General features: G+C 54.0%; 1 protein-coding gene across 4 annotated transcripts; it reads right to left on the bottom strand.

Moving 5' to 3' along the window:
- Window positions 1-12,422: 12,422 nt before the first annotated feature.
- ddr2l (discoidin domain receptor family, member 2, like) lies at window positions 12,423-90,334 on the bottom strand. 4 transcript variants are annotated; one of them, XM_070862907.1, is made up of 18 exons: window positions 90,232-90,334; window positions 62,721-62,979; window positions 60,331-60,468; window positions 50,825-50,927; window positions 43,736-43,964; window positions 42,302-42,449; window positions 37,774-37,879; window positions 35,910-36,096; window positions 33,571-33,826; window positions 30,865-31,080; window positions 29,759-29,916; window positions 25,647-25,845; window positions 19,509-19,753; window positions 17,877-18,001; window positions 17,270-17,467; window positions 14,979-15,213; window positions 14,122-14,271; window positions 12,423-13,539 (listed from the first exon to the last, which is right to left on the bottom strand). In XM_070862907.1, exons 3-18 carry the CDS (start codon window positions 60,392-60,394, stop codon window positions 13,399-13,401), a joined length of 2,760 nt encoding a protein of 919 aa, XP_070719008.1. In that variant the 5' UTR covers window positions 60,395-60,468; window positions 62,721-62,979; window positions 90,232-90,334; the 3' UTR covers window positions 12,423-13,398. The 4 variants fall into 4 exon arrangements, with proteins under 4 accessions (XP_070719008.1, XP_070719007.1, XP_070719009.1 ...); XM_070862906.1 differs by lacking the exon at window positions 62,721-62,979; XM_070862908.1 differs by lacking the exons at window positions 62,721-62,979; window positions 90,232-90,334 and adding an exon at window positions 61,981-62,022.
- Between the last annotated feature and the right edge of the window lie 53,845 nt (window positions 90,335-144,179).

Here is a 144,179-nt window from a genome sequence, read left to right on the forward strand (position 1 = left end):
CGTTACCAAGTTGCTGTCCACCTCATCCTCAGTGGGTCGGAGACCATTTGGAAGCGATCTGCTACATGCGGCACCTCCTACAATGCCCTTCACACCCTTTCCTTCACCTGCAAATGTTCCTTATGCACAGCTGAGTGCTTAAGGAAGTAATGGAAGAGTCACATGACATTATGGAAATGAGGCTGGGCTGGGCCTGGGGAGAGGAGGAGGAGCTGCTCTGGGCCTACAGTTTCCCTCTGCCTCTCTTTGTATCCTACGATGGGCCCATCGAGGCACTCATCGCTGCCTGCTTATGAGCAGCAACCCCAACTGTTCCATCCTACTCTCTCGCCGACCTTCCCACCCAACACGCCCACTGGAGGCTAATCTTGCCAATCTCCTCCCCATCCAACTCACCGCCACCGCTCTCCCCCACCCGCCCCCCCCCCCACCCCCGCCCACAGCGCTGACCCTGTGGACATAGGCAGTGCGGCAGCCTTCACCGACCCTCTCCACATCTCCCTTCCGAATGTCCGTTTGCTTGTGAACAAGACCCTTCCCATCCATGAACTTATCATGGATGATGGCATCAACATCATGGCCCTGTCGGAAACCTGGTTGAAATGTGCTGACACCTTACCCTTAAATGAAGTCTCCCCACCTGGCTATACCTTTCACCACTTGCCCTGCTCAGACCACTGTGGTGGTGGTGTGGCTCTCATCAGCAAATCACAGCTTGGTCTGTCCCTCTGCGCCTCCAGCACTTTCTCCTCCTTTGAGCATCTCGCCCTATTCCACCCCTCTCGCCTCTCATTTAAACTTCTCATTCTCTAACGCCCACCCAAGTACCATAAACATTTTATTACCGATATTTCTTCACTACTTTCCTCGCTCTGCCTCTGCACTGAACGACTTCTCAACCTCAGTGATTTCAACTTCCATCTCAATTCATCATGCTCGCTCTCCTCTGAGTTCATTAGCCTTCGATCCTCTCTTAACTCCCCAACCCATATTCACGGCCACCCCTTTGACCTTGCCATCTCTCGTGGCCTCGCTACTCCCATTGTGTCAATCGCAGATAAGGCCATCTCTGACCACTTCCTCGTATTGCTCTCCACCCACATCCCCCTTCCACCCACAACCCCTTCTGTGTCTGCCCCTGGAAAAAACTCTCTCCCGACTCTCTTACAACTGCACTTATAAACTCCCAACTGTCCAGCCTTTGGCCCTCCATTCACTGTGATATTTCTGCAGCTACTGATCTGCTCAACACACCCTCACCACCACCTTTGATGCCCTTGTCCTTATTAAAACAATTACTCTCTCTCACCCTGGCTGTTCCCCCTGGTACAGACCTGATCTTCACTCCTTTAAGTCCAAGGAACGCAGACTTGAATGGATGTGGCAGACAACTGGTTTAGCCATTCACTGCCAGATATGGGCTAGACCACATAAAGCACTATCGGGTCCTGCTCTCATCTGCCAAAGTCGCTCACTATTCCAGAATCATTCTGGAATGTAAAGATAAACCCCGGGTTCTATTCTTCACTGCAATCCGCCTTTTTAAACCTCTCTCCCCAGTCTCCACCCTCACCTCCGATAATAAGTGTGAGGAGCTCATGGACTTCTTTGTCTCGAAGATTGAGACCATCCGTTCGGCCGCCTCTGCCTCTTCCCTTCCTTCCCCTAGCCTACCGGGTCAAACTTCCTTTAAGGTTCCCCCCTGCCATAGCCCTGAACTCTCATCTCTCTCCAGTTTCTCACCGATCTCCCCTCATGATCTTTCTGAGCTCATGCTGTCCATGAGACCCACTTCCCACTCCCTTGAGCCAATTCCCACCAAACTGCTGACCACCCATAAGAACATAAGAAATAGGAGCAGGAGTAGGCCATACGGCCCCTCGAGCCTGCTCCGCCATTTAATACGATCATGGCTGATCTGATCATGGACTCAGGTCCACCGCCCCGCCCACTCTCCATAACCCCTTATTCCCTTATCGTTTAAGAAACTGTCTGTTTCAGTCTTAAATTTATTCAATATCCCAGCTTCCACAGCTCTCTGAGGCAGCAAATTCCACAGATCCACAAACCTCTGAGAGAAGAAATTTCTCCTCATCTCAGTTTTAAATGGGTGGCCCCTTATTCTAAGATTATGCCCTCTAGTTCTCCCCTATCAGTGGAAACATCCTCTCTGCATCCACCTTGTCAAGCCCCCTCATAATCTTATATGTTTCGATAAGATCACCTCTCATTCTTCTGAATTCCAATGAGTAGAGACCCAACCTACTCAACCTTTCCTCATAAGTCACCCCCTCATCTCTGGAATCAACCTTGTGAACCTTCTCTGAACTGCCTCCAAAGCAAGTATATCCTTTCATAAATATGGAAACCAAAATTGCACGCAGTATTCCAGGTGTGGCCTCACCAATACCCTGTACAACTGTAGCAAGACTTCCCTGCTTTTATACTCCATCCCCTTTACAATAAAAGCCAAGATTCCATTGGCCTTTCTGATCACTTGCTGTACATGCTTAAAACCTTTTGTGTTTCATGCACAAGTACTCCCAGGTCCCGCTGTACTGCAGCACTTTGCAATCTTTCTCCATTTAAATAATAACTTGTTCTTTGATTTTTTTCTACCAAAATGCATGACCTCACACTTTCCAACATTATACAGGCAATTCGCGATTATCCGGGTCCCTCGGGGATCAGGTTATTCCAGGTAAACAATTTTGCTGCTAGGGCAAGTGCCCGTCTCAGAGCTGAAATTTGAAGATGATAGAACCAACCACGAAGACTTAGTTCGTGTTATCATAGCCTGTAGGTAATAAAATAAATGACAATGGATTCATATTGTCTGTGTTAGTTATGTTTTATTTTTAAATGCCCCTGTAATTTGACTGTTCAGTACTTGGCGAGAATGTTTGGGTCCCAAATTTGATCCGCGGTCTTTCACGTGGCGAGAAAGGTAAAACCGCAGGCAAGGACACGGTGAACCCTATTGTGTTGGAAGCGGAAACTCTCTGGAGTGAGAACATTCAATAAATAATTAATTGCACCCAGGGCTGCAGTTACTCACTGATGTTAGCACTTTCGTGCAAACAGCGGACGGTGCAGAAAGTGCTCAGTGCAGGACTATGTATGGGGTGGATTTAAAGGTTGTGTATAAGAGCGCGTTAAAGACCAAAAATGAGTAGTTTGGACAGGAGCTTTGCGTTGCTTTCTGTTGCAGTTGGGATCAGCTTGTTATTTGGTGCTGAGATTAGAAAAACAGCAAAATGTCCATCTCGGTGCAGCTGTACACGTATACTATGTGTATCGGAACTTCATCTATCCCAAGGATCCCCCCCAACGATTTAACCTCCCTGTAAGAAACCAGAACCGACTGCAGTATATGTTTTGTTTTTCATCTGTTCCTGACTGGGGACGAAGTGACAACCCTCATTACGCAGCTGGTATTCACGTGTGCAAGTTTTTAAAAGTGCCGTTGCAGTGGGTTCTCTGTTAGATCCGTGTTCGGATAATCGAGTGTTGCCTGTACGCCATCTGCCAAATTTTTGCCCACTCACTTAGCCTATGTCCTTTTGCAGATTTTGTGTGTCCTCCTTACACATTGTTTTTCCTCCCATCTTTGTATTGTCGGCAAACTTGGCTACGTTACACTCAGCCCCTTCCTCCAAGTCGTTAATATATTACAAATAGTTGGGGTCCCAGCACTGATCCCTGCAGCACCCCACTGGTTACTGATTGCCAATCCGAGAATGAATCCCTACTCTCAGGGCTGGGGGTAATATATTAGCATGGATAGAGGATTGGCTAACGAACAGAAAAAAGTGAACTTTTATCTTGTGCAGTAACCTTTTGTGTGGCACCTTGTCAAATGCCTTCTGGAAGTCCAAATACACCACATCCACTGGTTCCCCTTTATCCACCCTGTTCGTTACATCCTCAAAGAATTCCCGCAAATTTGTCAAACATGACTTCCCCTTCATAAATCCATGCTGACTCTGCCTGACCGAATTTTGGTTTTCCAAATGTCCTGCTACTGCTTCTTTAATAATGGACTCCAACATTTTCCCAACCACAGATGTTAGGCTAACTGGTCTATAGTTTCCTGCTTTTTGTCTGCCTCCTTTTTTAAATAGGGGCGTCACATTTGCAGTTTTCCAATCTGCTGGGACCTCCCCAGATTCCAGGGAATTTTGGTAAATTACAATCAATGCATCCACTATCCCTGCCGCTACTTCTCTTAAGCCCCGAGGATGCAAGCCATCAGGTCCAGGGGATTTATCCGCGTTTAGTCCCATTATCTTACTGAGTACCATCTCCTTAGTGATTGTGATTGTGTTAAGTTGCTCCCCCCCTATAGCCCCTTGACTATCCACCATTGGAATATTTTTAGTGTCCTTTACCATAAAGACTGATACAAAATATTTGTTCAGAGTTTCTGCCATCTCCATGTTCCCCATTACTAATTCCCCGGTCTCGTCCTCTAAGGGACCAACATTTACTCTAGCCACTCTTTTCTTTTTTATATACCCATAGAAACTCTTGCTATCTGTTTGTATATTTTGTGCTAGTTTACTTTCATAGTCTATCTTCCCTTTCTTAATCATTTTTTTAAAGTCATTCTCTGTTGGCTTTTAAGCACTTCCCAATCTTTTGTCCTCCCACTAGTTTTGGCCACATTGTACGTCCTTATTTTTAATTGGATACCATCCTTTATTTCCTTTAGTTAGCCACGGATGGCTATCTTTTCTCTTATGCTCTTGCCTCCTCGCTGGAATATATTTTTCTTGAGAGTTGTGAAATATATCCTTAAATGTACACCACTGTTTATCAACTATCCTACACTTTAATCTATTTTCCTAGTCCACTTAAGCCAACTCAGCCCTTATATCTTCATAGTCTCCTTTATTTAAGCTTAGTACGCTGGTTAGAGATCCAACTTTCTCACCCTCCATCTGAATTTGAAATTTGATCATGCTATGATCACTCATTCCAAGGGGATCCTTTACTAGGAGATTGTTTATTAATCCTGTCTCATTACACAGGACCAGATCTAAGATAACCTGCCCTCTGGTTGGTTCCGTAACTTCCTTTTCTGGCTCCCATGGTAGCTGACATTGGTAACAGTTCTCTCCGATCAGGTACTACCCCCTCTCCCTCAGATCTGCTGTCATCACCTCTCTCCTCAGAAAACCAACCCACGACCCTTCTGTCCTTGCAAACTACCGCCCTATCTCCAACCTCCCTTTCCTCTCCAAAGTCGTTGAACGTGTTGTCGTCTCCCAAATCCGTGCCAAAACAGCTTTCATCAAAGTCACAAATGACATCCTTTTTTGACTGACGAAGGCAAACTGTCCCACCTCGTCCTTCTTTACTTATCTGCAGCCTTTGACACGGTTGACCACTCTATCTTTCTCCAATGCCTCTCCAACGTCGTCCAGCTGGGTGGGACTGCACTTGCCTGGTTCCATTCTCACCGATCTAACCGTAGCCAGAGAATCACCTGCAATGACTTCTCTTCCCACCCCCACATCGTTACCTCTGGTGTCTCCCAAGGATCTATCCTTGGTCCCCTCCTATTTCTCATCTACATGTTGCCCCTTCGCGACATTATCCAAAAACACAGCATCAGTTTCCACATGTATGCTGATGACGCCCGACTCTACCTCAAAAATTGAATGTTGGGAGTATGATTAAGAAGTTTGCAGATGACACTAAAATAGGCTGTGTGGTTGATACTGAAGAAGAAAGCTGTAAACTGCAGGAAGATATCAATGAACTGGTCAGGTGGGCAGAACGGTGGCAAATGGAATTAAATCCAGATATGTGTGAGGTAATGCATTTTGGGAGGTCTAACAAGGCAAGGGAATACACATTCAATGGTACAACACTGAAAAGTGTACAGGAACAAAGGGAGCTTGGATTGCAGGTGCACAGATCCCTGAAGGTAGCAGGCCAGGTTGATAAGGTGGTTAAGAAGGCATATGGAATACTTGTCTTTATTAGTCGAGGCATGGAATACAAGAGCAAGGACGTTATGCTTGAACTGTATAAAACACTGGTTAGGCCGCAGTTGGAGTACTGGGTGCAGTTCTGGTCACCACATTACAGGAAAGATGTGATTGCACTGGAAAGGGTGCAGAGGAGATTTACAAGAATGTTACCTGGACTGGAGAATTTTAGCTATGAGGAAAGATTGGAGATGCTGGGTCTGTTTTCTTTGGAACAGAGGAGGCTGAGGGGAGGCCTGATTGAGGTGTATAAAATTATGAGGGGCCTGGATAGAGTGGATAGGAAGGACCTGTTTCCCTTGGCAGAGGGGTCAACAACCAGGGCACATAGATATAAAGTAATTGGGGGGAGGTATTTGAGGAGATATTTCTTTACCCAGAGGGTGGTGGGGGCCTGGAACTCACTGCCTGAAAGGGTGGCAGAGACAGAAAGCCTCACGTTTAAAAAATACCTGGATGTGCAGTGCCGTAACCTACAGGGCTGTGGACCAAGAGCTGGAAAGTGGAATTAGGCCGGATAGCTCTTGGTTGGTCTGCGCAGGCACAATGGGCCGAAATGGCCTCCTTCCGTGCTGTAAATTTCTATGATTCTATGAATACCACTTCTCTCGACCCCTCCAGTCTCTAAATTGTCAGACTGCTTGTCCAACATCCAGTTCTGGATGAGCAGAAATTTTCTCCAATTGAATATTGGAGAACCCTCTCTAAGGCCTTCACATTCTTCCTAAAGTGTAGTGCCCAGGATTGGACAGAATACTCCAATTGAGGCCTAACCAGTGTTCTATAAAAGGTTCATCCTAACTCCTTTGTTTTTGTCTCTATGCTTATATTTTTAAAGCCCAGAGTCCCGTATGTTTTTTTAACCGCTTTCGCAACCTGCCAACTTCAACGATTTGTGCACATATACCCCCTCAAGTCTCTCTGTTCCTGCATCCCTTTTAGAATTGTACCTGTTAGTTTATATTGCCTCTCCTCGTTCTTCCTACTAAAATGTATCACTTTGTACTTTTCTGCGTTAAATTTCATCTGCCACGTGTCTGCCCATTCCATAACATAGAAACATAGAAAATAGGTGCAGGAGTAGGCCATTCGGCCCTTCGAGCCTGCACCACCATTCAATAAGATCATGGCTGATCATGCAACTTCAGTACCCCATTCCTGCTTTCTCTCCATACCCCTTGATCCCTTTAGCCATAAGGGTCACAACTAATTCCCTTTTGAATATATCTAACGAACTGGCCTCAACAACTTTCTGTGGTAGAGAATTCCACAGGTTCACAATTCTCTGAGTGGAGAAGTTTCTCCTCATCTCGGTCGTAAATGGTTTACCCCTTATCCTTAGACTGTGACCCCTGGTTCTGGACTTACCCAACATTGGGAACATTCTTCCTGCTGTCCCGTCCCATCAGAATTTTATTTGTTTCTATGAGATCCCCTCTCAGTCTTTTAAATTCCAGTGAATATAAGCCTAGTCGATCCAGTCTTTCTTCATGTCAGTCCTGCCATCCCGGGAATCAGTCTGGTGAACCTTTGCTGCACTCCCTCAATAGCAAGAAAGTCCTTTCTCAGATTTAGGAGACCAAAACTGTACAAAATATTCAAGGTATGGCCTCACCAAGGCCCTGTACAACTGCAGTAAGACCTCCCTGCCCCTGTACTCAAATCCTCTCGCTATGAAGGCCAACATGCCATTTGCCTTCTTCACCGCCTGCTGTACCTGTATGCCAACTTTCAATAACTGATGTACCATGACACCCAGGTCTCGTTGCATCTCCCCTTTTCCTAATCTGTCACCATTCAGATAATATTCTGCCTTCCTACTCACATTTATCTATATTATACTGCATCTGCCATGCATTTACCCACTCACCTAACCTGTCCAAGTCACCCTGCAGCGTCTGAGCATCCTCCTCACAGCTCACACTGCCACCCAGCTTAGTGTCATCTGCAAACTTGGAGATAGTACGTTCAGTTCCTTCATCTAAATCATTAATGTATATTGTAAATAGGTGGGGTCCCAGCACTGAACCTTGTGGTACCCCACTAGTCACTATCTGAAAACGACCCATTCATTCCTACTCTTTGCTTCCTGTCTGCCAACCGGTTCTCTATCTACGTCAATACATTACCCCCAATACCATGTGCTTTAATTTTGCACACTAATCTCTTGTGTGGGACCTTGTCAAAAGCCTTTTGAAAGTCCAAATACACCACATCCACTGGTTCCCCCTTGTCCACTCTACTAGTTACATCCTCAAAGAATTCTAGAAGATTTGTCAATCATGATTTCCCTTTCATAAATCCATGCTGACTTGGACCGATCCTGCCATTGCTTTCCAAATGTGCTGCTATTACATCTTTAATAATTGATTCCAACATTTTCCCCACCACAGATGTCAGGCTAACTGGTCTATAATTCCGAGTTTTCTCTCTCCCTCCTTTTTTAAAAAGTGGGATTACATTAGCTATCCTCCAATCTATAGGAACTGATCTGCAGTCTATAGAATGTTGGAAAATGACCACCAATGCATCCACTATTTCTAGGGCCATTTCCTTAAGTATTCTGGGATGCAGACTATCAGGCCCTGGAGATTTATCGGCCTTCAATCCCATCAATTTCCCTAACACAAATTCCTGACTAATAAGGATTCCCTTCAGTTCCTCCTTCTCGCTAGACCCTCGGTCCCCTAGTATTTTCGGGAGGTTATTCGTGTCTTCCTTAATGAAGACAGAACCAAAGTATTTGTTCAGTTGGTCTGCCATTTCCTTGTTCCCCATTATGAATTCACCTGATTCTGACTGCAAGGGACCTACATTAGTCTTCACTAATGTTTTTCTCTTCACATATCTATGGAAGCTTTTGCAATCAGTTTTTATGTTCACTGCAAGCTTACTCTCGTACTCTATTTTCCCCCTCCTAATTAAACCCTTAGTCCACCTCTGCTGGATTTTAAATTTCTCCTAGTCTTCAGGTTTGTTGCTTTTTCTGGCCAATTTATATGCCTCTTCCTTAGATTTAACATTCTCTCTAATTTCCCTTGTTATCCACGGTTGAGCCACCTTCCCCTTTTTATTTTTACGCCAGACAGGGATGTACAATTGTTGTAGTTTATCCATGTGATCTTTAAATGTCTGCCATTGCCTATCCACTTTCAACCCTTTAAGTATCATTCACCAGTCTATCCTAGCCAATTCACGTCTCATACCATCGAAGTTACCTTTCTTGAAGTTCAGGACCCTAGTCTCTGAATTAACTGTGTCACTCTCCATCTTAATGAAGAATTCGATCATATTATGGTCACTCTTCCCCAAGGGGCCTTGCATGACCAGATTGCTCATTAATCATCTCTCATTACACAAGCCTGTCTATGTCCTCTTGAAGTCTATCCCTATCCTCCTCACTGTTAACTATACTTCCAATTGAATATGATTTGAAAAAGAAAAACTTGCAGATCTATTGGGAAAGAGCACGGGTGTAGGACTAATTGGATAGCTTTTTCAAAGAGCCAGCACAGGCACAATGGGCCAAATGGCCACCTTCTGAGCTGCAAGGGTCCTCGAGTCTATGCCCATTTTCCCCAACGGGTGCCTGTACCACACCACAGACCTGGTCCTGTGCTTCGTGTGCTCAGTATTACAGGCAGTCTGGGCCGCAGTAGTTGGCAATTTTGGTTGGACATATTCCTGGAGGTGTCGTCACCTGACCTCCCGCCCACTCCACCCACACACTCCTACTATTGGGCGTCCAACATGCCCCTCCTCACGGTGCTCCACCTTCACACAGCCAATAGACTCTTCATTACCCGATTAGATGATTCTTGACCATCGGTCAAACATTGTCCCCATATTCAATATTTTTATCATCATCCTCATAGGCAGTCCCTCAAAACGAGGATGACTTGCTTCCACGCCAAAAAAGGATGCGTTCACAGGTGTTTCAATGAAGGACCTAATATTCCAGGTCATGTACTACATCCTGAAGGGTGGAAGATGCCTTTGCGTGGATTTTTTTAACGTGTGGTGGCCGTTGCACAACAGGCACCACGAGCAAACTTTAAAATGTTTAAAGAACGTATTTATTTATTTATTTTTAAACACAATTTTTTTATTTCCCCTATGATTTTTCTCTTGGGTTACTTGCAGCAATATCCTGGAGATTACTCTTTGCTGTCTGGAGTCTCCAGGGAAATCTTGGAGTGTTGGCAACCTCAGATGTCCTCTTCGTGTATTCCTGAACGGGGAACAAAGCCACTGCCCTCACGCGTTTGAGAAAAACTAATTTTTATTTGATTCGCTTAAGAGATCAGAGGCAGTGAGTGTTCTGAAGGAATAGTCCCCACCAATGCCGATATATTACTGCACAAGTCTGCAATCCACAGTTCAAACTGAACGAGCTGGACCCACACTCACCGGCTCCTTCAGACACTCGACGGGCCTGTGTTCACGTGTCGTTTCACCCAGACTTGGGAGGGTCAAAACCCCACACCAGTCCAAGAGAGGAGAATTAAAAAAGGCCCATTACTGAGAGAAATTCAGAGACGATTAAAATCCAGAAAGCATTCAAATTCATTTCAATGAAAAAGTGAGCTTATTTCTCACAGGCAATAATGATAAACGCTCCTTTCATTCCGGTCCTTTCTCCAGAGCTCATGCTCGCCCAGCATCACGTTACTCCTCCCCAGTACCTCACCTCAACCCAACCAACAAAACCACAACCCGGGCTACAATCTCGGCCCACCCAGCCCCGCAAAACCCCAACACCCCCCCCAGATTGAGCCGATACTCTCTGGAGTTCAGTGCGGAGGGAGGGGTTGGGGTTAGAACATAAGAATGAGAGGTGATCTCATTGAAAGATACAAGATTCTGAGAGGGATTTACAGGGTAGATGCTGAGAGGTTGTTTCCTCTGGATGGAGAGTCTAGAATTAGGGGGTATCATCTCAGGATAAGGGGCAGGCTATTTAAGACTTGAGATGAGAAGGAATTAATCACTCAGAAGGTTGTGAATCTGTGGAATTCTCTGCCCCAGAGGCTGTGCATGCTCAGTCGTTCAAGGCTGAGATCGATAGATTTTTGGTCTCTAGGGGAATCAAGGAATTATGGAGATATGGCAGGAAAGTGGCGTTGAGGTCGAAGACCAGCCATGATCTTATTGAATGGTGGAGCAGGCTCAAGTGGCCATAGGGCCTACTCCTGCTCCTATCCCTTATGTTCCGATGTTCTAACCCCAACCCCTCCCCCCATGCTGAACCCCAACCTCTCCCCCCACGCTGAAACCCAACTCCACCCTCCACGCTGAAACCCAACCCCTCTTCCCCACTGTTCCCCAACCCCTCCCCCACACTGAACCCCAACCCCTCCCCCATGTTGAACCCCAACCCCACCCCCCCCACATGCTGAACCCCGACCCCTCCCCCCACACTGAACCCCGACCCATCCCCCCGCACTGAACCCCGACCCCTCCCCCCGCACTGAACCCCGACCCCTCCCCCCGCACTGAACCCCAACCCCTCCCCCCGCACTGAACCCCAACCCCTCCCCCCACACTAAAACCCAACCCCTCCCCCCACACTAAAACCCAACCCCTCCCCCCACACTAAAACCCAACCCCTCTCCCCACACTGACCCCAACCCCCCAAACCCCTCCCCCACACTGAACCCCACCCCCCCACCACACTGAACCACAACCCCACCCCCCCACCACACAACCACAACCCCAACCCCCACATGAACTTCAACCCCTCCCCCACACTGAACCCCAACCCCTCCCCCCACACTGAACCCCAACCCCTCCGCCCACACTGAACCCCAACCCCTCCCCCCACACTAAAACCCAACCCCTCTCCCCACACTGACCCCAACCCCCCAAACCCCTCCCCCACACTGAACCCCACCCCCCCACCACACTGAACCACAACCCCACCCCCCCACCACACAACCACAACCCCAACCCCCACATGAACTTCAACCCCTCCCCCACACTGAACCCCAACCCCTCCCCCCACACTGAACCCCAACCCCTCCCCCTACACTGAACATCGAGCCCTCAACCTAACTCCCGGTAATGAACCCTGAGCCCCCTTCCCACTCCTAAACACCGAGCCTTACTCCCCACCCCCGGTAATGAACACCGAGCCCCCTCCCCCACCCCTGGTAATGAACACCAAGCCCCCTCCCCACTCCCAAACACTTAGCCCTCTCCCCACCCCCGGTAACGAACACCGAGCCCCCTCCCCCACCCCCGGTAATGAACACCGAGCCCCCTCCCCACTCCCAAACACAGAGCCCCTCCCCACCCCGATAACGAATGCTTCCACCAGGCCCACACTCGGAGTATTTGCTCCCACCCATGTATGAGGCTTTTTGATGCTCTTTGGAGAACAGGACTCAATGAAATGGAGAGCTCCCCACCCCCCACCCCGATAATAAAAATCTATCTGTGCTGCTCCCTCATGAGCTTCCACACACCAGAGTATTCCTGGTGTGCGCAGGGGCCCTGTGATAGCCCCTCACCGTAAACCACCGGCGCTGAAAGAATGTGACATCAGTGCAGATGCAATGTGCATCAAATGTTTGGGCAAAGCTTGAGTCAGTCGGGAAGATAGTCCAGCACCAGGCAGCAGACATCGCCCAGCTCCTGGAGGACTGGGCTCGCTATTCATTGCACAGCAGTCCATCGCATTTAACATACAAACCGTTCGTAGAAGACAGTGACCACAGCACAGTAACACTCTCCTTTAGGCTGATGGAGATCTCCTCGAGAGTTACCAGGGTCTTGTCTACCTTCCTAGGTATAGGACACCGGCCACAGCCAAGCCACCCCCACGGGCGTCTCTGCCCAGCTGTTAACGTTCAGCTCAGTTCCTGTAACTCCAGTGTGAGGAAGCAATGTCAAAACTAAGGAAGCAGTGCTTGTAGTCGCCACAGGGAATGATAGAGAAAAGTAGTCTTGTGTATTCAAGCTTTGGCCTTGTGCACGTCTCTGGGAATTCAAGTCTCGGCCTACTTCAGGCTCTCCCAGCCTCAGCCTCTCCTGCGTTCTCAAAACATTGGAAGCCGCCTCACTGTGCAGGTGCTTGCCAACAGGCTCCAACGGCGACCCCTCCCTGACACCTGGCCCCTTGGGGTGTCCCCACAGAGAGGACCTATCACGGGCCAGTGGACAACCTGATCGCCAGGGAGTGATGTCATCAGATCGGGAGTGATGTCACCAGAGAGGCATGAGATGGAAGTGTGCTGAAGAATGAGCTCATCGCACAAGCAGCCACCACAGGCCATTCCTGCACCAGAGACGGCGGTAAGGCGAAGAGGCTGTCGTTCATTGGCGTACAGAAGCATGGCACGACGGCAGCAACCATCACATCAGCAAGAAGACGAAGGTCCATCCCACCGTGCCAACGCTAGGCCGCATTGACCAACCGCTGCTGGAGGAAGTGGTGGATCTGCTCAAAGCCAGGCCGGTCCTTGATGTCCCTGCTCCAGCAGCTGAGCATTAAATCAAAGATCTGTTTCGGACACACAGCTGGCTGCGACAGATAGATCTGTAGAGAGAGGAATACACAACAGAATCGTAAGAAATACATAGTCGCCCAAGAATCCCTGGCTTCCGTCTCACAGTACGTGACACAGAGAGCATCCGCTCTGGACTAGTACCAGCCCTGGTTACAACTGCAAGGGGTGGGGGGAAGGTGAATGTCGAGCATCCAGTGCAGTACTGAGGGAGTGCTTCACTGTTGGAGGTGCTGTCTTTCGGCTGAGTCGTTAAACTAAACCGAGGCCCCGTCTGCCTCTCAGGTGGATGTAAACGATCTTATGGCACTATTTGAAGAGGAGCAGGGGAATTCTCCTGGCCAATATTTATCCCTCAGCTAACATGACTAAAACAAATTATCTGGTCATGATCACATTGCTGTTTGTGGGAGCTTGCTGTGCACAAATTGTCTGCCGCGTTTCCTTCATTACAACAATGACCACATTTCAAAAGTACTTCATTGGCTGTAAAGTGCTTTGGGAGGCCCTGAGGTGATGAAAGACATGAAAAAATTGCAAGTTGGTTCGTTTTCCAGATACAGACAAGCGCAAAGTGGGGCCAGAACCTGGGGCCGCTTCTCAGTTTTCCTTACTTGTCGCCCCTGATTCCGGAAGAATTCTCCCGTGTTCTCGATGACCTGCTCGTCAGACTGCTGAGAGTATGGCTGCTCCTTGCAGAAGGTGAACATCTCCCACAGTGTTACTCCAAAGGCCCACACGTCGCTGGCTGTAGTGAACTTTCCCTGCAACAACACAGTGGGCTCAGTATCAGTCCCACCTGTGTGAGAGCGCACCACCGCCTCCCCCCCCTCCTCTCCATCCACCCCCCCACCTCCCGACGCACGTACACACATACACGCTGCTGAAACCCTCATTCATGTTTTTGATACCTCCAGCTCTCCTGGCCGGCCTCCCATCTTCCACCCTCTGTAAACATCAGCTCATCCATAACTCTGCTACCCGTATCCTAACTCGCACCAAGTTCCATTCACCAATTACCCTTCGCTGACCTACACTGGCTCCCGGTCCAGCAACGCCTCAAACTTAAGATTCTCATCCTAGTTTTCACAACCCTCCGTGGCCTGTCCTGGCCCCTCCCTATTTCTGTAAACTTCTCCAGCCCTACAACCCTCTAAAATCTCTGCCCCTCCAATTCTGGCCTGTTGTTCATCCCCCTCTTCCCTTCGCCCCACCATTGGCGGCCTTGCCTTCAGCTGCCTCGGCCCTAAGCTCTGGAATTCCCTCCCTAAACCTCTCTACCCTCCTTAAATCTACCTCTTTGACCAAGCTTTTGGTCACCTGTCCAAACATCTCCGGCTTTGGCTAGCTGTTTAACTACACTCCTGTGAAGGGACATTTTCCTACGGGAAAGGCACGGTATAAAGGCACGTCGTGGTTGTGAATCCAGGACAGTAAGTGGGTTGCGGCCGATCACCGAGCCAGCACTCACCAGCAGGATGCTCTCCCAGGCCATCCAGCGGATGGGCAGCACGGCACGGCCCTGGATCCGGTAGTAGTCACCACTGTACAGGTTGCGGCTCATGCCGAAGTCAGCGATTTTGATGGTGGAGCGGTTCCCCACCAGGCAGTTGCGCGTTGCCAGGTCCCGGTGCACAAAGTTGAGCGAGGAGAGGTACTTCATGCCCAAGGCGACCTGTGTCATCATGTGCAGGAGGCACCGGTAGCTGAGGGAGGGAAGAGTAGGCCGTGAACGGACTGAGACACCGACAGGGCATGGAGCCAGCCGAGAACCACAGAACTGCCAGGGGATGGTAGACCCTCACTGTTGGTTTTATGTAGGATATCGTCATATACTCCTAGTGCCCTTATGTGGCGTATTATAGAACATCTTCATATACCCCCAGTGCCCTTATGAGGTGTATTATAGGTTATTGTCATATACTCCTAGTGCCCGTATGTAGAGGTATTATAGGTTATTGTCATATACACCTGGTGTCCTTATGTGCGTATTATAGGATATCGTCATATACCCCTAGTGCCCTTATGTGGCATATTATGCGGGGAGTCTCAACCGGAGGTCCACAGCCCCCCAGGAGTCAGCGACAAGGTTTCAAGGGGTCTGCCAAAATCAATAAGGAATTGAGCATCCAGCCAGTACGTGGCAGGAACTGGCAGTGACAAACTTCCTGACTCCGTCTGTGGAGCCAATAAATGACCATCCAGTGACTGACATGCAGTGAGCAACCCCTGGCAGAAGGGAGGCTGGAAATGGGAACTCGGGGCCAGTGGCTCCCTGTCTCCGCCACGCAGACAATTTAATGTTGATTTCCCAAAGTTACCATATCCAGGGCACAGAGTTTTACGTTCCACCCCCGAGTCACTGATCGACATCAGCCTAGTATTACTGAACCCCCGGCCTTGCACAGGGCACGAGGAACTGAAAACCGGCGCTAACCTCAGACACCCATGGTCATTGATCCGCCATGTTGTCAAGGAGACAGCGTCCGGCCTCAGCTGGCGCGCTCTGCTCGGCTCGGCTCGTTAGCAACGGTCAAGAGAATCAAGAGCTGGTACGGTCCCCAACACTGTCAGCTCCAGTGACACCATCAACCCCTGCCAACTGCCCCCAGCCAACCCCACCGTCCCAACCTCTGAGACCCTCCCCAACCCCCGCCAACCCCACCGTCCCAACCTCTGAGACCCTCCCCAACCCCTGCCAACCCCTCCCCCAACCTGGCTGACCCCCTCCCTTCCCCAACCTTGCCGACCGCCCCCCCAACCCTCTCCCAACCTCCGAGACCTTCCCCCGACCCCCACCGTCTTTCTCCCGCCCTTGCTGACTCCCCCCGCCCCCAACCCCACCGACCTTCCCCAACCTCGCTGACCCCCACCGACCTTCCCCAACCTCACCGAACCCCCCCCTCCCCAAACTCGCTGAGCCCCCTCCCCCAAACCCACCAACCCTCCCCAAACTCGCTGAGCCCCCTCCCCCAAACCCACCGACCCTCCCCAAACTCGCTGAGCCCCCTCCCCCAAAACCACCGACCCTCCCCAACCTCGCTGAACCCCCTCCTCCAAACCCACCGACCCCCCCAAACCTCGCCGACCCTCCCCCTTCCCCACCCTCGCTGACCCTTCCCTTTCCCCCAACCCCGCCGACCCTCCCCAACCTCGCTGACCCCCCACCCACCCTTTCCCAACCTCGGCCACCCTCTCCCACTCTCGCCGACCCCCCCGCACCCTCTGGATACGTGCCTTTCCATGCACTCCCTGCAGCATCACAACTCAGTGCAAGGGGGCCAGAGGCAGGCTTTCTGGTCTTAGCTCATCAGCGCAGTGGGTAGCACTCTCGCCTCCGAGTCAGAAGGTGGTGGGTTCCAGTCCCACTCCAGATTTTTAAGCACATCATTTAGGCTGTCTTTCAGATGAGACATTAATCCGAGACCCCAACTGCCCCCTCGGGTGGACATAAACGATCCCACTGCACTATTTCGAAGAGGAGCCTGGACAATATTTAACCCTCAACTAACATCACTATAAAACACAGATTAATTGGTCATCACTGTTGTGGGAGCTTGCTGTGCGCAAAATGGTTGTCACAGTCACTGTTGTAATGTAGGGAACAAGTGCTTCTTCGGCTGTGAAGTGCTTTGGGACGTCCCGAGGATGTGAAAGGCACTATATAAAATGCATGTTTTTTCTCTGGATCTCTCCAGGGCCGTGCCTTCGCCCACCCCACGTTACCTGCAGCAGTGTCCTGCCCCGGGTGCTGACTCTCACCTGACGCTGGGGATGTTGTTTGCGAGGGTGAAGTGGTTCTCCAGCTCCCGCTGGGACAGGAACTGGTTGAGGTCCCCGTTCTCCATGTACTCGGTGACCATGCAGAGCGGGTCGTCGCGGATACAGACACCGAGAAGCCGGATAATGTTCGGGTGTTTCAGCCGCGACATGATCTTCACCTCTTTGAGGAAGTTGTTCCTGGAAGGGACGTACAGGGGGGGGGTTAACTGGGAGCGGTTCAGGGCCGCACCTCCGATACGGCAGGGGCCCCCCCCCCCCCCATCCAGTGCACTGCCCCCCGCCAGCGCCCCCCTCCCCTACCCTGGGCATTCTGGGCACAGGCGATGCAGGGGTGGCAGCTCGTGCCAACCTTGCTGGGCGCATGGCAGCACAGTCAGGCATTCGCACCACATCTGGAGTCACGGGGAACTCCCAGAACATGAGCTTCTCCACCTGCGACCATTCCACAGGCTCGCAGACCGGGGCTTTCCATCCGTACCTCAGCCCCAGTCAGCGATCGGCTGGTGATACAGGGCCCCCGTCGTGTCCCGTCCCACCCCCACACGTTACAGGTCATGGGGAGGGGGCAATGCTCTGGAGCAAGTACCTGGCGTTTGTCGTGGCATCCGACCTCAGCATCTTCACAGCCACCAGGACCGACTTGTGCCCGGTGTTGAAGTGGAACTCGGGCCGCAGAAACTCATGCAGACTCACCGCCTCGCACAGGTGGACCTGGAGAGAGAGCACAGGCTTCGTCACTCAGTGTCACTCCCAGCCGCTCGCACCCTCACTCCCTCCCCACACCGAAAAACACCCTCACCCCAACCTCCAAACACCCTCAAACACCCTCAAACACCCTCACCCCAACCCCCAAACACCCTCACCCCAACCCCCAAACACCCTCACCCCAACCCCCAAACACCCTCACCCCAACCCCCAAACACCCTCACCCCAACCCCCAAACACCCTCAAACACCCTCACCCCAACCCTCAAACACCCTCACCCCAACCCCCAAACACCCTCACCCCAACCCCCAAACACCCTCAAACACCCTCAAACACCCTCAAACACCCTCAAACACCCTCAAACACCCTCAAACACCCTCACCCCAACCCCCAAACACCCTCACTCCCTCCCCACACCGAAAAACACCCTCACCCCAACCCCCAAACACCCTCACTCCCTCCCCACACCGAAAAACACCCTCACCCCAACCACCCTCACCCTAACCCCCAAACACCCTCACTCCCTCCCCACACCGAAAAACACCCTCACCCCAACCCCCAAACACCCTCACTCCCTCCCCACACCGAAAAACACCCTCACCCCAACCCCCAAACACCCTCACCACAACCCCCAAACACCCTCACTCCCTCCCCACACCGAAAAACACCCTCACCCCAACCCCCAAACACCCTCGAACACCCTCACCCCAACCCCCCTCAAACACCCTCACCCCAACCACCCTCAAACACCCTCACCCCAACCCCCAAACACCCTCACCCCAACCCCCAAACACCCTCACTCCCTCCCCACACTGAAAAACACCCTCACCCGCCCCCCCCACACCCCGAACACCCTCACCCCCCGAACACCCTCACCCCTCCCACACCCCAAACACCCTCACCCCCCCCAACCCCCCAAACAAATCACCCCCCCCACCAACCCTCACACCATCACTTCCCCCACGCCTTCACTAACTCCCTCACACCCCTCTCCCCACTCCCTCAATCCCCCTGCCCTCCCCTACACCCTCACTCCCCCCCCACCCATACAGCACCTCCTCTCCCCCACACCCACCGACACCCTCACTAACCGCCCCCACCCCTCCACATCCTCACTCCCACCATACCCCCCCACACCAACCCTCTCCCCCCCCCCAACACCCTCCCCCCCAACACCCTCTCCCCCCCCCCCAACACCCTCTCTCCCCCCCCCCAACCCAACACCATCCCCCCCCCCCCCCAACACCCTCTCCCCCTCCCCCCAACACCCTCTCACTCCCCCACCCTTACTCCCCCCCACACCTTCACTAACTCCCCCCCCCCCCCCCCCCACACACCTTCGCTAACTCCCCCACCACATCCTCACCCCCCCCACTCCCAGTGACTCACTCGCTTGCCTCTGCCCTTAAACTGCTGGTTCAGACCAGGAGTTGGCCCTGGGCACGTGCCGGCCCTGGGCACGTGCCACGGTTACACTGTGGGTCCTTGGTCACCAGGTCTTTGGGCAACTCACCTCTCCGAACTGCCCCTCCCCCAGCTTCTCCTTGAAGTGCAGCTGATGTCGGGAGATCTCCCCCACGGCCAGCTCCATCTTGATGAGGGAGTCCACAGTCAGCGCAGGGACTGCGTATGTGTTGTTCCCAGTCACGCCCTGCAGGCTGACGATATCCGCCTCTGCATAGTGCGGAACCTTGCTCTGGAAACCTTGGTGCGGAGTGGCCTTCGTTAGATCTGGCTCTGCGTAGTCCCCGCTGCATGCTGGGAAAAGGACACATGGGCGAGTTAGTGTACCAGAGGGATGGGCTTTGATGAAACATGCCAAGTTACAAGTTCACCACCTCCCTCCTCCATCATTCTTGGCTCGCTTATACTTCCCCAGCCCAGTTAACCATAGCCAAGCCTCTCCTCATCCAAGTCATTCTTGGGCCTCAATGTGAGTTAGGGTACCAGAGGGATGGGTTATAATGGGAGAGTTCAGGTACCAGAGGGATGGATTATAATGGGAGAGTTCAGGTACCAGAGGGATGGATTATAATGGGAGAGTTCAGGTACCAGAGGGATAGGTTATAATGGGAGAGTTAGGGTACCAGAGGGATGGGTTATAATGGGAGAGTTAGGATACCAGAGGGATGGGTTATAATGGGAGAGTTCAGGTACCAGAGGGATGGATTATAATGGGAGAGTTCAGGTACCAGAGGGATAGGTTATAATGGGAGAGTTCGGGTACCAGAGGGATAGGTTATAATGGGAGAGTTCAGGTACCAGAGGGATGGGTTGTGATGGGAGAGTTCAGGTACCAGAGGGATGGGTTGTGATGGGAGAGTTAGGATATCAGAGGGATGGGTTATAATGGGAGAGTTAGGGTACCAGAGAGATGGGTTATAATGGGAGAGTTCGGGTACCAGAGGGATGGGTTGTGATGGGAGAGTTAGGGTATCAGAGGGATGGGTTATAATGGGAGAGTTAAGGTACCAGAGAGATGGGTTATAATGGGAGAGTTCGGGTACCAGAGGGATGGGTTGTGATGGGAGAGTTAGGGTATCAGAGGGATGGGTTATAATGGGAGAGTTAGGGTACCAGAGAGATGGGTTATAATGGGAGAGTTCGGGTACCAGAGGGATGGGTTGTGATGGGAGAGTTAGGGTATCAGAGGGATGGATTATAATGGGAGAGTTAGGGTACCAGAGGGATGGGTTGTGATGGGAGAGTTAGGGTATCAGAGGGATGGGTTATAATGGGAGAGTTAGGGTATCAGAGGATGGGTTGTGATGGGAGAGCTAGGGTACCAGAGAGATGGGTTATAATGGGAGAGTTCGGGTACCAGAGGGATGGGTTGTGATGGGAGAGTTAGGGTATCAGAGGGATGGGTTATAATGGGAGAGTTAGGGTATCAGAGGGATTGGTTGTGATGGGAGAGTTAGGGTACCAGAGGGATGGGTTATAATGGGAGAGTTAGGATACCAGAGGGATGGGATGTGATGGGAGAGTTAGGGTACCAGAGGGATGGGTTATAATGGGAGAGTTAGGATACCAGAGGGATGGGTTATGATGTGTTGAATGGCCTTTTCTAATCTCTGATCTTGGGCAAAACATATTGGGCACTCAGGAGTCTAACCCATTCCAGCAATCCTGCATCAACAAATGATAACCAACTTTGCAGCTGACTTGCTGTATACAAGGGTCACTGTTACAGTTAATGGCACTATCTTCCTAGGAAGATGCAGTTTTTCACTCACAAGCCCAACCATCAACTACCATAGAATCGTTACAGCACAGGAGGCCGCCATTCGGCCCAACAAGCACATGCCGGCTCTCTGCAAGAGCATTTCAGTTAGTCCCACTCCCCTTCTCTTTTCCCATAGCTCTGCAAATATTTTTCCTTCAGGTACTTATCCAATTCCCTTTTGAAAGCCACGATTGAATCTGCTTCCACCACCCTTTCAGGCAGTGAATTCTAGATCCTAACCACATGCTGCGTTAAAAGGTTTTTCCTCCTGTCACCTTTGGTTCTTCTGCCAATCATCTTAAATCTGTGTCCTCAGGTTCTCAACCCTTCTGCCAAAGGGTCTCTCTATCTACTCTGTCCAGACCCCTCATGATTTTGAACACCTCTATTAAATCTCCTCTCGACCTTCTCTGCTCCAAGGAGAACAACCCCAGCTTCTCCAGTCTATCCATGTAACTGAAGTCCCTCATTCCTGGAACCATTCTTGTAAATCTTTTCTGCACCCTCTCTAAGGCCTTCACATCCTTCCCAAAGTGCAGTGCCCAGAATTGGACACAATACTCCAGTTGAGGCCGAACCAGTGCTTTATAAAGGCTCATCATAACTTCCTTGCTTTTGTACTCTTATGTCTCTATTTATTAAGCCCAGGATTTTGTATGGTTTTTTTTTAAATGCTTTCTCAACCTGCCCTGCCACCTTCAATACATTTGTGCATATATACCCCTAGGTCCCTCTGTCTGTGCAACCCCTTTAGAATTGAACCCTTTAGTTTATATTACCTCTTCTCGTTCTTCCTGCAAAATTGTATCACTTAGCACTTCTCTGAGTTAAATTTCATCTGCCACATGTCTGCCCATTCCACCAGTCTGTCTATGTTTTCTTGAAGTCTATCACTCCTCCTCACTGTTTACTATATTTCCAAGTTTTGTGTCATCTGCAAATTTTGAAATTGTGCCCTGTACACCCAAGTCTATGACATTAATATAGATCAAGAAAAGCAGTGATCCTAGTACCGATCCCTGGGGAACACCACTGTATACTTTCCTCCTGTCCGAAAACAACTGTTCACCACTACTCTCTGTTTCCTGTCACTGAGCCAATTTCATATCCACGCTGTTGTCTCTTTTATTCCATGGGCTTCAACTTTGCTGGCAGTCCTATTACGTGACACTTAATCGTGTGCCTTTTGGAAGTCCATGTATATCACATCAACCGCATTGCGCTCATCAACCCTCTCTGTTACCTCATCGAAAAACTTAATCAATTTAGTTAAACACGATTTGCCTTTAACAAATCCGTGCTGGCTTTCCTTAATTAATTCACAATTGTCCAAGCCACTGTTAATTTTGTCCCCGATTATCATTTCTAAAAGCTCCCCCACTACCAAGGTTAAACTGACTGGCCTGTAGTTTGCTGGGTTTATCCTCCCTTTGACAATGTTACATTGTAGGTCTTTTTATTCCAGATATTTTTGGCTTCTGAATCTCGTGATGGATGAGTAACTCACTCACCATGAAGAATGTTTACACTTCCCCTGATCTCTGGGTGATTCTGACGGTGTGCCCTGGATAATGAACAGGAAACCTTCTCTAAATAACTGGTACTCTCAGAGCCTCTGCAGAGAATTCCTTGTCCTCGAGATGTGGCAGAGTGACAGACGCTAGACCTTGGGGGTTAACTTCCTCGGGAATTCTCCCACTTTTCCCATTATGTGAGTAAACGGGGTTTCTACCAGGCCTTAGCCGACGTTCTGCTATAGTCAGTGTCCTCTGAACCTTTCTCTCTTGTTCCTGCCAAGCTCCAACAAAGTCTATCTCTCGCTGCTTTCTCACCATGTTGAAATCAGAATTCACTGCACTGTCTCCTACTCTTTCCCAGGATCCATGGAGCATCTCTACTCCCTTATTCTTCTACAGTCTACAGCAGAAAGAGAGAGAAAAAGAGAGAGGGGGAGAAAGAGAGAAATTGCACTTATATAGCACCTTTCACAACCTCAGGATGTCACCAAAGTGCTTTACAGCCAATGAAGTACTTTTGAAGTGTAGTCGCTGTTGTAATGTAGGAAATGTGGCAGCTAATATGCGCACAGCAAGGTCCCACAAACAGCAGTGAGATAATGACTGGAGATTAGAAGAATGAGAAAGAAAGACTTGCATTTATATAGCGCCTTTCAGGACCACCAGACATCTCAAAGTGCTTTACAGCCAATGGAGTACTTTTGGAGTGCAGCCACTGTTGTAATGTGGGAAACAGGTGATTATATTAAACCATATAAAATTAGAGGGCTTGACAGGGCAGTTGCTGAGGAGCTGTTTCCCTGGCTGGAGAGTCTAGAAGAAGGGTGCATAGTCTCAGGATAAGGGGTTGGTTATTTAGGACTGAGATGGAGGAGAAATTTCTTCTCTCAGAGGGTTGTGAATCTTTGGAATTCTCTACCCCAGAAGGCTGTGGATGCTCAGTTGATGAGTATATTCAAGAGAGAGATTGATGGATATTTGGACGCATCAAGGGATATGGAGATGATATGGAAAGGTGGAGTTGTGGAGATCATCAGCCAGGATCTTGTTGAATAGCGGATCAGGCTCGAGGGGCCGAATGGCCTACCCTTGCTCCTATTATGTTCTTATGACCAGATAATCTGTTTTTAGTGATGTTGGTTGAAGGATAAATATTGGCCAGGCCATTGGGGAGAACTGCAAATTTGGTTTGCCCAATCTATATGTAGATTAAAGTCCCCCATGATTGCTGTATTACCCCTGTTGCATGCACCTTTAATTCCCTGATTTATACTCTGCCCTACATTACAACTAGTTTGGGGGCCTATAAACAATTCCCACCAATGTTTTCTGCCCCTTGCTATTTCTTAGCTCCACCCAAACTGATTCTAGTTCTTGATTTTTAGAGCTAAGATCATTTCTCTCAACTGTCTTTATCCCAAACTTTATTATCAGGGCTACCCATTGTCCTTTTCCATTTTACCTCTCTCTTCCAAAAGTTAAGTATCTTGGAATATTTAGCTCCCAACCTTGGTTACTCTGCAAACTCGCCTTCTGTAATAGCTATTAGATCAACATAAGAAATAGGAGCAGGAGTAGGCCATTCAGCCCCTCGAACCTGCTCCGCCATTCAATAAGATCATGGCTGATCTGATCCTGGCCTCAACTCCACTTCCCTGCCCACTCCCCATAACCCTTGACTCCATTCAAAAATCTGTCTATCTCCACCTTAAATATATTCAATGACCCAGCCTCCACAGTTCTCTGGGGTAGAGAATTTCAAACATTCACGACCCTCAGAGAAGAAATTCCTCCTTATTTCCGTTTTCTGAAACTATGACCCCTAGTTCTAGATTCCGCCACGAGGGGAAACATCCTCTCTGCATCTACCCTGTTCAAGCCACCTCAGAATCTTATATCTTTCGATAAGATCACCTGTCAGTCTTCTAAACTCCAATGAGTATAGGCCCAACCTGCTCAACCTTTCTTCATGTGACAACCCCTCCATCAAAACCTATTAATTTCTATCTGCGCTATTAATTCATCTATTTTGTTGCGAAAGGAGACAAATTCCACAGGACTTATACACTATGCCAAATGGTCAAAAACTGCTGAGTCAGTTGGAAAGGACAAGGCACATCGGAGACACCCAAGGCCTTGAGAGGGTCTGCACCCAGATGAGGGGGGCTTACACATTCCAATTGCCCAGAAAACTAAGCGAGATAATTGTATCTGGTTTTATCATCACGGAGACGCATCGCAACATTTTACTGCGCTGAAGGTGTTATATAAATGCAAGTTGTTGTTGCCGTGACTGCAGTAAGGTATCCCACCAATGATACACATCCTCCACATATTCCATGAGTGGACATTAACAGGGCAGGTTTCTAGGTAGAGCTTCGGATTATGCGATTAACGAGGGAGATTAAGGACCATATTAAAGGGGAACACTGAAGGTCTAACTGGGAATAGTGTCAAAAAATCAAACTATATAAATCCGCTGGTTTAGCCCACAGGGTTGCTGCAAATTCTCGGGATGTGGGCATCACTAGCAAGGCCAGCATTTATTGCCCATCCCTGATTGACCTTGAGAAGGTGGTGGTGAGCCACCTTCTTGAACCGCTGCAGTCCGTGTGCTGAAGGTGCTCCCAGAGTGCTGTTAGGCAGGGAGTTGCAGGATTTTGAGCCAGTGACGATGAAATATCTGAAGCTAAGCCCTTCCCTGGGATGGGAGATGATGTGCAGCCATCCTCATTCCAGACTAAACTCTAAACACATTCCTAGGACACGAAGGACACAGCTCAACAGGTTCTGCTGCCCTGCTGGTGACCTGCTGATTCCTGTCGCAAGGACTTGGGCCGTCGCTGCGTGATTTACACTCACCCCGGCAGGCCCACCTCAAACAGCCCGGGACAGCTACGGTACCAACCTGAGTCCTCCGCACTCTGAGAAAGTTCTGGAAGCTTGCGCAGCAGCCTGGCGGGTTCCTGGTATTCCAGGTCCAATGGAAAGACGCGCTCATACGTGGGATTGGTCTGGAATATCTGCTTCTGGTTGTTAATGACGATGGTGTCATCGCACAGGGACAGGCGCACAGTGACATCCTCCTCCAGGATTCTCCGCGGAGCCTTGGAAAACAAGCCGAGAAATTAGAGCACAATGAATCATTTTCTAAAAATTAGTTCTGGGATGTGGGCATTTATTGCCCATCCCTCGTTGCCCTTGAGAAGGTGGTGATGATCTGCCTTCTTGAACCACTGCAGTCCTTGTGGTGCAGGTACTCCCACAGTGCTGCGAGGGAGGAAGTTCCAGGATTTTGACCCAGCGATGACGAAGGAACGGTGATATATTTAAAATTCAGGAGTGTGTGTAATTTGGAGGGGAACATGCAGGTGATGGCGCTCCCATGTGCCTGCTGCCCTTGTCCTTCTCGGAGGTAGAGATTGTGGGTTTGCAGGTGGTGCCGAAGAAGCCTTGGCGCGTTGCCGCTGTGCATCTTGTAAATGGTGCACACTGCAGCCACGATGCGCCGGTGGTGGAGGGAGTGAATGTTGAAGGTGGTGGATGGGGTGCTGATCAAGCGGGCTGCTTTGTCCTGGATGGTGTCGAGTTTCTTGAGTGTTGTTGGAGCTGCACTCATCCAGGCAAGTGGAGAGTATTCTATCAAACTACTGGCTTGTGCCTGGTAGATGGTGGAAAGGCTTTGGGGATTCAGGAGGCGAGACACTCGCCACAGAATACCCAGCCTCTGACCTGCTCTTGTTGCCACAGTGTTTATGTGGCTGGTCAAGTTCAGTTTCTGGTCAACGGTGACCCCCCCCAGTGAACCCCCAGGATGTTAACGGTCGGGGATTCGGCGATGGTAATGTCGTTAAATATCAAGGGGCAGTGGTTAGACTCTCGCTTGTTGGAGATGGTCATTGCCTGGCACTTAAGTGGCAAGTAACATTCGCGCCACACATCAGCTCAAGCCTGAATGTTGTCCAGGTCTTGCTGCATGCGGGCATGGACTGCTCCATTATCTGAGGAGTTGCGAATGGAACTGAACACTGTGTAATCAGAGAACTTCCCCACTTCTGACCTTATGATGGAGGGAAGGTCATTGATGAAGCAGCTGAAGATGGTTGGGCCTAGGACACTGCCCTGAGGAACGCCAGCAGCGATGTCCTGTGGTTGTGATGACTGACCTCCAACACCCACAACCATCTTCGCTTGTGTTACGTATGACTCCAGCCAGTGGAAAGTTTTCCCTGATTCCCATTGACCATGTTTACTAGGGTTTCTTGATGCCACACTTGGTCAAATGCTGCCTTGATGTCAAGGGCAGTCACTCTCACCTCACCTCTGGAATTCAGCTCTTTTATCCATGTTTGGACCAAGGCTGTAATGAGGTCTGGAGCCGAGTGGTTCTGACGGAACCTAAACTGGGCAGCAGTGAGCAGGTTATTGGTGAGTAAGTGCCACTTGATAGCACTGTTGATGACACCTTCCATCACTTTGCTGATGATTGAGAGTAGACTGATGGGGCGGTAATTGGCCGGATTTGATTTGTCCTACTTTTTGTGGACAGGACATACCTGGGCAGTTTTCCACATTGTCGGGTAGATGCCAGTGTTTTAGCTGTACTGGAACAGCTTGGCTAGGGACGTGGCTAGTTCTGGAGCACAAGTCTTCAGTACGACAGACAGGATGTTGTTGGGGCCCAGAGCCTTTGCTGTATCCAGTGCGTCAACCGTTTTTTGATATCACGTGGAGTGAATTAAATTGGCTGAAGACTGGTTTCTATGATGGTGGGGACCTCAGGAGGAGGCCGATATGGTTCATCCACTCAGCACTTCTGGCTGAAGATGGTTGCAAACGCATCAGCCTTGCCTTTTGCACTCACGTGCTGGGCTCTGCCATCATTGAGGATGGAGATATTCATAGAGTCTCCTCCTCCCGTTAGTTATTTAATGGTCCACCACCATTCACAACTCTATGTGGCAGGACTGCAGAGCTTTGATCTGAGCCACTGATTATGGGATCACTTAGCTCTGTCTAGAGCAGGCTGCTTACGCTGTTTAGCAAGCATGTAGTCTTGTATTGCAGCTTCCCCAGGTTGGCCCCTCATTTTTAGGTACGCCTGGTGCTGCTCCTGCCATACTCTTCTGCCAGCTCTGTTGGGCGGGCCACATCGTCCGCATGTCCGACACAAGACTCGCAAAGCAAACGCTCTACTCGAAACTCCTACACGGACGGCAATCGAGCCCCATGTGGGCAGAGGAAATGTTTCAAGGACACCCTCAAAGCCTCCTTGATAAAGTGCAACATCCCCACCGGCACCTGGGAGTCCCTGGCCCAAGACCGCCCTAAGTGGAGGAAGAGCATCCGGAAGGGCGCTGAGCAACTTGGGTCTCGTCATCGAGAGCGTGCAGAAACCAAGTGCAGGCAGCGGAAGGAGCGTGTGGCAAACCAGGCTTCCCGCCCACCCTTTCCTCCAACCACTGTCTGTCCTACCTGCGACAGAGACTGTCATTCCCGCATTGGACTGTACAGCCACCTGAGAACCCAAGTGCAGGCAAGTCTTCTTTGATTCTGTGGGACTGTCTATGATGATGATGATGACTCTTCTGCACTCCTCCTTGAACCAGGGTTCGTCCCCTGGCTTGATGGTAATGGTAGAGTGAGAGATGTGCCGGGCCAGGAGGTTACAGATTGTGGTGGAATACAATTCTTCGGCTGCTGCGGATTGCCCACAGCGCCTCATGGATGCCCAGTTGTGAGCTGCTAGATCTGTTCCAAATCTATCCCATTTAGCACTGTGGTAGTGCCACACAACACGATGGAGGGTGTCTTTGGTGTGAAGACGGGACTTTGTCTGCACAAGGACTGTGCGGTGGCCATTGCTACCAATGCTGTCATGGACAGATGCATCTGCCACAGGTTGATTGGTGAGGACATGGTCCAGTGGGCAATAAATGCTGGCCTTGCCAGCGATGCCCACGTCCCAGGAATGAATAAATAAAATCATCATCATAGGCAGTCCCTCGAAGCGAGGATGACTTGCTTCCATGCCAAAAAGGGATGAGTTCATAGGTGTTTCAATGAAGGACCTAATATTCCAGGTCCTGAACTACATCTTGAAGGGTGGAAGATGCCTGTGCGTGGATTTTTTTAAGGTGTGGCGGCCGTTGCACACCAGCCACCACATGGGCTTGACAGAGCTAGGTCTTGGTTCAGTGGCAAGGATTAATCAAGACGACTGGAGACCAGCTCTGCTGTACGGACCTAGTGCACGCACACATATCGCAGTGTGGGCTGGCCCCTGCTGCCCCTGGGCCCTCGCCTCTTCTGGGCCCCAAACTCACGCCTCTCCTGGGCCCCGGTCACTTCCCTCTACAAACTCTTGTCACTCCTTCGCCCCTCCTGCTGTGCCTGCCCGCACTGCAATCAGCGACCTGGCTTCGCAGCCATTGCCCTCCTGCAGCAGCACGCGCTGCTCCCTGCAGTGGCATACCGCCGCATGCTGCTCCCTCCAATGGCCCCGGCCTGCTGACCATACTAACCACACACTCAAGAGATTACAGAACACAGACCATAACAAGCCCCAGCCTCAAAAGATTGCAGAGATGGAGGGCAGGAACCTCTGTACTGATGCCAGCTGTACCTCCTGACATGCTGCTCCGCTGATGGGCACAGAGCAGGGATGGGAGCTGGTAGCACGTAGCTCCATTGAACAGCAGGCACTATGGGGGGGTGGGGGGTGGAAGAGAGAAGGGCAGCAGGAAGTATTGCAGTGTGGGGGGGTACAGGCGGAGGAGGTTGCAGGCACAGGATAGGTTTGAGTGGCAGATAAAGGAGGGCACATGTGAAAAGGGAAATAAGAGACAGCAGAGGCGGAGGCAAGGGAGGTACAGGGCGGGGTACAAACTGTGCCAGCTGGCTGGGGTAATGAGGGCACAATGGATAGGCATTGCCAGGTGGGACAGACATCACAGGATGGGATGGGGCTGTTAAAGGGACACAGCGCGGTGGCGCAGGTGTTGTTAAAGGGACACACACCTTCTCCAGGATCCTCTTCCAGTGTTGCCTCCACAGGATGATGATGATAATGATAAGGAGGAGGAGGATGATGGTCACCAAACAGCCAATCAGAATGGAGGTGTTGCTGTCCTCGGCCTCGACCGTGGGTCTGTCGATAGTGGGAGAAAGGGAGCTGTCTGCAGAGAGAGACAGACAGATACAAGACTGAGCAGAATATGAGTAATCCAGCGAAATACCCTCCCCTCCAGCACTGTCTACAGAGAGACGCAGCCAGACAGAGTCAGAGAGACACTCTCACACACACACACTCAAGTACAGACAGTGAGCAGGGTGAGGGGGTGTGGAGAGCAGACAGTGAGCGAAGCGAGAGAGAACAGACCGACAGCAGACGGAGAGCAGACACCAGACATCATCAGAGGCAGTCCCTCGAATCGAGGATGACTTGCTGAAACGTCAAAAAGTTCACAGAAGTTTCAATGATAGACCTAAAATTCCAGGTTCCGAACTACATCGTGAAGGGTGGAAGATGCCTGTGCGTGGATTTTTTTAACGTGGGGTGGCCGTTGCACACCAGCCACCACACGGGCTTGACAGAGCCAGGTCTTGGTCCAGTGGCAAGGATTAACCAAGACAACTGGAGACTAGCGCTGCTGCACGGACCTAGTGCGCACACATATCACAGTGTGGGCTGGTCCGTGCTGCCCCTGGGCCCTCGCCTCTTCTGGGCCCCGAACTGACGCCTCTCCTGGGCCCCGATCACGTCCCTCTACAGTCTCTCGCCGCTCCTTCGCCCCGACCTCGCCGCTCCTGCTGTACCTGCCCACGCTCCAATCACTGACCTGGATCTTGATGACATCACTCTTCACTGCCATTGCTCTTCTGCTCCCTGGAGTGGTACGCCTCCATGCAGCTCCTTCCGCTCCCCGGCCTGCTCCGGTGGTGCTCGCAGGCCGGGGGCCGCTCAGGCGGAGAGGAGAGACCAGACAGAGCGCAGACGGGCAGGCAGCAGACGCAGCAGAGAGATCAGGCAGACAACGAGCAGGCAGACAGCGAGCACGCAAAGAGCAGACAGACAGCAGACAGGCAGCAATGAGAGAGTGCTGCGAACGTCAGAAGCTCTTTACCGAGGGTCGGAGTGTTGAGGCCGGTGGAGGTGTTGTTCAGAGCGGGCCGCGGAGTGCCTGTCAGGGTCACTGTTGGTGCAGAACTGGCTCCCAGGCCCAGACCCAGGCCTTGGTCCACATCCAGCCTGGGACTACTGGGAGCTACTGGAATTTGGGAGCTGTCCTCTCTCCAGGAAGGCTGAGGGTTTTCCACCAAAGGATTCGTTCCCCCAAAGTCTGTAAAACAAAGAAAGATCAACTTAAAAACTCCATCACCGCACAAAATAATCCTGAGGTAAGGGCAGGGGGAGGCCCAACCTCACCCGCGGCCCATCGTGTGGAAACGGGGTCCGGGAAACGGGAATAAACACTGTGTGAGGGGTCTGGGGAACGGGAATAAACACTGTGTGAGGGGTCCGGAGAACGGGAATAAACATCGTGTGAGGGGTCCGGGGAACAGGAATAAACATCGTGTGAGGGTTCTGGGGAACGGGAATAAACACCGTGTGAGGGGTCCGGAGAACGGGAATAAACATCGTGTGAGGGGTCCGGGAAACAGGAATAAACACCGTGTGAGGGGTCCGGGGAACGGGAATAAACAGCGTGTGAGGGGTCCGGGAAACGGGAATAAACAGCGTGTGAGGGGTCCGGGAAACGGGAATAAACACCGTGTGAGGGGTCCGGAGAACGGGAATAAACATCGTGTGAGGGGTCCGGGAAACAGGAATAAACACCGTGTGAGGGGTCCGGGAAACAGGAATAAACACCGTGTGAGGGGTCCGGGAAACAGGAATAAACACCGTGTGAGGGGTCCGGGAAACAGGAATAAACACCGTGTGAGGGGTCCGGGAAACAGGAATAAACACCGTGTGAGGGGTCCGGGAAACAGGAATAAACACAGTGTGAGGGGCCCGGGAAACAGGAATAAACACCGTGTGAGGGGTCCGGGAAACAGGAATAAACACCGTGTGAGGGGTCCGGGAAACAGGAATAAACACCGTGTGAGGGGTCCGGGAAACAGGAATAAACACCGTGTGAGGGGTCCGGGGAACGGGAATAAACAGCGTGTGAGGGTTCCGGGAAACGGGAATAAACACCGTGTGAGGGGTCCGGAGAACGGGAATAAACATCGTGTGAGGGGTCCGGGAAACAGGAATAAACACCGTGTGAGGGGTCCGGGAAACAGGAATAAACACCGTGTGAGGGGTCCGGGAAACAGGAATAAACACCGTGTGAGGGGTCCGGGAAACAGGAATAAACACCGTGTGAGGGGTCCGGGAAACGGGAATAAACATCGTGTGAGGGGTCCGGGAAACAGGAATAAACACCGTGTGAGGGGTCCGGGAAACAGGAATAAACACCGTGTGAGGGGTCCGGGAAACAGGAATAAACACCGTGTGAGGGGCCCGGGAAACAGGAATAAACACCGTGTGAGGGGTCCGGGAAACAGGAATAAACACCGTGTGAGGGGTCCGGGAAACAGGAATAAACACCGTGTGAGGGGTCCGGGAAACAGGAATAAACACCGTGTGAGGGGTCCGGGAAACAGGAATAAACATCGTGTGAGGGGTCCGGGAAACAGGAATAAACATCGTGTGAGGGGTCCGGGAAACAGGAATAAACATCGTGTGAGGGGTCCGGGAAACAGGAATAAACACCGTGTGAGGTGTCCGGGAAACAGGAATAAACACCGTGTGAGGGGTCCGGGAAACAGGAATAAACACTGTGTGAGGGGTCCGGGAAACAGGAACAAACACCGTGTGAGGGGTCCGGGAAACAGGAATAAACATCGTGTGAGGGGTCCGGGAAACAGGAATAAACACCGTGTGAGAGGTGCGGAAAACGGGAATAAACAGAGTTAGGGAGCGAGATTGAGAGCCCCGGGTGGGATACAGAATGCGGGTCTCGGATGTTAATCGGGGTGCGGGTACATTGGACGTGATTGGGTGAAAACTACCTGCCTGGGCCTCCCCTCCCCCGCTCACCCCTCCTCTCTACCCCACCCCTCCTCTCCCCCGCTCACCCCTCCTCTCCCCCTGCCCCTCCCCTCTCACCCCTCCTCTCCCCCTGCCCCTCCCCTCTCACCCCTCCTCTCTACCCCACCCCTCCTCTCCCCCGCTCACCCCTCCTCTCCACCGCTCACCCCTCCTCTCCCCCTGCCCCTCCCCTCTCCCGCTCACCCCTTCTCTCCTCCCCCCCCGCTCACCCCTCCTCTCCTCCCACGCTCATCCCTCCTCTCCCACGTTCCCCCGCCCCCCGCTCACCCCTCCTGTCCTCTCCCACGTTCCCCCCTCCTCTCCTCCCCCCCACCGGCTCACCCCTCCTCTTCTCTCCTCCCCCGCTCACCCCACCTCTCCTCCCCCGCCGCTCACCCCTTCTCTCCTCCCCTCCCCTCCTCCCACACTCATCCCTCCTCTCCTCTCCTCCCCCCCACCCCGCTCACCCCTCCTCTCCTCTCCCACGTTCCCCCCTCCTCTCCGCCCCTCCCCCGCTCATCCCTCCTCTCCTCTCTCACCCTGCCCCTGCCCTGCTCTAACTAAAATTGCAGTTTGGACCCAATGACATAATCGGATCCTAATCTGCATATTTAAAGGGACCCCGCTGCGCTCCTGTAGAGGTGACCGGGGGGGGGGGGCAGGATTAGAGAGACCTGACTGACATCATGTTGACGGCCCCCTAACACGAGTGACAATCAGGGCTCTGCAATGGGTAGTGCCAGGTCCTCACCTGCAATTGTGGATCGGAAGGAGATCTCACTGAACAACATCCAGCGATCGGCAAAGTAGAAGCGGCAGCGGATGGCCTTGCCCACGCGTAGCCCCAAGGGCACGATGACAAACCGAGCACTCGGGTTCTTGTCGTCCATCACAGTCGTCACACCCACCAACTCACGCTCCCAGTTCGCCACCAGCTGCTGCTTGAAGGAGCACTCGACCCGGTGGAAAATCTTCACTGACTTAGTGTACAGGTTGTTGCAGTGTACCTGTGGGGGAGACAGTCAGTCAGTGACAGGGAGAGAGAGAGACAGAGAGAGGGGGGGAGGGAGAGAGAGAGAGGGGTGGGAGGGAGAGAGAGAGAGAGAGAGAGGGGGAGAGAGAGGGGGGGGGAAGGAAGGAGAGGGTGGGGGAGAGGGGGGGGAGGGAGGGGGAGAGAGAGAGAGAGAGAGAGAGAGGGGGGGGGAGGGAGGGAGAGAGAGGGGGGGAAGGAAGGAGAGGGTGGGGGAGAGGGGGGGGAGGGAGGGGGAGAGAGAGAGAGAGAGAGAGAGGGGGGGGGAGGGAGGGAGAGAGAGAGAGAGAGAGAAGGGGGGGAGGGAGGGAGAGAGAGAGAGAGAGAGAGAGGGGGGAGGGAGAGAGAGAGAGAGAGGGAAGGAGGGAGAGAGAGAGAGAGATAGAGGGGGGGAGAGAGAGAGAGAGGGGGGGAAGGAAGGAGAGAGAGAGAGAGAGAGGGTGGGGGAGAGGGGGGGAGGGGGAGAGGGGGGGAGGAGGAGAGGGGGAGGGGGGGAGAGAGAGAGAGAGGGGGGGGGAGGGGGGGAGAGAGAGAGAGGGGGAGGGAGGGGGAGTGAGAGAGGGGAGGAGGGGGAGAGAGAGAGGGGGAGGGAGAGGGAAAGAGAAAGGGGGAGGGAGAGGGAAAGAGAAAGGGGGAGGGAGGTGGAGAGAGAGAGGGAGGGAGGGAAAGGGAGAGGGAGGGAGAGAGGGGGGGAGGGAAGGGGGGAGAGAGAGGGGGAGGGAAGGGGGAGAGAGGGGGGGAGGGAAGGGGGGAGAGAGGGGGGAGGGAAGGGGGGAGAGAGGGGGGAGGGAGGGGGGGAAAGAGAAAGGGGGAGGGAGGTGGAGAGAGAGAGGGAGGGAGGAAAAGGGAGAGGGAGGGAGGGGGAGAGAGAGAGAGAGAGGGGGAGGGAAGGGGGGAGAGAGAGGGGGGAAGAGAGAGGGGGAGGGGGAGAGAGGGAGAGACGGGGAACGAGAGGAGCGCAAGAGGGGGGAGGGAGGGCGAGAGAGGCGGGGGTGGGGGGGGGCAAGAGGGGTGGGGGCGGGGAAGGAGGGAGCGGTGAGATAGACAGAGATGGAGTCGAGAGAGAGAAAGAGAGTAAGCAAGAGACAGGCATAGAGAGAGAGAGAGGAAGGAGAAAGAGCGGGAGAAGGGAGAGCCCAATGTGGTTTAAAGGGAGAGGGGCCGAAATTGCCCTGCAACCCAAACGGGGCGCACAATTCGAATTAAATGATATTCTCCACCCCAGGGATTTTACACTCTTCCGCTGTGATTCTGTCGGGGCGGTGTTTGGGGATATACCCCACACCTGGGCAGACCCTGACACTCGAGTGCAAAAGAAAAGGCAAGATTTGCTTTTATATAGCGTCTTTCATGACCTCAGGACGTCCTAAAGCGATTTACAGCCAAAGAAGTTCTTTTTGAGTGGTCACTGTTGTAATGTGGGAAACGTGGCAGCCAATTTGTGCACAGCAAGCTCCCACAAATAGCAATCTGATAATGTCCAAGAAATCTGTTTTAGTGATTGGCCAGGACATCGGAGATAACTCCCCTGCCCTTTTTCAAAATAGTGCTATGGGATCTTTTATGTCCACCTGAGAGAAGCAAATGGGAGCTCGGTTTAACATCTCATTTGAAAGACGGCACCTCTGACAGTGCAGCGCTCCCTCAGCACTGCACTGGAGTGTCTGCCTTGATTATGGGCTCAAGTCTCTGGAGTGGGACTGGAATCCACATCCAACTGACTCAGAGGCGAGTGTGCTACCCACTGAGACACAGCTGACACCTGATGGACAGGGATAGGAGTTTAGAGATGTTGTGGCAATTGAAGTTCATGGGAGGGTTCATGGGAGGGTTCAGCGGTGGTTTCCTTTTGGGGGAGGGGGGGGCAGTGGTTCTGACGCAGGAAGGGAGGGAGGGAGGGAGGCAGTGGTTCTGAGGGAACAAAGGAGGGAGGCAGTGGTTTGGAGGGAGGGAGGGGGAGGGAGGGAAGAGGACGGTGGGAGGGAGGAGGGGGGTGGGAGGGAGGGAGTGGTTGGGAGGGGATGAACGGAGAGTTAACCCGCCAGTGTGGGCGCTCTGACCTTCATGGCAGAGAAGTTCCTGCGGTGGTCAAACTCGAACTCCAGCTCCACATATCGGCCGTTGAAGGTGTCGTTGTTCCAGCCCACGTAGTCATAGCCCGGCCACACCCTGTACTCATGGCTCTGAGCGAAGTCGTCCAGCCCCAGCACACCGTCCGTCAGCTGACCCAGACCCCCGTGACTGCGCCTGGGCAAAGGACCGAGAGTGAGGCACGGGTCACAGAACCCTCCACCCTCCCTGGTATAGCCGCACCTCTGACCCACCGCCCCTTCACCAGCCCCCAGCACAGCCCACCGTCTCGCCCCCACAGCACAGCCCACCGTCTCACCGCCCCCTCCCCCACAGCCTCATCCATCCCCCCCACCATCTCACCCCCCCACCCTGCTGCCCCCTCCCCATCTCTCCCCCCGCTTGCCTCCCAAAGCAATGGGCAGATAGACTGAAGAATTTGGGCAGATCCCTGCCTGCTTTCCGAGCGGTAAACGGGTGCAGGCTGGCAGGGGGGGGGGGGGGGGGGGGGTGTTTGGATCATGTGTGTCACACGGCACCAATATCGGGGGCAGAGTATTCAGAGCCAATCTTTTCAGCCCGTCTGATTGTCTTGGTTCCAATAGTCTGGCTCTTGTTTAGAAATCTCCCACCAGTCGCACTGCTCCATCAGTGGCTCCCCGGTGACTGACCTCCGTTTCTGCTGTAGGACACAGCAGGGGGGGGTACCAACCCGGGCAGGCTGGGCCGGGGCTGCTCCGTGCCCACTGCCCACTCCTCACTCCACCCGCCTGCTCATAGCTGTATTCACAGGAGCGCGTACCGCATTTTGCAGCTGATGAGTGCTTATGATGGCAGATATCTGGCCGCATGGATTGTACAGTGTCGAGAAGAAACAAACGGCCATCCAGCCAGTTACCCTACAGAGGGACACCCTCACTCTGCAGGTATCAGCACACTCAAAGCCCTGGGGCTGGATTTTCGGTTGTGTAACGCCTCCTTTAGTGCCCAGACAGGGCGGTAATGGGGGTGCTGGGAGCTTCGCGACTGGGCGGGCAGCTGTTAGCGGCCCGACAGAAAATTCGGTCGAGGTTTACCGAGGACGCAAACGTGTAGCGCCTGGCCGCTGGCGATCGCTCCGATCCTGACGTCAGTCCTGGTGCAACGCCCACGCTTGCGCCCCGGTCGGTAAATTCGGTGCGTGCGTCTCATTGAGCGCCCGCCAAGAACAACGTCTGGAAAAACAGTGGGTCCAGGCTTGCAGAGTCGCTAACTGGTGGCTACTGAAAGGGATGAGGAAACACTTCCCTCGGAGGTCAGTCAGTGCAACGTTTACACACAGCACGGAAGACCGACATAACAGTACAGCTTGGAATAAAGTGATTTTGAAAACTTTAATGGGTGCATTACTATGCCGCATTTTTAAGGCTCGGCTTTTCCCGGGATCTGTTTCGGAGTTCCGCGCGTGCGCAATGGGCCCACAAAATGTACCGACCAAACCTTCGTCTTCGCCCACAGCCCCAGCTCTGGTGTGCAACGGCTGATTTATTGCCCGTCAGCTCTTCGACCCATTCTGACGAATTTCTGGGCGGGAGACGCAAACGTTTTCAAGGCGCTAAAAGTACCGCTCCGCCTGGATTAACGCTGCAACAGAGGCGTGAGCAAATTTCTCCCCCGTGCGTTTGACAGGATCAAAGAACAAGTGCATTCTCTCCCTGGGGCGTAACAGGCATAATCTCTGCGGGTTGCAGAAACTGCCGATGACACAGTAACTGACTCTAAACCTGGGTGCAGAATGATTAGCAAGAAATAATTCAATAATTAATAGTTAAAAATGCTCTTCAATATCCTAACCTGCCCGACCAGCAGTCTCACCTGGAGTCCTGGAACCCATCATAGGTGGAGTCATTGAGATGGACAACTGCTGCCCCGGGGTTTGCGATGGTCTGTCCCACAGGCCCACTGTACGAGTACAGGCCATCTAGACACAGATATCAATCAGCTCATTAGGTCCACACACAAGGCTTAAGTCAGTATCTCCCGCACATCACACTGTAAGACTGTACAAACAGGTAATGTTGAAACCATAGAAACATAGAAAATTGGTGCAGGAGTAGGCCATTCGGCCCTTCGAGCCTGCACCACCATTCAATATGATCATGGCTGACACTTCACCTCAGTACCCCTTTCTTGCTTTCTCTCCATACCCCTTGATCCCTTTAGCCATAAGCAACTCCCTCTTGAATATATCCAATGAACTGGCATCAACAACTCTCTGCAGTAGAGAATTCCACAGGTTAACAACTCTCTGAGTGAAGAAGTTTCTCCTCATCGCAGTACTAAATGGCTTACCCCTTATCCTTAGACTGTGTCCCCTGGTTCTGGACTTCCCCAACATCGGGAACATTCTTCCTGCATCTAACCTGTCCAGTCCTGTCAGAGTTTTATATGTTTCTATGAAATCCCCTCTCATTCTTCTAAACTCCAGTGAATACAGGCCAAGTCGATCCAGTCTCTCCTCATATGTCAGTCCTGCCATCCCGGGAATCAGTCTGGTGAACCTTCGCTGCACTCCCTCAATAGCAAGAATGTCCTTCCTCAGATTAGACGACCAAAACTGAACACAATATTCAAGGTGAGGCCTCACCAAGGCCCTGTTCAACTGCAGTAAGACCTCCCTGCTCCTATACGCAAATCCCCTAGCTATGAAGGCCAACATACCATTTGCCGTCATCACCGCCTGCTGTACCTGCATGCCAACTTTCAATGACTGATGTACCATGACACCCAGGTCTCGTTGCACCTCCCCTTTTCCTAATCTGCGGCTATTCAGATAATATTCTGCCTTCCTGTTTTTACCACCAAAGTGGATAACCTCACATTTATCCACATTATACTGCATCTGCCATGCATTTGCACACTCACCTAACCTGTCCAAGTCACCCTGCAGCCTCTTAGCATCCTCCTCACATGTCACACCCAGCTTAGTGTCATCTGCAATCTTGGAGATATTACACTCAATTCCTTCGTCTAAATCATTAATGTATATTGTAAATAGCTGGGGGCCCAGCACTGAACCCTGCGGCACCCCACTAGTCACCGCCTGCCATTCTGAAAAGGACCCGTTTATCCCGACTCTTTGCTTCCTGTCTGCCAACCAGTTCTCTATCCACATCAATACATTACCCCCAATACCATGTGCTTTAATTTTGCACACCAATCTCACGTGTGGGACCTTATCAAAAGCCTTTTGAAAGTCCAAATACACCACATCCACTGGTTCTCCCTTGTCCACTCGACCGCTCTGTTGTGTAGCTCCCAGTGTGGGCAATGCTTGGGGGGGGGAGGGGGGTGTGGGGAGGGAGGGCGCGGGTGCAGGGAGGGAGGGCGCGGGGAGGGAGGAGGGGGGGTGCGGGGAGGGAGGAGCGGGGGGGGGAGGGAGGGGGGCGGGGATGGAGGAGGGGGGCGGGGGAGGGAGGGGGGCGGGGGAGGGAGGATGGGGGGGAGGGAGAGCGCGGGGAGGGAGGAGGGGGGCGGGGAGGGGGGGGCGGGGGAGGGGGGGAGCGCGGGGAGGGAGGAGGGTGGAGAGGGGGTGCGGGGAGGGGGAGGGGGCGCTGGGAGGGAGGAGGGAGGAGGGGGGTGGCTGGGAGGGAGGAGGAGGGGGCGGGGGAGGGAGGAGGGGGGGGCGGGGAGGGAGGAGGGGGAGGCGCGGGGAGGGGGTTGTGTCGGGTGAGCAGACACAAAGGCCGGGTGGAGCTGTTGACTTTCCAATCAGCCATGTTATTAACGTGCTCGCCTCAGTATCTCTTGCAGGAGAGTTTCTGAACACTCCACAGCCATCGATTCCAGAGCTAAGGTGAGGCCCCGTCGCTGAGGACCCCTCGTGGTGGACAGGAACAGACCACCATCCCGCTCGGCACCTGGGACTCAGCAGCTAGCAGCAGCTGACAGGGCTCCGTGCAGTGGTAATCCTGGGGTGAAAGGATGGGACAAAGCAGGCCAGAGCATAGGATCCAGAAGACCTTTCCCCTTTCCCACCCGCTGTCATCTCTGCCCCGCCCCAGCCCACAACCAGCCGGATGAGGCGACCGGTGTAACACTGCAAGCTGCAATGGGGCACAAGCAGGTGGAACCCCCCCCCCACTGGACCAGTTGGGAGGTTGGCCGTGGGACAGAGAGAGGATAGCAGGATCCCACGGTCTGAGCTCAGTCACCTGATCGTGCCCAGGACAATCACCCCGACACGCTGGGCTACCTCGGAAACAGGAAGATAAATCTGGGCTGGATTTTGGGCTTTGCTGATGTTGGGCGGTAATTGCGGTGCGGCCTGGGAATAGTTTGCGCCTCAGTCAGCAATATTGGGCCCCGAGTGTGAGGCGGAGCACTAGAGGAGGCGTTGTACACCTCTCACGGGGCGCTAAGCTGGCTGAGCATGTGGAAATCCTGAGCTAGAGAGCTGGCCTGGGAGCGCTCCGAGAGGGGCCTGGGGAGAATTCGGTTTTATTTTTTAAAAGCACCATAAACATTCCCAATACACAGCCCACGCCATCACAACATAAGTCGCAAAAAACTCAATCATGTTACTTCCCTCACGGCAGCCACTACAGCCCGGACCTCCCGATTTCACAGGCGGTCCCCACCAGGGGCGCCAAGGCTCGGGCGGGAGCCAAAAATCGAGCCGGTGACGCAAGCAGGGTTGTGGCACACCGGCTCGCCGCTTCCCGGCGGCAAAGCTCCGTGCCCCGCCGAAACCGGCCCCGAAAACCCCCGGGAGCTGGCCGCCTGCCCAGAGGAGCTCACCGCCGGCATTGCTGACCTTCCGGGGTGAGAACAAGGCGGGAACACGCTGAAAAATCCAGCCAAGGCCTCTCGTGATCACCGGCGACACAAGCCGGCTGCACCGTGCGGGTGTGATGGGCGGCCGAGGACGGGGACCAGCTCAGCCGTGGTGGCCCTCACAGTCCAAAGAGCTGGCTCACTATTTCACAGGAAGGAGGGAGACCGATCGAGGGCAGCCATTGCTCTGGGAGCGGCCCCTGAACACAGAGTCCAACAGGAGAGGAGGGGAGGGCAGGGACTCAGGACAGGGGCTCAGGCCGGATATACAAACACCGGCAATAAAGTCCATGTCAACTAAAAGCACTTCTCCGAGGGAGTCATAGAGCGCCGGTAATAAGCTCAGAATTGATTGTATCTAACACTCGGTATAACTATCTGTATCTAATACTGGGTATAACTATCTGTATCTAACACTCGGTATAACTATCTGTATCTAATACTGGGTATAACTATCTGTATCTAACACTCGGTATAACTATCTGTATCTAATACTGGGTATAACTATCTGTATCTAACACTCGGTATAACTATCTGTATCTAACAGAGGGACCCTGCTAGCACCCCCCCCCCCCCCCACGGGGTGGGTGTGTGTAACAGAGGGGCCCTGTCAGGTGCCCCCCCGTGGGGAAGGTGTGTGTAACAGAGGGGCCCTGTCAGGTACCCCCCCGTGGGGTGGGTGTGTGTAACAGAGGGGCCCTGTCAGGTACCTCCCCGTGGGGTGGGTGTGTGTAACAGAGGGGCCCTGTCAGGTACCTCCCCGTGGGGTGGGTGTGTGTAACAGAGGGGCCCTGTCAGGTACCTCCCCGTGGGGTGGGTGTGTGTAACAGAGGGGCCCTGTCAGGTACCCCCACCGTGGGGTGGGTGTGTGTAACAGAGGGGCCCTGTCAGGTACTCCCCGTGGGGTGGGTGTGTGTAACAGAGGGGCCCTGTCAGGTACCCCCACCGTGGGGTGGGTGTGTGTAACAGAGGGGCCCTGTCAGGTACCCCCCGTGGGGTGGGTGTGTGTAACAGAGGGGCCCTGTCAGGTACCCCCACCGTGGGGAAGGTGTGTGTAACAGAGGGGCCCTGTCAGGTACCTCCCCGTGGGGTGGGTGTGTGTAACAGAGGGGCCCTGTCAGGTACCCCCCGTGGGGAAGGTGTGTGTAACAGAGGGGCCCTGTCAGGTACCCCCACCGTGGGGAAGGTGTGTGTAACAGAGGGGCCCTGTCAGGTACCTCCCCGTGGGGTGGGTGTGTGTAACAGAGGGGCCCTGTCAGGTACCCCCCGTGGGGAAGGTGTGTGTAACAGAGGGGCCCTGTCAGGTACCTCCCCGTGGGGTGGGTGTGTGTAACAGAGGGGCCCTGTCAGGTACCTCCCCGTGGGGAAGGTGTGTGTAACAGAGGGGCCCTGTCAGGTACCTCCCCGTGGGGTGGGTGTGTGTAACAGAGGGGCCCTGTCAGGTACCCCCCGTTGGGAAGGTGTGTGTAACAGAGGGGCCCTGTCAGGTACCTCCCCGTGGGGTGGGTGTGTGTAACAGAGGGGCCCTGTCAGGTGTGTGGGAAGATGGAGGGAGACACGGACTCACCAATCCAGACACAGCCATACAGTTCCACACGCATGCACACACTCGTGGGCTGCTCGGTCACCGGGATCACCCGCACATAGCGCGCAACGATTGGAGGCAACAGGTCCTTCAGAACAATGTCGTACGTGTTGACGTTCCCCGGGATAACCTGCAGGGAGGAAGAAGGTTGCAGAGATTAGAGGGGCTGCGGGTGGGGACGGGGGGCGAAGGAACACACAGGCAGCTGTAGGATTGAGCAGTGAAAGGGGCCGTTCGGCCCACCCAGCTCAGCCTCACCCTGAAGCCTGTGGGCCCCCTGCCCCCTTACAGCATCCATCTGCCTCTTGAAGGAGCGCTGAGTTTTTGGCCTGGATTGTTACTGGGGGGATGCGGGGCAGGGGGGGTGGGGGGGTGTACGGGTGCAGGGGGGGGGGGGGGGGAGGGGTGTACAGAGGCAAGGGAGGGAGGTACGGGGGCGAGGGGGTACGGGGGCGAGGGGGTACGGGGCGCGAGGGGGCACGGGGAGCGAGGGGGCACGGGGAGCGAGGGGGCACGGGGGCGAGGGGGGGCGATGGGGCACGGGGGGTGAGGGGGTACGGGGGTGAGGGGGTACGGGGGCGACTGCCCCCATAGGGGCGAGGGGAGGGGGTGCGGGTGTGGGGTGCCCAGGAGTGGGTGAAGGACCCATCTAACAGCCGGCCAGACTGGCGACCTGGCTGGAGTGGGACGTGTGGGCCCGGTCAGTGCATGGGGGAGTTCCAGGGGCAATCATGGTGCGGAATTGGGGTGGGGGTGGGGGGGCTGGGAATTCCCTTGTGATCGGGGTGGGGGGGGTGGGGGGAGCGGCTGTGGATGCTTGGAGCAGAGAAGGTTAAGAGAAGGTTTAACAGAGGCGTTCAAAATCATAAAGGGTTTCATGAGAAACTATTTGTACTGGCAGGAGAGTCTGTAAGAAGAGGACTCAGACTTTAAGGCCCGATGAGATTTTTCTTTACACAGCGAGCTGTGATCTGGAACGCACGGCCTGAACGGGTGGTGGAAGCAGATTCAATAGCAACCGGCACAAGGGAGCTGGATAACTACTGGAAAGGGAAATATTTTGAATGGGCTCCGGGGGAAAGAGCAGCAGACTGTAACTAATGGGACAGCTCTCTCACGATGGGTCGAATGGCCTCCGACTGTACTGTAAGATTTGACATTACTAAAACAGACTCTCTGGTCATTATTAGTGCTTGTGGGAACATGCTGTGCGTAAATTGGCTGCTGCGTTTCCTACATTACAGCAGCGACTACACTTGAGAAGCATTTAATTGGCTGTGAAGCGCATCGGGATGTTCTGAAGTTGTGAACGGCGCTATATAAATGCAAGTCCTTTCTTTCTCAAAATTCTAAGATTCCATGAGGAAGCAGGTGGGTGGACCGGGTTTGGGGGGAGGGGGAGGGTGCATTCCTCACCTGTTTCCCCTGGCGATCCCTCCAGGTGATCCAGCGCCTCCCGTCCCGGCTGTAATCCAGCTGATAAGCGCGAGCAAACTCGTTGCCGCTCCCGTAGGCATGCCGGCCCTGCGTACCCAGCAGCGTGATGAAGTTGAGGGCGTGGAGGTCAACCTGCAGGTACTCTGCACTGTCGGGGTACAGGAGGTCAACTGGACACCACGCTCCATCCCCCCGCTCCTTCCCCAGTCTGAAAGACAAAACAGGGCACTCACATAACTGGTGTATGGTCAGTAGAGGGCAGCAAGACACTGCACTAATTTCACCAGCAGGGGGCAGCAAGGTACTGCACTAACCCCACCAGCAGGGGGCAGCAAGGCACTTCATTAACCCCATCAGCAGGGGGCAAGGCACTTCATTAACCCCACCAGCAGGGGGCAGCAAGTCACTTCATTAACCCCACCAGCAGGGGGCAGCAAGGCACTTCATTAACCCCACCAGCAGGGGGCAGCAAGGCACTTCATTAACCCCACCAGCAGGGGGCAGCAAGTCACTTCATTAACCCCACCAGCAGGGGGCAGCAAGGCACTTCATTAACCCCACCAGCAGGGGGCAGCAAGGCACTTCATTAACCCCACCAGCAGGGGGCAGCAAGGCACTTCATTAACCCCACCAGCAGGGGGCAGCAAGTCACTTCATTAACCCCACCAGCAGGGGGCAGCAAGGCACTTCATTAACCCCACCAGCAGGGGGCAGCAAGGCATTGATCCCACCAGCAGCGCTGGGAGTCATACAGTGTTGAAAAGTATCACATTTTGCACCACAGTAACAGCAGCCAGAGCTGACTGACACAATGCTTACAGTTTAAACAATCTCTATTCCTCCAAGCTTCTCCTCCTCCTCTCCTGTAGTTCCAGAGTCCTCTGGGTCCATTTCCACAACCTTTGGTAGGACTCCGATACTTCACCCATCATAGAATCTCAGAAATTTGCAGCATGGTAAGAGACCATTTCGGCCAACAAAGAGCTAGCCAGCCTAATCCCCATCTCGGTCCGCAGCCCTGTAAGTTACGGCACTTCAAGTGCACATCCAAGTACTTTTTAAAGATGGTGAGTATTTCTGCCTCTACCACCCTTTCAGGCAGTGTGTTCCAGACCCCCACCACCCTCTGGATGAAGAAATTTCCCCTTTAAACCTCCCACGAATTACTTTCAACCTGTTTGTTGACCCCTCTGCTAAGGGAAACAGGTCCTTCCTATCCACTCTATCTAGTCCCTTCATAATTTTATACACCTCAATAAGGTCTCCCCTCAGCCTCCTCTGTTCCAAAGAAAACAAACCCAATCTTTCCTCATAGCTAAAATTCTCCAGTCCAGGCAACATCCTCGCAAATCTTCTCTGTACTCTCTCTAGTGCAATCACATCCTTCCTGTAATATGGTGACCAGAACTGCACGCAGTAATCTAGCCTTGGCCTAACTAGTGTTTTATACCGTTCAAGCATAACTCCCCTGCTCTTATATTCCATGCTTCGACTAATAAAGGCAAGTATTCAGTATGCCTTCTGAACCATTTTATCTCCCTGGCCTGCTACCTTCAGGGATCTGTGGACCTGCACTCCAAGGTCCCTTTGTTCCTCTACACTCCTCAGTGTCCTACCATTTAATTATATTCCATTGCCTCATTAGCCCTACCCAAATGCATTTCCTCACACTTCTCTGGTTTGAATTCCATTTGCCACTGTTCTGCCCACCTGACCAGTTCATTGATATCTTCCTGCAGTCTACAGCTTTCTTCTCAATTATCAAGCACACAGCCATTTTTGTATTATCTGCAAACTTCTTAATCATATCCCCTACATTAGTCTAAATCATTGATGTATACCACAAAAAGCAAGGGACCTAGTACTGAACCCTGCGGAATCCCACTGGATACAGCCTTCCAGTCACAAAAACACCCATCAACCATTATCCTGTACTTCCTGCCTCTGAGCCAATTTTGGATCCAACTTGCCACTTTGCCCTGGATTCCATGGGCTTTTACTTTTGTGACCAGTCTGCCATGTGGAACTTTATCAAAAATCTTGCTAAAAACCATATACATTACATCAAACGCACTACCCTCATCGACCCTCCTGGTTACCTCCTTGAAAAATTCAATCAAGTTAGTCATTCACGACCTTCCCTTAATAAATACGTGCTGACTGTCCTTGATTAATCCGTGTCTTTTTGAATGAAGATTTATCCTGTCCTTCAGAATTTTCTACAATAATTTTCCGAGGTTAGAGTGACGGGCCTATAATTACTCGGTCTATCCCTTTCTCTTTTTTTAAACAAAGGTACAACACCTGTAGCCAGAGAGGACTGGAAAATGATGGTCAGAGCTTCTGCTATTTCCTCTTTTGCTTCTCTTAACAGCCTGGGATACATTTCATCCGGGCCTGGGGATTTATCCACTTTCAAAGCTGCTAAGCCCCTTAATACTTCCTCTCTCACTATGTTTATTTCATCTAATATTTCACACTCCTCCTCCCTGATTGCAATCTCTGCATCACCCCTCTCTTTTGTGAAAACAGACACAAAGTATTCATTAAGAATTCTACCCTCGTCTTCCACCTCCACACAAAGATTACCTTTATGATCTCTAGTAGGCCCCACTCTTTCTCTCGTTATCCTCTTGGTCTTAATGTATTTATAAAACATCTTTGGGTTTTCCCTGATTTTACTTGCCAACAATTTTTCATGCTCATTCTTTGCATTTCTAATATCCTTTTTAATTTCACACTGCACTTCCTATACTCCTCTCGGGTGTCTGCAGTATTGAGCCCTCGGCTGTCTTAAGTCTCCCTCTTTTTCTTTATCCTATCCTGTATGCCTCTTAACATCCAGGGGGCTCTAGATTTGTTAGTCCCACCCTTTTTCTTTCACTATCTCCTCCTTGAATGCCTCCCTCTGCTCTGACACTGATTTACCTTCAACTAGCTGTTTCCTGTGGGCTAAATCCCAGCTCAGCTTAGTAAAATTGGCTTTTCCCCAATTGAGAACTTTTATTCATCATATGTGATCCCCGGCAGTCAGGATATTCCTCTGTGAGAGCATCAAAACCAAGCCTAAGTCTGGCCTCACCCAATGTAGGTACACTCTCACACCCCGCGCACACCCCCGCCCGCCCCCCCACACACACTCGCTCCCCCCCCACCACACACGTTCGCTCACTCACTCACTCACTCCCCCGACACACACACTCGCACCCCGACACACACAGACGCCCCTCCTTCACACACTCACACTCGCTCCCCCGACACACTCACACACTCCCCCCCCACCCCACTCACACACTCCCCCCCCCCCACCCCACACACACACACATACACTCCCCCGCTCACTCACACTCACTCCCCCGACACACTCACACACTCCGCCCCCCCCACACACACTCTCACACACATACACTTGCTACCCCGATACACACACACACATACACTCGCTCCCCCGGCGCGCACACTCACACTCGCTCCCCCGGCGCGCACACTCACACTCGCTCACCCGACACACTCACTCACCCGCACATACATTCCCCCCCCACACGCGCGCTCCCCCGGCGCGCGCACACACACACACACACACTCAGCCCCACATACACGCGCACTCGCTCCCCCCCCAACCCACACACAAACAAACTCACCCATGCACAAACTGTCACTCACTCACAACTCTCACTCATTCAAACCCTCACTCAAACCATTATTCAAACCAAACCCTCACTCAAACCATTATTCAAACCAAACCCTCACTCAAACTAAACCCTCATTCACCTCTACACTGACAGACACGTTAACACACACACTCACACATTCACACACACACACACACATTCACATATTAACACACAGATACTAACACACATTCACATACGCATACACATTCACACACACACCAACACATTCACACACACACGCACACCATCATCAACATCATCATCATAGGCAATCCCTCGAAGCGAGGATGACTTGCTTCCACGCCAAAAAGAGATGAGTTCACAGGTGTTTCAATGAAGGACCTAATATTCCAGGTCCCGAATTACATGTTGAAGGGTGGAAGATGCCTGTGCGTGGATTTTTTTAATGTGTGGTGACCGTTGCACACCAGCCACCACACGGGCTTGACAGAGCTAGGTCTTGGTCCAGTGGCAAGGATTATCCAAGAAGACTGGAGACCAGCTCTGCTGCACGGGCCAAGTGCGCACACATATCACAGTGTGGGCTGGTCCGTGCTGCCCCTGGGCCCCGATCACGTCCCTCTACAATCTCTCGCCACTCCTGCTGTACCTGCTCATGCTCCAATCACTAACCTGGACCTTGATGATGACCCTTTTCGCTGCCGTCACACTCCTGACGCACGTACACGCGCACGCACACACGGACACGCCCCGACACGCTCACGCCCCACAGTGACACACACACTGACACGTTTCAGGGAATCACGGGCTAGGACCAGTACCAGGAGCCCTGGAGGACTTGGTCATTGTGAGTCACTAAGGCCAGTTGTAAAACCCCTGTAACGAAAGGTGAAGCCCATTTGTCTAGTCTTAGTCTGCTAGACGTCCCTTGAACGCCAGTCACAAGACACAAAAAAACCTTGCATTTATATAGCGCCTTTCAGGACCACTGGACATCCCAAAGCGTTTTACAAACAATAGAGTACTTTTTTTTTTTTAAAGTGTAGTCACCGTCATAATGTGGGAAACGCGGCAGCCAATTTGCGCACAGCAAGCTCCCGCAAACAGCAATGTAATAATAACCAGATAATCTGTCTTTGTTGTGTTGATTGAGGGATAAATATTGGCCAGGACACCAAGGATAACTCTCCTACTCTTCTTCAAATAGTGCTATGGGATCTTCTACATCCACCTGGTTTAACGTCTCATCCGAAAGACGGCACCTCTGACAGTGCAGCGCTCCCTCAGCACTGCACTGGAGTGTCGGCCTAGATTTTGTGCTCAAGTCCCTGGAGTGGGGCTTGAACCCACAATGTTGTAACTCAGAGGCGAGGGTGCTGCCCACTGAGCCACGCCTGACCAGGGCCGGGAATTTTCCTTCTCTGCGCTCGCCATCCCACCATTTCCCATCCAGGGTATGGAACAGCAGGAAATCCCGGGCTGGCGAGTAGAGAAAGGAGAACTCCCGGCACAGGGGGTTAAGGAACACGCTGCAGTCAGAACCCTGTCTCCAGACTAACTCGATGCAAATGATCCCACAGCATTTGTCGGCTGTTTTCAAAGCTCGAGGGAGGAGCCAAGCCACATCCAAACAGATGCACAGCTGTGTGGTTGGCTCTGTTCTAGGCCCTGGCTGCTGAGTGTAGCTGACAGTTATTCAAATACTGAGAGCCTCAGGGTCTGTGTCGGCACAGCTAATGCACTGGGGCATTACTTACATGAATTAAACTGTGATGAGTGCGTCGGAAGCATTCGAATGAGGCAGGGTTGGTCAGATTAGATCCCACAGTCGGAAGATAACAGGAAGAAAATGTTCCCTGTGTGCGCGGGATCATAACTCAGCATGTGGCTTGTGGCCAGTTACTCTTCAGCCTGCCCGATTCATTTACTCCTGCTTACACTGTCCTGGGCCAATATTTATCCCTCAATCAATAACACAAACAAATGATCTTCCCGTTGCTGTTTGTGGGAGCTTGCCGTGCAGTGAATTGGCTGCCACGTTTCCTACATTACAACAGTGCCTACACTTCAAAAGTACTTCACGGGTTGTAAAGTTTTGGGACGTCCCGAGGTTGCGAAAGGCGCTATATAAATGCAAGTTTTCTGATTGGTTGAGGAGCTGACTGGTAAATGGTTGCAATGAGATCTCATTCTTGCTCACAGGTTCGTCAAAGACTAACACACAATCCACAGCTGCTTGCTTCCTCATCGAGTGGGAGGGGGCCCCCGAGGAGGTGGAGGATATTCCACAGCAAACACACTTCCTGTTGTCTGATTTTATTTGGGTTTTACCCGATTTTATTGAAAGGCGACAAGAGAACTGGCAACTCACCCTCCTGGGTCAAGACCACAGGGAGAGCTGCAAATCTGCAGCATCCCGGGAATCACACTGGCCGGAAAACTCGGGGCAAATCCCCACAGGATCGCACAGACTCGGGGAAAATCCCCACAGGATCGCACAGACTCGGGACAAATCCCCACAGGATCGCACAGACTCGGGGGCAAATCCCCACAGGATCGCACAGACTCAAGGAAAATCCCCACAGGATCGCACAGACTCGGGGCAAATCCCCACAGGATCGCAGAGACTCGGGGCAAATCCCCACAGGATCGCAGACTCGGGGCAAATCCCCACTGGATCGCAGAGACTCGGGGGCAAATCCCCACAGGATCGCACAGACTCGGGGGCAAATCCCCACAGGATCGCACATACTCAGGGCAAATCCCCACAGGATCGCACAGACTCAGGGCAAGTCCCCACAGGATCAGACAAAATGTAGTACTAGATTAGATGGGGTTGGATTGGACGGAGTGCGATGGGCATGTGGTGTTAAGGCCAGCATTTCTGCACTTGGCATCCAGAGTACAGCTGTTCCAGCTGCTGCCAAGCTTGGACTAAACCCGACTCCTGGGATCTTGGTGCCTGCACAAGATGGACACAAGGGTAGGTCGCTGAGTACACCACGGGGGGTAGTTTGTGGAGACCAATCCAAGGCTCACCCCCCACCATTACTGAGCCCAAATACTCTGGGAAGCAATTAGGAACACGCAGTCCCGAGACTTGCCCTAATAGAGTGGTGACAGGGCACACAGGAAGCTGAGAACCTTTAGCTGGAGAAATCCAAGCTGGTACATGTCCAGGGGCTTCACAGGACGGCGAAGACGCCAAGCTGCACCATCATGGTGAGGGTCTGATGTGTGAACTCAGCACGCGGTCCCACAGAATGAGGCTGCACCGGAATAGAGTGAAGAATGGGAGACTGAAGAGGTCGCGTAACAGAGAAGCCCTGGGGGTGGAGGACCAGGGGGCTGCCCAACAGGTGCCCGATGACAGTGATACACGCTCTGAAACGGGTGACAGGGCAGTCTCTGGGCACTTGCGCTGGATCCTTACCTGCCAAATCGGGCCGCGGTTGATCCGTACCACTCACTGGAGGCGGTGATGTCTTCATCTGGGATCTTCCCATCCTGCATTCCCAACGGGTAGCGGCACTGTCCTGCCAAACGGAAAGGAGAATGGGAATAAAGGACACCTCAGTAACAGGTAAACCGGCGGCTAGGGAACTGCAAGATGACACTTCCGACCACACGCAGAGCAAACCCCAATCAATCAGATCGAGCCTGTATGCCCCTTTCTCCATCGTAGAATCACAGAATCTTACAGTACAGACGGAGGCCATTCGGCCCATCGAGCCTGGGCCAGCTCTTTGGAAGAGCTTGGTAATTGGTCCCTTTCAGGCAGAGCATTGCAGATCACGACAGTTCTAACTGCCCCTGTGCTATGCAGTGATTATGTTACTGGGCTAGTAAGCCTGAGATCATCAATTCAAATCCCACCAAGGCAGATTGAGAGTTTGAAAACTGCACCCTATAAAAGAATATCTGGGATTTTATCCGAAATGTCCTTTCAAAAGGCAGTTGGATAAGTACCTGAAAGAAAAAAAATTTGCAGGGCTACGGGGACAGGGCGGGGGAGTGGGACTGGCTGAAGTGCTCTTGCCGAGAGCCGGCATGGGCTCGACGGGCCGAATGGCCTCCTTCGGTGCTGTAACCGTTCTATGATTCTAGGAATTACGTTTTTTTTTTAAAAAGCTGGAGATAAAAATCTGAGGGTAGGGTTCTAACTTGGGGCACAAATTGTGCTCACATTTCTGCTGGTTTCCTGAAGTGAAGTTATGGCTTAAGTTTCCGCTCAAACTCATTTGCATAACCACATGCGTAACATCTTCCACAAGCCAGCGCGATCCGGCAACATGTTAGAACGTCATTAACTTTTTCCCCTTGCATTAAAAAATATTCCGTGGTATATTTAAGAGTGGTAATCTGGTTTTATTAATACAACTGAAAATGGGTTTAATCACAAAAATAAGCATTTTTAATGGGATTGTCTGGTCCACCACCTATGAGTAACATGAATTGAAATCACTGAAAATGACTTAAAAAAAACTATGCAGAAGCATTTACTAGTTTCATTGGAGTACAGTAGTCAGTTCTTAATAAATTGAATATTTTTGTAATTTTTTACAAGCTTTTATAGTGTGCCTTTTAATGTCCCAGTGCCTAAAAATCAGCCTAAGTCTCCTCGAAGGACCGTAAACAGGCGCATTTGGGGAAACTCCCGCGGTAATTCATTCAATCTGTGCCTGGGGGGGGGGGGGGGGGCGGGGGCAGGGAAAGAGAGAGACATGGGTGGGGGGAGACACGGGTGGAGGGAGACACGGGTGGGGGGAGACATGAATGGGGGGGGGGAAGGAGACACGGGTGGAGGGGGAGATATGGGTGGGGGGGGGGAAGAGAGAGGCATGGTTGGGGGAGGGGGGAAAAGAGATACGGGTGGGGGGTGGGGGGGGGGAAGATGGGGGTGAGGGAGGGGAAATAGGTGGGTAGTGAGGGCTCATGGAAGACGGATCATGTTCTTCCAACCCCCTACAAGGGACAGCGTTGGAGTGGATGATATCCAGAAGTCACGACACTGTCACTATTCACTTCATACCCAATAAACCTGTTAACAATCCGCACACAATGCCCCATCTTTGGTGGGGGGGAGGCTGGGGGGGGAGGGATGTACTTGGACTGGGGTAAAGCACTTTGGCTGGCCCTTGCTGTCTTCTGGGGAGCTGTGTCCTCTGTCACTTCAGGAAGTCAAAGTGGATCATAGAAACATAGAACATAGAAACATAGAAAATAGGTGCAGGAGCAAGTCATTCGGCCCTTCGAGCCTGCACCAACATTCAATATGATCATGCAACTTCAGTACCTCATTCCTGCTTTCTCTCCATACCCGTTGATCTCTTTAGCCGTAAGAGCCACATCTAACTCCATTTTGAATGTATCTAACGAACTGGCCTCAACAACTTTCTGTGGTAGAGAATTCCACAGGTTCAAAATTCTCTGAGTGAAGAAGTTTCTCCTCATCTCGGTCCTAAATGGCTTACCCATTATCCTGAGACTGTGTCCCCTGGTTCTGGACTTACCCAACATCGGGAACATTCTTCCTGCATCTAACCTGTCCAGTCCCATCAGAATTTTATATGTTTCTATGAGATCCCCTCTCATTCTTCTAAATTCCAGTGAATATAAGCCTAGTCGATCCAGTCTTTCTTCATATGTCAGTCCTGCCATCCCGGGAATCAGTCTGGTGAACCTTCGCTGCACTCCCTCAATAGCAAGAATGTCCTTCCTCAGATTAGAAAACTGTACACAATATTCAAGGTGTGGCCTCACCAATGCCCTGTACAACAGCAGTAAGACCTCCCTGCTCCTATCCTCAAATCCTCTTGCTATGAAGGCCAACATGCCATTTGCCTTCTTCACCGCCTGCTGTACCTGCATGCCAACTTTCAATGGCTGATGTACCATGACACCTAGGTCTCGTTGCACCTTCCCCTTTTCCTAATCTGTCACCATTCAGATAATATTCTGCCTTCCTGTTTTTGCCACCAAAGTGGATAACCTCACATTTATCTACATTATACTGCATCTGCCATGCATTTGTCCACTCACCTAACCTGTCCAAGTCACCCTGCAGCCTCTTAGCGTCCTCCTCACAACTCACACTGCCACCCAGCTTAGTGTCATCTGCGAACTTGAAGATATTACATTCAATTCCTTCGTCTAAATCATTAATGTATATTGTAAATAGCTGGGGTCCCAGCACTGAACCTTGCGGTACCCCACTAGTCACTGCCTGCCATTCTGAAAGGGACCCGTTTATTCCTACTCTTTGCTTCTGTCTGCCAACCAGTTCTCTATGCACGTCAATACATTACCCCCAATACCATGTGCTTTAATTTTGCACAATAATCTCTTGTGCGGGACCTTGTCAAAAGCCTTTTGAAAGTCCAAATACACAACATCCACAGGTTCGTCCTTGTCTACTCTACTAGTTACATCCTCAAAAAATCCTAGAAGATTTGTCAAGCATGATTTCCCTTTCATAAATCCATGCTGACTTGGACCAATCCTGTCACTGCTTTCCAAATGCGCTATTACATCTTCAACAATTGATTCCAACATTTTCCCCACCACTGATGTCAGGCTAACCGATCGAGTTACAATTTACAAAATCAGTGAGATCTTGGGATGGGCGGTTCCAGTTACACATTATCCTCCAATCATAGACAAAGGGTGGAGCATGGTGGCCATTTTTGCAGTACAAATAAGCGCATCCTGTTTTTAACCCAGCTCAAAAGATCATGGGGACTCGAGTTTCGCTGGATGCAACTTCCTCAACCTTTGACACTGGTTTGGCCGGTTTGGGGTGAGTTCCCCTGCTGGTGTCAGCATTAGTGACAATGCAGCTGTCGGATTGTCGTAAAACCCAATGGGTTCACTAGTGTCCTTTCGGGAAGGAAACCTGCCGTCCTTACCCAGTCGGGAATATGTGACCCTCGACCCACACTAACATGGTTGACACTTCTTCTTGGGCAGTCCTCCAGAGTCGAGGATGGTTTGCTTCCACACTAAAATTAATTCTCAGATGCCTGAGACCAATGCGGGATCTCGAGGCTGTCACGGGTGGTGGTTGGAGGGACGGGTGGGTGGGGTGCTGGGTTTGCCGTGCGCTCCTTCCGCTGTTTGTACTTGGCTTCCAGGTGCTCCCGACGCCTTCTTGGATATTTCCCCCACCCTTTGAGCGGGCTTGGGCCAGGGGTTCCTGAGAGTCGGTGGAAATGTTGCATTTTTTCAATGCAACTTCAGGTTGACACTTAACTGCCCTGTAAAGTGGCGCAGCAAACCTCTCCATTGTATCAAACCATTACCAGCGGCTCAAGGTGGCCCACCATTAAGCTTCGCAGCGCATCTCGGGCTGGGAAATAAATGCCGGCCAGCAGGAGAGGCCATCCCAACCGAGTTTCACCAAACCTTCCAGTAGGAATCTCTGAGTTATTTCAGGACCAGCAACTGCCCCTGAATCCATAAGAACATAGGAATTAGGAACAGGAGTAGGCCATCTAGCCCCTCGAGCCTGCTCCGCCATTCAATAAGATCATGGCTGATCTGGCCGTGGACTCAGCTCCACTTACCCGCCCGCTCCCCATAACCCTTAATTCCCTTATTGGTTAAAAATCTATCTATCTGTGACTTGAATACATTCAATGAGCTAGCCTCAACTGCTTCCTTGGGCAGAGAATTCCACAGATTCACAACCCTCTGGGAGAAGAAATTTCTTCTCAACTCGGTTTTAAATTGGCTCCCCCGTATTTTGAAGCTGTGCTCCCTAGTTCTAGTCTCCCCGACCAGTGGAAACAACCTCTCTGCCTCTATCTTGTCTATCCCTTTCATTATTTTAAATGTTTCTATAAGATCACCCCTCATCCTTCTGAACTCCAACGAGTAAAGACCCAGTCTACTCAATCTATCATCATAAGGTAACCCACTCATCTCTGGAATCAGCCTAGTGAATCGTCTCTGTACCCCCTCCAAAGCCAGTATATCCTTCCTTAAGTAAGGTGACCAAAACTGCACACAGTACTCCAGGTGCGGCCTTACCAATACCCTATACAGTTGCAGCAGGACCTCCCCTGAATCCACCATCATAAGAACATTAAAAACATAACATAAGAATTAGGAGCAGGAGTAGGCCATTCGGCCCCTCGAGCCTGCTCCGCCATTCAATAAGATCATGGTTGATCATTCCCTCAGTACCCCTTTCCTGCTTTCCCTCCATACCCCTTGATCCCTTTAGCCGCAAGGGCCATATCTAACTCCCTCTTGAATATATCCAATGAACTGGCATCAACAGCTCTCTGCGGCAGGGAATTCCATAGGTTAACAACTCTCTGAGTGAAGAAGTTTCTCCTCATCTCAGTCCTAAATGGCTTACCCCTTATCCTAAGACTATGTCCCCTGGTTCTGGACTTCCCCAACATCGGGAACATTCTTCCTGCATCTAACCTGTCCAGTCCTGTCAGAATTTTATGTTTCTATGAGATCCCCTCTCATCCTTGTGAATACAGGCCCAGTCGATCCAGTCTCTCCTCATGTGTCAGTCCTGCCATCCCAGGAATCAGTCTGGTGAACCTCCGCTGCACTCCCTCAATAGCAAGAACCTCAGATTAGGAGACCAAAACTGAACACAATATTCCAGATGGGGCCTCACCAAGGCCCTGTACAATTGCAGTAAGAATTCCCTGCTCCTATACTCAAATCCCCTTGCTACGAAGGCCAACATACCATTTGCCTTCTTCTCGGCCTGCTGTACTTGCATGCCAACCTTCAATGACTGATGAATCATGACACCCAGGTCTTGCTGCACCTCCCTTTTCCTAATCTGCCGCCATTCAGATAATATTCTGCCTTCGTGTTTTTGCCCCCAAAGTGGATAACCTCACATTTATCCACATTATACTGCATCTGCCATGTATTTGCCCACTCGTCCAAATCACCATGCAGCCTCTTAGCGTCCCCCTCACAGCTCACACCGCCATCCAGTTTAGTATCATCTGCAAACTTGGAGATATTACACTCAATTCCGTCATACAAATCATTAATATATATTGTAAAGAGCTGGGGTCCCAGCACTGAGTCCTGCGGCACTCCACTAGTCACTGGCTGCCATTCTGAAAAGGACTCGTTACTCCCAACTCTCTGCTTCCTGTCTGCCAACCAGTTCTCTATCCACGTCAGTACATTACCCTCAATACCATGTGCTTTGATTTTGCACACCAATCTCTTGTGTGGGACCTTATCAAAAGCCTTTTGAAAGTCCAAATACACCACATCCACTGGTTCTCCCTTATCCACTCTACTAGTTACATCCTCAAAAAATTCCAGAAGATTTGTCAAGCATGATTTCCCTTTCACAAATCCATGCTGACTTGGACCTATCATGTCACCTCTTTCCAAATGCGCTGCTATGACATCCTTAATAATTGATTCCATCATTTTACCCACTACCAATGTCAGGCTGACCGGTCTATAATTCCCTGTTTTTTCTCTCCCTCCTTTTTTAAAAAGTGGGGTTACATTGGCTACCCTCCACTCGATAGGAACTGATCCAGAGTCAATGGAATGTTGGAAAATGACTGTCAATGCATCCGCTATTTCCAAGGCTACCTCCTTAAGTACTCTGGGATGCAGTCCATCAGGCCCTGGGGATTTATCGGCCTTCAATCCCATCAATTTCCCCAACACAATTTCCCGACTAATAAGGATTTCCCGCAGTTCCTCCTCCTTACTAGACCCTCTGACCCCTTTTATATCCGGAAGGTTGTTTGTGTCCTCCTTAGTGAATACCGAGCCAAAGTATTTGTTCAATTGGTCTGCCATTTCTTTGTTCCCCATTATGACTTCCCCTGATTCTGACTGCAGGGGACCTACGTTTGTCTTTACTAACCTTTTTCTCTTTACATAGCTATAGAAATTTTTGCAATCCATCTTAATGTTCCCTGCAAGCTTCTTCTCGTACTCCATTTTCCCTGCTCTAATCAAACCCTTTGTCCTCCTCTGCTGAGTTCTAAATTTCTCCCAGTCCCCGGGTTCGCTGCTATTTCTGGCCAATTTGTATGCCACTTCCTTGGCTTTAATACTATCCCTGATTTCCCTTGATAGCCACGGTTGAGCCATCTTCCCTTTTTTATTTTTACGCCAGACAGGAATGTACAATTGTTGTAGTTCATCCATGCGGTCTCTAAATGTCTGCCATTGCCCATCCACAGTCAACCCCTTAAGTATCATTCGCCAATCTATCCTAGCCAATTCACGCCTCATACCTTCAAAGTTACCCTTCTTTAAGTTTTGGACCATGGTCTCTGAATTAACTGTTTCATTCTCCATCCTAATGCAGAATTCCACCATATTATGGTCACTCTTCCCCAAGGGGCCTCGCACAAAGAGATTGCTAATTAATCCGCTCTCATTACACAACACCCAGTCTAAGATGGCCTCCCCTCTAGTTGGTTCCTCGACATATTGGTCTAGAAAACCATCCCTTATAATAATAATAATAGATTCTCGCATTTTCTCTGTGACTGACGTCAGGCTAACTGGTCTGTAATTCCCCGTTTTCTCTCTCCCTCCTTTCTTAAATAGTGGGACTACATTATAGCTACCTTCGAATCTGCGGGAACCATTGTAGAATCTATGGAATTTTGGAAGATGACAACCAATGCATCCACTATCTCTCACTAACCCTAGAATCAGGCCATCAGGTCCAGGGAATTTATCGGCTCTCAGTCCCATTAATTTCTCCAGTACTTTTTTCTTTCCAATACGAATTTCTTTCAGTTCCTCATTCTCGCTCGACCCTTGGTTCTCCACTATTTCTACCCCTGAAACCACCCTCACTACAACAACTGCCCCTGAAACCACCCTCACTACAACAACTGCCCCTGAAACCACCCTCACTACAACAACTGCCCCTGAAACCACCCTCACTACAACAACTGCCCCTGAAACCACCCTCACTACAACAACTGCCCCTGAAACCACCCTCACTACAACAACTGCCCCTGAAACCACCCTCACTACAACAACTGCCCCTGAAACCACCCTCACTACAACAACTGCCCCTGAAACCACCCTCACTACAACACCTGCCCCTGAAACCATCCTCACTACAACACCTGCCCCTGAAACCACCCTCACTACAACAACTGCCCCTGAAACCACCCTCACTACAACAACTGCCCCTGAAACCACCCTCACTACAACAACTGCCCCTGAAATCACCCTCACTACAACAACTGCCCCTGAATCCACCCTCACTACAACAACTGCCCCTGAAACCACCCTCACTACAACAACTGCCCCTGAAACCACCCTCACTACAACAACTGCCCCTGAAACCACCCTCACAACAACTGCCCCTGAAACCACCCTCACTACAACAACTGCCCCTGAAACCACCCTCACAACAACAACTGCCCCTGAAACCACCCTCACTACAACAACTGCCCCTGAATCCACCCTCACAACAACAACTGCCCCTGAATCCACCCTCACTACAACAACTGCCCCTGAAACCACCCTCACTACAACAACTGCCCCTGAAACCACCCTCACTACAACAACTGCCCCTGAATCCACCCTCACAACAACTGCCCCTGAATCCACCCTCACTACAACTATCCCTGAAACCACCCTCACTACAACAACTGCCCCTGAAACTACCCTCACAACAACAACTGCCCCTGAATCCACCCTCACAACAACAACTGCCCCTGAAACCACCCTCACTACAACAACTGCCCCTGAAACCACCCTCACTGCAACAACTGCCCCTGAATCCACCCTCACTACATCAACTGCCACTGAAACCACCCTCACTACAACAACTGCCCCTGAAACCACCCTCACTACAACAACTGCCCCTGAATCCACCCTCACTACAACAACTGCCCCTGAAACTACCCTCACAACAACAACTGCCCCTGAAACCACCCTCACAACAACAACTGCCCCTGAAACCACCCTCACTACAACAACTGCCCCTGAAACCACCCTCACTACAACTGCCCCTGAAACCACCCTCACTACAACACCTGCCCCTGAAACCACCCTCACTACAACACCTGCCCCTGAAACCACCCTCACTACAACACCTGCCCCTGAATCCACCCTCACTGCAACAACTGCCCCTGAAACCACCCTCACTACAACACCTGCCCCTGAAACCACCCTCACTACAACAACTGCCCCTGAAACCACCCTCACTACAACAACTGCCCCTGAATCCACCCTCACTACAACACCTGCCCCTGAAACCACCCTCACTACAACAACTGCCCCTGAAACCACCCTCACTACAACAACTGCCCCTGAATCCACCCTCACAACAACAACTGCCCCTGAAACCACCCTCACTACAACAACTGCCCCTGAAACCACCTTCACTACAACAACTGCCCCTGAATCCACCATCACTACAACACCTGCCCCTGAATCCACCCTCACAACAACAACTGCCCCTGAATCCACCCTCACAACAACAACTGCCCCTGAATCCACCCTCACTACAACTGCCCCTGAAACCACCCTCACTACAACAACTGCCCCTGAAACCACCCTCACTACAACAACTGCCCCTGAATCCACCCTCACTACAACAACTGCCCCTGAATCCACCCTCACTACAACAACTGCCCCTGAAACCACCCTCACTACAACACCTGCCCCTGAAACCACCCTCACTACAACAACTGCCCCTGAAACCACCCTCACTACAACAACTGCCCCTGAAACCACCCTCACTACAACCCCACTGCCTCGATTGAAACCAGCTGACTGTGCATAGAGCAGGGACAGGTGCTGTGCATTTCCATTCTGTGTAGCTCAGTCACTCGCTGGATTTAACTAGCCGCACCAATGGGTTCCCAGAATACCCTTGATGAACAGATACGCCAAATCACCTAAACCGGGATTACTGAACCAACATTGGAGATTCCCAGAATTTCTTACCAGGATTGACTTGAGCTTTGGAATTCCCAGGATAGTGAAGCATCAGCAGGAAGCACCAAAGCATTATGGGTAGGAAGGCACTGCTCAGACAGCGAGAGAGAGTTGACTTTGCAGCAAAGGAGGTTCTGGTCTACATCTCTGTAAGAAAGGGGGAAAAAAAACGGAATAACCAACGAGAACAGGAACTGGGGAATAACCACCAGGAACAGGAACCAGGGCAGGCATTCTCAACCGGGGGATCCACCAAAGGACACTAGAAGCTGAGCAACGAGCAGCCCACAGAGAAGCTCCTTGGCCAGGTGGAGACCCTCTGCTGAGGGTCATTCTCTAGTACAGGGATACGACATGTCGGGTACATGGTATCAGAAATGGAGGACACGATGGGTATCTGGAGCCTGCGTGTTCTCGGGTGGGAAGAAGGGAGAGGAGGACCTGGTAAAGGGAGAGGGGGGACGGGAAGTGAGAGAAGCAGAAGCAGCCCAGCTCCACGCTCCGTCCGACAGAATGTACAGACTGCAGTGTGAAGTACACGAGCGACAGTAGCATTGGCAGAGCCTTCCTCAACAAGAAATGAAAGGTGGGTATCGGGAGCTGGCCGAAATGGAACCAAATCGGGCTGGGCGGGCGGCGAGAGGGATCGCAGTTACGTCGGAAATCAGTGGCGTTCGGTATTAGTCGCAGAGCTCCTTTACTTGCCCTTCCTCGGCTCACCAGCTCCCAAACACGAGCGGATGAAGGGTGAAGTAAATTCATGTTCTTGTCTCGTGTGCGCACAGATCTCGGCCCCTAGCCTCCCCCACAAGACAAGATGGCCGGCACCTGCGGGGAGAAAGCCAAGCAGGCACGAGGAGCTAACCACTGGTAACTCCCTTTACACATTTCAATGAGAAAAATGTGCGCGCCAGCGAGGAGATTTCAGCACTGGTTGATGACTCATTCAATGTGTGTCGAATCAATGGGGAGCAGGAAGGAGGAAGAGAGAAAACAGCAACAAAGAGCAGGAAAAATGACATGAGGTAGCGGTTTACTCGAATAATACATTAAAAAACTATGTCCACAACAGTTTCCTTCTCTCTGTTGCATGAGTAAAAATAGTCTTTGGGACTGTAAACCATTCACTCCCTAAGTCGTCTTAAACCCCTCTCCCCTCTCCCACCTCCAACGACAAGTGTGAGGAGCTCCTGGGCTTCTTGGTCACTACGATAGAGGCCATCCGATAAGCTGCCTCCCTCCCTTCCCCTAGCAGCTATAAAAATACTTGTGTTGTGTTACAGGGGGGGGTCTGTGGAATTTTTAAAACACGGGATGGGGGCCTCAGCAGCAAAAAGTTGGAGAACCCCTGAACTAGGGAACAACAAGCCAGGAACAGGAATCCGGGAATAATCAAGGGGAACATAAACCGTGGAATAATCACTGGGATCATCAAGTAAGGAATTAAAGGAAAAGCCACTGGGAATATCAATGAGGGAATAACCATCGGGAATATCAAACTACCAGGAACAATAACCACGGATAATCACCGGGAACGTTAACCAGGGAATAAATGCTGGGAACATCAAGAGGGTAATAAACAGCGGGAAAAATAACCATGGACTAACCACCAGAACAATAAGCAGGGAACACTAAGCAGGGAATAAAAGGAATAATCACCAGGAACGTCAAGCAGAGAGGAAGAAGCCGGAGGGTCTCTGTGCGTCTGTGCCCACACAGCTGTACAATAACAAGCTTTGTTTCCATCCTGGTTGGCCTTTGTGTTGTCCAAGTGCTAAGCCTCCCCTGACTCAGTGATGGATGTAATAGCTCTGGTCAATACTGTGCAAACGCAGGCTTGGCAGCTCTGCAAATTCCAGCACAAGATCCCTTCCAGCTTCTCTCTCTCTCTCTCTCTCTCTCTCTCTCATTCCTTCCAAGCAGGCTGATGTCACTTCAGAAACTAACGGGCCCTGAACAATTAGTCGATGTCGGTCTGCTCCGGTCAGAGAATGCGACCCATCCCAGCCACATTCAACCCTGGGAATCAGACCAGGAAAGCTGCCCCAAACTGAATCCTGAATAGGTCAGTGGTCGCACGAAGCAGAGTGGCGAGGCCTTGGGACTGCACCAAGGTCTGTGCCATTGTGTTTGTGTCTGAAGTCAGCAGGCTGTACTTGAGGTCAGTTTGTGAACAAATAAATTCTTCATTAATTCCAGTGTCTCCTTCCAGATAAACACACAGCCCGTTTTGGGCATGACGGCCGCTGACTCAAACTACCCGCAGGCATGTTAAGGAGTGACACTCCATCGTTCAGTTTAAAGATGTAGAAATAATGGAAAGTAAACACAATGTGCAACTTTAAATGAGTTTTACCACGCGCCTCACTACGGAGGATCACAGGAATCTCAACCCTCACCTCTAACGGTTGTCCATCACCGACGAGCATCACCGCAGGAGCAGTTGGTTTGAGGGAGGATCGTGGCGAGGATGTCAGCACACTGTGGCCCACACTACCTACTGCCTGGCCCGAGCTGCCACGAGCCCAGATATTTTCCAAAGTCCTCCCACTCTACTCTTCAATTTTATCGCAATTTGAACCAGAATTGCAACAGAACTCGAAGGGATATAGTTAACCCTGAATGCTCCGGTGGCACATCATTGCCCATGGTGTCTGTCTGCAGATAACATTAAACAGGGCTGCAGTGTAACCACGTTTGAATGTCAGGTAACATGTCAATAGGTACTGCAGTGCATGCTGAGTGAGAGAGGAGCAAAAAAAAAAAAAATCAAGACACATCGTCTTCCTCTTAAGCTTCTGCTAAAAACATCCAATATGCCAGGGCTTGTATTGAGCCAGACAACCGGTCCAGGCATCGAGGGGGTCGTTCAGCCCGACTGCCTGCCTCTCTTCCGCGGTTACATCCGAGCCAGGGTGTCCCTGGAGATGGAGCACGCGGTGTCCACCGGTACGCTCGCGGCCATCCACGAGAAGTGGGCGCCGGAGGGACTGGTGTGCACCATCACCCCCGGCAACCAAATTTTAATTTGATTTAAGTTGACCGTCTAAAGTTTAATTTGTTTAAGTTTGTCAGTTTTAGTGCCCCCCCCCCCCCCCGCCTTTAATCAGGGGGCACTTGTATTAATGTTCAACAACAAAATGGTTGTATTGATCCAAAGCATCCAGATAAAGCCCTGTACATTCTGTGCTATCAGGGATCTATAAGGAGAGGATGAGGAGCCTGGGGTTATTTACGCTATAAAGGAAGGAATTGAACACCGATAATAATACGTGCCAATAGTTGGTAGCACACTCGCCAGGTGGTTGAGAGTTCAAGTCCCACTCCAGAGCCCATAATCCAGGCTGACACTTCAGTGCAGTAACTGAGGGAGTGCTGGACTGTCGGAGGAGCCATCATTCGGATGTTAATCCTTCAGATGGACGTAAAAGATACCACGGCACAATTTCAAGTAAGAATTAGGAGAATTCTCCCCGGTGTCCTGGCCAATGTTTATCACTAAAATTGATTATTTGGTCATCATCACATCGCTGTTTGTGGGAGCTTGCTGTGCACAAATTGGCTGCCACGTTTCCTACATTACACCATTAACTACACTTCAAAAGGTACTTCATTGGCTATAAAGCGCGTTGGGACGTCCTGAGGTCATGAAAAGTGGGATATAAATGGAAGTCTTTCTTACTGTGGAGATTGACAGCCTCTCAAACTAGGGGACATGGGCTGAAGTTTAGAAGGTGGTCCCCAGGCAGCGTAGGATTAATGTCGGGGTAACGGGATCCTGCAAATCCCCTGGGAGGACAGACGCACCAACATTAGCGTCCTTGACCAGGCTAACATCCCCAGCATTGAAGCACTGACCACACTCGATCAGCTCCGCTGGGCAGGCCACATTGTCCGCATGCCAGACACGAGACTCCCAAAGCAAGCGCTCTACTCTGAGCTCCTTCACGGCAAACAAGCCAAAGGTGGGCAGCAGAAACGTTACAAGGACACCCTCAAAGCCTCCCTGATAAAGTGCAACATCCCCACTGACACCTGGGACTCCCTGACCAAAGACCGCCCTAAGTGGAGGAAGAGTATACGGGAGGGCGCTGAGCACCTCGAGTCTCATCGCCGAGAGCATGCAGAAATCAAGCGCAGGCAGCGGAAAGAGCGTGAGGCAAACCAGTCCCACCCTCCCTTACCCTCAACAACTATCTGTCCCACCTGCGACAGGGACTGTCGTATTGGACTGTTCAGCCACCTAAGGACTCATTTTTAGAGTGAAAGCAAGTCTTCCTCGATGCCTATGATGAACAGGTTAACTGCTTTCTACGCAGGGGTGAACGTGTGGAATGAATTATGCAGGGTGGCATGGAAACAGAGTGTGTGGAAAGATTTCAGGGTAGATTGGAGGGATAATTGAGAAAAAACACTGTTCTCTCACTCCCAAACTAAATCAACCTGGCATCCTCTCCCCGATTCAATCCAGCTCAATCTGGCACCCTTTTCCTCCCATTCAACCCAGTCCGGGGCCCCGCTCTGTCCCAGTCCGGGGCCCAGTATTGCTCCGAGCCTTGAATGGCAATGATCCCGGCCTCAGTCAAATGGATGCAGGAATTCCTGCTCTCCGACAATTGCTGTCCCCACTATGCAGTATCCCAAAGGCCCACTATTAGCGCTGGGGGCGATAGAGGAGATTGGTCCTAACCCTTCAGTAGGAGAAGGGTAGAATTACAGTGGTCCACAGAGATTTTGTCACCCACCACAGACCTCCTCCCCAGAACCGGTTGGCACAAATGCACCAGCCCATCCCAGAGAAGTGGATCCCAGTGTTTGCTGATCTGGGCTCCAGGGGCTGATCGGGACTCTGGGGGTGGGGTGGGGGGGGGGCAGCATGTCCTTCCAATGAGACGCCCTGGGGGCCGGTCAAAGCACGGAGCGCTCCACTAGTCTCTCGCACACTGTCAGGAGCGAGACGTGTATCTGGGTCCGAACGCCACTGTTGGATTGAGTACAGACCCGATCAGGGCATGGCGAGACTCTGCTGAAGAGCGAGCGGGGCAGATGAGGCCCACAGCTTTTGCTACACTCCTGTGTCAACAGAGACCCGTACAGCATGGGAGGCCATTCGGCCCATTGTGCCTGTGCTACAATGAATCCCACTCCCCTATTTCCCCATAGCCCTTTAATCCTTTTCAAACCCTTCCAGGCAGCGCATTCAAGATCATAACTCGCTGCGTAATTCCTCCTCATCTCCCCTCCCTGGTTCTTTTGCCAATTATCTTAAATCTGTGTCCTCTGGTTACCATCCCTCCCGCCAGTGGAAACGGTTCCTCCTTTTTTTTTTACTCTGCCGGAAGCGATCCGGATTTTGATCAAATCTACCCTGAATTTTCTCTGCTGTAAGCTCGACCGGCACGGACAGGACGGGCCGAATGTCCTCCTTTTGTCTCGTAATTTCTCGACGATTCGAAGGAGAACAACCCCAGATTCCTTCCAGTCTCGCCACACAACTGAAGCCCCTCGCGCCCCCCCCCCCCCCTCGCTGAATGCGTGGTGCCTGTCAGAACGAGCCATGCTGCAGCGGCCCAGAACTCGAAGTGTTAACGGTTGTGTTTGCGGGGAGGGGTGGGGGGAGGGGGGAGGGGGAAGAGACGGGGCTAATTGACTGCAGCTGAAACCCTGAGCGCAAACAGGCTGGAGCTGCCTGGGGAACTCGGGCAGGATTCACAGAGAGAAGCCAAAAAAACAGGGCCCTGAAGGTGGAACAGATGGTTAAGGTCATGGAATTGGTTCCCTCTGCTGCAAGTTCATCACAAATTCCACTGTCAAGTCTCTCTTCTCCTGCGCCCCCCCCCCCCCCCTCCCCCCTCCCTCCCTCCCTCCCTCCCCCCCCCCCCCCCCCGCAGCAGAATCTGTGCAACTAAATAGACTGGGAATGAGGCAGAGCTGACTTCATTCTGCAGGAAAGCAGAGGGGGTAGAAACCGTCGGCAGAGCGCCAGAATGAGGCCGTTACACTGATAGAGCACAGAGAACCCACAGCTCCCAGCTCCCCCTTGTATCTTAGTAACATTAAAAACAGGATGCGGCCATTCAGCCCCTCGGGCCTGTTCCGCCAATTAGTTAGATCTGCATCTCAGCTCCATTTACACACCATTGCTCCAAATCCCTCGTTAGCATTACCCAACAAAAATCGCAAGTCTTGAAAGCTACAATTAACCCCCAGCATCCAGAGCCTTTTGAGGGAAACGTGTGAAAAAGCGCTTGCTGATTTCGATCCTCAAATGCCCAGCTAAAATGTTATGATTATCTTCTGGGCTTTGTTCATTTAAAGCACATCATTCCATCCCTTCCTTCCTCTCCTCCGCACCTCCTCCACCCAGCGACGCCTTTGAAACTGCGAATCACATCACGAACCATCTCAACAAGGCACATAACTGCAGGTCAAAATGGCCGACAAGATAACCATGACTGTCTGTGTAGAACAGGCCTGATTATCCCTTGTGTCAGACAGCTCAACACTGGGGGCACAACAAAGCTCAAGGGTGCTGGGTTGCCTCTGGACCAGCATCATTCAGATAGCCACATCTCGTATCTTAAAGCTCCAACCGCTTGCTGCCTTCAACACACCTGTCAAGTCACAGGCTCATTTGTTCCTCCCAGAATTCCACGGGACAGGCCAAATGGAAAATCGAACATTTAGGGGGGGGGCTGCTGTCTGCACCCGGCTGGTGAGACATAACAGGGCTATGAGAAAGTATCAGGGTGAATGACAGTGGGTGTGAGGGCAAAGGGTGGAAAATGAAGAAGTGCACTGAGGGGGAAAGTGTAAAGAGGAATGAGAAGCTAGCCATGGGACAACAGAGATAGCACAGCCTGCGATGGAGTTTGGAATGGAAAACAACAGACAAGAGAATGATAGCTATTGAATTACACAGAATGTACAGCACAGAAACAGGCCATTCAGCCCAAAATGTCTGTGCCGCTGTTTACGCTCCATATGAGTCTCTTCCCAGCCTACCTCATCTCACCCAATCAGCATATCCTTCTGTTGCTTTCCCCATAGACAGTGTTCTATGGGGGGTGGGTAATGGACAGTGTCCTAAGGGGGGGGGGGGGGGGGAGGGTAATAGACAGTGTCCCATGAGGGGGGAAACAGTGTCCTATGGGGGGTGGGTAATGTACAGTGTCCGATGGGGTGGGGATGGGGTAATAGACAGTTTCCTATGGGGGGGGGGGGGGGTTAATAGGCAGTGTCCAATAAGGGGGGGGGGTTAATGGACAGTGTCCTATGCGGCGGGTGTGGGGGGGGGGGTGGGTGATAGATAGTGTCCTATGGGGGGGGGGTTATAGACCGTGTCTTATGGGGGGGGGGATAATAGGCAGTGTCCTTGGGGGGGGGGGGGTGGGGGGTAATGGACAGTGTCCTATGGTGGGGTGGTAATGGCCAGTGTCCTATGGTGGGGGGGTGGGGAATGGACAGTGTCCTATGGGGGGGTGGGGGTGGGGATTGGACAGTGTCCTATGGGGGGGTGGGGGGGGGGTAATGGGCAGTTTCCTATGGGGGGGGGTAATAGACAGTGTCCTATGGGGGGGGGGGGTAATGGACAGTGTCCTATGGGGGGGGGGTAATGGACAGTGTCCTATGGGGGGGTAATAGACAGTATCCTATGGGGGGGGTGTAATCGACAGTATCCTATGGGGGGGGAGGGGGGGTAATAGACAGTTTCCAATGGGGGGGTTAATAGGCAGTTTCCTATGGGGGTGTAATAGACATAATCCTATGGGGGGGTAATAGAGAGTGTCCTATGGGGGGGTGGATAATAGACAGTGTCCTATGGGGGGGTGGGGGAGTAATAGGTAGTGTCCTATGGGGGGGTGGGGGAGTAATAGGCAGTGTCCTATCGTGCATGGTGGGGTAATAGACAGTATTCTATGGGGGGGGTGGGTGTAATAGACATTATCCTATGGGAGGTGGATAATAGGCAGCGTCCTATGGGGGGTGGATAATAGGCAGCGTCCTATGGGGGGGTGGGTAATAGGCAGTGTCCTATGGGGGGTGGGTAATAGGCAGTGTCTAATGGGGGTAGGGGTAATGAACAGTGTCCTATGGGGGTGGGGATAATGGACAGTGTCCTATGGGGGTGGGGTTAATGGACCGTGTCCTGTGGGGGTGGGGGGGTGTAATGGACAATGTCCTATGGGGGGGGTTAATGGACAGTGTTCTGTGGGGAGGGGGGGGCGAGTGAGTAATAGACAGTGTCCTGTGGGGGGGTAATAGATAGTGTCCTCTGGGGGGGGTAATAGACAGTGCCCTATGGGGGGCGGGGCGGGGGGGGTGGGGGTAATGGACAGTGCCCTTTAGGGGGGTAATGGACAGTGTCCTATGGGGGGGTAATAGACAGTGTCCAATGGGGGGGGGGGGGGTAATAGGCAGTGTCCAATGGGGCGGGGAGGGTAATAGACAGTGTCCTATGGGGAGGGGGGGTAAATGACAGTGTCCTATAAGGGGGGGGCGGGGTAATGGACAGTATCCTATGGGGGGGGAGGTGGGGTAATAGACAGTTTCCTATGGGGGGGGGTTAATAGGCAGTTTCCTATGGGGGGTGTAATAGACATAATCCTATGGGGGGGTGGATAATAGACAGTGTCCTATGGAGGGGGGTATTAGACAGTGTCCTATGGGGGGGTAATATACAGTGTCCTTTGGGGGGGGGGGGTAATATACAGTGTCCTATGGGGGGGGTGGGTGTAATAGACATTATCCTATGGGAGGTGGTTTAATAGGCAGCGTCCTATGGGGGGTGGATAATAGGCAGCGTCCTATGGGGGGTGGATAATATGCAGTGTCCTATGGGGGGGTGGGTAATAGGCAGTGTCCTATGGGGGGTGGGTAATAGGCAGTGTCTAATGGGGGTGGGGGTAATGAACAGTGTCCTATGGGGGTGTGGATAATGGACAGTGTCCTATGGGGGTGGGGGTAATGAACAGTGTCCTATGGGGGTGGGGGTAATGAACAGTGTCCTATGGGGGTGGGGGTAATGGACTGTGTCCTGTTGCGGGGGGGGGAGTGTAATGGACAATGTCCTATGGGGGGGTGGGGGGGGATAATAGACTGTCTTATGTGGGGTATGGGTAATAGACAGTGTCCTGTGGGGAGGGGGGTAATAGATAGTGTCCTATGGGGGGGTGGGTAATGCACAGTTTCCTATGGGGTGGGGGTGTAATGGACAGTGTCCGTTGGGGGAATGGGGAATGGGTAATGGACCATGTCCTATTGGGGGGGGGGGGGTAATGGACAGTGTCCCATGGGGGGGTGGGTAATGGACCGTGTCCTATTGGGGGGGGGGTAATAGACAGTGTCCTGTGGGGGGGTGGTGGGTAATAGATAATGTCCTCTGGGGGGGGTAATAGACAGTGCCCTATGGGGGGGGGGGGGGGTAATAGACAGCGTCCAATTGGGGGGGGGTAATAGACATCGTCCAATGGGGGGGGGTAATAGACAGTGTCCAATGGGGGGGGGGGGGTAATAGACAGTGTCCAATGGGGGGGGGGGTTAATAGGCAGTGTCCAATGGGGGGGTAATATACAGTGTCCTATGGGGGGGGAGTAACAGACAGTGTCCTATGTGGGGGGTGCGGGGGTAATACACAGTGTCCTATGTGGGAGGGGGCGGTAATACACAGTGAACTATGTCGGTGGGGGAGGGGGTAATAGGCAGTGTCCTATGGGGGGGTGTATTAGACAGTGTCCTATGGGGGGGGGGTGGTAATATACAGTGTCCGATGGGGGTGGGTAATAGACAGTGTCCTATGGGGGGGGGTAATAGACAGTGTCCTATGGTGGGGGGGTAATAGACAGTGTCCTATGGTGGGGGGGGTGTAATGTACAGTGCCCTTTGGGGGGGGGGGGTAATGGACAGTGTCCTATGGGGGGGTAATAGACAGCGTCCAATGGGGGGGGGGGGTAATAGACAGTGTCCTATGGGGGGGGGAGGTAAAAGACAGTGTCCTATGGGGGGGGGGTAAATGACAGTGTCCTATAAGGGGGGGGCGGGGTAATGGACAGTATCCTATGGGGGGGGGGTAATAGACAGTGTCCCTTGGGGGGGGGGGGTAAAAGGCAGTGTCGTATGGGGGGGCAATAACTGACAGTGTCCAATGTGGGGGGTAGGGGGGTAATACACAGTGTCCTATGTGGGGTGGGGAATGCACAGTGAACTATGTCGGGGGGAGGGGGTAATAGACAGTGTCCTATGGGGGGGGGAGGTAAAAGACAGTGTCCTATGGGGGGGGGGGGGGTAAATGACAGTGTCCTATAAGGGGGGGGCGGGGTAATGGACAGTATCCTATGGGGGGGGGGGGTAATAGACAGTGTCCCTTGGGGGGGGGGGTAAAAGGCAGTGTCGTATGGGGGGGCAATAACTGACAGTGTCCAATGTGGGGGGTAGGGGGGTAATACACAGTGTCCTATGTGGGGTGGGGAATGCACAGTGAACTATGTCGGGGGGAGGGGGTAATAGACAGTGTCCTATGGGGGGAGGTATTAGACAGTGTCCTATGGGGGGGGTAATATACAGTGTCCTATAGGGGGGGGTAATATACAGTGTCCTATGGGGGGGGGGGGTAATATACAGTGTCCTATGGGGGGCGGGGCTCATGGGCGGTGTCCTATTGGGGGGGGGGGGGGCGATAATGGACAGTGTCGTTTGGGGAGGGGTAATGGACAGTGTCCTATGAGGCGGGGTAATAGACAGCGTCCTATAGGGGGTGGGTAATAGGCAGCGTTCTATGGGGGGTGGGTAATAGGCAGCGTCCTATGGGAGGTGGCTAATAGGTAGCATCCTATGTGGGGGGGGGGGGGGGGTTAATAGGCAGAGTCTTATGGGGGGTGGGTAATAGACAATGTCCTATGGGAGTGGGGGTAATGAACAGTGTCCTATGGGGGGTGGGGGTAATGGACAGTGTCCTATGGGGGTGGGGGTAATGGACCGTGTCCTGTTGGGGGGGGGGGGGGGGTGTAATGGACAATGTCCTATGGGGGGGGGGTGGGGGGGATAATAGACTGTTCTATGTGGGGTATGGGTAATAGACAGTGTCCTGTGGGGGGGGGGGGGGAGGGGGGTAATATATAGTGTCCTATGGGCAGTGTCCGTTGGGGGAATGGGTAATGGACCGTGTCCTATGGGGGGGGTATAATGAACAGTGTCCCATGGGGGTTTGGGTAATGGACCGTGTCCTATTGGGGGTGGGGGGGGTAATAGACAGTGTCCTGTGGGGGGGGGGTAATAGATAGTGTCCTCTGGGGGGGTAACAGACAGTGCCCTATGGGGAGGGGGTAATGGACAGTGTCCAATGGGGGGGGTAATAGATAGTGTCCAATGGGGGGGGGGGTAATAGGCAGTGTCCAATGGGGGGGGGGGGGTAATAGACAGTGTCCTATGGGGGGGGTGTAAATGACAGTGTCCTATAAGGGTGGGGTGGGGCGGGGTAATGGACAGTGTCCTATGGGGGGTTAATAGACAGTGTCCCTTGGGGGGGGTGTAATAGACAGTGTCCTATGGGGGGGGTAATAGACAGTGTCCTATGGGGGGGGGGGGTAATAGACAGTGTCCTATGGGGGGGGGGGGTAATAGACAGTGTCCTATGGGGGGGGGTAATAGACAGTGTCCTATGGGGGGGGGTAATAGACAGTGTCCTATGTGGAGGGGTGGGGGGGTAATACACAGTGTCCTATGTGGGGGGGGTTTAATACACAGTGAACTATGTTGGTGGGGGAGGGGGTAATAGACAGTGTCCTATGGGGGGGTATTAGACAGTGTCCTATGGGGGGGGGGGGTAATGGACAGTGTCCTGAGGGGGGGGGGGGTGTAATCGACAGTGTCCTATGGGAGGGGTGTAATCGACAGTGTCCTATGGGGGTGGGGGGGTGATAGACAGTGTCATATGGTAGGGGGGGGGTAAGAGTCTGTGTCCTATGGGGGGAGTGGTAATAGACAGTGTCCAATGGGGGGGGGGTGGTAATGGACAGTGTCCTTTTGGGGGTGGGTCATGAACCGTGTCCTATGGGGGGAGGGGGTAATAGACAGTGTCCTATGGGGGGGGTGGTAATAGACTGTGTCCTATGGGGGGGTGGGGGGTGGGGGGTAATGGACAGTGCCCTATGGGGGGTGGGTAATAGACAGTGTCCTATGGGGGGGGATTTAATGGACAGTGTCCTATGGGGGGAGGGGGGTAATAGACAGTGTCCTATGGGGGGGGGGGGATTTAATGGACAGTGCCCTATGGGGGGTGGGTAATAGACAGTGTCCTATGGGGGGGGTGGTAATAGACAGTGTCCTATGGGGGGGGGATGGGGGGGTAATGGACAGTGCCCTATGGGGGGTGGGTAATAGACAGTGTCCTATGGGGGGGGGATTTAATAGTCAGTGTCCTATGGGGGGGGGGGGGGGTTTATGGACAGTGTCCTATGGGGGGGGGGGGGGTAATAGACAGTGTCCTATGGGGGGGGGGTAATAGGCAGTGTCCAATGGGAGGGGGTAATAGGCAGTGTCCAATGGGAGGGGGTAATAGGCAGTGTCCAATGGGAGGGGGGTAATAGGCAGTGTCCTATGGGGGGGTGGGTAATAGACAGTGTCCTATGGGGGGGAGGGGACTGTTAATAGACAGTGTCCTAGTGGGGGGGTAATATACAGTGTCCTATGGGGGGGGGTAATATACAGTGTCCTATGGGGGGGGGGGGTAATATACAGTGTCCTTAGGGGGGCGGGGCTCATGGGCGGTGTCCTATTGGGGGGGGGGGGGGATAATGGACAGTGTCGTTTGGGGAGGGGTAATGGACAGTGTCCTATGAGGGGGGGGTAATAGACAGTGTCCTATGGGGGGTGGGTAATAGGCAGCGTTCTATGGGGATAGGTAATAGACAGTGTCCTATGCCGGGGGGGGGGGGCGGGGGGGGGAGTATCATAGACAGTGTCCTATCGGGGGACATAGACAGTGTCCTAAGGGGGGGGGAAATAGACAGTGTCTTATGGGCGGGGTAATAGACAGTGTCCTATGGGGGGAGGTAATAGACAGTGTCCTATGGGGGGGGGGGGGGAATAGACAGACAGTGTCCTGTGGGGGGAGGTAATAGACAGTGTCCTATGCGGGGGGGGGGGGGGAGCATAGGGTGTCATGTGGGGGGGTTGTAGGGGGGGTAATAGACAGTGTCCTATTGCGGGGGGGGGGGGGAATAGAAAGTGTCCTATGGGGGGGGTGGGTGGGTAATACACAGTGTCCTATGGGGGGGGGGGGGAATAGACAGACAGTGTCCTGTGGGGGGAGGTAATAGACAGTGTCCTATGCGGGGGGGGGGGGGGGAGCATAGGGTGTCATGTGGGGGGGTTGTAGGGGGGGTAATAGACAGTGTCCTATTGCGGGGGGGGGGGAATAGAAAGTGTCCTATGGGGGGGGGTGGGTGGGTAATACACAGTGTCCTATGGGGGGGGGGGGTAATAGACAGTGTCCTATGGGGGGAGGTAATAGACAGTGTCCTATGGGGGGGGGGGTAATAGACAGTGTCCTATTGGGGGGGGGGGTGGGAGTGTCATAGACAGTGTCCTATGGGGGGGTGGTAATAGACAGGGCCCAAGGAGGGGGAGGTAATAGACAGTGTCCTACGGGGGGAGGGGGTAATAGACTGTGTCCTACGGGGGGGGGTGGGTATTGGACAGTGTCCTATGGGGGGGGTAATAGACCGTGTCCTTTGGGGGGGGGTGTAATAGACAGTGTCCTATGGGGGGAGAGGGGGTTAATAGACAGTGTCCTATAAGGGGGGGGGGGGGGGGTAATAGACAGTGTCCTATGGGGGGGGGGGAGCATAGGGTATCATGTGGGGGGGGGTAAGGGGGGGTAATAGACAGTGTCCTATGGGGGGTGGGGGGTGGGGGGTGGGGGGTAATGGACAGTGCCCTATGGGGGGTGGGTAATAGACAGTGTCCTATGGGGGGGGATTTAATGGACAGTGTCCTATGGGGGGAGGGGGGTAATAGACAGTGTCCTATGGGGGGGGGGGGGGATTTAATGGACAGTGCCCTATGGGGGGTGGGTAATAGACAGTGTCCTATGGGGGGTGTGGTAATAGACAGTGTCCTATGGGGGGGGGTGGGGGGGGTAATGGACAGTGCCCTATGGGGGGTGGTTAATAGACAGTGTCCTATGGGGGGGGGAATATAATAGTCAGTGTCCTATGGGGGGGGGGGGGTTTATGGACAGTGTCCTATGGGGGGGGGTAATAGACAGTGTCCTATGGGGGGGGTTAATAGGCAGTGTCCAATGGGAGGGGGTAATAGGCAGTGTCCAATGGGAGGGGGTAATAGGCAGTGTCCAATGGGAGGGGGTAATAGGCAGTGTCCAATGGGAGGGGGGTAATAGGCAGTGTCCTATGGGGGGGTGGGTAATAGACAGTGTCCTATGGGGGGGGGGGGGGGGCTGTTAATAGACAGTGTCCTAGTGGGGGGGTAATATACAGTGTCCTATGGGGGGGGGGTAAATATACAGTGTCCTATGGGGGGGGGTAATATACAGTGTCCTATGGGGGGCCGGGCTCATGGGCGGTGTCCTATTGGGGGGGGGGGGGATAATGGACAGTGTCGTTTGGGGAGGGGTAATGGACAGTGTCCTATGAGGGGTGGGTAATAGACAGTGTCCTATGGGGGGTGGGTAATAGGCAGCGTTCTATGGGGATAGGTAATAGACAGTGTCCTATGCCGGGGGGGGGGGGGGGGGAGTATCATAGACAGTGTCCTATCGGGGGAAATAGACAGTGTCCTAAGGGGTGGGGGGGGGGGGGAAATAGACAGTGTCTTATGGGCGGGGTAATAGACAGTGTCCTATGGGGGGAGGTAATAGACAGTGTCCTATGGGGGGGGGGGGGGGGGGGAATAGACAGACAGTGTCCTGTGGGGGGAGGTAATAGACAGTGTCCTATGCGGGGGGGGGGAGCATAGGGTGTCATGTGGGGGGGTTGTAGGGGGGGTAATAGACAGTGTCCTATTGGGGGGGGGGGGGAATAGACAGTGTCCTATGGGGGGGGTGGGTGGGTAATACACAGTGTCCTATGGGGGGGGGGGGGTAATAGACAGTGTCCTATGGGGGGAGGTAATAGACAGTGTCCTATGGGGGGGGGGGGGTAATAGACAGTGTCCTATTGGGGGGGGGGGGGGAGTGTCATAGACAGTGTCCTATGGGGGGGTGGTAATAGACAGGGCCCAAGGAGGGGGAGGTAATAGACAGTGTCCTACGGGGGGAGGGGGTAATAGACAGTGTCCTATGCGTAGTGGGTAATAGACAGTGTCCTATGGGGGGGGGGATAATAGATAGTGTCCTATGGGGGGGGTAATAGACCGTGTCCTTTGGGGGGGTTGTAATAGACAGTGTCCTATTGGGGGAGGGGGGGGTAATAGACAGTGTCCTATGGGGGGGGGGGGGATAATAGACAGTGTTCTATGGGGGGGGTGGGTATTGGACAGTGTCCTATGGGGGGGGGGGTAATAGACCGTGTCCTTTGGGGGGGGGGTGTAATAGACAGTGTCCTATGGGGGGAGGGGGGGGTAATAGACAGTGTCCTATAAGGGGGGGGGGGTAATAGACAGTGTCCTATGGGGGGGGAGCATAGGGTGTCATGTGGGGGGGGGGTAAGGGGGGGTAATAGACAGTGTCCTATTTGGCGGGGGGGGGGGGGAAGGAGTGTCATAGACAGTGTCCTATGGGGGGGTGGTAATAGACAGGGCCCAAGGAGGGGGAGGGTAATAGACAGTGTCCTACGGGGGGAGGGGGTAATAGACTGTGTCCTACGGGGGGGGGGGGGGGGGGTAATAGACAGTGTCCTATGCGGAGTGGGTAATAGACAGTGTCCTATGGGGGGGGGGGGGTAATAGACAGTGTCCTATGGGGGGGGGGGGATAATAGACAGTGTCCTATGCGGAGTGGGGGGTAACAGTGTCTTATAGGGGGGAATAGACAGTGTCCTATGTGGGGGGGGGATAATAGACGGTGTCCTATGAGGGGGGTGGGTATTGGACAGTGTCCTATGGGGGGGGGGGGGGTAATAGACGGTGTCCTATGGGGGGGCGGGGGTGGGTAAGAGGCAGTGTCCAATGGGCTGGGGGGGGGGGTAATGGACAGTGTCCTCTGGGGGGGGGTAATAGACAGTGTCCTATGCGGAGTGGGGGGGTAACAGTGTCCTATAGGGGGGAATAGACAGTGTCCTATGGGAGGGGGGGGGGGGGGGGGGGATAATAGACAGTGTCCTATTGGGGGGGGGGAATAGACAGTCTCCTATGGAAGGGTGGGGGGTAATAGACAGTGTCCTATGGGGGGGTAATAGACAGTGTCCTATGCGGAGTGGGGGGGTAACAGTGTCCTATAGGGGGGAATAGACAGTGTCCTATGGGGGGGGGGGGGATAATAGACAGTGTCCTATGGGGGGGGGGTATTGGACAGTGTCCTATGGGGGGGGGGTAATAGACCGTGTCCTTTGGGGGGGGGGGGTAATAGACAGTGTCCTATGGGGGGAGGGGGGGAGGGTAATAGACAGTGTCCTATGCGGAGTGGGGGTTAATAGACAGTGTCCTATGGGGGGGGGGGTAATATATAATGTCCTATGAGGGGGATAATAGACAGTGTCCTATGAGGGGGGGGGGGATAATAGACAGTGTCCTATGAGGGCAGGGGGGGCGGGTAATAGACAGTGTCCGATGTGGGGGGGGGGGGTAATGGACAGTGTCCTATCGGGGTGGGGGGTAATAGATAATGTCCTATGGGGGGGATAATAGACAGTGTCCTATGGGGGGGGGGATAATTTACAGTGTCCTATGAGGGCAGGGGGGGCGGGTAATAGACAGTGTCCGATGTGGGGGGGGGGGGTGGGTAATGGACAGTGTCCTATGGGGGTGGGGGGTAATAGACAGTGTCCTATGGGGGGGGGGGGGAAGGGGGGGAGGGTAATAGACAATGTCCGAAGTGGTGGGGGGGGGGGGGTGGTGGTAATAGACAGAGTCTTATGGGGGGGGGTAATAGACAGTGTCCTATGGGGGGGGGGGGATAATAGACAGTGTCCTATGCGGAGTGGGGGGTAATAGACAGTGTCCTACGGGGGGGGGGTTAAAAACAGTGGCCTATGGGGGGGGGGTTAGTAATAGACAGTGTCCTATGGGGGGTGGGGGGGGGATAGACAGGGTCCAAGGAGGCAGGGGGAGGTAATACACTGTGTCCTATGTGGGGGGGGGGGGGGGTGCAATAGACAGTGTCCTATGGGGGGTGTGGGTAATAGACAGTGTCCTAATGGGGGTGGGGGGGATAATAGACAGTGTCCTATGGGGGGGGGTAATGGACTGTGTCCTACGGGAGGGGGGTAATAGACTGTGTCCTATGGGGGGTGGGGGGGGGATAGACAGGGTCCAAGGAGGCAGGGGGAGGTAATACACTGTGTCCTATGTGGGGGGGGTGGGGGGTGCAATAGACAGTGTCCTATGGGGGGTGTGGGTAATAGACAGTGTCCTATGTGGGGGGTTGTCATAGACAGTGTCCTATGGGGGGGGGGGGGGCGGGTAATAGACAAGGTCCAAGGAGGGGTGGAGGGAGGTAATAGACAGTGTCCTATGTGGGGGGTTGTCATAGACAGTGTCCTATGGGAGGAGGTCATAGACAGTGTCCGATGTGAGTGGGGGGGGGGGGGAGTAATAGACAGTGTCCTATCGGGTGGGGGGGGCTATTGGATAGTGTCCTATGGGGGGGGGTAATAGACCGCGTCCTTTGGGGGGCGTGGATAATAGACAGTGTCCTATGCGGAGTGGGGGGTAATAGACAGTGTCCTATGGGGGGGGGGGGGGGAGATAGACAGTATCCTGTGGGGGAGGGTGGGGGGTAATAGACAGTGTCCTATGCGGAGTGGGTAATAGACAGTGTCCTATGAGGGGGGGGGAGGGTAATAGACAGTGTCCTATGAGGGCAGGGGGGGCGGGTAATAGACAGTGTCCGATGTGGGGTGGGGGGTTAATGGACAGTGTCCTATGGGGGTGGGGGGGTTAATGGACAGTGTCCTATGGGGGGTGGTAATAGACAAAGCCCAAGGAGGGGGAGGGTAATAGACAGTGTCCTACGGGGGAAGGGGGTAATGTACTGCGTCCTGTGGGGGGGGGGGGGGGGGGGGGTAATAGACAGTGTCCTATGCGGAGTGGGTAATGGACAGTGTCCTATGAGGGGGGGGGGGGGGATAATAGACAGTATCCTATGGGAGGGCGGTAATAGACAGTGTCCTAAGGGGGAGGGTGGGGGTGGTAATATACTAATATACAGTGTCCTACAGGAGGGGGGGTAATAGACAGTGTCCTATGGGGGGGGGGGGGGTGGAGGTAATAGACAGTGTCCTATGGGGGAGGGGGGGTGGTGGTAATAGACAGTGTCCTATGGGGGGGGGGGGGTAATAGACAGTGTCCTATCGGGTGGGGGGGGTATTGGATAGTGTCCCATGGGGGGGGGCGGTAATAGACCGTGTCCTTTGGGGGGGTGGGTAATAGACAGTGTCCTATGGGGGGGGGGGTAATAGACAGTGTCCTATGCAGAGTGGGGGGTAATAGACAGTGTCCTATAGGGGGGGGGCCGGGTAATAGACAGTGTCCTATGAGGGGGGGGGGGGGGTAATAGACAGTATCCTATGGGGGGGCGGTAATAGACAGTGTCCTATGGGGGGGGGGGGAGGTAATAGACAGTGTCTTATGGGGGAGGGGGGGTGGTAATAGACAGTGTCCTATGAAGGGGGGGGTAATAGACAGTGTCTTATGGAGGGGGGGGGTGTCATAGACAGTGTCCTATGAGGGGGGGGTTAATAGACAGGGCCCAAGGAGGGGGAGGGTAATAGACAGTGTCCTATCGGGGGAAATAGACAGTGTCCTATGGGGGGGGGGATAATAGACAGTGTCCTATGGGGGGGGCGGGGGGGGTAATGGACTGTGTCCTATGGAAGGGAGTTAATAGAATGTGTCCTACGGGGGGTGGGTGGGGGGGATAGACAGTGTCCTATGGGGGGGGTAGGATAACAGACAGTGTCTGAAGTGGGGGGGGGTGGTGGTAATAGACAGAGTCTTATGGGAGGGCGGTAATAGACAGTGTCCTAAGGGGGAGGGTGGGGAGGTAATAGACAGTGTCCTGCAGGAGGGGGGATAATAGACAGTGTCCTATGGGGGGGGGGGGGTGGAGGTAATAGACAGTGTCCTATGGGGGAGGGGGGGTGGTAATAGACAGTGTCCTATGGGGGGGGGGGTAATAGACAGTGTCCTATTGCGGGGGGGGGGGGGGGGGTGTCATAGACAGTGTCCTATCGGGGGAAATAGACAGTGTCCTATGGGGGAGGGGGGGTGGTAATAGACAGTGTCCTATGAGGGGGGGGGGGGGGTAATAGACAGTGTCCTATTGGGGGGGGGGGTGTCATAGACAGTGTCCTATGAGGGGGGGGGTTAATAGACAGGGCCCAAGTAGGGGGAGGGTAATAGACAGTGTCCTATCGGGGGAAATAGACAGTGTCCTATGGGGGGGGAGGGGGGAATGGACTGTGTCCTACGGGAGGGGGGTAATAGACTGTGTCCTACGGGGGGTGGGTGGGGGGGGATAGACAGTGTCCTATGGGGGGGGGTAGGATAATAGACAGTGTCCGAAGTGGGGGGGGTGGTGGTAATAGACAGAGTCTTATGGGGGGGCGGTAATAGACAGTGTCCTATGGGGGGGGGGGTAAAAGACAGTGTTCTATGGGGGAGGGGGGGTAATAGACAGTGTCCTATGCGGAGTGGGGGGTAATAGACAGTGTCCTATAGGGGGGGGGGTAATAGACAGTGTCCTATCGGGGGAAATAGACAGTGTCCTAAGGGGGGGGGGGGGAAATGGACTGTGTCCTACGGGGGGTGGGTGGGGGGGGATAGACAGTGTCCTATGGGGGGGGGGTAGGATAATAGACAGTGTCCGAAGTGGGGGGGGGGGGTGGTGGTAATAGACAGAGTCTTATGGGGGGGGGGTAATAGACAGTGTCCTATGGGGGGGGGGGGGGGTAAATCGACAGTGGCCTATGGGGGGGGGGGTGGCGGTAGTAATAGACAGTGTCCTATGTGGGATGTGGGGGGTTGTCATAGACAGTGTCCTACGGGGGTTGGGGGGTAATAGACAGTGTGCTATGCGGAGTGGGGGTAATAGACAGTGTCCTATGAGGGGGGGGGAGGGTAATAGACAGTGTCCTATGAGGGCAGGGGGGGCGGGTAATAGACAGTGTCCGATGTGGGGTGGGGAGTTAATGGACAGTGTCCTATGGGGGTGGGGGGGTTAATGGACAGTGTCCTATGGGGGGTGGTAATAGACAGGGCCCAAGGAGGGGGAGGGTAATAGACAGTGTCCTACGGGGGAAGGGGGTAATGTACTGCGTCCTGTGGGGGGGGGGGGGGGGCGGTAATAGACAGTGTCCTATGCGGAGTGGGTAATGGACAGTGTCCTATGAGGGGGGGGGGGATAATAGACAGTATCCTATGGGAGGGCGGTAATAGACAGTGTCCTAAGGGGGAGGGTGGGGGTGGTAATATACTAATATACAGTGTCCTACAGGAGGGGGGGTAATAGACAGTGTCCTATGGGGGGGGGGGGGGGGTGGAGGTAATAGACAGTGTCCTATGGGGGAGGGGGGGTGGTGGTAATAGACAGTGTCCTATGGGGGGGGGGGGGTAATAGACAGTGTCCTATCGGGTGGGGGGGGTATTGGATAGTGTCCCATGGGGGGGGGCGGTAATAGACCGTGTCCTTTGGGGGGGTGGGTAATAGACAGTGTCCTATGGGGGGGGGGGGTAATAGACAGTCCTATGCAGAGTGGGGGGTAATAGACAGTGTCCTATAGGGGGGGGGGGGCGGGTAATAGACAGTGTCCTATGAGGGGGGGGGGGGTAATAGACAGTATCCTATGGGGGGGCGGTAATAGACAGTGTCCTATGGGGGGGGGTTGAGGTAATAGACAGTGTCTTATGGGGGAGGGGGGGTGGTAATAGACAGTGTCCTATGAAGGGGGGGGTAATAGACAGTGTCCTATGAAGGGGGGGGGTAATAGACAGTGTCCTATGGAGGGGGGGGTGTCATAGACAGTGTCCTATGAGGGGGGGTTAATAGACAGGGCCCAAGGAGGGGGAGGGTAATAGACAGTGTCCTATCGGGGGAAATAGACAGTGTCCTATGGGGGGGGGATAATAGACAGTGTCCTATGGGGGGGGCGGGGGGGGTAATGGACTGTGTCCTATGGAAGGGAGTTAATAGAATGTGTCCTACGGGGGGTGGGTGGGGGGGATAGACAGTGTCCTATGTGGGGGGTAGGATAACAGACAGTGTCTGAAGTGGGGGGGGTGGTGGTAATAGACAGAGTCTTATGGGAGGGCGGTAATAGACAGTGTCCTAAGGGGGAGGGTGGGGAGGTAATAGACAGTGTCCTGCAGGAGGGGGGATAATAGACAGTGTCCTATGGGGGGGGGGGGGTGGAGGTAATAGACAGTGTCCTATGGGGGAGGGGGGGTGGTAATAGACAGTGTCCTATGGGGGGGGGGGTAATAGACAGTGTCCTATTGCGGGGGGGGGGGGGGGGTGTCATAGACAGTGTCCTATCGGGGGAAATAGACAGTGTCCTATGGGGGAGGGGGGGGTGGTAATAGACAGTGTCCTATGAGGGGGGGGGGGGTAATAGACAGTGTCCTATTGGGGGGGGGGGGGGTGTCATAGACAGTGTCCTATGAGGGGGGGGTTAATAGACAGGGCCCAAGTAGGGGGAGGGTAATAGACAGTGTCCTATCGGGGGAAATAGACAGTGTCCTATGGGGGGGGGAGGGGGGAATGGACTGTGTCCTACGGGAGGGGGGTAATAGACTGTGTCCTACGGGGGGTGGGTGGAGGGGATAGACAGTGTCCTATGGGGGGGGGGGGGGGTAGGATAATAGACAGTGTCCGAAGTGGGGGGGGTGGTGGTAATAGACAGAGTCTTATGGGGGGGCGGTAATAGACAGTGTCCTATGGGGGGGGGGGGGGTAAAAGACAGTGTTCTATGGGGGAGGGGGGGTAATAGACAGTGTCCTATGCGGAGTGGGGGGTAATAGACAGTGTCCTATAGGAGGGGGGTAATAGACAGTGTCCTATCGGGGGAAATAGACAGTGTCCTAAGGGGGGGGGGGGGGGGGGGGAAATGGACTGTGTCCTACGGGGGGTGGGTGGGGGGGGATAGACAGTGTCCTATGGGAGGGGGGGTAATAGACAGGGTCCAAGGAGGGGGGGGGGGGTGTCATAGACAGTGTCCTATGGGGCAGGGGATAATAGACAGGGTCCAAGGAGGGGGGGGGGGGGGGGGTAATAGAAGGTGTCCTATGGGGGAGGGGCGGGTAATAGATAGTGTCCTATGGGGGAGGGGGGGATGTCATAGACAGTGCCCTATGGGGGGGGGGGGGTAATAGACAGTGTCCTATGTTGGGGGGTGTTATAGACAGTGTCCTATGGGGGGGGGGGGGTAATAGACAGGGTCCAAGGAGGGGGGGGGGTAATAGACGGTATCCTATGGGGGAGGGGCAGGTAATAGACAGTGTCCTATGGGGTGGGGGGGGGGGGGTGTCATAGATAGTGCCCTATGGGGGGGGGTTAATAGACAGTGTCCTATGTTGGGGGGGTGTTATAGACAGTGTCCTATGGGGGGGGGGGGGGGTAATAGACAGGATCCAAGGGGGGGGGGGGTAATAGACAGTGTCCTATGGGGCGTGCCTAATGGACATTGTCCTATTGGGGGAGGGGAGGCTAATAGGCAGGGTCCAAGGAGGGGGGGGGGGTAATAGACGGTGTCCTATGGGGGAGGGGCGGGTAATAGACAGTATCCTATGGGGGAGGGGGGGATGTCATAGACAGTGCCCTATGCGGGGGGGGGGGGGGAGCTAATAGGCAGTGTCCTATGGGGGGGGGGGGTAATAGACAGTGTCCTATGCGGAGTGGGGGGTAATAGACAGTGTCCTATAGGGGGGAATAGACAGTGTCCTATGGGGGGGGAGATAATAGACAGTGTCCTATGGGGGGGGGTATTGGACAGTGTCCTATGGGGGGGGGGGGTAATAGACAGTATCCTATGGGGGGGGGCGGTAATAGACAGTGTCCTTGGGGGGGGGGGGGGGTAATATACAGTGTCCTATGGGGGGGGGGGGTGGTAATAGACAGTGTCCTATGGAGGGTGGGTAATGGGCAGTGTCCTACAGGGTGGGGGGGTGGGGGTGGGTAGACAGTGTCCTACAAGCAAGTGTGATGTTCTCTGCTTCTCTCCTCAGTGAACAGTATCTGGGTACCCAACTCCAGAGCTCCAGCCTCTGAAGCCAACACCGCAACCACTTTGAACACAAGTACACTTAACACGAGACAGACTCAGTGAATGAGCCCTTTCTCCCATGTAAACAAGGCAGTGTGCAGAATGCCTTCACCTGGTCTCTTGTGCCAGTGAAGTCAATACCACAGCCTGCATCATTTTAGAAAGCTGGAATCACAGGCCAATAGTGTCACGCACACATCCCATCACAGTCACAGGCTCCAGCTAGCAACTTGGCTACTGGGCACACAGGACAAACATTAGAACATCCGTCTGTATAACTCACAGTCACAACCCACACCTGCATAGCTCTCTCAACAGTGCCCGTAGTGCAACTCAGGTACAAGGTTATAGGTACACCTGTCAATGTAATACAGTACGTGTCCAGCATAGTCAGTGGACCTGTGGGTCAAGCATCAACAGACTCAGCACCTGTCCTGGACTCCTCGGTCTCTAAATTGTCAGGCTGCTTGTCCAACATCCAGTTCTGGAGGAGCAGAAATTTTCTCCAATTGAATATTGGGAAGACTGAAGCCATTGTTTTCGGTCCCGAGCCACTGACTCCATCCCTCTGCCCAAATTCTGTCTGAGGCTGAACCAGACTGTTCGCGACCTTGGTGTCATATTTGACCCTCAAATGAGCTTTCGACCACATATCCGCAGCATAACTAAGACCACCTATTTCCCATCCGTAACATTGCCCGTCTCTGCCCTTGCCTCAGCTCATCCGCTGCTGATGCCCTCATCCATACCTTTGTTACCTCTAGACCTGACTATTCCAACTCACTCCTGGCTGGCCTCCCACATTCTACCCTACGTAAACTAGAGGTGATCCAAAACTCGGCTGCCTGTGTCCTAACTCGCACCAAGTCCCACTCACCCTGTGCTTGCTGACCTACACTGATTCCCGGTTAAGCAACGCCTCGATTTCAAAATTCTCATCCTTGTTTTCAAATCCCGCCATGGCCTCGCCCCTCCCTATCTCTGTAATCCTCCAGCCCCACAACCTCCCCTCCGCCCCACGATGTCTGCGCTCCTCTAATGCTGCCCTTTTTAGCATCCCTGGTTATAATCGCTCAACCAATGTTGGCCATGCCATCTGTTGCCTTGACCCTAAGCTCTGGAATTCCCTGCCTAAACCTCTTTGCCTCTCTTTCTTCCTTCAAGATGCTCCTCTCTGACCAAGCTTTTGTTCATGTGGCTCGGTGTCAAATTTTTTGTCTCACAATACTCTGTGAAGTGCCTTGGGACGTTCCACTACATTAAGGGTGCTATATAAATACACGTTGTTGTTGTTGTTGTAGAATGCCAGCAGTGATCAGTGCCTGTTCCGGACTCAACAACAGCTTGTATTTATATAGCACCTTTAACGTTGCTAAACGTCCCAAAGCACTTCCACAGGAGTGTTATCAAACAAAATATGACACCGAGCCACATAAGGAGCTATTTGGTCAAAAGTAGACTTTAAGGAGTGCCTTCAACAAAGACTTGCATTTATATAGCGCCTTTCACGACCACCGAACGTCTCAAAGTGCTTTCCAGCCAATGAATAATTTTGAAGTGTAGTCACTGTTGTAATGTAGGAAAGAAAGAGAGGTAGAGAAGCAGAGAGGTTCAGGAAGGGAATTCCAGAGCTTACAGTCTTTTCAGCTGAAGGCACGGCCACCAATGATGGAGCGAATAAAATTGGAGATGCTTAGAATTAGAGAAGCACAGAGATCTTGGAGGGTTGTAGGGCAAGAGGAGATTACAGAATGGGAGTTGGTGCAAGTTAGGACCTCAAGTTTACGTAGGGTAGAACGTGGGAGGTCGGCCAGGAGTGTGTTGGAATACTCAAGTCTAGAGGTAACAAAGACATGGATGAGGGTTCCAGCAGCAGATGAGCTGAGGCGGGGGTGGAGACGAGCGATGTTACAGAGGTGGAAATAGGCAGTTTTAGTGATGGCACGGTTATATGGTCGGAGGCTCAGCGCGGGGTCAAATATGACACCAAGGTTGCGAACAGTCTGGATCAGCCTCAGACAGTTGCCAGGGAGAGGGATGGAGTCAGTGGTTAGGGAACGGAGTTTGTGGCATGGACGGAAGACAATGGCTTCGGTCTTCCCAATATTTAGTTGGAATAAATTTGTGCTCAACTAGTGCTGATGTCAAACAATTTAGACAGCGGAGGGGTCAAATGAAATGGTGAGGTAGAGCTGAGTGTCGTCAGCGTACATGTGAAACCTGACACTGTGTTTTCGGATGAAAAGGGGCAGCATATAGATGAGAAGTAGGAGGGGGCCATGGACAGATCCTTGGGAGACACCAGAGGTAACGGTGCAGGAGCGGGAAGCGATGTCATTGCAGATGATTCTCTGGCTACAATTAGATCGGTAAGAATGGAACCAAGCGAGTGCAGTCCCACCCAGCTGGACAATGGTGGAGAGGCGTTGGAGGAGGATGGTGTGGTTAACCGTGTCAAAGGCTGCAGACAGGTCGAGAAGGACGAGGAGGGGTAGTTTACCTTTGTCACAGTCACATAGGATGTCATTTGTGTCTTTGATAAGAGCCATTTCGGTACTGTAGCAGAAACAGAACCTGATTGGAGGGATTCAAACATGGAGTTCCAGGAAAGATGAGCACGGATTTCGGAGGCGACAACACATTCAAGGACTTTGGAGAGAAAGGGGAGGTTGGAGATGATGCGGGAGTTTGCAAGGACAGAGGGGTCAAGGGTTGTTTTTTTTGTGGATGGGGTGATGACGGCAGATTTGAAGGAGAGGGGGACAGTACCTGAGGAGAGAGAATCGTTCACAATATCAGCTAACGTGGGAGCCAGGAAGGGAAGTTGGGTGGTCAGCAGTTTAGTGGGGAATAGGGTCGAGGGAGAAGGATATGGGACTCATGGACAAGCTGAGCTCGGAGAGGACATGAGGGGAAACTGGAGAAAGGTGTTAGTTCAGGACTAGGGCAGGGGGGACCCTGAAAGAAAGTTTGGCCCAGTGGGCTAGGGGAAGGGAGAGAAGCAGCAGAGGCGGCTGAACGGATGGTCTCAATCTCAATGGCAAAGATGTCCATGAGCTCCTCATACTTGTTGGAGGTGAGGGAGGAGGAGACAGGGGAGAGGGGTTTAAGAGGACGGTTTGCAATGGAGAAAAGCTCGGGTCGAATGCCAGCAGTGGTCTGTGCCCATGCCATGTGCAGATGCAATATGAAACATCGAAGAATTGAATCAGTGTAATGTGAGAGACAAATAGAATAGTCAGCAAATTCTTTCAAAGTGCTAAGAATAAGACCACAGATTACAAATAGAGACACAGTGAGATTCACGCTCTGGGTCTTCAATCAGCATCGCAACCCAACACTCATTTCCGCTGTTCCCTCATCCCTCGCACCCACCCCCACAATCAACTCCCCCCCCTCCCCACCATCATCCCTGCATCTTGCCTTCTCCATCCTCAGCCACTCACAACCCCGCCACCTCCATCCTCAACCCCGCAATCACCATAACCCCTCCACCTCCATCCTCAACCCAGCACTCACCACAACCCCTCCACCTCCATCCCCCCACTACCTCACCACAACCCCTCCAACTCCATCCTCAATCCCGCACTCTCAACCCCTCCACCTCCATCCTCAACCCCGCACTCTCAACCCCTCCACCTCCAGCCACCTCACCACAACCCCTCCACCTCCATCCCCCAACTACCTCTCCACAACCCCTCCACCCTCCCACCATCTCACCACCACAGGCCTTTTCCATTTCCAGTACAGCATCACTTCCCCCCTTCTCTTGCACATATCTCCCTGCCCACCTTCGACCCTTGCACCCTCCCTATCCACCCTGGGAAAACCTTGTTTCTAACTCCCTCTCCACTGGCAGCCATCCCCATTGACATAAGGGAGGCTGCTGTACTAGGAACACCACTTGTTCCCACTCCCTAAATCTCCCTGCTGGCCAGGTCAAGTTTACGCTATAATGTGCAGCTTTGCTGTCCTGTTCGACCTTGAACAGAATGTTTTAGTCCGCATCCAATCTGTCAGCAAGACCACCTTCTTCCAGCTCTCGACAGCATTGATTCATTGAGCCCTCACGACTGACACTCTCATCCATCCCTCATTAACTACAGCACCCATTTCACAAATCCTTTCGCCATCTCCACTAGTTTCTGCTAATCCAAAGTTTTATGCTCCAAGTCCCAACCCACACCGGGCTGCCTGTACCCATCACCAAGCTCCACTGGTGCCCTCTCCCATTTTCCCCACCCCCACGCCACCCAAAACCAGCTTTGGGATCACTTCCCCCCTCCCCCCACCACCTCCCCCATTGTTATTTCCTTCCCCTCTATCCACTGCTCTCCCCTCCCGCTCTTCCCTACCCCTTTACCACCAGGCTCCCCTCCCTCCACCCCCCAACAGGCTCTCCCCTCCACCTCACCATTCCCTCCCTAAGGCTCTCCCCTCCACCTCAGCATTCCCCCCTACCCCCACCCAGGCTTTCCCCTCCACTTTCCCCCGCCCCTCCCCCCCCCACCCCACTAGGCTATCCCCTCCCCCTCTACACCCAGGCTCTCCCTTCCCCCTCTACACCCACACGATCCCCTCCCCACAGCCCCATTACCGCCCAGTGTACCCGGGGCCCCACAGCACCATTACCGCATCGTATATCGGGGCTGCTACGGACCGCTACACCCCTCCCCCCTCGCCAAGCAGTTAAACTTAACTTCACAATCCTGCCGGTGCCTTGCTACATAACAAGGCTGCATCACCTTTCCACTGGTATGGCCCCTACCCCCGCTATTTGATCGACAATACGAGGATCGATGTTCTCTGAATTTTCATCTTGTTTCTCCAAAAGCTGCAAATTCCATACCCCACGCATGCCTCCTCTCCAACATTCTCACTTTGTTCAAATCAAGGCTGTCTCCGACACTATCTCACTCTTTCCCAGGGTCTCTCATCCTCCACAATCACAAATCCGCAGCTCGGCGGCACCTAACCTGATTTACCACATCTTCTCTCCCAACCTTTCACCCTTGGTCATGTCCTGCCCTCTGGGATCTTGGTCCTTCAATTAGGTCCAGCAACTTTATACTGTACAGCGATTCTGTTTAAAGTACTGGATCAATCTCACTCTTTACTTCGACTGATCCACTGACTGAATCGCTCTGTGGGTAGAATGTCAAAAAGCAACCAGAAGAAAACCTCCTCCTCCCTTGCTGAAGCCAGCCCACAGACCCCGAGCTAAATGACCAGCACTGATCCTGAGCTGGGTGACTAGCCCTGACACACTGACCCTGGGCTGGGTGACTAGCCCTGACACAGGGCTGGGTGACTAGCCCTGACACACTGACCCTGGGCTGGGTGACTAGCCCTGACACACTGACCCTGGGCTGGGTGACTGACCCACTGACCCTGGGCTGGGTGACTAGCCCTGACACACTGACCCTGGGCTGGGTGACTAGCCCTGACACAGGGCTGGGTGACTAGCCCTGACACACTGACCCTGGGCTGGGTGACTAGCCCTGACACACTGACCCTGGGCTGGGTGACTGACCCACTGACCCTGGGCTGGGTGACTAGCCCTGACACACTGACCCTGGGCTGGGTGACTAGCCCTGACACACTGACCCTGGGCTGGGTGACTGACCCACTGACCCTGGGCTGGGTGACTAGCCCTGACACACTGACCCTGGGCTGGGTGACTAGCCCTGACACACTGACCCTGGGCTGGGTGACTGACCCACTGACCCTGGGCTGGGTGACTAGCCCTGACACACTGACCCTGGGCTGGGTGACTGACCCACTGACCCTGGGCTGGGTGACTAGCCCTGACACACTGACCCTGGGCTGGGTGACTGACCCACTGACCCTGGGCTGGGTGACTGACCCACTGACCCTGGGCTGGGTGACTGACCCACTGACTCCGGGCTGGGTGACTGACACTGACCCTAAGCTGGGTGACTAGCCCTGACACACTGACCCCGGGCTGGGTGACTGACCCGGGCTGGGTGACCGACCCACAGGTCCCGGGCTGGGTGACCGACCCACAGGCCCCGGGCTGGGTGACCGACCCACAGACCCTGGGCTGGGTGACCGACCCACAGACCCTGGGCTGGGTGACCAGCCCTGACCCAGGGCTAGGTGACCAACCCTGACCCACTGACCCTCTGTCAGCCCGGGCAGGCGGTGTGCCCACAGGCGGCGAGGCCCGGCCCTGCTCACCTTCCCCACACATGCCTGTTGTAGCGGTGGAGACGGCCCGGGGATGGGGAGCGGGACTCCCGGGGTCTCAGCTCCCGAGCTCAAGCCCCGCTGCCGATTGGAACTGTGGGCCGCCAGCTCCCCGCCTTGTCTCACACACACACACACACAGCCCGGACTCCTCGCCGCTCCTCAGCGCGTCTGCAGACAAGCCCCGGGGCCGAGACCGGGGAGCGCGGGCGGTGTGCGCACTCCAAGTCGGCCACCTACACCCAGCCGCGGCTCCTGTGTCGGGCCGGCCGGCCCAGGGGTCTCCCCAGACGGCAGTGATGAAGCCCCAGCGCTGAGGCCGGTGTACCTTAGTCTCTCTCCCGACTTCTCTCACTCTCTCGCTCCGGAAACCACTGAAACCCGAACCTCCGCTCTCCCCGCAGCCCGCACTCAATGTGCTCGTCCCTCCCCCAGCGCGGGGGGGCCGGCTCCCCCTCCCCTCCACTCCACTCCGGCCCGGCCTGGTCCGGCTCCCCCTCCGGCCCCGAGCCCTCCGCCTCCGCCTGCCAGCCTGGACCGGGGAGCCGAGCACGCTCTGTGTCCTTGGCAGCTCTCCCCGCCGCAATGTGCCTCAGTGCCAGCAGAGGAAGATCCACCCGCTACCGCCGCCCTGCAGGGCCCCGGCTGGCCGAAACACGCCGCCCCCCATGGCTGAATAGCCTTGACCCTGGCTGGGTGCCCACACAGAGGGCGGGAGGGAGCTCATGGCAACCGTATCACACCAATGGTCAAGGCATTTCACCTGAGGGCAGCAAGAACAGGCATAATTTACCGGATTTACACCGGTCGTTAGAGATGGAGGGGACTGAGGAGGCGGGGAGCAGGGAGCTTGAGGGGGGGGCGGGGTAGGTTGAGGAGGGGTGGGGAGGGTTGAGGAGGGTGGCTGAGATGGGGTGGAGGGGTGGGCAGGGGGATGAGGAGGGGTGGATGGGGGTGTTGGGGGGCATGGGAGGTTAAGGAGGAGTGGGCGGGGGGGTGAGGTCTGAGGAGGGATGAACGGAGAGAAGGGTGAGCTGGGGGTGGGGTTTGAGGAGGGGTGGGCGGGCGGTGGAGGGGGTTTGATGAGCGGGACGTTTGAGGAGGGTTGGGGATCTCTGGTATTAGGAGGCATCTGAGGAGGTGAGCAGGGGGTTCTGAGGAGTGATGGACGGGGCAGTTTGAGAAGGGATGGGTGGGGGGTCTGAGCTGTGGTGGGGGTGTCCGTGGAGAGGTGGGTGTCTGAGGAGGCATGGGCGGGGTGGTTGAGGAGAGGTGAGCCGGGGAGGCGGGGGGGGGGGGGGGGGAGGTGAATATGGGTGTGCTGGGCGGTTTGAGGAGGGGGTTTAGGGAGTTTCTGAGGAGAGATGATCAGAGGGTTTCTGTGGAGAGGTGAGCGGGAGGGGGGGGGATGTGAGGAGGGAATGGGCGGGCTGGGTCTGAGGAGGGGTGGGTGGGGGTGGGTGACCCAGCTGTGCTCAACTGCATGAGGGTTTCATAGAATCTTACAACCCATCGTGCTTGTGCCGTCCCTTTGAAAGAATTGTCCAATTAATCTCACTCCTCCTGCTCTTTCCCCATAGCCCTGCACATGTTACCATTTCTAGTATTTATATTCCTTTTGAATGTTACTGTTGAATCTGCTTCACCACCCTTTCAGGCAGCGCATTCCAGATCATAACAACTCGTTGCGTAATTCCTCCTCATCTTCCACCACCCCCCCCCCCCCCCCCCGTTCTTTTGCCAATTATCATAAATCTGTTTACTCTTGTTACCAACCCTCCCGCCTGTGGGAACAGTTTCTCCTTATTTACTCTATTAAAACCCCTTGTAATTTTGATTCACTCTGTGTTCGGCTGTGTTATTTCTGCCTGAGGTCACTCTCACTGTCACAAAACACAGAAGCCCATGAAGGCTAATGCTGGACCACAGCAATAGCTTGAGAGAGCAGGGAGAGATGGTCAGGGTGGAGGGGGAGCTGCTCATGATTGACCTGATCAGGACACCTGCAGAGGTGTGTGGGGGGCCTGACCCATCCACCTCCATGGCACGAACCTGGTATTGCAGTACTTCCAGGAACGGTGCAGTGGCTCTCGGCCTTTTGGCTAAGAGCATTGGCGCAGAGTGATCCTTGATGTGTGCAAGGTGACCTCTGGCGTTTGTGATTTGACAAAGAATTGGAAAGATTGGCTACCAATAAAAAAAAAAATAAGTAGCAGGGAACGGCACAACACAGATGGGTTTTGACCTGGAAACCCTCATCCACCATACTTTGTTACCTCTCTTAACTATTCCAATGCACTTTGCCGGACTTCCACATTCTACCCTCCATAAACATAAGCTCATCCAAAACTCCGGCTGACCAACATTGGCTCCTGGTTGAACAGCACCCCGATTTTAAAATTTGCATCGTTGTGTTCAAATCTCTCCATGGCCACTCCCCCCCACCCCCATTTCTCATCCAGCCCTATAAAACTCCGAGATATCTGCACTCCTCCAATTCTGGCCTCTTGCATTATCCCCAATTTTAATCGCTCCACCATTGGTAGCAGTGCCTTCAGCTGCTGAGGCCCCAAGCTCTGGAATTCCCTCCCTAAACCTCTCCGCCTCTCTATCTCTCTTTCCTCCTTTAAGACTCTCCTTAAAACCTACCTCTTTGACCAAGCTTTTGGTCATCAGCCTTAATATCTTCTTATGTGGCTCGGTGCCAAATTTTATGTGATAACATTTCCGTAAAGCGGCATGGGGCGTTTTACTCTGTTAAAGGCGCTATATAAATACAAGTTGTTGTTGTTGTTGCGAGTGCCCCTTTAAGAGATTCCAATCGTGTGCCTGAGCATTAACCCGGAGAACATTCCTGCTGTAAATCTCCACGGGAGTGATGGGAAAATGCAGATGGATTTATAGTCCCGCTCCTTGGCCTGAGCTCTCTCAGGTCGGTGGAATCTTGCCTGGATTGTTTCAGCTGACAGGCCGGGAGCGGAGTGACAGAACAGCACAACACCCAACCCTGGGCTGAAGCCCAGCCATTAACCCGTTCACTGCCCGTTGCCTCTCGTTCCGACAGTGTTCCGATCGTCGTGGTGAGGAGCAGGGGGACCCTGAGTCCACTCTCCAATCAGAGGTGGTTTGAACGGGGCGGCAATAAAGATGAGGAGGGGTTGGAGGGGAGCGGCAGGGTGGAGGGGCGACAATCAGTGTTAAACACCGGGGAGAGAAATGTAGACAGAACCAGTCCGAAACAGGGCGCGGGGGAGGGAGAGAGAGAGAGTGAGAGGGAGAACAGTCACATGGAGCAAAGTCTTTGTTATCTGGGGGGCCGTAGTGATTGAACAGCACATTGGGAGGGTCAAAAGGAGCCAAAAAGAGTAAAGAAGAAACACTTGCAGTTATATAACATTTTTCACGACCTTAGGATGTCCCAAAGCACTTTGCAGTACTTCTTAGACATGCAGACACTGTTGTAATGTGGGAAACGCTGCAGCCAATTTGCACACAGCAAGATCCCACAAACAGTAATGAGATAATGATCAGATAATCTGTTTTGGCGATGTTGGTTAAGGGATAAATATTGGCCAGGACACCGGGGAGAACTCCCCTGCTCTTCTTCAAAATAGTGTCGTGGGATGTGTATAACCACCTGAGAGAGCATTCAGGGCCTCAGTTTAACATCTCATCCGTGTCTGGGAGTGTGAGTGGAGGAAGTGCGGGCCGGTGTTTGGGGTGGGGATCTCCATCGGTCCACACCCCAGGGGTATACCTAGCTTTTGCCGTCACATTCCCAAGCCACGGGAGCCTGCTGCTCTTTGCCAGATTTTCCATGCTTCCCCCGCCATTCTGCTGTAACCATTTACATCTGCTCCAGACACATCTTTTCTTTCTTTGCATCATCGTCTCTTTTATCATTTAATCACTCCTGCCTTCCATCCTTTGTTATACCCACTTCCCCCTTTTCGCTAATTCTCTACTTGCTTAAAAATGATTCATTTCTAATACCTTCCAGTTCTGTTGAAAGGTCATCGACCTGAAGGATTAAATCTGTTCCTCTCCACAAATGCACAAGCCCGTGTGTACAGAGGGTGCAACACACATAGTGTGGGCACTGGGATGGCACGGTGATAGTGTGGGCACTGGGGGGACGGTAATAGTGTGGGCACTGGGAGCACGATGATAGTGTGGGCACTAGGAGCACGGTGATAGTGTGGGCACTAGGAGCACGGTGATAGTGTGGGTACCGAGGGGGGCACGGTGATAGTGTGGGCACTGGGGGCACAGTGATAGTGTGGGCACTGGGGGCACGGTGATAGTGTGGGCACTGGGGCACGGAGATAGTGTGGGCACCGGGGGGCATGGTGATAGCGTGGGCACCGGGGGACGGTGATAGTGTGGGCACCGGGGGGCCCGGAAATAGTGTGGGCACTGGGAGCACGGTGATAGTGTGTGCACCAGGGGTGAATGATGATAGTGTGTGCACCGGGGGAGAACGTGCATATGTGAGCACCGGGTCAAGGTGATAGTGTGGGCACTGGGGGCAGGGTGATAGTGTGTGCACGGGGGGGCACGGTGATAGTGTGGGCACTGGGGGGGGGGTACGGTGATAGTGTGGACACTGGGAGCACAGTGATAGTGTAGGCACTGGGGGGCATGGTGATAGTGTGGGCACTGGGGGGCATGGTGATAGTGTGGGCACTGGGGGCATGGTGATAGTGTGAGCACTGGGGGCACGGTGATAGTGTGGGCACTGGAGGGACACGGTGATAGCGTGGGCACCGGGGGACGGTGATAGTGTGGGCACCAGGGGGCCCGGAAATAGTGTGGGCACTGGGAGCACGGTGATAGTGTGTGCACCAGGGGTGAATGATGATAGTGTGTGCACCGGGGGAGAACGTGCATATGTGAGCACCGGGTCACGGTGATAGTGTGGGCACTGGGGGCAGGGTGATAGTGTGTGCACGGGGGGCACGGTGATAGTGTGGGCACTGGGGGGGGGGTACGGTGATAGTGTGGACACTGGGAGCACAGTGATAGTGTAGGCACTGGGGGGCATGGTGATAGTGCGGGCACTGGGGGGCATGGTGATAGTGTGGGCACTGGGGGCATGGTGATAGTGTGAGCACTGGGGGCACGGTGATAGCGTGTGCACGGAGGGGCACGGTGATAGTGTGAGCACTGGGGAGGTAAGGTGATAGTGTGGGCACTGGTGCATGGTGATAGTGTAGGCACTGGGGGGCATGGTGATAGTGTGGGCACTGGGAGCACGGTGATAGTGTGGGCAATGGGGGGACGGTGATAGTGTTGGCACTGGGAGCACGGTGATAGTGTGGGCAATTGGGGGGGATGGTGATAGTGTGGGCAATGGGAGGACACGGTGATAGTGTGGGCACTGGGGGGCATGGTGATAGTGTGGGCACTGGGGGGCACAGTGATAGTCTGGGCACTGGGAGCACGGTGATAGTGTTGGCACCAGGGGGGCACATTGATAGTGTGAGCACTGGGGGCACGTGATAGTTTGGGCTCTGGGGGCACGGTGATAGTGTGAGCGCCGGAGGGGCTCGGTGATAGTGTGGGCACTGGGGGCACGGTGATAGTGTGGGCAATGGGAGGGGCACGGTGATAGAGTGGGCACCGGGAGCACGGTGATAGTGTGGGCACTGGGGGGGGCGGCATGGTGATAGTGTGGGCACTGAGGGCACGGTGATAGTGTGGGCACCGGGGACATGGTGATAGTGTGGGCAATGGGGGGGCATGGTGATAGAGTGGGCACTGGAAGCACGGTGATAGTGTGGGCACTGGGAGCATGGTAATATTGTGGGCACTGTGGACACGGTGATAGTGTAGGCACCAGAGGGGCACGGGGATAGTGTGGCAGTGGGGGCACGGTGATAGTGTGGGCACTGGGGGCACAGTGATAGTGTGGGCACCGGGGACATGGTGATAGTGTGGGCAATTGGGGGGGCACGGTGATAGAGAGGGCACCGGGAGCACGGTGATAGTGTGGGCACTGGGAGCACAGTGAAAGTGTGGGCACTAGGAGCACGGTGATAGTGTAGGCACTGGGGGGCACGGTGATAGTGTGGGCACTGGGAGCACGGTGATAGTGTGGGCACTGGGGGCATGGTGATAGTGTGGGCACTGGGGGCATTGTGATAGTGTGGGCACTGGGGGACATGGTGATAGTGTGGGCACTGGGTGGCACAGTGATAGTCTGGGCACTGGGAGCACGGTGGTAGTGTTGGCACTGGGGGAGCACAGTGATAGTGTGGGCACTGGGGGCATGGTGATAGTGTGGGCACTGGGGGCATGGTGATAGTGTGGGCACTGGGGGACATGGTGATAGTGTGGGCACTGGGGGGCAAAGTGAGAGTCTGGGCACTGGGAGCACGGTGGTAGTGTTGGCACTGGGGGAGCACAGTGATAGTGTGGGCACTGGGGGCACGGTGATAGTGTGGGCACTGGGGGCACGGTGATAGTGACAGCACCGGAGGGGCCCGGTGATAGTGTGTGCATGGGGGGGCACGGTGATAGTGTGGACACTGGGGGGGCACGGTGATAGTGTGGGCACCGGAGGGGCTCGGTGATAGTGTGGGCACTCGGGGCACGGTGATAGTGTGGGCAATGGGGGGGCACGGTGATAGAGTGGGCACCGGGAGAACGGTGATAGTGTGGGCACTGAGGGCACGGTGATAGTGTGGGCACTGGGGGGGGCGGCATGGTGATAGTGTGGGCACTGAGGGCACGGTGATAGTGTGGGCACCGGGGACATGGTGATAGTGTGGGCAATGGGGGGGCATGGTGATAGTGTGGGCACTGGAAGCACGGTGATAGTGTGGGCACTGGGAGCACGGTAATATTGTGGGTACTGTGGACACGGTGATAGTGTAGGCACCAGAGGGGCACAGGGATAGTGTGGCAGTGGGGGCACGGTGATAGTGTGGGCACTGGGGGCACAGTGATAGTGTGGGCACTGGGGACATGGTGATAATGTGGGCAATTGGGGGGGCACAGTGATAGAGAGGGCACCGGGAGCACGGTGATAGTGTGGGCACTGGGGGCATGGTGATAGTGTTGGCACTGGAGGCACGGTGATAATGTGAGCACTGGGGGCACGGTGATAGTGTGGGCACTGGGGGCATGGCGATAGTGTTGGCACTGGAGGCACGGTGATAGTGTGGGCACTGGGGGGGCACGGTGATAGTGTGGGCACTGGGGGCACGGTGATAGTGTGGGCACTGGGGGCACAGTGATAGTGTGGTCACTGGGGGGGGCACGGTGATAATGTGGGCACTGGGGGGGCACGGTGATAGTGTGGTCACTGGGGGGGCACGGTGATAATGTGGGCACTGGGGGGCACGGTGATAGTATGGGCACTGGCGGGCACGGTGCTAGTGTGGGCACCGGGCGCACGATGATAGTATGGGCAATGGGGGGCACGGTGATAGTGTGGGCAATGGGGACATGGTGATAGTGTGGACACTGGGGGCGCGGTGATAGTGTGGGCACTTGGAGCACGGTGATAGTGTGGTTACTGGGGGGGGGCACGGTGTTAAAGTGGGCACTGGGGGGGCACAGTGATCGTATGGGCACTGGGGGGGCATGGTGATAGTGTGGGCACTGGGGGTCATGGTGATAGTGTGGGCACTGAGGACACGGTGATAGTGTGGTCACTGGGGGGGCACGGTGATAGTATGGGCACTGGCGGGCACGGTGATAGTGTGTGCACGGGGGGGCACAGTGATAGTGTGGGCACTGGGAGCACAGTGATAGTGTGGGCACTGGGGGGCATGGTGATAGTGTGGGCACTGGGAGCACGGTGATAGTGTGGGCACTGGGAGCATTGTGATAGTGTGGGCACTGGGGGGCATGGTGATAGTGTGGGCACTGGGAGGCATGGTGATAGTGTGGGCACTGGGGGGGGCACGGTTGTAGTGTGGGCACTGTGGGACACGGTGATAGTGTGGGCAATTGGGGGGATGGTGGTCGTGTGGGCACTGGGGGGGTACGGTGATAGTCTGGGCACTGGGAGCATGGTGATAGTGTGGGCACTGGGAGCATTGTGATAGTGTGGGCACTGGGGGGCATGGTGATAGTGTGGGCACTGGGGGGACACGGTTGTAGTGTGAGCACTGTGGGATACGGTGATAGTGTGGGCAATTGGGGGGACGGTGTTAGTGTGGGCATTGGGGGGTGTATGGTGATGGTGTGGGCACTGGGAGGGCATAGTGATAATCTGGGCACTGGGAGCATGGTGATAGTTTTGGCACCGGAGTGGGGCACGGTGATAGTGTGGGCACTGGGGGCACGGTGATAGTGTGGGTACTGGGGGGCGTGGTGATAGTGTGGGCAATGGGAGCACGGTGATAGTGTGGGCACTGGGAGCATGGTGATAGTGTGGGCACTGGGGGGCATGGTGATAGTGTGTGCACTGGGGGGGCATGGTGATAGTGTGGGCACTGGGGGGGCATGGTTGTAGTGTGGGCACTGTGGGACACGGTGATAGTGTGGGCAATTGGGGGGACGGTGGTAGTGTGGGCACTGGGGGGGTACGGTGATAGTCTGGGCACTGGGAGCATGGTGAAAGTGTGGGCACTGGGAGCATTGTGATAGTGTGGGCACTGGGGTGCATGGTGATAGTGTGGGTACTGGGGGGGCACGGTTATAGTGTGGGCACTGTGGGACACGGTGATAGTGTGGGCAATTGGGGGTACGGTGATGGTGTGGGCACTGGGGGGGTACGGTGATAGTCTGGGCACTGGGAGCATGGTGATAGTGTGGGCACTGGGACCATTGTGATAGTGTGGGCACTGGGGGGCATGGTGATAGTGTGGGCACTGGGGGGGCACGGTTGTAGTGTGGGCACTGTGGGACACGGTGATAGTTTGGGCAATTGGGGGGACGGTGGTAGTGTGGGCACTGGGGGGGTATGGTGATGGTGTGGGCACTGGGAGGGCACAGTGATAATCTGGGCACTGGGAGCACGGTGATAGTTTTGGCACCGGAGTGGGGCACGGTGATAGTGTGGGCACTGGGGGCACGGTGATAGTGTGGGTACTGGGGGGGCGTGGTGATAGTGTGGGCACTGGGGGGCACAGTGATAGTGTGGGCACGGGGGGCACGGTGATAGTGTGGGTACTGGGGGGGCGTGGTGATAGTGTGGGCACTGGGGGGCACAGTGATAGTGTGGGCACGGGGGGCACGGTGATAGTGTGGGCACTGAGGGGACACAGTGATAGTGTGGGCACAGGAGGCACGGTGATAATGTTGGCACTGGGAGCACGGTGATAATGTGGGCACTGGGAGCACGGTGATAATGTGGGCACTGGGGGCACGGTGATAATGTGGGCACTGGGGGCACGGTGATAGTGTGGGCACTGGGGGCATGGTGATAGTGTTGGCACTGGAGGCACGGTGATAATGTGAGCACTGGGGGCACGGTGATAGTGTGGGCACTGGGGGCATGGTGATAGTGTTGGCACTGGAGGCACGGTGATAGTGTGGGCACTGGCGGGCACGGTGATAGTGTGGGCACCGGGGGCACGATGATAGTATGGGCAATGGGGGGCACGGTGATAGTGTGGGCAATGGGGACATGGTGATAGTGTGGACACTGGGGGCGCGGTAATAGTGTGGGCACTTGGGGCACGGTGGTAGTGTGGTTACTGGGGGGGGGGGCACGGTGTTAAAGTGGGCACTGGGGGGGCACAGTGATCGTATTGGCACCGGGGGGGGCATGGTGATAGTGTGGGCACTGGGGGTCATGGTGATAGTGTGGGTACTGAGGACACGGTGATAGTGTGTGCACGGGGGGGGGCACAGTGATAGTGTGGGCACTGGGAGCACAGTGATAGTGTGGGCACTGGGGGCATGGTGATAGTGTGGGCACTGGGAGCATTGTGATAGTGTGGGCACTGGGGGCCATGGTGATAGTGTGGGCACTGGGGGGGCACGGTTGTAGTGTGGGCACTGTGGGACACGGTGATAGTGTGGGCAATTGGGGGGACGGTGGTAGTGTGGGCACTGGGGGGGTATGGTGATGGTGTGGGCACTGGGAGGGCACAGTGATAATCTGGGCACTGGGAGCACGGTGATAGTTTTGGCGCCGGAGTGGGGCACGGTGATAATGTGGGCACTGGGAGCACGGTGATAATGTGGGCACTGGGGGCACGGTGATAGTGTTGGCACTGGAGGCACGGTGTTAATGTGGGCACTGGGGGCACGGTGATAGCGTGGGCACTGGGGGCATGGTGATAGTGTTGGCACTGGAGGCACGGTGATAATGTGGGCACTGGGGGCACGGTGATAGCGTGGGCACTGGCAGGCACGATGATAGTATGGGCAATGGGGGGCACGGTGATAGTGTGGGCAATGGGGGGCACGGTGATAGTGTGGGCAATGGGGACATGGTGATAGTGTGGACACTGGGGGCGCGGTGATAGTGTGGGCACGGGGCACGGTGATAGTGTGGTTACTGGGGGGGCACGGTGTTAAAGTGGGCACTGGGGGGGGCACAGTGATCGTATGGGCACCGGGGGGGCACGGTGATAGTGTGGGCACGGGGGGCACGGTGATAGTGTGGGCACTGAGGGGGCACAGTGATAGTGTGGGCACTGGAGGCACGGTGATAGTGTGGGCACAAGGGGCTTGGTGATAATGTGGGCACTGGGAGCACGGTGATAATGTGGGCACTGGGGGCACGGTGATAGCGTGGGCACTGGGGGCATGGTGATAGTGTTGGCACTGGAGGCACGGTGATAATGTGAGCACTGGGGGCACGGTGATAGTGTGGGCACTGGGGGCATGGTGATAGTGTTGGCACTGGAGGCACGGTGATAATGTGAGCACTGGGGGCACGGTGATAGTGTGGGCACTGGGGGCATGGTGATAGTGTGGGCACTGGGGGCATGGTGATAGTGTTGGCACTGGAGGCACGGTGATAGTGTGGGCACTGGCAGGCACGGTGATAGTGTGGGCACCGGGGGCACGATGATAGTATGGGCAATGGGGGGCACGGTGATAGTGTGGGCAATGGGGACATGGTAATAGTGTGGACACTGGGGGCGCGGTGATAGTGTGGGCACTTGGGGCACGGTGATAGTGTGGTTACTGGGGGGGCACGGTGTTAAAGTGGGCACTGGGGGGGGCACAGTGATCGTATGGGCACCGGGGGGGCATGGTGATAGTGTGGGCACTGGGGGTCACGGTGATAGTGTGGGCACTGAGGACACGGTGATAGTGTGGTCACTGGGGGGGACACGGTGATAGTATGGGCACTGGCGGGCACGGTGATAGTGTGTGCACGGGGGGGCACAGTGATAGTGTGGGCACTGGGAGCACAGTGATAGTGTGGGCACTGGGGGGCATGGTGATAGTGTGGACACTGGGAGCACGGTGATAGTGTGGGCACTGGGAGCATTGTGATAGTGTGGGCACTGGGGGGCATGGTGATAGTGTGGGCACTGGGGGGCATGGTGATAGTGTGGGCACTGGGGGGGCACGGTTGTAGTGTGGGCACTGTGGGACATGGTGATAGTGTGGGCAATTGGGGGGACGGTGGTAGTGTGGGCACTGGGGGGGTACGGTGATAGTCTGGGCACTGGGAGCATGGTGATAGTGTGGGCACTGGGAGCATTGTGATAGTGTGGGCACTGGGGGGCATGGTGATAGTGTGGGCACTGGGGGGGCACGGTTGTAGTGTGGGCACTGTGGGACACGGTGATAGTATGGGCAATTGGGGGGGCGGTGTTAGTGTGGGCACTGGGGGGGGTATGGTAATGGTGTGGGCACTGGGAGGGCACAGTGATAATCTGGGCACTGGGAGCATGGTGATAGTTTTGGCACCGGAGTGGGGCACGGTGATAGTGTGGGCACTGGGGGCACGGTGATAGTGTGGGTACTGGGGGGCGTGGTGATAGTGTGGGCACTGGGGGGCACAGTGATAGTGTGGGCACGGGGGCACGGTGATAGTGTGGGCACTGAGGGGGCACAGTGCTGGTGTGGGCACTGGAGGCACGGTGATAGTGTGGGCACAAGGGGCTTGGTGATAATGTGGGCACTGGGAGCACGGTGATAATGTGGGCACTGGTGGCACGGTGTTAGTGTGGGCACTGGAGGCATGGTGATAGTGTTGGCACTGGAGGCACGGTGATAATGTGAGCACTGAGGGCACGGTGATAGTGTGGGCACTGGGGGCATGGTGATAGTGTGGGCACTGGAGGCACGGTGATAATGTGAGCACTGAGGGCACGGTGATAGTGTGGGCACTGGGGGCATGGTGATAGTGTGGGCACTGGGGGCATGGTGATAGTGTTGGCACTGGAGGCACGGTGATAGTGTGGGCACTGGGGGGGCATGGTGATAGTGTGGGCACTGGGGGCATGGTGATAGTGTTGGCACTGGAGGCACAGTGATAGTGTGGGCACTGGGGGGCATGGTGATAGTGTGGGCACTGGGGGCACGGTGATAGTGTGGGCAATGGGGGCACGGTGATGGTGTGGTCACTGGGGGGGGCACGGTGATAATGTGGGCACTGGGGGGGGCACGGTGATAGTGTGGTCACTGGGGGGGCACGGTGATAATGTGGGCACTGGGGGGGCACGGTGATAGTATGGGCACTGGCGGGCATGGTGATAGTGTGGGCAATGGGGACATGGTGATAGTGTGGACACTGGGGGCGCGGTGATAGTGCGGGCACTGGGGGAGGCACAGTGATCGTATGGGCACCGGGGGGGGCATGGTGATAGTGTGGGCACTGGGGGGCATGGTGATAGTGTGGGCACTGAGGACACGGTGATAGTGTGGTCACTGGGGGGCACGGTGATAGTATGGGCACTGGCGGGCACGGTGATAGTGTGTGCACGGGGGGGCACAGTGATAGTGTGGGCACTGGGGGGCATGGTGATAGTGTGGGCAATGGGAGCACGGTGATTGTGTGGGCACTGGGAGCATTGTGATAGTGTGGGCACTGGGGGGCATGGTGATAGTGTGTGCACTGGGGGGCATGGTGATAGTGTGGGCACTGGGGGGGCACGGTTGTAGTGTGGGCACTGTGGGACACGGTGATAGTGTGGGCAATTGGGGGGACGGTGGTAGTGTGGGCACTGGGGGGGTACGGTGATAGTCTGGGCACTGGGAGCATGGTGAAAGTGTGGGCACTGGGAGCATTGTGATAGTGTGGGCACTGGGGTGCATGGTGATAGTGTGGGTACTGGGGGGGCATGGTTGTAGTGTGGGCACTGTGGGACACGGTGATAGTGTGGGCAATTGGGGGTACGGTGATGGTGTGGGCACTGGGGGGGTACGGTGATAGTCTGGGCACTGGGAGCATGGTGATAGTGTGGGCACTGGGAGCATGGTGATAGTGTGGGCACTGGGAGCATTGTGATAGTGTGGGCACTGGGGGGCATGGTGATAGTGTGGGCACAGGGGGGGCACGGTTGTAGTGTGGGCACTATGGGACACGGTGATAGTGTGGGCAATTGGGGGGACGGTGGTAGTGTGGGCACTGGGGGTGTATGGTGATGGTGTGGGCACTGGGAGGGCACAGTGATAATCTGGGCACTGGGAGCACGGTGATAGTTTTGGCACCGGAGTGGGGCACGGTGATAGTGTGGGCACTGGGGGCACGGTGATAGTGTGGGTACTGGGGGGCGTGGTGATAGTGTGGGCACTGGGGGGCACAGTGATAGTGTGGGCATGGGGGGCACGGTGATAGTGTGGGCACTGAGGGGGCACAGTGATAGTGTGGGCACTGGAGGCACGGTGATAGTGTGGGCACTGGGAGCACGGTGATAATGTGGGCACTGGGGGCACGGTGATAATGTGGGCACTGGGGGCACGGTGATAGTGTGGGCACTGGGGGCATGGTGATAGTGTTGGCACTGGAGGCACGGGGATAGTGTGGGCACTGGCGGGCACAGTGATCGTATGGGCACCAGGGGGGGCATGGTGATAGTATGGGCAATGGGGGGCACGGTGATAGTGTGGGCAATGGGGACATGGTGATAGTGTGGACACTGGGGGCGCGGTGATAGTGTGGGCACTTGGGGCACGGTGATAGTGTGGTTACTGGGGGGGCACGTGTTAAAGTGGGCACTGGGGGGGCACAGTGATCGTATGGGCACCAGGGGGGGCATGGTGACAGTGTGGGCACTGGCGGGCACGGTGATAGTGTGTGCACGGGGGGGCACAGTGATAGTGTGGGCACTGGGAGCACAGTGATAGTGTGGGCACTGGGGGGCATGGTGATAGTGTGGGCACTGGGAGCACGATGATAGTGTGGGCACTGGGAGGCATGGTGATAGTGTGGGCACTGGGGGGCATGGTGATAGTGTGGGCACTGGGGGGCATGGTGATAGTGTGGGCACTGGGGGGGCACGGTTGTAGTGTGGGCACTGTGGGACACGGTGATAGTGTGGGCAATTGGGGGGACGGTGGTAGTGTGGGCACTGGGGGGGTACGGTGATAGTCTGGGCACTGGGAGCATGGTGATAGTGTGGGCACTGGGAGCATTGTGATAGTGTGGGCACTGGGGGGCATGGTGATAGTGTGGGCACTGGGGGGGCACGGTTGTAGTGTGGGCACTGGGGGGTATGGTGATGGTGTGGGCACTGGGAGGGCACAGTGATAATCTGGGCACGGGGAGCATGGTGATAGTTTTGGCACCGGGGGCACTGGGAGGGCACAGTGATAATCTGGGCACGGGGAGCATGGTGATAGTTTTGGCACCGGAGTGGGGCACGGTGATAGTGTGGGCACTGGGGTCACGGTGATAGTGTGGGTACTGGGGGGCGTGGTGATAGTGTGGGCACTTGGGGGCACAGTGATTGTGTGGGCACGGGGGGCACGTGATAGTGTGGGCACTGAGGGGGCACAGTGATAGTGTGGGCACTGGAGGCACGGTGATAGTGTGGGCACAAGAGGCTTGGTGATAATGTGGGCACTGGAGGCATGGTGATAGTGTTGGCACTGGAGGCACGGTGATAATGTGAGCACTGAGGGCACGGTGATTGTGTGGGCACTGGGGGCATGGTGATAGTGTTGGCATTGGAGGCACGGTGATAGTGTGGGCACTGGGGGGGGCATGGTGATAGTGTGGGCACTGGGGGCATGGTGATAGTGTTGGCACTGGAGGCACGGTGATAGTGTGGGCACTGGGGGGGCATGGTGATAGTGTGGGCACTGGGGGCACGGTGATAGTGTGGGCACTGGGGGCATGGTGATAGTGTGGTCATTGGGGGGGGCACGGTGATAATGTGGGCACTGGGGGGGGCACGGTGATAGTGTGGTCACTGGGGGGGGCACGGTGATAATGTGGGCACTGGGGGGGCACGGTGATAGTATGGGCACTGGCAGGCACGGTGATAGTGTGGGCAATGGGGACATGGTGATAGTGTGGACACTGGGGGCGCGGTGATAGTGCGGGCACTGGGGGGCACAGTGATCGTATGGGCACCGGGGGGGCATGGTGATAGTGTGGGCACTGGGGGGCATGGTGATAGTGTGGGCACTGGGGGGCATGGTGATAGTGTGGGCACTGAGGACACGGTGATAGTGTGGTCACTGGGGGGGCACGGTGATAGTATGGGCACTGGCGGGCACGGTGATAGTGTGTGCACGGGGGGCACAGTGATAGTGTGGGCACTGGGGGGCATGGTGATAGTGTGGGCACTGGGAGCACGGTGATAGTGTGGGCACTGGGAGCATTGTGATAGTGTGGGCACTGGGGGGCATGGTGATAGTGTGTGCACTGGGGGGCATGGTGATAGTGTGGGCACTGGGGGGGCACGGTTGTAGTGTGGACACTGTGGGACACGGTGATAGTGTGGGCAATTGGGGGGACGGTGGTAGTGTGGGCACTGGGGGGGTACGGTGATAGTCTGGGCACTGGGAGCATGGTGAAAGTGTGGGCACTGGGAGCATTGTGATAGTGTGGGCACTGGGGTGCATGGTGATAGTGTGGGTACTGGGGGGCACGGTGGTAGTGTGGGCACTGTGGGACACGGTGATAGTGTGGGCAATTGGGGGTACGGTGATGGTGTGGGCACTGGGGGGTACGGTGATAGTCTGGGCACTGGGAGCATGGTGATAGCGTGGGCACTGGGAGCATTGTGATAGTGTGGGCACTGGGGGGCATGGTGATAGTGTGGGCACTGGGGGGGCACGGTTGTAGTGTGGGCACTGTGGGACACGGTGATAGTGTGGGCAATTGGGGGGACGGTGTTAGTGTGGGCACTGGGGGGGTATGGTGATTGTGTGGGCACTGGGAGGGCACAGTGATAATCTGGGCACTGGGAGCATGGTGATAGTTTTGGCACCGGAGTGGGGCACGGTGATAGTGTGGGCACTGGGGGCACGGTGATAGTGTGGGTACTGGGGGGGCGTGGTGATAGTGTGGGCACTGGGGGGCACAGTGATAGTGTGGGCACGGGGGGCACGGTGATAGTGTGGGCACTGAGGGGGCACAGTGATAGTGTGGGCACTGGAGGCACGGTGATAGTGTGGGCACAAGGGGCTTGGTGATAATGTGGGCACTGGGAGCACGGTGATAATGTGGGCACTGGGGGCAAGGTGATAGTGTGGGCACTGGAGGCATGGTGATAGTGTTGGCACTGGAGGCACGGTGATAATGTGGGCACTGAGGGCACGGTGATAGTGTGGGCACTGGGGGCATGGTGATAGTGTTGGCACTGGAGGCACGGTGATAGTGTGGGCACTGGGGGGGGCATGGTGATAGTGTGGGCACTGGGGGCACGGTGATAGTGTTGGCACTGGAGGCACGGTGATAGTGTGGGCACTGGGGGGGCATGGTGATAGTGTGGGCACTGGGGGCACGGTGATAGTGTGGGCACTGGGGGCACGGTGATAGTGTGGTCACTGGGGGGGGGCACGGTGATAATGTGGGCACTGGGGCGGGCACGGTGATAGTGTGGTCACTGGGGGGGGCACGGTGATAATGTGGGCACTGGGGGGCACGGTGATAGTATGGGCACTGGCGGGCACGGTGATAGTGTGGGCAATGGGGACATGGTGATAGTGTGTACACTGGGGGCGCAGTGATAGTGCGGGCACTGGGGGGCACAGTGATCGTATGGGCACCGGGGGGGCACAGTGATAGTGTGGGCACTGGGGGCATGGTGATAGTGTGGGCACTGAGGACACGGTGATAGTGTGGTCACTGGGGGGGCACGGTGATAGTATGGGCACTAGCGGGCATGGTGATAGTGTGTGCACGGGGGGGCACAGTGATAGTGTGGGCACTGGGGGGCATGGTGATCGTGTGGGCACTGGGAGCACGGTGATAGTGTGGGCACTGGGAGCATTGTGATAGTGTGGGCACTGGGGGGCATGGTGATAGAGTGTGTACTGGGGGGCATGGTGATAGTGTGGGCACTGGGGGGGCACGGTTGTAGTGTGGGCACTGTGAGACACGGTGATAGTGTGGGCAATTGGGGGGACGGTGGTAGTGTGGGCACTGGCGGGGTACGGTGATAGTCTGGGCACTGGGAGCATGGTGAAAGTGTGGGCACTGGGAGCATTGTGATAGTGTGGGTACTGGGGGGGCACGGTTGTAGTGTGGGCACTGTGGGACACGGTGATAGTGTGGGCAATTGGGGGTACAGTGATGGTGTGGGCACTGGGGGGGGTACCGTGATAGTCTGGGCACTGGGAGCATGGTGATAGTGTGGGCACTGGGAGAATTGTGATAGTGTGGGCACTGGGGGGCATGGTGATAGTGTGGGCACTGGGGGGGCACGGTTGTAGTGTGGGCACTGTGGGACACGGTGATAGTGTGGGCAATTGGGGGGACGGTGGTAGTGTGGGCACTGGGGGGGTATGGTGATGGTGTGGGCACTGGGAGGGCACAGTGATAATCTGGGCACTGGGAGCACGGTGATAGTTTTGGCACCGGAGTGGGGCACGGTGATAGTGTGGACACTGGGGGCACGGTGATAGTGTGGGTACTGGGGGGCGTGGTGATAGTGTGGGCACTGGGGGGCACAGTGATAGTGTGGGCACGGGGGGCACGGTGATAGTGTGGGCACTGAGGGGGCACAGTGATAGTGTGGGCACTGGAGGCACGGTGATAGTGGGGGCACAAGGGGCTTGGTGATAATGTGGGCACTGGGAGCACGGTGATAATGTGGGCACTGGGGGCACGGTGATAGTGTGGGCACTGGGGGCATGGTGATAGTGTTGGCACTGGAGGCACAGTGATAATGTGAGCACTGGGGGCACGGTGATAGTGTGGGCACTGGGGGCATGGTGATAGTGTTGGCACTGGAGGCACGGTGATAGTGTGGGCACTGGTGGGGGCATGGTGATAGTGTGGGCACTGGGGGCACGGTGATAGTGTTGGCACTGGAGGCACGGTGATTGTGTGGGCACTGAGGGGGCATGGTGATAGTGTGGGCACTGGGGGCACGGTGATAGTGTGGGCACTGGGGACACGGTGATAGTGTGGTCACTGGGGGGGGCACGGTGATAATGTGGGCACTGGGGGGGGCACGGTGATAGTGTGGTCACTGGGGGGGGCACGGTGATAATGTGGGCACTGGGGGGGGCACGGTGATAGTATGGGCACTGGCGGGCACGGTGATAGTGTGGGCAATGGGGACATGGTGATAGTGTGGACACTGGGGGCGCGGTGATAGTGCGGGCACTGGGGGGGCACAGTGATCGTATGGGCACCGGGGGGGCATGGTGATAGTGTGGGCACTGGGGCCATGGTGATAGTGTGGGCACTGAGGACACGGTGATAGTGTGGTCACTGGGGGGGCACGGTGATAGTATGGGCACAGGCGGGCACGGTGATAGTGTGTGCACGGGGGGGCACAGTGATAGTGTGGGCACTGGGGGGCATGGTGATAGTGTGGGCACTGGGAGCACGGTGATAGTGTGGGCACTGGGGGGCATGGTGATACTGTGGGCACTGGGGGGCATGGTGATATAGTGGGCACTGGGGGGGCACGGTTGTAGTGTGGGCACTGTGGGACACGGTGATAGTGTGGGCAATTGGGGGGATGGTGGTAGTGTGGGCACTGGGGGGGTACGGTGATAGTCTGGGCACTGGGAGCATGGTGAAAGTGTGGGCACTGGGAGCATTGTGATAGTGTGGGCACTGGGGTGCATGGTGATAGTGTGGGTACTGGGGGGGGCACGGTTGTAGTGTGGGCACTGTGGGACACGGTGATCGTGTGGGCAATTGGGGGTACGGTGATGGTGTGGGCACTGGGGGGGTACGGTGGTAGTGTGGGCACTGGGAGCATGGTGATAGTGTGGGCACTGGGAGCATTGTGATAGTGTGGGCACTGGGGGGCATGGTGATAGTGTGGGCACTGGGGGGCACAGTGATAGTGTGGGCACAGGGGGCACGGTGATAGTGTGGGTACTGGGGGGCGTGGTGGTAGTGTGGGCACTGGGGGGGGTACGGTGATGGTGTGGGCACTGGGAGGGCACAGTGATAGTCTGGGCACTGGGAGAACGGTGATAGTTTTGGCACCGGAGTGGGGCACGGTGATAGTGTGGGCACTGGGGGCACGGTGATAGTGTGGGTACTGGGGGGCGTGGTGATAGTGTGGGCACTGGGGGGGCACAGTGATAGTGTGGGCACGGGGGGGCACGGTGATAGTGTGGGCACTGAGGGGGCACAGTGATAGTGTGGGCACTGGAGGTACGGTGATAGTGTGAGCACTGGGGGCACGGTGATAGTGTGGGCACTGGGGGGGCACAGTGATAGTGTGGGCACGGGGGGGCACGGTGATAGTGTGGGCACTGAGGGGGCACAGTGATAGTGTGGGCACTGGAGGTACGGTGATAGTGTGAGCACTGGGGGCACGGTGATAGTGTGGGCACTGGGGGCATGGTGATAGTGTTGGCACTGGAGGCACGGTGATAGTGTGGGCACTGGTGGGGGGCATGGTGATAGTGTGGGCACTGGGGGCACGGTGATAGTGTGGTCACTGGGGGGGGCACGGTGATAATGTGGGCACTGGGGGGGCACAGTGATAGTGTGGTCACTGGGGGGGCACGGTGATAATGTGGGCACCGGGGGGCACGGTGATAGTATGGGCACTGGCGGGCACGGTGATAGTGTGGGCACTGGGGACATGGTGATCGTGTGTGCACCGGTGGGCACAGTGATAGTGTGGGCACCGGGGGGGGGGCTCGGTGATAGTTTGGGCACTGGGGCATGGTGTTTGTGTGGGCACTGGGGGGACATGGTGATAGTGTGGGCACTGGGGGGACACGGTGATAGTGTGGGCACTGGGGGGCATGGTGATAGTGTGGGCACTGGAGGGACACGGTGATAGTGTGGGCACTGGGGGCATGGTGATAGTGTGGGCACTGGGGGGACACGGTGATAGTGTGGGCACCGGGGAGGCACAGTGATAGTCTGGGCACTGGGAGCATGGTGATAGTGTTGGCACTGTGGGGGCAGAGTGATAGTGTGGGCACAGGTTGACCCAGTGATAGTGTGGGCACCGGGGGAGCACAGTGATAGTGTGGGCACTGTGGGGAGGCACGGTGAGAGTGTGGGCACTGGGAGCATGGTGATAGTGTGGGCACTGGGAGCACAATGATAGTGTGGGCACTGTGGGGGGTATGGTGATAGTGTGGGCACTGGGAGGCACGATGATAGTGTGGGCACTGGGAGCATTGTGATAGTGTGGGCAATTGGGGTGAACGGTGATAGTGTGGGCACTGGGGGGTACGGTGATAGTCTGGGCATTGTGGGCACGGTGATAGTGTGGTCATTGGGGGGGGGTACAGTGATAGTGTGGGCACCGGGAGCACGGTGATAGTGTGAGCACTGGATCATGGTGATAGTGTGGGCACTGGGTGGGGGCACAGTGATAGTGTGGGCACTGGGGGCATGGTGTTAGTGTGGGCACTGGGGGCATGGTGTTAGTGTGGGCACTGTGGGGCGTGGTGATAATGTGGGCACTGGGAGCACGGTGATAATGTAGGCACTTGGAGCACGGTGATAGTGAGGGCACTGGGAGCACGGTGATAGTGTGGGCATGGGGGGCATGGTGATAGTGTGGGCACTGGGGGCATGGTGATAGTGTGGGCACTGGTGGGACATGGTGATAGTGTTGGCACTGGGACACGGCGATAGTGTGGGCGCCGGGGGGGGCACGGTGATAGTGTGGGCACTGGGGGGCATGGTGATAGTGTGGGCACCGGGGGGGGGCACGGTGAAAGTGTGGGCACTGGGGGGCACGGTGAAAGTGTAGGCACTGAGGGGGCACGGTGATAGTGTGGGCACTGGGAGCACGGTGATATTGTGGGCACTGAGGGGGCACAGTGATAGTGTGGGCACTGGGAGCACGGTGATAGTGTGGACACTGGGGGCACAGTGATAGTGTGGGCACTGGTGGACACGGTGATAGTGTGGGCACTGGGGCACGGTGATAGAGTGGGCACTGGGGGCACGGTGTTAGTGTTGGCACCGAGGGCACAGTGTAAGTGTGGGCACTGGGGGCACGGTGATAGTGTGGGCACTGGGGGCACGGTGATAGTGTTGGCACTGGAGGCACGTTGATAGTGTGGGCACTGGGGGTGCGGTGATAGTGTGGGCACTGGGGGCACGGTGATAGTGTGGTCACTGGGGGGGCACGGTGATACTGTGGGCACTGGGGGGGGCACGGTGATTGTATGGGCACTGGGGGGGCATGGTGATAGTGTTGGCACAGGGAGGGGGCAGAGTGATAGAGTGGGCACTTGGGGCACTGTAATAGTGTGGGCACCGGGGGGGGGCACAGTGATAGTGTGGGCACCGGGGGGGGCACAGTGATAGCGTGGGCACCGGGGGAACACAGTGATAGTGTGGGCACTGTGGGGGGCACAGTGAGAGTGTGGGCACTGTGGGGGGGGCACAGTGAGAGTGTGGGCACCGGGGGGCACAGTGATAGCGTGGGCACTGTGGGGGGCACAGTGAGAGTGTGGGCACTGTGGGGGGGCACAGTGATAGTGTGGGCACCGGGGGAGCACAGTGATAGTGTGGGCACTGTGGGGGGGGGGCACAGTGAGAGTGTGGGCACTGGGGGGCACAGTGATAGTGTGGGCACTGGGGGGCGTGGTGATATAGTGGGCACTGGGGGGGCACGGTTGTAGTGTGGGCACTGTGGGACACGGTGATAGTGTGGGCAATTGGGGGGATGGTGGTAGTGTGGGCACTGGGGGGGTACGGTGATAGTCTGGGCACTGGGAGCATGGTGAAAGTGTGGGCACTGGGAGCATTGTGATAGTGTGGGCACTGGGGTGCATGGTGATAGTGTGGGGACTGGGGGGGGCACGGTTGTAGTGTGGGCACTGTGGGACACGGTGATCGTGTGGGCAATTGGGGGTACGGTGATGGTGTGGGCACTGGGGGGGTACGGTGGTAGTGTGGGCACTGGGAGCATGGTGATAGTGTGGGCACTGGGAGCATTGTGATAGTGTGGGCACTGGGGGGCATGGTGATAGTGTGGGCACTGGGGGGCACAGTGATAGTGTGGGCACGGGGGGCACGGTGATAGTGTGGGTACTGGGGGGCGTGGTGGTAGTGTGGGCACTGGGGGGGTACGGTGATGGTGTGGGCACTGGGAGGGCACAGTGATAGTCTGGGCACTGGGAGAACGGTGATAGTTTTGGCACCGGAGTGGGGCACGGTGATAGTGTGGGCACTGGGGGCACGGTGATAGTGTGGGTACTGGGGGGCGTGGTGATAGTGTGGGCACTGGGGGGCACAGTGATAGTGTGGGCACGGGGGGCACGGTGATAGTGTGGGCACTGGGGGGGGCATGGTGATAGTGTGGGCACTGGGGGCACGGTGATAGTGTGGGCACTGGGGGCACGGTGATAGTGTGGTCACTGGGGGGGGCACGGTGATAATGTGGGCACTGGGGGGGCACAGTGATAGTGTGGTCACTGGGGGGGCACGGTGATAATGTGGGCACCGGGGGGCACGGTGATAGTATGGGCACTGGCGGGCACGGTGATAGTGTGGGCACTGGGGACATGGTGATAGTGTGGGCACTGGGGGGACACGGTGATAGTGTGGGCACCGGGGAGGCACAGTGATAGTCTGGGCACTGGGAGCATGGTGATAGTGTTGGCACTGTGGGGGCAGAGTGATAGTGTGGGCACCGGGGAGGCACAGTGATAGTCTGGGCACTGGGAGCATGGTGATAGTGTTGGCACTGTGGGGGCAGAGTGATAGTGTGGGCACAGGGGGACCCAGTGATAGTGTGGGCACCGGGGGAGCACAGTGATAGTGTGGGCACTGTGGGGAGGCACGGTGAGAGTGTGGGCACTGGGGGCATGGTGATAGTGTGGGCACTGGGAGCACAATGATAGTGTGGGCACTGTGGGGGGCATGGTGATAGTGTGGGCACTGGGAGGCACGATGATAGTGTGGGCACTGGGAGCATTGTGATAGTGTGGGCAATTGGGGTGAATGGTGATAGTGTGGGCACTGGGGGGTACGGTGATAGTCTGGGCACTGTGGGCACGGTGATAGTGTGGTCATTGGGGGGGGTACAGTGATAGTGTGGGCACCGGGAGCACGGTGATAGTGTGAGCACTGGATCATGGTGATAGTGTGGGCACTGGGTGGGGGCACAGTGATAGTGTGGGCACTGGGGGCATGGTGTTAGTGTGGGCACTGGGGGCATGGTGTTAGTGTGGGCACTGTGGGGCGTGGTGATAATGTGGGCACTGGGAGCACGGTGATAATGTGGGCACTTGGAGCACGGTGATAGTGAGGGCACTGGGAGCACGGTGATAGTGTGGGCATGGGGGGCATGGTGATAGTGTGGGCACTGGGGGCATGGTGATAGTGTGGGCACTGGTGGGACATGGTGATAGTGTTGGCACTGGGACACGGCGATAGTGTGGGCGCCGGGGGGGCACGGTGATAGTTTGGGCACTGGGGTGGCATGGTGATAGTGTGGGCACCGGGGGGGGCACGGTGAAAGTGTGGGCACTGGGGGGCACGGTGAAAGTGTAGGCACTGAGGGGGCACGGTGATAGTGTGGGCACTGGGAGCACGGTGATATTGTGGGCACTGAGGGGGCACAGTGATAGTGTGGGCACTGGGAGCACGGTGATAGTGTGGGCACTGGGGGCACAGTGATAGTGTGGGCACTGGTGGACACGGTGATAGTGTGGGCACTGGGGCACGGTGATAGAGTGGGCACTGGGGGCACGGTGTTAGTGTTGGCACCGAGGGCACAGTGTAAGTGTGGGCACTGGGGGCACGGTGATAGTGTGGGCACTGGGGGCACGGTGATAGTGTTGGCACTGGAGGCACGTTGATAGTGTGGGCACTGGGGGTGCGGTGATAGTGTGGGCACTGGGGGCACGGTGATAGTGTGGTCACTGGGGGGGCACGGTGATACTGTGGGCACTGGGGGGGGCACGGTGATTGTATGGGCACTGGGGGGGCATGGTGATAGTGTTGGCACAGGGAGGGGGCAGAGTGATAGAGTGGGCACTTGGGGCACTGTAATAGTGTGGGCACCGGGGGGGGCACAGTGGTAGTGTGGGCACCGGGGGGGCACAGTGATAGCGTGGGCACCGGGGGAGCACAGTGATAGTGTGGGCACTGTGGGGGGCACAGTGAGAGTGTGGGCACTGTGGGGGGGCACAGTGAGAGTGTGGGCACCGGGGGGCACAGTGATAGCGTGGGCACTGTGGGGGGCACAGTGAGAGTGTGGGCACTGGGGGTGCGGTGATAGTGTGGGCACTGGGGGCACGGTGATAGTGTGGTCACTGGGAGGGCACGGTGATACTGTGGGCACTGGGGGGGGCACGGTGATTGTATGGGCACTGGGGGGGCATGGTGATAGTGTTGGCACAGGGAGGGGGCAGAGTGATAGAGTGGGCACTTGGGGCACTGTAATAGTGTGGGCACCGGGGGGGGCACAGTGATAGTGTGGGCACCGGGGGGGGCACAGTGATAGCGTGGGCACCGGGGGAGCACAGTGATAGTGTGGGCACTGTGGGGGGCACAGTGAGAGTGTGGGCACTGTGGGGGGGCACAGTGAGAGTGTGGGCACCGGGGGGCACAGTGATAGCGTGGGCACTGTGGGGGGCACAGTGAGAGTGTGGGCACTGTGGGGGGCACAGTGATAGTGTGGGCACCGGAGGAGCACAGTGATAGTGTGGGCACTGTGGGGGGGGCACAGTGAGAGTGTGGGCACTGGGGGGCACAGTGATAGTGTAGGCACTGGGGGGCGTGGTGATAGTGTGGGCACCGGGGGCGTGGTGATCATGTGGGCACCGGGAGCACGGTGATAGTGTGGGCACTGGGTCATGGTGATAGTGTGGGCACTGGTGGGGGGCACGGTGATAGTGTGGGCACTGGGGGCACAGTGATAGTGTGGGCACTGGTGGACACGGTGATAGTGTGGGCACTGGGGCACGGTGATAGAGTGGGCACTGGGGGCACGGTGTTAGTGTTGGCACCAAGGGCACAGTGTAAGTGTGGGCACTGGGGGCACGGTGATAGTGTGGGCACTGGGGGCACGGTGATAGTGTTGGCACTGGAGGCACATTGATAGTGTGGGCACTGGGGGTGCGGTGATAGTGTGGGCACTGGGGAGGGCACGGTGATCGTATGGGCACTGGGGGGGCACGGTGATAGTGTTGGCACAGGGAGGGGGCAGAGTGATAGAGTGGGCACTTGGGGCACTGTAATAGTGTGGGCACCGGGGGGGGCACAGTGAGAGTGTGGGCACTGTGGGGGGGCACAGTGGGAGTGTGGGCACCGGGGGGGCACAGTGATAGCGTGGGCACTGCGGGGCGTGGTGATAGTGTGGGCACCGGGTGCGTGGTGATAGTGTGGGCACCAGGAGCACAGTGATAGTGTGGGTACTGAGGACACGGTGATAGTGTGGCAGTGTGGGCACTGGGGGCACGGTGATAGTGTGGGCACCGGGGGTACGGTAATTGTGTGGGCACTGGGGATGGCGCATATTGATTGTGTGGGCACTGGGGGCACTGAGATAGTGTGGGCACCGGGGGGGCACGGTGAAAGTGTGGGCACTGGGAGCACGGTGATAGTGTGGGCACTGGGGACACAGTGATAGTGTGGGCACTGGTGGACACGGTGATAGTGTGGGCACTGGGGCACGGTGATAGAGTGGGCACTGGGGGCACGGTGATAGTGTTGGCACCGAGGTCACAGTGTAAGTGTGGGCACTGGGGGCATGGTGATAGTGTGGGCACTGGGGGCATGGTGATAGTGTGGGCACTGGGGGGCATGGTGATAGTGTGGACACTGGGGGCACGGTGATAGTGTGGGCACTGGGGGCACGGTGATATTGTTGGCACCGGGGGGCAGAGTGATAGAGTGGGCACTTGGGGCACTGTGATAATGTTGGCACCGGGGGGGGCACAGTGATAGTGTGGGCACCGGGGGAGCACAGTGATAGTGTGGGCACTGTGGGGGGGGCACAGTGAGAGTGTGGGCACTGGGGGGCACAGTGATAGTGTGGGCACTGGGGGGCGTGGTGATAGTGTGGGCACCGGGGGCGTGGTGATCATGTGGGCACCGGGAGCATGGTGATAGTGTGGGCACTGGGTCATGGTGATAGTGTGGGCACTGGTGGGGGGCACGGTGATAGTGTGGGCACTGAGGACACGGTGATAGTGTGGCAGTGTGGGCACTGGGGGCATGGTGATAGTGTGGGCACCGGGGGGTACGGTAATTGTGTGGGCACTGGGGATGGCGCATATTGATTGTGTGGGCTCTGGGGGCACTGAGATAGTGTGGGCACCGGGGGAGGCACGGTGATTGTGTGGGTACTGGGAGCATGGTGATAGTGTGTGCACCGGTGGAGAACGGGCATAGTGTGGGCATCGGGTCACAGTGATAGTGGGGGCACCGGGGGCACGGTGATAGTGTGGGCACCAGGGGCACGGTGTTAGTGTGGGCACAGGGAGCATGGTGATAGTGTGGGCACTGGGGGGGCATGGTGATAGTGTGCGCACTGGGGGCATGGTGATAGTGTGGGCACTGGGGGGGCATGGTGATAGTGTGCGCACTGGGGGGGCATGGTGATAGTGTGCGCACTGGGGGCATGGTGATAGTGTGGGCACTGGGGGGGCATGGTGATAGTGTGCGCACTGGGAACACAGTGTGAGTGTGGGCACCGGAGTGGCACGGTGATAGTTTGAGCACTGGGGGGGTGGGTACAGTGATAGTGTGGGCACTGGGGGGGGGGACTACGGTGATAGTGTGGGCACTAGGGGCATGGTGATACTGTGGGCACTGTGGGGGCACACTGATAGTGTGGGCATGGGGGCACAGTGATAGTGTGGGCACTGAGGGCACGGTGATGGTGTGTGCAGCGGGGGGGCACGGTGATATTGTGGGCACCGGGGGGGCACAAAAATAATGTGAGCACTGGGGCATGGTGATAGTGTGGGCACCGGGGGCGGCACAGAAATAGAGTGGACACCGGGTCTCTCCCACTGCAGCATCAGCTCATAGCCCTGCACTGAGTGAGTCTCTGATCTGCTGGCATTCGCAGAAAGATACACGCTGGAGCCGTCCGCATGGAGGTAATGTTATCCCACCCACTCCACTTCAGCCACCCCTGTCTCACAGCAGAGCTGCAAATAGAGTTTCAGAAAGCAGGGCAAGCTCACAGCAATCTACCACTTCCATTCAACATTCTGAAGGGTTTTATGATTTGAGGAGTAACAGTTTCCACTGGCAGGAGGGTCGGTAACCAATGGATATCGATTTAAGACAATTGGCAAAAAATAACGTTGCGCAGCGAGTTGTTGTGATTTGCAATGCACTGCCTGAAAGAGAGAGGAAGGAGATTTTATAGCAACTTTCAGAAGGGAATTGATATATACTTGAAAAGGAAAATATTTGCAGGTCTATGGGGGAAGAGCAGGGGAGCGAGATTTATTGGATCATTCTTTCAATTGTACATCCCTGTTTGGCGTAAAAATAAAACGGGGGAGTTGGCTCAACCGTGGCCAACAAGGGAAATTAGGGATAGGGTTACATCCAAGGAAGAGGCATATAAATTGGCCAGGAAAAGCAGCAAACCTGAGGACTGGGAGAAATTTAGAATTCAGCAGAGGAGGACAAAGGGTTTAATTAGGAGGGGGGAAATAGAGTATGAGAGGAAGCTTGCAGGGAACATAAAAACTGACTGCAAAAGCTTCCATAGATATGTGAAGAGAAAAAGATTAGTGAAGACAAATGTAGGTCCCTTACAGTCAGAATCAGGTGAATTTATAATAGGGAACAAAGAAATGGCAGATCAATTGAACAAATACTTTGGTTCCGGCTTCACTAAGGAAGACACAAATAACTTTCTGGAAATACTAGGGGACCGAGAGGCTAGTGAGAAGGAGGAACTGAAGGAAATCTTTATTAGGTGGGAAATTGTGTTCGGGAAATTGATGGGATTGAAGGCCGATAAATCCCCAGGGCCTGATAGTCTGCATCCCAGAGTACTTAAGGAAGTGGCCCTAGAAATAGTGGATGCATTGGTGATCATTTTCCAATGGTCTATCGACTCTGGTTCAGTTCCTATGGATTGGAGGGTAGCTAATGTAACCCCACTTTTTAAAAATGGAGGGAGAGAGAAAACGGGGAATTATAGACTGGTTAGCCTGACATCGGTAATGGGGAAAATGTTGGAATCAATTATTAAAGATGTAATAACAGCGCATTTGGAAAGCAGTGACAGGATCAGTCCAAGTCAGCATGGATTTATGAAAGGGAAATCATGCTTGACAACTCTTCTAGAATTTTTTGAGGATGTAACTAGTAGAGTGGACAAGGAAGAACCAGTGGATGTGGTGTATTTGGACTTTCAAAAGGCTTTTGACAAGGTTCCACACAAGAGATTAGTATGCAGAATTAAAGCACATGATATTGGGGGTATTGTTTTGTCATGGATAGAGAAATGGTTGGCAGACAGGGAGCAAAGAGTAGGAATAAACGGGTCCTTTTCAGAATGACAGGAAGTGACTAGTGGGGTACTGCAAGGTTCAGTGCAGGGTCCCCAGCTATTCACAATATACATTAATGATTTAGACAAAGGAATTGAGAGTAATATCTCCAAGTTTGCAGATGACACTAAGCTGGGTGGCAGTGTGAGCTGTGAGGAGGATGCTAAGAGGCTGCAGGGTGACTCGGACAGGTTAGGTGAGTGGGCAAATGCATGGCAGATGCAGTATAATGTAGATACATGTGAGGTTATCCACTTTGGTGGCAAAAACAGGCAGGCAGAATATTATCTGAATGGTGACAGATTAGGAAAAGGGGAGATGCAACGAGATCTGGGTGTCATGATACATCAGTCATTGAAAGTTGGCATGCAGGTACAGCAGGTTTTAAAGAAGGCAAATGGCATGTTGGCCTTCATAGCGAGAGGATTTGAGAATTGGAGCAGGGAGGTCTTACTGCAGTTGTACAGGGCCTTGGTGAGGCCACACCTTGAACATTGTGTACAGATTTGGTCTCCTAATCTGAGGAAGTACATTCTTGCTATTGAGGGAATGCAGCGAAGGTTCACCAGGCTGATTCCCGGGATTGCAGGACTGACATATGAAGAAAGACTGGATCGACTAGGCTTACATTCATTGGAATTTAGAAGAATGAGAGGAGTTCTCATGGAAACATAAAATTCTGACGGGTTTAGACAGGTTAGATGCAGGAAGTATGTTCCCAATGTTGGGGAAGTCCAGAACCAGGGGTCACAGTCTAAGGATAAGGGGTAAGCCATTTGGACCGAGATGAGGAGAGACTTCTTCACCCAGAGAGTGGTGAACCTGTGGAATTCTCTACCACAGAAAATTGTTGAGGCCAGTTTGTTAGATATATTCAAAAGGGAGTTAGATGTGGCCCTTACGGCTAAGGGGATCAAGGGGTATGGAGAGAAAGCAGGAATGGCGTACTGAAGTTGCATGATCAGCCATGATCATATTGAATGGTGGTGCCGGCTCAAAAGGCCGAATGGCCTACTCCTGCACCTATTTTCTATATTTCTATGTTTCAAAGAGATGGCGCAGGCACGATGAGCCAAATGGCCTCCTCCTGGGCTGTGATTTCATGATTTCAGGTTCGGCCGGCCAAGTGCTGGGTGACAAGACCGCCGTGAGCTCTTCCTCCCCCGCGCATTCCAGGGACTCCTCTTCCTCCCCTCCGCTGTCTGGTCCAGACAATCAGAGACTGAGCTCTCAGGCCGGCTCCAAGAGAGGAGCTGTGAAAGATTCGATCCACTGAGCCCCAAGCAGTGAATCTCACTGGCATCTTATCAGCGTTGTAAAGTTTAATGCTTGACTGGGGGAGAGCTGATCATCCAGTGTTTCTGTCCAAACCACACTGTCTGAAAGGGGCAAGGGCTGTGTGAGTGTGTGTGGTGTTAAAACATGGCACAACTTTCATACAATGAGAGACATGCGTGGAGTTTATGGGGCAGAAAGGGTGAGAGTGAAGTTCGTAGCTTGGCCATGGAATGGAGCTTGAACTCCTTGTACCTCTTGGTGCTTTAGCTACTGTCTGCAGGCTGTGCTTTCCTCTTTTGCTTTTGTTTAGCAACGTGCTCTGCCACCATGTCACTGAAGTCTACCTTCTCAACCTGCTCCTGCTGCTCCTTGTATTTCTGTCTGTGTGAGTGAGTGTCTGCGAGTGAGTGTCTGTGAGTGAGTGTCTGTGAGCGAGTGTCTGTGAATGAGTGTCTGTAAGTGAGTGTCTGTGAGCGAGTGTCTGTGAATGAGTGTCTGTAAGTGACTGTCTGTGAGCATGAGTGTCTGTAAGTGAGTGTCTGTGAGTGTGTGTCTGTGATTGTGTGTCTGTAAGTGAGTGAGTGAGTGTCTCTGTGTGTGAGTGTGAATGAGTTTCTGTGTTATGTATGCAAGCACTCTAGTAATGACTCCATGAGGCAGGGTATTGTACTTGAACTGTTGTGACCTTAGTCCATTTATTGTAGTTCCCTGAGTGAGGACACAATGAGGTGAGCTCCCTTTTATACTTGGTTAGCTGCAATGTGACCCTTAGGTCTCCACCAGTAGCACCCTCTGGTGGTACAGGTATAGTGTATACAGTGTGAAGATACATTCAGTGGTCAAATGTTACAGTACATATATTATACATACTCAACATTCTGTATGTGCGAAGTGTGTGAGTGTGTGTAAGAGTGTGTAAGTGACTGTGTAGGAGTGACTGTGTGTGTGTGTGTGTGTGTGTGTGTGTGTAAGAGTGTATGGGGGCAAAATAGCGTGGGGGCGGTAATAGCTGTGATGCGGGATGTCCTGCGCCATGCACACAAGTCCCGCCCCGGCAGCTAAATTGGGCTTACTGCCCCTGAGAGGAAGTCAGCCATTTTAAAACATGTCAGCGCCGCACCTCCCCTTTAATTTTCGCCCCGCGAGTGGCCTAAAGCCAACGACCTCCTCACGAGGCACTACCAAATTTTCGCTCCGGGCTGAAACTCCCACGGAATTCCGTGGGAATCAATAGCCAGGCCCAGGCAAAAAGTTGCTTGCTGCCCCGGGAGGAGCAAACTACCCGAATTTCTTCTCCTGTGAGTGAGTGCAATGCAGAGTTGTCTGGCAGTGAGTTATTAGACGAGTTACTGCATCTAATTATTATCCTGGGATGAAAGGCAGGAATTGGAAGCAGGCTGAGGCACAGAGCTCCTGCACTAACTGTCCGGGGCAGGGACTCGACTCAACAAGCACTCAGTAACTCTCAGACACTGGGTGGGCAGGCAGCGCGACACAATCACCAACCAATGCATAGCAACAGAAGTCACCAGACCTGCTCCGTCCAACCCTGGTCTCAAAGGCAATCCCACCCACTCAGCACCGCCCCCGAATCCCTCTCTCTCTCTATGAATACATTGAATGGACTCTTTTTCTAACTGAACGCTTCACTGACCTTTCCCCAATGAGGATTCAAGCGACAACTCGATTCCAGTCTTTGTCTGAAGAGATTCCTCTTTCCCCTCACACCCTAATGTTTAACTCGTGTACCCAGGGAGATTAAGCTAAAATAAATCAGATAAAGGTGAAAAACACACACAGGCCTCTGAGAGACTGACGTTGGACGGACATTTTCAGTGGGAGCCAGTTCCATTGTCAGGCCCCATCCGAATCCTGTCTTTTCCCTTTTTCAATGCCGTGTTCTCCTAGTGTTGTTGTCAGAGAGGACTGTTATGTATGCAAACCTCACCAATGGTAAGACTTGCCACTAGGGGGCACACCTGTGGGAGACCTAAGGGTCACCTGTGTACCCTGGGCAAGCAGGTATTAAAGGCAATCCACCATGCTGCTTCCTCACTTTGGAGTTACATTAAAGAGACCAAGGTCACAATGGTTTGAGCTTGCAACACAGTCTTGTGGAGTTATTCTGAACACAATAACTGGCGACGAGTTACAGATCATGAATTTTCACGCGGTAATGGCTGCCGTTGGTATTCTTGAGAGATTTGTTGAGGATTGGGAAGCCTTCGTTGAGCATCTCGACCAGTACTTTGTGGCCAACGAGCTGGACACGGCTGAGATGGCGATCAAGCGCAGGGCGATTCTCCTCACCGTATGTGGGCCTTCGATATATGGCCTCGTCAAAAATCTGCTGGCCCGGTCAAACCAATGGACAAGACTTACACAGAGCTGTGCATGCTGGTTCGGGAACACCTCAAGCCGAAGGAGAGCATTCTAATGGCCAGGTATCGCTTTTACACGCACCATCGCTCCGAGGGCCAGAATGTGGCGAGCTTTGTCGCCGACCGAAGATGCCTTGCGGGACAATGCGAATTTGCCGGATCTCTGGGGGAAATGTTGTGGGACATTTTTGTGCTTGGAATCGGCCACGTGGTTATTCTTCGCAAACTGCTGTCTGCCGAATCCCTACATCTGAACTGTTATGTATGCATGTCAATGTATGTACTGTAACACTAGACCACTGAATGTACCTTCATCCTGTATACATTATACCTGTACCACTAGAGGGTGCTGCTGCTGGAGACCTAAGGGTCATCTGTACACTGCAGATAACCAAGTATAAAAGGGAGCTCACCTCTTGGTTTCCTCACTCAAGGAGCTGCAATAAAGGACTAAGGTCACTACAGTTTAAGTACTATACCCTTACCTCATGGAGTTGTTATTAGAGTGTTTGCATATACTACAACTGGCGACAAGGTTACAAATTTCCACACACAATATGTCTAACCAAAGCAACTTCCAACAATTCGCTGATGGGGAAGATTGGGATGCCTTTGTGGAAAGGCTAGAACACTTTTTCATTGCCAACGATCTGTCTGGGGACTCACCGACCTCGCTCGCAGACAAGCGCAGAGCCATGCTGCTCAGTAGTTGTGGGCCCAATGTCCACGGCATCGTCAGGGACCTGCTAGCTCCAGCGAAGACGACAACCAAGACCTATGCAGAACTCGTAACTTTAATACAAGAACAACTCAAACCTAAAGAGAGCATCCTCACAGCCAGACACCGGTTCTACACCCACCAGCGGCCCGAGGGCCAAGAAATTGCTAAATATGCTGCAGATCTGAGAAGATTGGCTGCACCGTGTGATTTTGGCGACCACCTCACTGAAGCACTAAGGGACATCTTTGTTATTGGAATCAGCCACGAGGCCTCCTCCATGAGCTGCTCTCTGCAGACACTACGGTCACCCTGCAGAAGGCAATCAAAGTGAGCCAGGCATTCATGATTTCAGTCTGTGACTCCAAAAGGATGATGACTCACCCCCAGGACTCTAACCTGACGAGTACAGCGAACCAAATGGCGCCTTTCAGAGGCAAGGCTGCTGCCCCGAGTCCCGCAACCCTGAGTCCGCCACATGGGGCCAACCGGCTAGTCCCGTGCTGGCGCTGTGGAGGAAACCACAGGGCCCACCAGTGCCGATACAAAGACTATACCTGCAAAGGCTGCAACACTAAAGGTCACCTTCAGTGAATGTGTAGAAGAAGTCTTACTCATCGAGTCGCTGAAGAGTTGGCCGATCACCCGGGCTCCAGCGCTGATGAAGATGGAGCAGCTCAGCCCCTGGAAGAGGAGAGTTCCCCGTGGACAATGGAAGTAGAAATCAATGGGGTTCCAGTCTCGATGGAGATCGACACAGGGGCGAGCCAGTCGTTGATGAATCAGACGGCCTTTGAGAAACTCTGGGACAACCCTGCCAAACGACTCAAAATGTCCCCAATCCAGGCAAAGCTGCTCACCTACACAAAAAGCACCATCCCAGTCGTTGGCAGCGTGGAGGTCCAGGCGACGTACTGCACAAGCTTCCCTTGTGGATCGTTGCCAGTGATGGTCCAACGCTGCTGGGAAGAAGATGGATGAAGCAAGTCCAAATCTGTCAGAGCAACGAAGGCCTTTGGGCCCCGGCGATCGACAGACATTCTACGTGGCTCCAAACTTGGATCCATCGCAGCACCGGGAAATCCTATCATCCGACTCGACTGCGCGGCGATGACACAGACTGCACAACTCAACGGCGAGATGATCCAACCTGAACGACCAGACCTCACCTTCCGGGCTCCAGTGGCAGGACTCCGAGGGAAGAAGATTGGCGTAGAAGGTCGATTCCTGGCGTCCGTGGCAGAACCTGGGGAGTAAAGGATCACCGCAGCCTACCTCATGAAGAGAAAGAAGATGGCGCCCACACCACGAGGCAAAGCACCTGAAATCAAGATGGCCGCGACCAGACAACGAGGGGCAGCTTTGAGGGAGCAACTCGTGTTACCGAGCGGTGAACCGGATGAGTAAAGATTGCAAGGCCCTCTTAAAGGAGTCCGGCAACCCAAAACAATTAAAGGGACAGTTCCACTCTTGGCACAGTGATGCCGGTGATATTAAGGATAAAAGTGTAATGAATGAATGCAGGTATATAAATGTACTGTTGAATGGTGATGCCGGCAATGCTAATGGGAGAAATGTAACAAATGCTTCAAAAAGTGATGTAAGTGACAAGTTTGTACTGTTGAACAGTGATACCAGTAATGCTAACGTGACAAATGTAACCAAAAAAAGCCAAGAATCCAAATGTAACCTTGTACAGAGATACTGATAGCACACAAGAAAGTGTTGTAAGTGACTAATGTGAAAGTGTAAAGAGATATAACAATGTCAAGTTGGCTAGTTGCGGTCAGAGCCAATGTATCATGTATGTGAATGATAGAATGAGAAATGATGCCGGGTTCTACATGTATACTGACAATGCCAAAGGTAACCCCCTGTGGGAAACACCCAGGTCCAGCGGGCTAATGTGATGCCCCGGGAAGGGTTCACACACACCCAATGGGAGCATACCCACTGCAGGGACAACGGTCAATGGGCAGTACAGCCACCACCACTGGCAACCTGCCCCAAATTGGCCCTAGCCTCCTGGCCACCAGGGCCAGCACCGGGAGCAAGAGGCCAGTACCCTCCAACTTTCCCAGCGGAACCTGGGATGGCCAGACTTCCATCACCAATGGAGGACAAGGAGGCCACACCACCCTGTGGCCCTGCCCACCACTAAATGCCACCACCCATTCAACAATGTATGGACCTTACCCATAACAACACATACTTGCTCCACCACTGCAAAATCCTCCAACAGTGACAAACCCACATGGTCTATGTATGGGGGGTGGGAAATGGATGTGTGCAGCCACGAACACATGGATCACACCTGGCACCCACACAACCCTCACCACAACCTCCCACCGTCCACTACTGATCACCTCCTCATGTCATGGCAATAAGGACTTGGGAAAGGCTTGGAGGGGAGTGTTGTTATGTATGCATGTTAATGTATGTACTGTAACACTAGACCACTGAATGTACCTTCACCCTGTATACACTATACTGTACCACCAGAGGGTGCTGCTGCTGGAGACCTAAAGGTCACCTGTACACTGCAGGTAACTAAGTATATAAGAGGGAGCTCACCTCTTGGTGTCCTCACTCTAGGAGCTGCAATAAAGGACTAAGGTCACTACAGTTCAAATACTATACCCTTACCTCGTGGAGTCGTTATTAGAGTGCTTGCATACACTACATGAACAAGGCCATCACGATAGCCCAGGCTTTCATATCCACGAGCGACAACACGAAACAGATATCTTCACAGCATCAAAACTCACCGGCAAATACTGTGCATAAAATAACACTTTCAGCAGGCAGAACTGTACATGGTAGGGCCTACACGACTGCAGAGGCCAGGCCTAGGGTGACTCAGAGGCCGCTGTGGCATGTGAATGCGTATCCATTAACACCATGTTGGCACTGTGGGGGCAGTCATATAGCCCATCAATGTCGATTCAAACACTATGTGTGCAAGGGCTGTGGAACAATGGGACACCTCCAGTGAATGTGCAAACGACCTCTGACTCACCATGTGGCAGAGTCAGCAGAGGATGACTGATCCAGCATGGACCACGCTGAACGAGCAGGAGAGGCAACTTAACCTGAGGATGAAGAGGAAGTGTATGGGGTACACACCTTCACCACCAAAAGCCCTCCGATATTGTTAAAAGTTAAACTTAACGGCATTCCAGTCTCCATGGAATTGGACACGGGAGCGAGTCAATCAATCATGAGCCAGAAGGCTTTTGAGAAACTGTGGGGCAACAAAGCACAGAGGCAAAAACTGAGCCCGGTTCACACAACGCTGCGCACTTACACCAAAGAACTCATACCTGTTATCGGCAGTGCGGCAGTGAAAGTATCGTACGACGGAATGGTGCATGATTTACCACTATGGATTGTACCAGGCGATGGCCCATCGCTGTTCAGCAGAAGCTGGCTAGGCAAGATCCGATGGAACTGGGACGACATCAAAGCTCTGTCTTCGGTGGATGACGCCTCGTGCACCCAGGTGTTAAACAAATTCCCGCCGTTATTTGAGCCAGGCATCGCCAACTTCACAGGCGCCAAAGTGCAGATCCACCTGGTTCCTGGGGCATGGCCCGTTCATCACAAGGCCCGAGCAGTCCCATTTATGATGCGAGAGAAAGTCGAGATCGAGCTGGATAGACTTCAATGAGAGGGAATCACATTGCCAGTTGAGTTCAATGAATGGGCCAGTCCAATCGTGCCGGTGTTAAAAAGCGATGGGATGGTCAGAATCTGCGGGGACTACAAGGTAACAATCAACCGAGTCTTGTTACAGGACCAGTACCCACTACCTAAAGCAGAGGACCTATTTGCAACGCTAGCAGAGGGAAAGTCGTTCACCAAGCTAGATCTAACCTCTGCTTACATGACACAGGAGCTGGCTGAACCGTCAAAGAAGTTGACGTGCATCAACACGCACAAAGGATTGTTCATATACCACAGATGCCCCTTTGGGATTCGTTTGGCTGCAGCCATCTTTCAGAGGAACATGGAGAGTGTGCTGAAATTGTTTACATGCACTGTGGTGTTCCAAGACGACATCTTGATCATTGGTCGGAACACCACCGAACACTTGCACAACCTGGAAGAGGTTCTAAAGCGACTGGACAGAGTGGGACCCAGGCTGAAATGCTCCAAGTGTGTTTTCCTGGTGCCAGAGGTCAAATTTCTGGGGAGAAAGATTGCACCCAGACCAGAGAATGTGACGGAGCTGCGTTCGTTCCTGGGACTCAACTATTTTGGTAACTTTCTACCGGGGTTGAGCACTTTGCTGGAACCCTTGCATTTATTGCTACGCAAGGGTGATGACTGGGTTTGGGGTAAATCTCAAGAGGCAGCCTTTAATAAGGTCAGAAACCTGCTATGCTCTAACAAGTTACTTGTATTGTATGACCTGTCATGTATTCAACCAGCATTGTAACCCATGTATAAACTGACCTAAGTTGTACACCGTGAGAACACTGACCACTCGGTGGGAGACACTCCTAACCTGGACCTTCAGGTATAAAAGGGGAAGCTCCACCCACGTTCATGACTTGAGTGCTAAGGAATAAAGGACAGGTCACAGACTGACCTTCTCTCAAGCATGGGCCTCGTGTGCATTTATACTGTGTAGTAAGGACATATCAATGGCGACAAGAAACTGGGATTTAAACCACGCGAGCATGGCCACTAGCAGAACAGACGAGAGGTACTGTGTTAAGGAATGGTTGGGACAGAGATTCAACATTGTTAAAGCAGCACACAGTTCTCCAGGCAGACAAGGGCAGTCAGGCATGCCCCAACATGTAGTCAAACTCAGAGGGGGAGTTCGACAGAGACAATGGCAAGCTGAACAGCGATTCACGCATTGCAAGGGACAATGCGGCCAGTAATGGGGCCATCAACACCTGTTAATGGTGCACTCAAGGACAATAACAGGGGCAGTCAGGGACGATCGACTGGCAAGGGACCTTTTGTTTCAAACCGCAACTCATGAGCAAAATACCTGCAGAAATTGCAGAAATGGATACTGGGGGAAATCGCTGGAAACTGAAGTTCAGCGAGTTCATGTGGAGCACGTATACAGTTCATACACCAGGACGCCACCGATAATGATGAAAGTGCTCCTCAATGGCATCCCATTATCAATGGAGTTAGACACGGGGGCCAGCCAGTTCCTGATGGGTATCAAACAGTTCGAAAAGTTGTGGGCACCCAAGGCCAGGAGGCCAAAATTATCGCCGATTGACGCACAGCTACGGACTTACACAAAGCAAATCATTCCGGTGCTAGGCAGCGCCACTATAGTCGTGACCCACAAAGTTTCGGAGAACAGGTTGCCACTCTGGATTGTCCCAGGGGACGGTCCCGCACTACTGGGGAGGAGTTGGCTTGCTGTCATGAACTGGAAATGGGGCGATGTCAATGCAATTTCCTCTGTGGAGCGAGTATCATGCTCACAGGTCCTGGACAAATTTGACTCATTATTTCAACCTGGCATTGGCACTTTCATGGGGGCCAAGGTAGTGATTCACATAAACCCGGATGCCAGACCAGTCCATCACAAGGCCAGTGCGGTGCCGTACGTGATGCGGGAAAAGATAGAAGGCGAATTGGACTGCCTGTTGAGGGAAGGCATCAACTCGCCAGTCGAATTCAGTGACTGGGCGAGCCCGATCGTGCCGGTGCTCAAGGCGGATGGGTCGGTCAGGATATGTGGCGATTACAAGGCCACCATCAATCGGGTATCACTCCAAGACCAGTACCCGCTACCGAGAGTGGAGGACCTCTTTGCGACGCTATCCGGTGGCAAACTTTTTTCAAAATTGGACCTGACCTCAGCTTACATGACCCAGGAGCTGGCGAGTGAGTCGAAGAAGCTGACCACCATTACGACACACAAGAGGTTGTTTGAGTACAACAGATGTCCGTTCAGGATTCGCTCGGTCGCCGCGATCTTCCAACGAAATATGGAAAGCCTCCTCAAGTCGATTCCAGGGACGGTGGTTTTTCAGGACGACATCCTCATTACGGGTTACGATACTGAAGAACACCTCCACAACCTGGAGGAGGTGCTACGCAGACTGGACCGCGTAGGTCTGCGACTGAAAAAGGCGAAGTGCGTCTTCCTAGCTCCAGAGGTAGAATTCCTGGGGATGAGGGTAGCAGCAGACGGGATCAGCCCTACTGCATCCAAGACGGAAGCGATCCAGAGAGCACCCAGACCCCGTAACACGACGGAGCTGCGTTCATTCCTGGGGCTCCTGAACTATTTTGGTAACTTTCTTCCCAAATTGAGCACGCTGCTAGAGCCGCTACACGTGCTCCTACGCAAAGGTCACAAATGCGTCTGGGGGGACAGCCAGGAAAGGGCTTTTAATAGAGCACGCAATTTGTTATGTTCCAACAATCTGTTAACGCTATATGACCCATGTAAGAAACTTGTGTTAACGTGCGATGCGTCGTCCTATGGTGTCGGGTGTGTGTTGCAGCATGTCAATGCCAAGGGTCAGTTACAGCCGGTAGCTTATGCCTCCAGGAGTCTGTCCCAGGCAGAAAGGGGCTACGGGATGGTAGAAAAGGAGGCGCTCGCATGTGTATATGTGGTAAAGAAAATACACCAGTACCTGTTTGGCAGGAAATTTGAGCTGGAGACAGATCACAAACCCCTAACATCCCTTTTGGCCGACAACAAGGCCATAAATGCAAACGCACCGGCCCGCATACAGAGGTGGGCACTCACGTTAGCTGCCTATGACTACACAATTCGGCACAGACCGGGCACCGAAAACTGCGCCGATGCACTCAGCAGGCTCCCACTAGCCACCAATGAGGGGGCTACCGAGCATGGTGCTGAGATGGTCATGGCTGTTGAAGCTTTCGGAAGTGAAGGCTCACCCGTGACAGCCCGTCAGATTAAAGTCTGGACAAATAGAGTCCCGCTATTGTCTCTAGTCAAGAAATGTGTCCTGAATGGGGACTGGGCAGCCACGTACAGGGCATGCCCTGAGAAATTTAAACCATTTCACAGGTGCAAGGATGAACTCTCGATTCAGGCCGATTGCCTACTGTGGGGAAACCGTGTAGTCATGCCCCAGATGGGCAGAGAGGTGTTCACCAGAGAACTCCACAATGGGCACCCGGGCATTGTCACGATGAAGGCAATTGCCAGGTCACACGTTTGGTGGCCAGGGATAGACACAGATCTGGAACTTTGTGTTCGCAGGTGCAACACATGTGCCCAGCTGGGCAATGCATCTAGGGAAGCCCCCCTTAGCCCCTGGCCATGGCCCGCCAAGCCTTGGTCACGCATCCATGTGGACTACGCAGGTCCTTTCATGGGGAAAATGTTTTTGGTTGTAGTAGACGCCTACTCCAAATGGATCGAGTGTGACATTTTAAATTCAAGCACATCCTCTGCCATGGTAGAAAGTCTACGGGCAATGTTCGCCGCCCATGGTCTACCAGACATCTTGGTCAGCGACAATGGCCCGTGCTTCACAAGCACTGAATTCCAGGACTTCATGGCAGGCAATGGAATTAACCATGTTAGAACGGCACCGTTCAAGCCGGCCTCAAACGGCCAGGCAGAACGAGCAGTGCAGATAATCAAACAGGGGATGCTCAGATTCCAAGGGGGTTCCCTACAAACCCGCTTATCACGCCTCCTGTTGGCCTATAGAACCCGACCACACTTGCTCACAGGGGTTCCACCCGCAGAGCTACTAATGAAAAGGATGCTCAAAACCCGATTATCCCTTTTTCACCCCACCATGAAAGAAATTGTCGAGAGCAGGCGCCAGTCACAATATCACTACCATGACAGGAATGCGAGGGCGCGATGTATTGATGTGAATGATCCTGTTTTTGTCCTCAACTATGCTGCAGGGCCCAAATGCAGGCACTGTGGTTGCCAAAGAGGGAAATAGGATTCTGGTAGTTAAACTTACCAATGGACAAATCTGCCGCAAACATGTGGATCAAACAAAAAGGAGGTTCAGCAACCCCATAGAAGAAGCAGAGGAAGAACACGATATAGAGTTCACTCCACCACAGGTGACCGAACACCTGAACCAAAGGGAGGAGAGCCCAGTCATTGTGGGCAGTCCGGACAGGCCTGAGGCACTGCAAACAGCAGACACTCAGGCCAGCGCCCAACAACCGGAGCCCCAACTCAGGCGCTCTACAAGGGAGCGTAAACCACCAGAGAGACTCAACCTGTGATCCCAATAAGACTTTGTGGGGGGAGGTGATGTCATGTATTCAACCAGCATTGTAACCCATGTATAAACTGACCTAAGTTGTACATCGTGAGAACACTGACCACTCGGTGGGAGACACTCATAACCTGGACCTTCAGGTATAAAAGGGGAAGCTCCACCCACCTTCATCACTTGAGTGCAAAGGAATAAAGGACAGGTCACAGACTGACCTTTTCTCAAGCATGGGCCTCGTGTGCATTTATACTGTGTAGTAAGGACGTTTCATGACCCATGTTAATGTTTAGTACTAGCTTGTGATGGGTCGTCGTACGGGGTCAGTTGTGTATTACAGCAAGCAAATGAGTCAGGCAAACTGCAACCGGTTGCATATGCATCCAGAAGTTTATCCAAGGCTGAAAGAGCCTACAGTATAGTTGAGAAAGAAGTGTTAGCATGTGTATACAGGGTTAAGAAAATGTACCAAAAGCTATTTGGTCACCGGTTCAAGCTCAAAACCAACCACAAACCGCTTACTTCACTGCTCTCAGAAAGTAAAGGTATCAACACCAATGCTTTGTCCCGCATCCAAAGATGGGCACTAACATTGTCTGCATATGACGATGTAATCCGCCACGGACCAGGCACTCAGAACTGCGCGTATGCCCTCAGTCGGCTGCCATTGCCCAACACCGGGGTGGAAATGGCGCAACCCGCAGACTTGCTTCTGGTAATGGATGCTTTTGAGAGCGAGGGGTCACCCGTCACGGCTCGCCAGATGAGGACCTGGGCCAGCCAAGACCCTGTGCTATCACTAGTAAAAAGCTACATCTTTAATGGAAGCTGGTCGGCGGTTCCCGGGGAAATGCAAGATGAAATTAAGCCATTCCACCGACGTAAGGATGAATTGTCCATCCAATCGGATTGTCTCCAAGGGGGAATCGCATGGTTTTGCCAAAAAAAGGCAGGGAAACGTCTATACGCGACCTACACAGTACCCACCCAGGCATAATCATGATGAAGGCTATCGCCAGGTTGCACGTTTGCTCACAGTTGAGCAATGCACCAAGGGAGGCCCCACTGAGTCTGTGGTCATGGCCCTCCAAACCGTGGTCCAGAGTCCACGTAGATTTTGTTGGCACTTTTCTAGGAAAGATGTTTCTAGTAGCAGTGGACGCGTAATCTAAATGGATTAAATGTATAATAATGTCATCATGTACATCCACTGCCACCATGGAAAGCCTCAGGGCCATGTTCGCCACCCATGGTTTGCCCGACGTCCTTGTTAGTGACAATGGACCGTGTTTCCCCAGCTCGGAATTCAACGAGTTCATGACCCGCAATGGCATTAAGCATGTCAGCTCTGCCCTATTTAAGCCTACATCCAATGGTCAAGTGGAACTGGTGGTCCAAACCATCAAGCAAAGCTTGAAATGCGTAACGGACGGCTCCTAGCAGACCCGGTTATCTTGGGTCCTGCTCAGCTACCAGACGCGCTCCCACTCGCTCATCGGGGTTCCCTCTGCAGAACTGTTAATGAAGAGAGCACACAAAACCAGGCTCTCCTTAGTTCACCTGGATCTCAATGATCACGTCGAAACCCGGCAGCTACAGCATAATGTGTACCACGATCGCGCGACTGTATCGCGTGACATTGAGTTTAATGATCCGGTGTTTGTTCTCAACTATGGTCATGGTCCCAAATGGATTGCTGGCACTGTTTCAGCCAAGGAGGGGAGTAGTGTTTGTTGTTAAACTGTTGAACGGGCAAACATGCAGAAAGCACTTGGATCAGACCAACTTGCGATTCACTGACAACCAAGAACAGTTTGAAGAAGACTTTACCAACTATGATCCACCAACACACACCCAACCAGCAATCGACCTCGCTGTCAACCATGAGGATGAATCCACCATGCCCGACAGTCCGATCAGACCAGCCGCGCTGCTGTGCAGCAATGATCCGACCGACTCACCCAGGCCAGGATTCAACTCAGGCAATCAACCCGGGAACGCAGAGCGCCAGATCGCCTCAACCTGTAAATAACTTGTACATAAGACTTTGGGAGGGGAAGTGATATTATATATGAATACTATAGATATACTCCCTGTGTCATCACTGTATAGTTGCATAAGATGGAGACTTGTTTACCGGAGGTACCATTAACAAGGATCACACTGTATACACTATGCTGGCACCACCAGAGGGTGCAACTGGTGGAGGCCCAGGGGTCACCTGTACACCACAGATACCCAGGTATAAAAGGGAGTCCACCATGTGGTATCCTCACTCTGGAGTTATATTAAATGGACTAAGGCCACTACAGTTCAAGTACAATACTTTGCCTCATGGAGTCATTATCAGAGCATCTAAAGACTTAACAATTGACGACGAGATTACGGACTTTCACGCGAAAATGGCTAACCTTGGTACATTGCAGCAGTTCGCCGATGGGAATGATTGGGATGCCTTTGTGGAGAGGCTCGACCATTTCTTCACAGCAAATGACCTGGCAGGTGATGATCCGGCCACACTGGCTGATAAGCGCAGAGCTATCCTGCTAACCAGTTGTGGGCCCACCGTATATGGCCTCTTCAGGGACATGCTGGCACCAGTGAAGACAACAACCAAGACATATGAGGAGCTTGTAACGCTGATCCAAGAACAACTCAAGCCCAAAGAGAGCATCCTCATAGCCAGACACTGATTTTACACCCACCGATGGCCTGAAGGCCAGGAAATCACGAAATCTGCTGCAGACCTCAGGAGGCTGGCGGCACCATATGATTTCAGCAAACACCTCACTGAGGCGCTGCGGGATATCTTTGTCATCGGAATCGGCTACGAGGGCCTTCTTCACAGGCTACTATCTGTGGATACCACAGTCACACTGCAGAAGACCATCTCTGTGAGCCAGGCATTCATGACCTCGACCTGCGGCTCTAGGCAGATGACTCATCCTCAGGACTCAAACCCGGCAAAGTATTGCACTTGAACTGTAGTGTCCTTAGTCCATTTAATATAACTCCAGAGTGAGGATACCACATGGTGGACTCCCTTTGATACCTGGGTACCTGTGGTGTGCAGGTGACCCCCGGGCCTCCACCAGTTGCACCCTCTGGTGGTGCCAGCATAGTGTATACAGTGTGATCCTTGTTGATGGTACCTCCGGTAAACAAGTCTCCATCTTATGCAACTATACAGTGACGACACAGAGTGTATATCTATAGTATACATATATAACATCACTCTCCCCCAAGTCTTTTGTGCCAATACCTTGGCACTATGTGCTCTGGCTTAGCTCTCCCCAGACTTAAGTGCCAATAGCCCTTGCACCTTGGCTGTGCTTTGGCTTGGCTCTCTCCCTGTTAACCCCCAAGTCCTTATTGCCACAACGTTGGGTAGTGGTTACCAGTTGGGATGGTTCGGTGATGCAGTGGGACTTCATTGAGTTCTAGGTGTGATTCATGTGTGTGTCCATGGCTACATACATTTATTTCCCCCCCCCCCCACCACATGTAGATCATGCCGGTGGCTCATCACATTCATATACATTCATATACATTCAAGTCCAGAAAAGGAAATTTGCATTTACATCATTGCATTTGTGGTAGAGTTGTGAGGCAAGTACATTTGACTGGTGAGATACATTGATGGTACACCTTTGGAATCAGTACTGGTGTCAGCACCGGTGCGTGAGGACAATCTAGTACCAGAACTGCTGGATGGTGTCCAGGTAGTCTGGTGGCGGCGAGTTGCCCAGTGCTGGCAGTGGGAATCCGGTTGGCTCGAGTTGCCTGCTCTCGGGGCCTTTGCCGTTGCTCCTAGCATCGGGCAGGTTTACAGACGCCTGTGACCTCCCTGTCCTCTCCTTGCGCCCCGGGTCGCTGCTGCTCCCTGAGGAGCAGTCGTCTAGCAGTGCACAGGGAACCGCTGACTCACTTGCCTGGGCGTTATTTGGTTTGGGATCCTGGTCCCAGTCCCATTTGGGAGAACCATTCATTCCCGGGTGTAGCCTTCGTGGTGATGGGGTCTGGGGGCTGTGCCTTAGCGCAGTTTGCTCTTTCAGGCTCGTGGCAGTTGGTGCCATCGGGTGCCTGAGAGGTGGAGCCGATCAGGGGCAGGGTATCGATACCGGTGCCGTTGCCCTCCTGAGATCGCTTGCTCTGCAGCTTGTATATTTTAGTTGCTTGTGACTACACTCCGTGGTGCATCATCCTGGTCTCAGGGGCGCAGGCTACAGCATTGGGTAGCCCGCTGGACCTGTGTGCTTCCGATGGGTGTTTGCCCGCTACATTATCAGAATACAGTTGAAATCCTGCATCACACAACGTTTCATTGTTTATTGTAGATAAACTGTAGCTCCGATTGCAATTGCCTGACTTTTCTTTGCATATTACATGTATAAAACTCTGATCATCAATTACAAGCTTTACATTTTGTTGTGTTCTTACACACTACTATAAATTCACACGAGGCACATTCTGCAGACAAAGTCACTCTGTGACCTAACCTTTATTCACAGGACCAAGAGGTGATGAAGGTGGGTGGAGCTTCCCCTTTTATACCTGAAAGATCAGGCTAGGAGTGTCTCCCACAAGTTCACCCCGCTGTGGTCAAAGTGTGCATTTCTTAGGTGTATATAGTATGCAGTGTTGTTACATGAAGTTTACAGTTACATGAAGGTTACATACATGACATCACCTCCCCCGTCACGTCTTGTTGGGTCAAAGATTGAGTCTTTCAGGTGGTCGACGCTCTCTTGTGGAGCGCCGCAGTTGGGGCTCTGGTTGTTGAGCCTTGGCATGCGTCTCTGTCCTCTGTGGTGATTCCGGCCTGTCCGGGCTGGCCGCAGGGACTGTGCATGCTGCTGAATGTTCTTGTTGCTCATTCACTGGCGGTGGTGTGGGCAGCATCTCATGATCTTCCTCAGGTTCCTCAGTGTCTATGCTGAACCTTTTTTTTACTTTGTCCAGATGCTTACGGCATGTCTGTCCATTGTTAGGTCTGACCACTATGATCCTATTCCCCTCTTTGCCAATTACAGTACCCTTAAGCCACTTGGGCCCCAAAGCGTGATTCAGAACAAATACAGGGTCATCGATTTCTATACATCTCCCCCTTGAGTTATGGTCATGGCACTCATTTTGGGACTGGCGCTTGCCCTCAACAATGTCTGACAGGACTGGATGAATGAGGGACAGCCGAGTTTTTAGTGTACATTTCATGAGTAGTTCCGCGGGCGGGACTCCCGTGAGCGAATGTGGTTGGGACCTATAGGCCAGAAGGAGGCGCGATAGGCGGCATTGAAGGGAGGGTCCTTGAATCCGGAGCATGCCTTGTTTTATGATTTGGACCTAACGTTCCACCTGGCCATTGGAAGCTGTCCTGACATATTTGATGCCATTACCCGACATGAACTCCCGGAATTCACAGCTAGTGCAACACAGGCTGTTTTCGCTAACCAGGATGTCCGGCAAGCCGTGGGTCGCAAAGACCGCACGCAGACTCTCCACAGTGGTGGATGTCGTGCACGAATTCAATATGATGCACTCGATCCATTTCGAGAATGCATCAACAACAATGCGGAACATTTTTACCATGAACGGGCCCGCGTAGTCGACGTGAATACGTGACCATGGCCTGGTGGGCCAGGGCCACGGGCTGAGTGGGGCCTCCCTGGGGGCATTGCCCAGCTGGGCACACGTCGTGCACCTGCGAACACAGTGTTCCAGGTCTGAATCAATTCCCGGCCAGCATACATGTGACCGGGCAATGCCCTTCATCAGCACGATGCCTGGGTGCTCGCTGTGGAGTTCCCTGATGAATGCCTCCCTTCCCTTCTGGGGCATGACTACCCGGCTGCCCCATAGTAGGCAGTCGGCTTGGATGGAGAGCTCATCCATCCATCTGTGAAACGGTCTGACCTCCTCAGGGCATGCTCAGTGTGCGGGCGCCCAATCCCCGGTCAGGACACATTTATTAATCAAGGATAGGAGGGGATCTCTGTTTGTCCAGGTTTTGATCTGGTGGACTGTGATGGGGGAGCCTGCACTGTCAAAAGCATCAACAGCCATGACCATCTCAGCGCTTTGCTCCGCTGCCCCCTCAGTGGTGGCCAGTGTAAGCCTGCTGAGCGTGTCAGCGCAATTTTCGGTGCCTGGCTGGTGCTGTATGGTGGAGTGATACGCAGTCAGCGTGAGAGCCCATCGCTGTATGCAAACTGATGCATTGGCTTTGCTGTCTGACAACAGGGATGTTAACGGCTTGTGGTCCATTTCTAACTCGAACCTTCTGCCAAAAAGGTACTGGTGCATCTTTTTCACCCCGTAGACACATGCGGGTGCTTCCTTTTCAAACATCCCATATCCCCTTTCTGCTTGGGAGAGCAACCTGGAGGCTTAAGCCACAGGTTGGAGTTGGCCCTCATCATTACTCTGCTGCAACACGCACCCAACCCCATAGGATGATGCATCACATGTCAAAACCAATTTCTTACAGGGGTTGTACAGGGTCAACAGCTTATTAGAACAAAGCAGGTTCTGCGCCCGATTGAAAGCCCGTTCCTGACAGTCCCCCAAAATTCAATCGCAACCTGTACACAGGAGCACGTGTATCGGCTCTAACAATGTGCTTAAGTTCGGCAGAAAGTTCCCGAAATAGTTCAAGAGTCCCAGAAATGAACGCAACTCCGATGTGTTGCTGGGCCTGGGCGCACGACGAATCGCCTCCGTTTTGGATTCGGTAGGCCGGATCCCTGCGGCAACCCTCCTGCCCAAAAACTCGACCTCTGGGGCCAAAAACACACACTTGGACTTCTTTAGTCGCAGGCCTACCCGGTCCAGTCGGCGTAGCGCCTCCTCCAGGTTGTGGAGGTGTTCCTCGGTGTCTCGACCCATGATAAGGATGTCGTCCTGAAATACGATTGTTCCAGGGATGGATTTTAGCAGACTTTCCATGTTCCTTTGAAAGATAGCGCTGCTGAACGAATGCCAAACGGACACCTGTTGTAGACAAACAGCCCCTTGTGCGTGGTGATGGTGGTCAGTAGCTTGGATTCTTCGGCCAGTTCTTGGGTCATGTAGGCTGAAGTGAGGTCCAACTTGGTGAACAGCTTACCGCCTGCCAGCGTGGCAAAAGAATCCTCTGCTCTCGGAAGCGGGTATTGATCTTGTAGTGACACTCGGTTGATAGTGGCCTTGTAGTCGCCACAGATCCTGACCGAGCCATCCGTTTTTAGGACAGGGACGATGGGGCTTGCCCAATTGCTGAATTCAACGGGCGAAATTATGCCCTCTCTTAGCAACCTGTCCAACTCAATCTCAATTTTCTCCCGCATCACATACGGCACAGCTCTGGCTTTATGGTGCACTGGTCTGGCATCCGGGGTGATGCGTATCACAACTTTGGTACCTTTGAAAGTCCCGACACCAGGTTGAAATAGTGACTCAAATTTCTGTAGGACCTGTGAGCATGAACTTGGCTCCACAGATGAAATGGCGTACACATCCCCCCATTTCCAGTTCATCTCGACTAGCCAGCTCCTCCCCAAAAGCGCGGGACCATTTCCCGGGACAATCCAGAGTGGCAGCTGGTTCTCTGATCCATTATGTGTGACCACCAACATTGCACTGCCTAGCACTGGGATAATTTCTTTGGTGTATGTCCGTAATTGCGTGTCAATGCGTTCTAGTTTGGGTCTGCTAGCTCTGAGTGGTCATAGTTTCTCGAATTGTTGGACACTCATAAGTGTCTGGCTGGCCCCTGTGTCCAGCTCCATGCGTACCGGGATGCTGTTTAACAGGACTTACATCATCATAGGTGGCATTTTTGAATATAAGCTGTGGATGTTTGCCACCTGAACCCGCTGAACTTCAGCGTCCATTGCCGTGTCCCAAGCATCACCCTGCCTTGCAGACCCCTCTTGTGGTTCATCTGCCTCGTAAATTAGCCTCGCTGCGGGCTTCCTGCACATTCTGGCTAAATGTCCACTGAAGTTACAATTTCTATAGATGAATTGCTGAAACCTGCAGGTTTTCGCAGCATGTCTACCCCGGCACCTCCAGCATGAGCTGAGATTGTTGTGAACAAAAGGGCTGTTACCAGGCATTCCTCTCTGATTGTTTCTTTGATTGCTCTTGAGCACTCTGTTGGTGGGTGTCAGTGGCCCCGTCCTGGGACGTATTGTCCCTTGTGATGGTGTAAATGTCTGTTCAACCTGCCATTGTCTCTGTTGATGACCCACTCTAGAGTCTGTTACTGCCTGGGTGGTGTTGAATTGCCCTTGCCTGCCTGCGGGGTTCTGAGTCACATTTACTATGTTAACTCCCTGATCCATCGCCACATTGTTAGCAGAGTTGCGCGTGTATATTATCTTGGTTTCCTCCTCCCCCGCCATGAAAGTCTGAGCCATCAACGCCGCCGCTTCCAAGGTCAAGTCCTTGATCTCAATTAGCTTTCTGAAAATCCCGGCATGACCAATGCCCTCAATGAAGAAATCCCATAGCATCTCCCCACTGCAGGCATCTGTGAACTTACAGAGGCTGGCCAAGCGCCGAAGATCCGCAACAAAGTCCGGTATGCTCTGTCCTTCCCGACGTCGGTGTGTATAGAATCGGTGTTGGGCCATGTGTATACTGCTCGGCGGTTTGAGGTGCTCACCGATCAGTTTGCTGAGCTCCTCGAAGGTTTTGTCCGCAGGCTTCTCGGGTGCGAGCAGGTCTTTCATCAGCGCGTACGTCTTAGGTCCACAGCTGGTCAGTAGATGCGCCCTTCGCTTGTCAGCCGCTGTCTCTCCCAGCCAGTCCTTCGTGACAAAGCTCTGCTGGAGCCTCTCAACGAAATCGTCCCAGTCCTCACCAACACAGTACCATTCCTCTGTGCTGCCGGTGGCCATTCTCGTGAGTCGTTGATTCACGTTTCTCGTCGCCAAATGTTGTGTCCTTACACACTACTATAAATTCACATGAGGCACATTCTGCAGACAAAGTCACTCTGTGACCTAACCTTTATTCACAGGACCAAGAAGTGATGAAGGTGGGTGGAGCTTCCCCTTTCATACCTGAAAGACTAGGCTAGGAGTGTCTCCCAAAATTTCGCCCCCTGTGGTCAAGGTGTGCATTTCTTCGATGTATATAGTATACAGTGTTGTTACATGAAGGTTACAGTTACATGAAGGTTACAGTTACATGAAGGTTACATACATGACACATTTAGCTCACAGTTGTTATTACATTGAGTGAGAATGTGGGACTGTCCCTTTAAGTGTGGTGGGTTGCTGGCCTCCTTTAAGTGAGCCTTGCTATCTTTACCCCAATCCTCTTCTTCAGTTGGTGCCATGTGTTGCTCCATCAGCGCTGCACCTCGTGGTCTGGCCACCGCCATCTTTTCCTTCAGCGCTTCACCTCATGGTTTGGGCGCCATCTTTCTTCCATCCACGATATCGACTGCTGTGATCCTCTTCTTCCCGGGTTCTGCCACCGAAGCTGGGAAGTCGCCTTTGGATCCGATTTTCTTCCTCTGGAGTCCTGCCACTGAAGCCTGGAAGGTGCGGTCGGGTCATCAGGGGTTAACAGGGAGAGAGCCAAGCCAAAGCACAGCCAAGGTGCAAGGGCTATTGGCATTTAAGTCTGGGGAAAGCTAAGCCAGAGCACATTGTGCAAAGGTATTGGCACAAAAGACTTGGGGGAGAGTGATGTTATATTTGTATACTATAGATATACTCTCTGTGTCATCACTGTATAGTTGCATAAGATGGAGACTTGTTTACCGGAGATACCATCAACAAGGTTCTCACTGTGTACACTATGCTGGCACCACCAGAGGGTGCAACTGGTGGAGGCCCAGTGGTCACCTGTACACCACAGGTACCCAGGTATAAAAGGGAGTCCACCATGTGGTATCCTCACTCTGGAGTTATATTAAATGGACTAAGGTCACTATAGTTCAAGTGCAATACTTTGTCTCGTGGAGTCATTATCAGGGCATCTGAAGACATAACCGATATTATGTATGCAAACCTCACCAATGGTAAGACTTGCCACCAGGGGGCACACCTGTGGGAGACCTAAGGGTCACCTGTGCACCCTGGGCAAGCAGGTATAAAAGGCAATCCACCATGTTGCTTCCTCACTTTGGAGTTACATTAAAGAGACCAAGGTCACAATGGTTTCAGCTTACAACACAGTTTGCCGAGTTATTCTGAACACAATAGGGACAGTTTGTCTGGAATTACACAGAGGGGAAGTTTCTTTGGGACAGACACATTTGTAGGAACCCTGCTGCAGGGCAGTGACAGGGGCTTCAAGGAACTCTTGCCTCTGTCGCTTCCTCATTCTCTGTAATTACCAACATGACACTCAACTATCAGGATTCCCTCACTCCGATCGGCTTCAGCCAGCTCTCCTCAGGACAGGGGAGGGGGAAGAGGTGGTTGGAGAGCTTGACTCTGTTTAGTAATAGGAGACCATCGCCCCCCCCCCCCCACCCCACCGGCCCCCCACCCCTCGACTCCACCGTTAGAGCGGATGATCAAAAATAAATTGATTGAAGGAGCAGATCAGTCGAAGAGGATTTACATTAACCCGCTCACACAGCAGGGGGGGGGGCGGGGAAATACACACTAACAGGCACAGATAGACAGACACCAGAAACACGTGGAGAAAGAATGTGAGTGAGGGAGGGAAAGAGAGAGACAGAGACAGAGAGAGGAGAGAGAGGAGAAAGACAGAGAAAGTGGGGAGAGAGAGAGAGAGGAGAGCAGAAAGAAAGCGGGGGCAGGGGAGAGAGAGAGAGGCGGAAAGAGAGAGAGAGAAGGGAGAGAGAAGGAGGGGGGAGGAGAGACAGAAACGGAAAGAGAGGGAGAGAGAGCGAGAGAAGAGAGAGATAGAGCGAGGGAGAAGGGAGGAGAGAGGGAAGAGAGATTGGGGAAGGGGAAAGAGGGGAGGAGAGAGAGAGCGAGGGTAGTGTGAGCATGTTTTATGGCTTTGTTAACTTATGTCGCTACTGATAGTGATTTGTGAATCTGCACTCCCAGAGCCCTTTGCTCCTCTACTCCATTTAGACATTATCCAAGGATCAGGCAGCCTCCTTATTCCTCTGACCAAAATGCACCACCTCACACTAACCTTTTTTAGAAACATAGAAACATAGAAAATAGGTGCAGGAGCAGGCCATTCAGCCCTTCTAGCCTGCACCGCCATTCAATGAGTTCATGGCTGAACATGAAACTTCAGTACCCCCTTCCTGCTTTCTCGCCATAACCCTTGATCCCCCGAGTAGTAAGGACTTCATCTAACTCCCTTTTGAATATATTTAGTGAATTGGCCTCAACTACTTTCTGAAATTAATTTGCGAATTACACACCCTTGTGGAATGTTTTCCTGTATTTTGTTACTTTTTATATTGTACTTCCGATTCCCGAATCCAAATCATTGATGTAAATGGTGAACAGCAGCGATCCCAGCACCGGTCCCAGCACCGATCCCAGCACCGGTCCCAGCACCGGTCCCTGCACCAATCCCAGCACCGATCCCAGCACCAATCCCAGCACCGATCCCCGATCCCAGCACCGGTCCCAGCACTGGTTCCAGCACTTGTCCCACCACCGATCCCAGCACCGGTCCCAGCACTGGTCCCTGCACCAATCTCAGCACCGATCCCAGCACCGGTCCCAGCACCGATCCCAGCACCGGTCCCAGCACCGATCCCAGCACCGGTCCCAGCACCGATCCCAGCACCGGTCCCAGCACCGATCCCAGCACCGGTCCCAACACCGATCCCCGATCCCAGCACCAATCCCAGTACCGGTCCCAGCACCGATCCCAGCACTGATCCCAGTACCGATCCCAGCACCGATCCCAACACCGATCCTCGATCCCAGCACCCATCCCAGCACCGATCCCCGATCCCAGCACCGATCCCAGCACCGATTTCCCGATCCCTGCACCGATCCCCGAACCCAGCACCGGTCCCAGCACCGGTCCCTGCACCAATCCCAGCACCGATCCCAGCACCGGTCCCAGCACCGATCCCAACACCAATCCCAGCACCGATTCCCGATCCCAACACCGGTCCCAGCACCGATCCCAGCACCGGTCCCAGCACAGGTCCCTGCACCAATCCCAGCACCGATCCCCGCACCAATCCCAGCACCGATCCCCGATCCCAGCACCGGTCCCAGCACCGATCCCTACACCAATCCCAGCACCGATCCCAGCACCGGTCCCAGCACTGATCCCACCACCAGTACCAGCACCGATCCCAGCACCGATCCCCGATCACAGCACCGATCCCAGCACCGGTCCCAGCACCGATCCCAGCACCGGTCCCTGCACCGATCCCAGCACCGGTCCCAGCACCGACCCCCGATCCCAGCACCGATCCCAGCACCGATTTCCCGATCCCAGCACCGATCCCCGAACCCAGCACCGGTCCCAGCACCGATCCCTGCACCAATCCCAGCACCGATCCCAGCACCGGTCCCAGCACCGATCCCAACACCAATCCCAGCACCGATTCCCGATCCCAGCACCGGTCCCAGCACCGATCCCAGCACCGGTCCCAGCACCGATCCCAGCACCGGTCCCAGCACCGATCCCAAAACCAACCCCAGCACCGATTCCCAATCCCAGCACCAGACCCAGCATCGATCCCAGCACTGGTCCCAGCACCGGTCCCTGCACCAATCCCAGCACCGATCCCAGCACCAATCCCAGCACCGATCCCCGATCCCAG

Source organism: Pristiophorus japonicus, chromosome 20 (genome assembly GCF_044704955.1).
Source record: "Pristiophorus japonicus isolate sPriJap1 chromosome 20, sPriJap1.hap1, whole genome shotgun sequence".
Classification (NCBI taxonomy): Eukaryota; Metazoa; Chordata; class Chondrichthyes; family Pristiophoridae; genus Pristiophorus; species Pristiophorus japonicus.

Excerpts from the sequence above, each read along its gene's own strand:
- ddr2l (XM_070862906.1), bottom strand. The coding sequence starts at position 60,394 with ATGCTTTGGTGCTTCCTGCTGATGCTTCACTATCCTGGGAATTCCAAA. Across the intron at positions 29,917-30,864 it reads CCTCAACACTCCGACCCTCG|ACAGCTCCCTTTCTCCCACT; the intron begins GTAAAGAGCTTC and ends CTCTCTCTGCAG. Across the intron at positions 19,754-25,646 it reads TCAGAGTGCGGAGGACTCAG|CATGCAGCGGGGACTACGCA; the intron begins GTTGGTACCGTA and ends TCCTTTTCCCAG.